Raw genomic sequence first — 142549 nt, 5'->3', positions numbered from 1 at the left:
GTCTTTTCCGGCTTTTTTAGACAGCTGGTGGATGGAAAAGAAGCTCCACCCACGCCGGCCAGATTCCCGGAAAAGCTTGCCCCAGCGGCAACCTGCCGTGTGGGTGGAGCTTCTGTTCCATCCACCAGCTGTCTAAAAACCCGGAAAAGACGTCAGCTTCCTTTGGCCGCGCCTGTCGGCTCAAGTGTGCCCATGCTGTATGTGGGTGCATTCAGTGTGTGCAAGACCCACATGTCATTGGCTGATGTGGCAGTCCAATTGGGCGGGGTATTTAAGCTCCCCTAGACTGCATGCTTCTTCCTGCCTTCCTTCTGCATATGGTTCCCCGTTGTTGTTATGTGATGTTTGCTCCCACCACCACCCCAGCACCACCGGTGGGCTCTGTTATTTATGTTCCCAGTGAGGGGTTGTTATTGTATATCTCTATGGAAGTCCGTGGTCAGACAATGGTCTGCCCCAACCCCATGTGAAATGCACTCCCCAGTCTTACTGTTTTCCCCCCTAATAAAGTTGTTTTATTTGTTTTCTCATGCCCCCCATGTAAAGCACATTTGAGTATTCATATAGACACTGAAGACACTTCATATAGACACTTGCTGCACTTGTTTATCTGTTGGATTTGGATATTAAGTAGCCTTTGATTTAAAAAAAAAAAAAAAGAACATGAAGTGACATTATTCCGGTAGAGTGTGTCTCAGCCCCTGTAGTTGGCCTACTAGGGCCTGTGTGTATTCCTGTAGACATATGCATTTGGCTTCCCACAGGTTCTGAGTTGCCGATCAGGTGCATTGGGAGCACCTGGCCAGTGTTCCCAAAGTGCACTATAAATGGCTGGGCGTTCCATGAGAGCAGCAGCATCTGTTTGCACCATTCAACACCCCACACTACACTCACCACTCACCCACTCACTTACACTACTGATCTACTGATTAACACACCCCACCTTAGTATGTTCGTATTGTTTGATGCATATTAAGTTGTTTATATTGTAAATAAATATTGGTTTGTGCACTTTTAAACAGCCGTGTCGTGTGTCTTCCTCCTTTGTTATGGCCCAAGAGCCAGGTCATAACAAGTGTCTCAGACCCTGCGGTCGCTACTCGCCTTTAAGGCGTCTTACTGGTTGTATATCTATCTCCCTGCTCTTAATGTTTAACGATGGTGTTTAATTGTGCCGAGCAGGGAGAAAAATGTAGCAGAGCCGAACTCCAAGATAAAATATTATATGCACACTTGTATTCTCATTCTATAACAAATATTGGTTAAATCTATTTGTGAGTTATCTGACTGAACTATATTCAAATGTAAAAGGGAATTAACATTAACCAATGAAAAGGATCTCAAATACATCCACACCTACAGTAGGGGATAGAGCAGGGGTGGGCAACTTTGACGATGGCGAGGGCCAATATATTTCCACACTCACTCCAGAGGGGCCACAGTGCATATTACTGTCTGTCGTAGCAAAAATAGCTGATCTAAAGCTCAAAACGCGTCGCAATGCGACGCGTTTTGAACTTGTAGATCAGCTATTTTTGCTATATTTGAATTGAAAACCTGAATAATTTTTGCTATTTTTGAATTGGAATCCTGAAAAGTAACCTTTTTATTGAATTTCGAATGCATTTAGTTATAGTTATGTTAACTTTATGAACTGTTAACATAACTACATTGGACACAAAAAGACAATAACATTAAGTACTAGTCATTTAATACTAGTCATGACGTAATTAAAGCGGGTTTGGAATTGTAACAGCTGAAATCAATACTATATCAGTATTCTGATATTAACATGCGGGCCGCATTAAGTGAAGGTGGGGGCCGCATGTGGCCCCCGGGCCACCAGTTGCCCACCCCTGGGATAGAGGAAGGGGGCAAGAGAACAGAACAGGGGTAGCTTCCCTAATAAGAATTAAGTCTCAAGGACACTTCAGAAAGGATGGAAATATTGATTGCCTCTGGGAACAAACTTGTAGCCACTCAAGTGTTGGCACTATGATAAGTAGAATGTTATTTTGAATAATCTAGAACGTTTTATCTGTCTATTAGTTTTGACCGTTTATAGGTGAACAGTACATGTGTCCAGTTTCATGCAGTATCTTAACCCTTTCTTACATTAAGACCTTCTTTAAAGACATTTCTAGTTTATAGTCAATACATCTTTGAGTGAAATCTTAAGCATAAAAACTAAGGTTTTGTGCAGCCATGCAGCATCGATAATATGTACAGCATTATTATTGTCTCCACCAGGCCGAAGGCATGGGGAGAGAGTATGTTTTGCACTCTGTCCGTGTGTGTGTGTGTCCTTCCGTCCGTCCTTCCGTCCGTCCGTTATCAGCTAATCTCCGGCACTGTTGGCCCGATCAATGCCAAACTTTGCACACACACTCCCTGGATGCCAACGATGAACCTCTGCCCCACATTTTCCAGAACGGCCTGTTATAGCGCCACCATGAGGCAGCTTTTCACATTGTTTACCTAAAACTGCACCAATCTGCGTGATACGTTGCATGCACACTCCCTAGAGGCCAAGGACAAACCTTTGACCTGCATTTTCCGCATCTGCCTTTTATAGCGCCACCAGGAGGCCGACTTTTGTAAAACACATTTTTTTATATTACTCCTCCAGATTCTGTCCAAAAATCTCACAAATCGTTACACAGTATCTCTATGGTCATGTGCTCAAGTCGGATCTGTCCGATATTTCATATTCCATCCTAATTGGCTATAATTGGCTTTCACAGTTTGCAAGATTGCCCCGTTTTGAACAAAAGCCTCAAATCATGAACGCAGCATGCAATTTACGTGAAATCTTTCACACATTTTCTTACTAGGCTGAGGAATATATCCCACCCTTTTCACATTGGCCTGTTATAGCGCCACCAACAGGTTGATTTTTGCAAAACACATTTTTGGAACAAAATGCTTCAAAAACATGTTTATATTAATCCTAAACATTTTGCCAAACATCTCACACAGTCCTATCCTCCTGGTGGAGACCTGTGCCCAGAAGGGCACTTTTTCTAGTTTCAAATGTATTTATTTTATTTTTTAAATAATCGATATTTTAATAATCGATATCGATTTTTTATTTCAGCACACCCCTATTTTTACTGTGTATACCCCAAGGGGCTTTCTCCAAGGCGTGTGCTTATCCCAAAGAGCTGCCCTCCTTGTGTTGTTTGTTTCACTTCCCTGGGGCATGACAGGTGTATGAATAATGACTCTAATTATTTTCACACAGGAACATCACACACACGTTGATATGTCAAAGAGTGTGTTCAAATATGAAAGTAAGTAGAGTACAGAATAATATTGTACTCTTTTACTCAAGCACACATTTTACAGAGCAAGCTTCACTTGCGTCGGCGGCGGCGGCTCAGGGGTAGAGTGGCTTGATGGTAACTGCAAGGTTGCCAGTTCGAACCCGGGCTCCCCAAGAGTTAGTGTCGAAGTGTCCTTGAGCAAGACACTGAACCCCTAATTGCTCCTGATGTGCTGGTTGGTGCCTTGCATGGTTTCTGCCGCCATCAGTGTATGAATGTGTGTGTGAATGGGTGAATGTAATGCACAATCTATGTGCCTTGGATAAAGGCGCTATATAAATGCACCATTTACTTGTAGTTGAGTAATATTTGACCAGGAGTATCTGTACTTTGACTCAATCCCAGTCCTTACTGTATGTCCAAGCTTCATATAAAGTCTACTGTATATGAAGCTCCTGTTTCCATATACCACACTGAAGAATAACATGAATGAGAACAAAAAAGGAAAACAAAATCAAGAAAACTACATTTGAAACTGTAATTTATCATTACGTATAGAACGCTCAAATTCTTGTGTACTGTATAGGCTACATGGTTTTGCCTTATTGCACAATAAAGGATGACCTCATAATTTAATACTTGGAATCTGCCTTCCACTGGAATATGACTAAAAAGCAGGGTTCCCACACATTTTTACCAATGAATTTCCACATTTCCAGGCCTATATATTATATAACAATCATTCCGCGCAATAATGAGGCTCTTACTCCCATGTGCAATGCCCAATGACAGGCAGCAAAACATAAAGCATAGAATAATAGTATAATTTCATTCAAAAAATTTTTTGCTACACCACCTATCCCAAGGCATAGGATCACACTGCAGCACCTTGTATGCTTGTAGATCTGTTCTTTTTGTCTGGTACACATTAGGCTGCAATCACGCAGCCCGTTCGGTGAATGTTACATATTTTGTGTAATGTTATCCATGTTTGTTTGTTTTTTGTTTTTTTAATTAATAGCCAAAAACAAAGCATATCCAAATATCTTTTTCCAGGACCTTTGAAGAATTCCAGGACCCTTGATCCAAACCTTTTCCAGGGCTGGGAAATGTTTTTCAAAATATTCCCAGGAATTTCATGACCCTGAAAAAGCATTTGCTTATATATATATTATATAAGCAAATATACACTACTCAAATATTGAGTTTGGTGGTGACACGTCATGTACTGTACTGGTTTATGGTATATGTAAATATATGTAATATGTAAAATGTATGCATAGTGTAGTAGGACAACTGTATAAAAGACAATGGTTTGAAGCAGGACAGACATCAGTTGATCGGCTGTGATCTGACAACATGGCCAACCTCCGAAACCTCTGCGTCCTCATCGGTGAGTACTACTCTTCAAAGAAAGGCTGCAACTATCCATTATTTTCTTAGAGATTATTCTATGAAGTACTTTTTTTGATTTATCAAACAGCTTTTTATTTTAATAACAATTCAATTAACCACTTAAGAGATTTTACTTTTATGAATTTCTTTCTTTTTTCATGACATGACAAAATTGGGGTTGATTACTAATTGATTAAATTATGGATTATCAATTAAAGCCCACAGTATATTAAACCAGGGTCCTCCTGGGCTCTACCGATATGCTAATTATATTTCCCTATATATCTACACCAAATCTCTTTGCCACGAATAGAGCCTCTATACTCACTCATTTTTTGGGGGGCTAGATTTGGCTTATAGATCAATTATTTTTGGAAAATGTTCACCCCAGAATAGGGATGATATGTGATGATGGTTGCTATATAGCGCCGAAGTCCTGACGTCAAGATCACTCATCCCCTGGTTCATGGAAGTTTTTCTCTATGGAGAATAACATGGGGTCATCTTAAAATCGTCTCATATAATAATTTTGGTCCAAAAATAAACAAACTGTCTCTGCGAAATTGTCGGGGAGGTGTCTCTGTATCCTTTACGACAGTCAGTCACTCATATTTCATGTAGTCTGTTGCTAGCGAAAACGACTAATTCAGCAGCAGTAGCAATAGCGTTTTCTCTCAGTCAGTTGATTCTTCATAATCCATATGAGTGATAGGCCGGTATGATTTGTTTATTTTCAAACACAGTTCTTATATGAGGCGATCTAAAATCCCCCTATGGGGATTTCAATGCAAATAAAAAAGAACATGAACCAGTGGACTTAGCGCCCTCCACCGATATTGACGCCAGACTTTGGTGCTCTATTGGTAGCGGTAAACAGACCCTGTTGTCCTGACCAAGATGGCCGCTCCATATAGACTTAGGTGTTTGATCAAAATGGCAAAGTTAGCATTCAATTTGAAGTATTGCCTTGTGACTACCGTATGTGATCGTATCGTAACCTTTTATTCATACATTTTATTTTTTAAAGATGGAGTGCCACGATTTTTTCCACCCTAAAACATGATCATCAGGTATTATTATAATATAAGGAGGAAGAACTTTTTCCAAAAAGTGTACAGTATTTGTTAAAATCATGCTTTTATGTGGACACGCCCACCAGTTCATTAAGTATGCCTGGTTTGCCTGCAGGTGGGTGGTGATGGGTGTTGATCCACCTGAACTGAAGCCGCACCCACAGCTGTAGTTGTATGATAAAGGGGGAGGGGTTAGGGGAGGGGCTGATAGTGTGATGTCACTATATTACTGTTTATTTCATTGGCCCTTTTGACTGTCAAGGGTTCAGCCTCCAGGAATAAACCCTAAATACAAAGTTAATACACCATTGCACATAACAACGACTCCAGGGTGTCTAATAAAGTGCTGTCACCTCATAGACACATGAAAAAATGGAAAAATGACATGTCATTGTGTTGCATGTGTGTGTTCCAGTGTTGGCAGCTGTGAGCTGGCAGGCTAACAGCACCAAATCATGTAAGTATAGGCTTACACCTCCTTCTACAACAAGCTAAATACTGCAGTGGTCAGACCTCTCCCCGTTCACATATTATGTTCACAATATTTAGGACATAGCAGATATTTGAGCTCACGTGTGTGTGTGTGTGTGTGTGTGTGTGTGTGTGTGTGTGTGTGTGTGTGTGTGTGTGTGTGTGTGTGTGTGTGTGTGTGTGTGTGTGTGTGTGTGTGTGTGCGTGCACCTAAATCCAACAGGGGAAGTAACATCGTGTTTTGGTGGAGACCTTAAACCTTGGTGTGGTAAGATGGAATCAGCTTGAAGCTATAAGTGACTGACTAAACACGTATATACTGTACAACCTTAGTTTAAAAAACCATCTCCATACACAAGTGAAAACAAAATAGAAATTCATGCAGAAGCACCTTCTTGATCAGCAGCAGAACAGGAGCACAATTCCAAAATTGGACACAGGCTGCCAAAAAATCAGATTAAAATGGTTGTTAATTCACAGCCATTGGCCGGGTAACGACTCGAGTGGGCGTGTGGTTCTTAGGGGCGGTCTTCCACAACATGTCCCTTTCGCCGTAATATGCCTTAGCCCTGAAACATGACGCAACTGCAGCCTGTTTTACGCAATCGCTACATTTACAGTCCAAACGTGTATATAAACATTCCGTTTTCAAATATAAAGTACTCACAATTTGTCCCACGGGTGTTAGAAATTTGCTGGTAGGCCTACAGCGATTAGCATTGCTGCATCCCGCGTTGTTTAATAAAAAGCATTTTTATCCGAGCTCCCCGGCTACTTTTCTGAAACGGGGTTCGTTTGGGAAATACAAAGTTGCACACCGGGAGCGCACTCGCCTATTAGTCTGTATTGTCAGTGCTGTCAGCGTGCCTATATTGAACACACCCAGTGTTTCAGACTGCCACACTCCTCCCGACCGATAGGGGCGCGTAGTTGAAAGCCAATGGCAAAAAAACAGCTCGGATAAAAATGCTTTTTATTAAACAACGCGGGATGCAGCAATGCTAATCGCTGTACCAACAAATCTCTAACACCCGTGGGACAAATTGTGAGTACTTTATATTTGAAAACGGAATGTTTATATACACGTTTGGACTGTAAATGTAGCGATCGCGTAAAACAGGCTGCAGTTGCGTCATGACTGTCATGATGATTATCATGGCAGTCATGTTTCAGGGCTAAGATAAGCCTGTGCATAGATGTGCCACACAACTTTCCTTACAAGGGCTTGCAAGTGCAGTATGTATGTAGAAACAGTTTCACCCGGCTGCCCAATTCCAGTCCAAGTCCCGGAGCCGGCCGGAACTAAAAAACCCTCAGGCGTCTTACTGGTATATTGTCAGGGCCGGATTAACACCTCTTAGGGCCCCTGGGCACTGAAGCTCGAAGGGCCCCCCCCTTCACGCCGTTTTGGGGCAGTTTTATGCCGTTATATTGGCCTATTTCCGGTCGCCTACCCCCCCCAGAGTGACAGCCAATCTAGCGCATTGTTGCTGCTTTACACACATTTGCACTTTTTAGCTGCCCTTCTCACCAACAATAAAACACTAATCTTTTTTTTGAGGGGCCCCTTGTGCCCAAGGGCCCCTGGGCACGTGCCCAAAGTGCCCATATGGTAGATCCGGCCCTGTATATTGTATGTGCATTTGAGGTGGCGGTACGCCTTCTATAGGTACCGGAGCGCAGGAGGGAGGTTCTAGAGCCGAGCTAATACGGTCTGCTACCCTGCAGACCGTATCATTAGTCCTAACAGTGCTGGCCATGACCCGGTAGATATCAGCCATTATTAGGGTTGTTTCTCGGCGCATGCTCATGACAAAAAGCAACAATGGGCATTGCGTGAAATTAGTTTTAAAGTTGTTCACTTTAAAATGCTTACAGTATATCTATTTCAGTGACTTGCAAAATATCCACACTAGTATGTGTGACTTTTTTATGGAATAACCTACTAAGTGACTATAAGAAGTATGAGCATTTCATTTTCAATTATCTTCATATAACTGGTCGTTGCTAATGCTCATTATAAAACTGCACACATGTATCAATATCAGTGGGCTTTGAATAGTACAGAAACCTGCCTACAATCAAATCAACTTGTCCTTAATTGCCCACAGCCGGGCTAATGAGGCTGATGCCCTCGATGGTCTTGCCACGGACGGAGCAGCCGCAGCTCCTTCTGCACGGCGTTCTCCACAATGTGCTTGAGCGACGGCATGAACATCACTGCAGGACATCACTGCTTTACAAACAACAAACACTGCTGAACAAAGTTGGACATCTCGGTCAAAAAACTACACGTGTGATGCATCTGAGGGGAAGTGATGGACGTATCCACTAGGATTCAATTTTTTTTTCCTTTTAAGAAATAAACCGTTCTCCGCCGAAAGGTTAGCATGCTGAAATTAGGGCTGGGCGATATGACAAAATCTCATATCACGATATAGAATTGTTTTAATCACGATAACGATATACTCACGATATAGCATATTATTTACGATACCAATTTATTTTATCTAAAAAAAATGATTTTTGTTCAGGCCGAGTACTTTACTGTACTTGGGCTGTACTTGTGCTGTGCTGTGCTGTACTGTACTGTGCTGTGCTGTGCTGTACTGTACAAGCTCTCCTCCCTGGCCTCTGTCTGTGTGTTAGGCTGCACAACAGTGACACTTGGTGGTGACAATAATTATGCTATTTCTGTGCTCGGATACAGGGACACAGGGACACACAAGTCACACATAGCTGTCTATAGTGGTTGCACCACTCAAAAAAACAGGAAAAGAACACTTATGCCAATATCAAACTTATGCCAATTACAATTATGTAAAATCACAATATCCAGTCTAATTATATGAATATAATACTGATGCCCTGCCCATGCACAGACAGGCCTAAAGCAAGTACAAAAAGAATACAAAATAAAATATATATAATAATAATAATTATTATTATTATTATTATTATGACAATTAAAAAGCAAAAATAAAGAAATAAGACTTTCCCATTCAGACACAGAAGTACAGGCCTGTGTCTACATTAAATTGTCTTAAGGAAAAAATAAATACCTCATGTCAGTCACTCACTGCCACAGTTGTTTACTTTTCAGTTCATTTTAAGCTAGTTCTGTTGTAGTTGTAGTGTAGTTTGTTAAAGACGTTTGGAAGCTTAACGATGTTTAATTGACTACAGCCTGTAGCCTGACTGTCAGGCGATAGACGCGACTGCGTCGTCAACTCCCCATGCCCAGCTGTGCGTATGGGACAGTGGATGTTTTTCTTTTCCTTTTCTTTTGATGATCACAACTTAAAGGAGCATTCAGTGATTAGGGTGATTTGGAAAACCACCCAGTCCGCCCAGGTAACAAAATGTGCACATGCACACGCTCTACAGTGGGGGGAAGTGCAACAGGCCAACAGCATGTGCACCAAGGCCCACCCCCACTCGATCATGATTGGAGGAAGGCCCCTCTCATCCTGATTGGATGAAGGCTTTGCCACCCAAAGCCCAAACCGAAACTAGGGTTTTTTGACCCCAGGGGCTTACTGGGGACAGGGAGGAACTCCTTATATGGTCAGCACACTTTATAGTAGGGAGGATTATCCAAAAAATAAGAAAAAATAACTGAAGTGAAGTGAAAGTGAAATCACTGAATATACCTTTAAGTTAGCGTCTTGTGTTGTTGTTGTTGTTGTTGTTGGTGGAAGCTGTTGCTGAATTAAGGACTTTTCAAATGGAATAATTTATTTGGAACAATAAAACAAGACAGGTAAGAGGAAAGACGTAGAAGAAGTTTGCACCCGACGGACGAGCTCAATTGTTCAACTGTGTAAAACATGCGTGGCTCACGCAGTTTATATGAAACCTGCATTTATCGTCTATACGATATATATCGTCATATCGCCCAGCCCTAGCTGAAATTAGCCATGCATTGTTTGAAATGACCAAACATGCCTGCTTACTGATGAAGTTATTGTGGCAGGCAGGTTTCTGAGCTGTCCACAGCCCTACAACTCACTTTGTCTGTGGACAGAAATGGTGCCATCTTATTATGAGCATTAGTGAGGACCAATTATATAAAGATAGGTTGAAAATGGGTGAAGTGCTCTTTTAATGTGTGGGTTGTTTTCCTGGCTGGTTGTTCTCTGCAGGAAAGTACGGAGTCCTCATGATAGACAATATGTACTATGGAAGGATTGGAAAAGGTTGGCTTAAGAGGTCCTGTACCGACAGAATGCTGAGTACAGCTATTGCCAAGTAAGGACACACACACACACACACACAGTATTACTACACTAATTAGGACAAACATTTACATTTTCTAAAACAACCATTTGTCCTCTGAGGACCAGGAATATTTTCCCTCACAATGTTCTCAAATCTGTCCTTCCTGTCAGGTGTAACTGGCACTCCAGTTGTAAGTTGAATCCCAGATGGGTGGCTTCCCAAGGCGGTTGTAGTACACAGGGTCGCTACTGCGTGAAGCTCAAGTACAAATGCACGCACCTGAGTATGTGCAACACACACACACACACACACACACACACACACACACACACACACACACACACACACACACACACACACACACACACACACACACACAGAGAGAGAAGTTTGCGTCTGTGCGTATACTGTGTGAGCGAGTGAGACATTAATTCATGCTGTGAAATTAGAGACATTAATTCATGCTGTGAAATTAACGCTCAGCCTCTTTTCAATTTCAGCTAAAAAACACAGTGGATGGGATCAGTGCAGTAAGTCAACTCTCTATCTTGTATTAAAATGCCAGACATGGAACTGCAATGGCCTGTCTGTCTGCCTGCCAGACAGACAGACAGACAGACAGACAGACATCGAGAAAATACAATACAAACCCAAACTAATAAGTGTGTGTGTGTGTGTGTGTGTGTGTGTGTGTGTGTGTGTGTGTGTGTGTGTGTGTGTGTGTGTGTGTGTGTGTGTGTGTGTGTGTGTGTGTGTGTGTGTGCGCGACGCGTGTGCGTGTGTGCGTGTGTGTCTATAGAAAGTATATATCTAACTGAGTGAAGAACACTAGTGCATGATGTTTTGGAGTTTAAAAGTCTGATTTCCTACAGGTGGTAACGGTTGGAGGCTTCATGTGACTCCATTTACTTCCTATGATGGGCGGTGGACGCATGTGAATCACATGCCAGCAAGTTATAGAAACACATGGTACATCTGGAGAAAGTAAGTTATTTTTCAATGAAAAACACGACGCAATACATTGCATGCATAGAAATAGTAATCTAGGAGGATCATAGGTGAACCCAAGAACCTATAATCTGTATATAAAAAAATCACACCCATGTGAAGTGAGGGGCGCTCTTGTCATCGTACATCAATTGTCAATGGTATTTCATGTTTGTGTTGCCACAATTTTACATCATATTTGGCAGACATTTGACCAAATTTCTCCTTTCATTGTCAATGGCAAATATTGAGACGTGTGGGGACAAAAGCTGTATATAGGAGGGGCTACACCCGTGTGAAGTGAGGGGCACTCTTATCATCGTACAGTACATATCATCATGACGTAACATGTCGATTTGCTCAGACACATGACGTAAATTCTACATTCGTTGTCAATGGCATTTAATGTTTGTGTTAGGACAAAATAGACGATTTGGTCTTCTACATAATGACAAACTTACCTTTCATTGTCAATGGCATTTAATGTTTGTATTTCCACAAAAGGCCGATTTGTTCAGATACATATGACGAAAATTCTCCTTTCATTGTCAATGGTAAATGTGACAAGAGTTCAGGACAAAAATGCTAGGTCACACAAACAGGGGTCTCTCAGCCAGCTCTTTAATAAACAGAAAATACATACAGTACCCCATTTATCAGCTTTAATTTCAGAGTGTTCATCTATTTTCTGGTTACTAAAGAACTGGAGAGAGACATACCTCTGTTACTGAACAAATTACTATGTGACATTTGTGAATATATAGAGCTATCATCTATAGTGCACCTTTAACCTCATACACATTTTGGCTGGTATCTTTGTTTTGCACTAAATTTTTATCCCACAATTTTGCAACCCAGTTTTTTCACCCAGTGCCAATTATCTAATGTAATCCTGGGCGCTACACTTCCTCTGCCAACCTGGGGGGGGCAGCGGACTGACCTCATGCCTCCTTCTATGCATGAGGAGTCACATTTTGGCTGGTATCTATCTGACTGTATGAATTCAAGTTCACATCAGTGGGTCACTTCTCACTCCATTTCTTTCTCTTTTCACAGGAAGTGCAACGGCAAGAAAAAATGCAACTTCCAACCATCCATTGAGCCATCTGCCAGGATCACATGCCTTCCTAATGACTTAAGGTATAAACAACAACAATAATAATATAATTGCGACTGTAAACTCGCATTTACTATGAAATCGTGCATTTCTCCTCCGCCAGCAACTCTACATCTGAACTCAAATCTTAAACCCCTTAGATCTCCATATATGGAGCTGAACGGTTCTGACATTCCATATGTTGATCCTGCCCCATCCTTCCTCTTCAATGTCTCCCTTTTCACTGATACCTGTCCATTTAAACTCTAGACGGGCCTGCCCCAAAGGGGCAGACTCGCCTGGGAAAAAAACTAGAGTTCTCAACAGGCCTGAAAATTAAGGCCCTGCCCTACCTGGGCCCTCATCAAACCCTGTACAATCAAGACACTGCCCTCGCTGCCACCCTTATGGATCTCCATATATGGAGCTGACCTGTTCTGACATTCCATATGTTGATCTCGCCCTTTATTAGCCAATTGATCACACCTGATCACCCCCCACCCAACGGGCACTGTTCTAGTTTTTATTATTAATAACTAGAAATTAGGGATGTCCCGATACACTTTTTCGTTTCCGATCCGATCCCGATACCACAATTTCTGTGTTAGCCGATACCGATACCGAATACCGATACCAGAGAATAATATTTAGAATAATAAAAATAAAAAAAATATCTTATTTTGAAGTCCACCGACCGGGAATAGTGTTTATAGCTATCTAGATATATATATCTCGTGGTGTATTTATAGGGGGCGGCTGTGGCTCAGGAGGTAGAGCAGGTCGTCCAATGATCCCTGGGTCGGCGGTTCGAATCCCGGCTCCTCCTGTCCACATGTCGAAGTGTCCTTGGGCAAGACACCCTACATTGCCTCCAATGAGTCGGTCGGTGTGAGCTTGCCACCATTGGTGTGGGAAGTGAGGACGCTGGCGTCGACTGTTCTCCGCTTCACCTCCCAATGTATGAATGAATGAACCATTGTAAAGCGCTTTGAGCACTTGGAAAAGCGCTATAAAAAGCAATTATTATTCATTATAGCAGACTCCTCACTCAAACTTGCAGTTTGGGCAACTCCAAAGCAAACTCCACATGCCCCAACATTTTATTTTCCTGCCATAGTGTCAACCCCTTACCCCACGTCGGATCGGTGGTTAGACTGGCATATTCGCCGATACCGATATGACCAAATAAGGGCCGATCCGATACTTTTCCGATACTGATACAGTATCGGGACATCTCTACTATAGAAATGCACTCTCATGAGTTACCAACTTGCGCCTTGCGCACAAGTAGGCCATGTATGGCCTACTTGTGCACAAGCAGAGAGCGCCATGAGGTGCACTCACCACTGCTGGTACGACTACTACTTCTCTGCTGCTGTCTACTCTGGGTACGACTGCGGCTCTGAGTCCTAGAGCTTTCTGCTATTCTAAATGCTTTAGACCCATTATTGACCTTATACCAACCTTGAAACGTACCTTAGTTACGTCACCAAGAATGGTGGTCCCTTATTGGCTGTTGGAGGACACCGACACACTGTACATACCGACACCGACATACATACTGTACATACCCAGCCGATTGCAGTACTTGCGTGCTCTGCTTGCACGTTTTATTTATTTTGGATGGGCGCTAGCAACTCCAACGCATGGCTTTCAGACATAACGTCATGTGGCAGCCAAGTCTATCGTTCACACGGACAGACGCAAAGATGCAGTACCATTCATTAGTTGTCAATGGAAGCCAGCGACATGACAATGCAAAGACACAATGATGCATGTAGCTGCTCCAAACGATACTCCCAATTGTACGTGACAGCCACTGTTGTTGTTGTTGTTGTCGTCTATAATTTAATTACTGATGTACTTGCAGGAGGGTGTGATGTGGCATTATATCATGGCTCGTGATCCTACTCTTGATGGAAAGTGAGCATTTATTTTACATTATATTTCATTTTTTTAATCATCACTTCTAATGCATTTGATGCTTTTTTTAGACAGTCCTGTATAGATAGATCTGTGAAAAAATAGAGAATGGAATTAATAATGTCAAAGAATCATTTCTGATTCCAATGGCAAAAGAATATTGCAGTATATATGCTATTTTGAATAACAACAATACAATTGACAAAAACCTGAGTAAATTACTTGCCATTTGAAGTGGTGGACATGGAAATGGTATAGGCCTACTTGAGTCATAGTATAATAATAATAATAATAATAATAATAATAATAATAATAATAATAGTACAGTACAGACACTCACAAAATGTACAGTACTCAAGTAAATAGTATATGTACTTCTTTACTGTCCACCACTGAGGTTTGCCATTTTGTTTGTGTAATAATGTGTTCATGTGCTTCTTCCACGGCTCCTCAAGGAAGACATGGAGTCGGAGGAACAGCCAGAATATCATCATTGTCTTTAATTAAACAGACAAAATGTCATCATTTGGTTGACTGCAGGCCTATATAATGTGAACCTCAAATAAAATTAATGGCATGCAACATGTAGCTTGTCTTGTTTTTCATGCTGGAAGTGACTGAGTGAAGTGATGGTCCGCTCACATCCCAGTCCCATGTGTCCTTTACTTTCCACTTTCAAGTAGCTCCACTATTATAGTTTAGTTATTGTTTATTTTAATTAGTCATAGTTTTAGTCATCATAGCATTTATTTAGTTTTCGTCAGTGATAGTCAACCAAGGCTTATGCACACCTGATATGCTCTGAGACGGGTGCGTAGGCAGGTCTCAATGTACAGTATGTGTTCAGTTTTCGTCAGTGAAAAAGGTATTCTAGGAAAAAATTTCATCATAGTTTTAGTCGACAAACTCAACACTGACTGCTCTGCTCGCGCTGGCACACACACACCAGAAGCACCATACGCTGCCCGATGACCTCACAGAACTCACAAGTCACAGCCGCCGCGTGGCTGATTGTTTCTTTGATGTCTCATTAAGGCCACGGCGGCGAGGGAAAACAAGTCAAAGAGCAATAATAAGGAAGTGAAGGGGAGAAAAATAACATTTTAGCCTTTATATATCAAGAGCAGGGGGTGGGGGAAGAAAGAAAGAAAGAAAGAAATCCAACACTGAGCAGACCCTGCAGGGAGCTCTACGGTGCCTGACTTTTCCGCGGGACCACCTAAAAAGCAGCTCCATAAACGCAGCGAGCTCTGAGAAAACTCTTGCGCTTTTCTTCTCAGACGAGGGCCAACGCCCTTGCCATGCGCTCACCAGGGCTCCTCTACTGAGATGGAGGCGGGGGAGGATACGGTACGACGATAGGGGTCATCAATATGTCCGTACACGGACAAAATGTGTCCGTGGCAAGACTTAATTGGCATTTTTCTTTTTCACAACATTTTGTTCTTATTTTGATTACTGAATGTCAAGTCTCAAGGTTTTTTTCAGAAACTGTATGACACGTACAGTATATGATTACGAGTACGACAGTATGGCACATTAGGAGTCCAACTAGTGGTTCTCAAATGTTCATGTCATGTCATGTTCATGTCATGTGAAAGCAGGTAATCATATCTTCAAATTGACATATTGGTTGTTCAGTTTGACCCACAAGTTCTGGAGATCAGTAATGTCTTGAAGAAAACAGCGAGTTGACAAAACAGGCTTGAAAGGTTCACTTCTGTGGTCTCTAACATTAGACCTATAGCTATAGCTACATGTTTAAAGGAGCATTCAGTGATTTGGGTGATTTGGAAAAAAACCTGGTCCACCCGGTAACAAGATGTGCATATGCACACGCTCTACAGTGGGGGAAGTACAACAGACCAACAGCACGCGCACCAATGCCAGCCACACTCGATCATGATTGGAGGAAGGCACCTCTCATCCTGATTGGATGAAAGCTTTGCCACCCAAAGCCCAAACCGAAACTAGGGTTTTTTGACCCCTGGGGCTCACTGGGGACAGGGAGGAACTCCTTATATGGTCAGCACACTTTATAGTAGGGAGGATTATCCAAAAAATAAGTGATAGTTGAATTAAGTGAAATCACTGAATGTACCTTTAAGCATTTATTTCATGTATGTCCATGGCAAAAAAAATATTTTGAAAAAAATGTCCACCACAAACCAGATGATCATATTGTAATAACAGCATCCTGCAGAGGAACCTGCAACGTTTGTCCTATTCTAGTAGTTCTCAAACTCTTCATTTTAAGGACACCCTTAACTCTGAGAGCGTACAAATAGAACGACCTGTAAAGCCCAAACCACACCAATGGGTCGCCATGCAACTCCTTGCAAGCGTGGTGTGGTTTGGGCCATTGAAATGAACCAGTTGAATCACTTGGGTCGACGTGGGTCGACGTGCAACAGAACATACCACAGTAACCACACCGCTGGGACGAACGCTAAAACCCTCTCGTCCCGTCTCCACCCTTTTGTGTGGTTTGGGCTTAAGGGTCCATTTTGACCCCTCCACCCCCACCCCTGTGGGGTTTAGTACTCCTCTGCTCTTATCTCATTTAGTTTAGTTTTTGTTTAGTTTAGTTTAGTTTTATTTATAGTACAAAATCACCCCAAGGGGTCTCTGTGCACTTTACAGCAGCAATACATCAAAAACATATCAAAGACACAAAACATAGCAATAAGAAAACATGGTAAAACATGGTAAAATGTGCATAGCTATCAACAACTAGGCCGGAACCGTAGTGCATAGAGTGTTTTTAGCCTCGATTTAAAAATATCCAGGGAGTTTGCATCTTTGACATCTTGAGGGAGAGCATTCCAGAGACAGGGGGCACGATGTGTGAATGCTCTGCCCCCAACCGTGCTTTTATTGTCTCCACCAGGCCGAAGGCATGGAGAGAGAGTATGTTTTGCACTCCGTCCGTCCGTCCGTCCGTGTGTCCGTCCGTCTGTCCGTGTGTCCGTCTGTGATCAGCTAATCTCCGGCACCGTTAACCCGGTCGATGCCACATTTTGCACACACACTCCCTGGATGCCAACGATGAACCTCTGCCCCACAATTTCCAGAACGGCCTGTTATAGCGCCACCAGGAGGCCGCTTTGTGCAAAACAAGTTTTTGGACAGTACACCTACAGATTTTGTCCAAACATCACGCAAATTGGTACACAGTCTCTCTAGAGCCATTCAACGAAACGCGTCTTTCAGATTTCTCAGACTCCATCCTGATTGGCTAAGATTGGCTTCCAAAGCAAGCAGGAGTGCTCAGTTTCAAACAAAATGCTGCAAATCATGAACACATCGTGTGATTTCCGTGAAATTGTGCACACACATTCCCACTAGGCCGAGGAAGAAATGCCACATGAACATTTTCAACTCAGCCTCATGGTGGCGCTATAACTGGCAGAAAAGTGTTTTTACCTCTAACTGCACGGATCTGTGGATAACTTTGTATGCCAACTCCCTAGAGGCCAAAGAAAAACCTTTGCCTGGAATTTTTCACATCTGCTCTTTATAGCGCCACCAGGAGGCCGACATATGTAAAACACATTTTCTAATATTACTCCTTCAGATTTTATCCAAAATTGTCTCGCAAATCGGTACACATGCTCTCCATAGTCATGTGATCAAGACGGGTTTGTTTGATTTCTCATAATCCACCCTCATTGGCTACGATTGGCTTCTAAACTTTTCAGGAGTAGCCCGCTTTGTACCCATTTTGTACAAATCGCCGATTGTCCGATTGTGGTGAAACTGAATGCATATTCCCACTAGGCTTTGGAAGAAATGCCACTTGACAGTTTTCAAATCAGCCTCATGGTGGCGCTACAACAGGCCAAGCCACGTCACACACACGCACGCATGTACGCACGCGCACACACACGTTTATATTGCTCCTAAACATTTTGCCAAACATCACACTCACACTCCTATCCTCCTGGTGGAGACCTGTGCCCAGAAGGGCACTTTTTCTAGTTATTATTATTATTATTATTATTATTATTATTATTATTATTATTATTATTATTATTATTATTATTATTATTATTATTATTATTAATTGTTGTTTATGTTGTGGTATACTTGTATAGGTATACCATGCTTAATTAAGATTTCACTTTTGTTGTGGTAGTGGCAATAGTAGTAATAGGTCAGGTGTTAGAAGCAGTAGTAGTTCTATAGATAGCGAGGCCTTTTGGTGTATGCGCATGCCATTCTTCCATTAAAGGAGCATTCAGTGATGTGCACATGCACGCACTACAGTGGGGAGACACGCGACAGGCCAACAGCACGCACACCAAGGCCCGCCCCCACTCGATCATGATTGGAGGAATGCCCCTCTCATCCTGATTGGATGAAGGCTTTCTCTCCCGCCACCAAAACCGAAACTAGGGTTTTTTGACCCCAGGGGCTCACTGGGGACAGGGAGGAACTCCTTATATGGTCATCACACAAAAAAAGTGATATTTGAATTAAGTCAAATCACTGAATATACCTTTAACACCAAGTCACTATCTAATTCTTCGAACCGGCACATGTGGTGCAGTGGTTTGTATGGTTACCTCGGCTCACAGCAAGAAAGTCTTGGGTTCTTCTTACCCTGGCAGGGGGAGGGTCCTTTCTTTCTGTGTGGAGTTTGCGTGTTCTCCCTGTGTTTGCGTTGGGATTCCTCCAGGTACTCCGGTTTCCAACCACACCTAAAAGACATGTCCCGAGCGCTGCACGGTGGCTGCTGCTCACTGCTCACTACTATGGGTTAAATGCAGAGGACAAATTACCCCAAGGGGACAAAAAAGTATCAAATCAAAAGCTATCACAAACAATTTATAGACATCTTAGACAACATGGCAAACAACACTCAACATAATACCGTAACAAACAAAAAGCACGTGCAAAAACTAAATGAACTAAATTAAATTAATTCAATAGCTGCCTAGAAAGAAAGAAAGAAAGAAAGAAAGAAAGAAAGAAAGAAAGAAAGAAAGAAAGAAAGAAAGAAAGAGAAAGAAAGATCATTAAAAAGGAGAGCTATGGCATTCTATAGATTATTGAAGATGCCCCCGGTGTAAGGTGTAGGTGTGTGATATCTTTTTATTGATCTTACCAACAGCAGGATGCATCCACCACATTGTTCCATCCACAGGCTGTTGAGAGCCACTGTTTCATGTACAGTAGGCCTATTAATTTGCGACAGTTTCCTTACATATATTAACTTTAGGCTGTTGTCATATGAAAGTTTTTCATGTGGAAAAGGTACATCTCCTTGTGCTGCAGGGAGCACTGAACCTGCGTGAATGGTCTGTCTCTGTCTGTTCTTCTCCCATGTTTTTTTCCTCCTCTTCAAATAACGCAGCATTTTTCTGACATGGGGGTACAGACTGCTGCGCCTGTTTTGCAGGTTTCTCTCTGTTTGTGGCTGAAGTGTTGCCGGTGCTGCTGTTGTCTCATGCTGCTCGTAGGTGTGCACAATTATGCACATTTTCAGTGCAAAAACTCCTCTAGTCCAGAAACCGTCCCAGCTGAGATTAATTTAAGTCCCAAATAGATATTTTATAGTCCCTGGGCCACATAGTGAAAATTAGTCTCTAGTGAAGGAGCAAAATATGGAGGGCAGCCATTGCAAAGGCTTGATATGGTCCACTTTCTTGGTATTAGCATTTAGTAAGGACTTGAGCCGTAGTATTCTGAATCAACTGCAGTCTGCAGTTTTATTGCAGCTATTTTTAGGGAGACCTATACAGTATCAAGACAGGGTGATCCTCATCCTATCTGATATTATCTGACACAAAATCTGGAAGATCTGTCTGATCTGACCTGGTGTATAAAAAAGAGGATTACACAATCCGGTTAATTCTGATCCATCCAGAAAAAAATGGGACTGACATTTGAAGTCCAAGAGGCAGACATTTTTGGTCCATTCAAAGACTTATTATTATTATTATTATTATTATTTTAATGGTCTAAATTTCTTACAGAACGTAATTTTCCCTTTATCTTTAAAAAAAAAAGTTGGTACTCCTTAGAGGCCCAATCCTGGCATTGACAGGCATGGAGTTGAGGTTATATTGAGGTCGAGTTTATTATTGTTATAAAAACACATACAAGTATGTGTTCGTTTGTCCACTAGATGTCACCCACGCACCATATAATGTGAGAGATGATTACTACACCCATTAGATCCTTCAACTTTAATGTAATAATTCAGTAGCAACCAGGAAAGAAAACACGAGGCGGCAAAAATAACACTAGAATTCAAACAAAGAAAGATGAACTTTTGGAACTGAAAGACTTCTATCTAAATACTTGTGAGAAGATTAGCAAACCCCCTACAAAGTGCAAATAAAAAATATAATTTGATGTTTTACTCTATAACACTGCATTATTTACACTATTTCCCCCTCACAATTCCAATATAAAGTCTACTAAATACTTTGCCATTTATACTATATGTTTAGAGAATGTAGATAATTTGAATAGGGAAATGAAACATTGATATGGCTTGATATGATACACAATGAAGCTGAATGTTTAAATGTGTACGTGTTTAAAGTTAAACTATAAATAAACCACAGACAATCCCAGAGAGAGGGATCAATCATCGTTGGGAGCCAGGCCAGCAGGATGTGAGTGTGGCATGTGTGTATGACGTCATCTGCCCATGTACTGTGCAGCCATTTTGGAAGGAGGAGAGAGGGAGAGGAGGAAAAAAAGAAAAAGAAAATCACGGTGGTGGATAATTTCCGTGGGTCTCGTTCTTGACAGATCTGACTTGCAGCGCCAGGCAGGCCAGGCAGGCAGGCAGCGGGGAGTCCTCCTGTCCTCTCACAACACTGGATGTGTGTTGGATGTGCGTCTCTGCTCCTCCACCACCACCAACAACACGCACCGTACCGCACGCGGCGTTACAAGCACGACCTGCTAAATGAGGCAATGGCGGGTAAGCTTGCTACTTTTGAAGCCCACACAGGAAAAGGATCCACCTCACTTGGCGGCGTGTGTGTTGTTTATGTGTGTGGGGGTGCCCGTGCGTGCGTGTGTCTGTGTGTGAGAGAGAGGGAGAGAGATATGGCCTGAATGTTGGGCACGTTAGCCTTTAGCCAACGTTTATAGCTCATACACCGCCGATCTACAAGCCCACAGTGCGTCGCTGATGCGACGCTCGGTGGGCTTGTAGATCGGTGGTGTTCGGCACCGCGGTACTGCAAATCAAGGCGTTTAGTTAGCGCTGCTGGACGGGGCTAAAACTAAATGTGTAGCCTATATATACACACTTTGGGGCTCGCGCGAACTTGTAAACTCACACACACAACAGTGTTGACGTGTCCCTCTTGGATACACGTCATTTATTTGTTTTCGTGTGTCAGAGAGGGCTCGCGCGAGGAAGTGTCTAGCTTGAATCCTGCTAGCCGAGTTGCTAGCAGCAGTAGTAGCAGTGTCAATTTAGTTGACTATTAGACTAAAATTCTGATTTATTTTTGTTAGTCTACCAAGACTAAACCATTTCAGACGATAAAATAGAACTAAAAAGTACATGCTGTGTTATTCAAAAGACTAAAGACTGAATCAGAATTTGTTGTCAAATTGCAGTCCACTCTGGAGGCTAGTTGTCAAGAAGCTGTCACTATAGGTCATGTTGTGTTGTTTATGTCGCTGTGAAACGGAGTGGGTTGTTTAGTAGTGTGGTTGATGTGCACAGCTGACTGACACACTGCACGTGTTGTTCTCCCTGCAGGAGTTGCAGGTGGAAATGATTTTCAGTGGTGTTTCTCGCAAGTGAAAGGAGCCATAGATGAAGATGTTGCTGAAGGTAAGTGGGCTAACGTCTAGCTAGCGGTGCTAGCTTGTTGGAAGGCTAGGCTAGGAATGCTAGGTGTTGGGGCAGCTAGCTTGGAAGACCTGGTGGTGGTGAGGATGCTGTATGATGGGCGGGGGGGCAGGGGGTATCCTATCGTGACAAGTACGATGACTAATCGGCCTCACGTTTATTAATGCTGGGTAAAAGGAAATTACATTACTACAGGGTGACAGTGGACGAATGAATGAAAATTTGATGAATTGATGGCTAGCTAGAAGCTATCAAAAGGGGAGCGTCCAGGGTGCGTGACGTCAATGTGCTGCGTCCTTAAATTGTCAAGTGAAGTGACATCATGTTGTGTTTTCGTGTAGTTCTTCTCAAATCGTCTTAACATGTCACGTTCTATGAGGTTACATGTAGATTCTCTTGCTTCAGCAATCGTGTATAATATGTATGCAGAGTCATCTCTCCCCCCAAGCCACACAAACTTCACCATGCTAGTTAACGAACGCCAACCACAATGTCATTGGCTGGGGCCAGTGGAAGCTCTTACAGGAGGCTAACGGTTTTGTTAAATCTGGGTTTTATTCTGCTTTCAGCTGACATAATCTCAACGGTTGAATTCAACTATTCTGGAGAATTGCTTGCCACGGGAGATAAAGGAGGCAGAGTAGTGATTTTTCAACATGAACAGGAGGTATGTTTTTTTTTTTAAATAGTTGAAGGGTGACAGTCTTCATCGTTAGTAAGGTGTCATTTATATTCTGATAATCAAGTGACCCTACAATGTAATTTAGTTTTTTTTCTAATTGTGCCTCACATTTGCAATTTTGCATGTCTTTCTTTCAGTCCAAAAATCGTCCACATCTGCATAGAGTACGTCCATAGCACTTTTCGGAGTCATGAGCCAGAATTTCACTATTTGAAAAGATAGAAATTGAGGAAAATATCAATTGGGTGTCATTTATATTCAGATAATCAAGTGACCCTACAATGTAATTTTTTTTGTTTTATTGTGCCTCACATTTGCATGTCTTTCTTTCAGTCCAAAAATCGTCCACATCTGCGTGGAGAGTACAACGTCTATAGCACTTTTCAGAGTCATGAGCCAGAATTTGACTATTTGAAAAGTTTAGAAATTGAGGAAAAGATCAATAAAATAAGATGGCTACCCCAACAAAACGCTGCTCACTTTCTACTTTCAACAAATGGTAGGAACTCCAGCGTTTGGATATGGCAATATTAACGCATTCTTTGAAGTATCATGTCATTGTTCCATACCCTAATAAAAACATCCATTATCTTTGACCTATTCAGATAAAACTATCAAATTGTGGAAAATCAGTGAAAGGGATAAACGAGCGGAGGGTTACAACCTGAAAGATGAAGACGGGCGACTCAGAGACCCTTTCAGAATCACTTCTTTACGGGTTTGTTTGACGGGACATTTCAGATTCTACGATATTACCTTCCAAGTTATGGGAATATTTCCTTTTTAAAACCATGATATGTATTCACAGGTACCGGTGCTGATGCCAATGGATCTTATGGTAGAAGCAAGCCCACGGAGGATCTTTGCAAACGCACACACCTATCACATTAATTCCATTTCTGTAAATAGTGATCATGAAACGTACCTCTCCGCAGATGACCTAAGAATAAATCTATGGCACTTGGAAATCACAGACCGAAGTTTTAGTATCCTTTTTATTCTGCAATAGATAATAAGTCTTCAGGTTCATTAAATAGTGGCTGCTTATGTTTTTAGTTCACACTGCATTGGGAACTTGTAGATTGGATCGTGATTCGTTACACCAGCACATAACAAAGTATAAATCGGGTCTGAGTTCAAGTAGGTTTATAGCCTGTGCCAGTTTCAAAACCACTCCTTAACAGTGTTTTCCCAGACATTGTAGACATCAAGCCCGCCAACATGGAGGAACTGACGGAAGTAATCACAGCTGCTGAGTGCCATCCACACCAATGCAATGTATTTGTGTACAGCAGTAGCAAAGGCACCATTCGCCTGTGTGATATGCGAGCAGCAGCCCTCTGCGATAGGCAGTCCAAGTGTAAGTGCATGTATAATTTTGTTGTTTGTTTTGTTGTGGATTTCCTTTCTTGCATTCAATTTCAATTTATTCCCTGTGTAGACTGACTGAAAACATTATTTTTGCATTCAGAATTAGCCTGACGGTCACATCACGTGTGTGTGTGTGTGTGTGTGCAGATTAATATAATCTAATATTTGTATTCCATGGCGATTTATGTTTCTGATTTCAGTCTTTGAGGAACCTGAAGATCCAAGCAGCAGGTCCTTCTTTTCTGAGATTATCTCTTCCATCTCAGACGTGAAGTTCAGTCACAGCGGACGCTATATGATGACACGTGACTACCTCTCCGTCAAAGTGTGGGACCTCAACATGGAGAATAGGCCAGTGGAGACGTATCAGGTGCCTATATGCTTATTTAATTGAGTGAATTGATCCCCCAATAGGGCAAATCGGGTCATTTTAGCAGTCAGGAATAGAAGGCAATTAACTATAAATACAGCATGTTATAGTACTAAAACATTGTGGTATATTACAAAGACTGACATCGTACATTTGTAAGTGTCAGTAACACTTCGACTAATGGCTTATTACTACTCAAGTACTTCCGCTTTCCCCTCTCGGAGGAGGCTCACACATAGATATTAAGAAATAGATGCCTCATTTGCCGCTGCAGTTCATTGGAGCGACGTGTATCGCAATGAAGGCCGAAGTGCAGTGCTGAAGGCTTTTTTTTTTTTTTTTTAACAAATCTTTATAACAGTCATGACAATATACATTACAATACAAAACAAGACACACAAACAACAAAGTTATTAACAATACAACATCAGAGCCAGGGGGGATTAGATTACTAACAGAAAACATTAAAGAGTGAACACAAAGCAACAGTTCTCCGCAGCTTTCTTATTTAGAAGTGCTGAAGGCATTTGCTGAAGGCGACTGCGTCGCTGCCCAAGTGACGTCACTCATGCGACTCCTCCATGTCTCTCGCTGTCACTCAAGTGACTACTGGCCAATCACAGCGCGTCTTTTCCGGGACTTATGTTACGCACGCGGAAGCTTGACAAGCTTCCGCTTTGCTTCCGCTATTCTTCGCAAGGAATGTCGGGAAAATAGTGCCTTCAATGGTGACGCACGCCTCAGAGCCGGAAGGGGCGTCTATGTATATATGTCTATGGGCTCACAGACCTACATTGTAAGAAAAGGCTAATGTTAGCATTAGCTCACGCTAGCTATCTTTCTCGAGAAAAGTTTATATTTGAATCGCAATGCGATGAAAAATCAGATCCGAACCTCGGATGTCAGATCAGCACAATGGACAGAGACATAGTTTTCGAGTAAAGAGCCATAGAAGATCCTAATTATAACAGTAGTCTGCGCATGCGTGAGCACATTCCGTGCGTCACAAAACGATATAAAACTTTGATACTGTATACACGTCAATCGCAGATGGCTATTAAAACACGTGTGTGTGTGTATATATATATACGTCAATAGAAGACAATGTGTTATGGGGTACAGTAATAAAACTTAATTCAGAGCATGGGATAATATTAGGTTTCTGGTGTGTAAATTACCCAGGTTGGCATAGACTGAAAAGGTGTCAAATGGTCCTCTTTGTACATGGCTCTGCCATACACTAACGCAAACCATGAACCAAAATAAAACCTTTAACATTTCTTTTCAGGTCCATGAATACCTTCGCAGTAAGCTCTGCTCCTTGTATGAAAATGACTGCATCTTCGACAAATTTGAGTGCTGCTGGAATGGCAGCGACAGGTGAGTTCCAAAACCTTCCTGTTTCTATGGAGAATAGCAGTTAATTTAATGGTGGCCTGGCCTGTACTGAGTTTTTGTTCTGTTTTCAACACGTGATGCAGCTTGATTTGTGCATGTGCTATATAAAATATAATGTGGGCTGTTTTTTTTGCCTGCAACACCTAGTTTTCAATATAGATATTTTTGTTTTCCTGTCTTCTTCAGTGCCATCATGACTGGCTCCTACAACAACTTCTTCCGAATGTTTGACCGCAACACGAGGCGGGATATCACACTGGAGGCCTCCAGGGAGAGCAGCAAGCCACGGGCCACGCTCAAACCACGCAAGGTGTCCACTGGTGGCAAGAGGAAGAAGGATGAGATCAGCGTGGACAGCTTGGACTTCAACAAGAAGATCCTCCACACTGCCTGGCACCCCAAAGATAACGTGATTGCAGTGGCGGCCACCAACAACCTGTACATTTTCCAGGACAAAATCAACTAGAAGGTCCGGGGGCTCCAGAGGATAGGGCTTTTACCATACCTGTGTAGTTAAGCCTACTACGTGTCTATCTGTATAAGAAGAAACAACCTCGTCCTCCTGGTGAAGAGTTCGAAAGCACGCGTCTACTTTTTTTGCCACAGGAGGTTGATCCATAGGCCTGTTTTATTTTGAATCTGAGCTTAGGTTGTTTTTTGCCTTTGGCACCAGGGCAATCGACATGCCCCCCCCGACCCAGAAAGGCCAATGTGGGTCTAATTGATGGAATGGCACTCCCTAGAGGTCAAACTCTCGAGCGTTGGTGTTTGTGTTGACATTTTAAGCCTTCATTTCATGATTTAACGACTGAACTCTTGGAAGCTCTAAAACACGACGTCTTGTCAAAGTTGTAACACCATTGCAAAGATCTGGGCCCAACTGAAACATGGATTGATGGTCAATAAGCCTAACTGTAACATTCCCCCATTGGCCATCTATTCAGGCCAAAGTACTGGTGGCAGAGATCATGAATTGGGAAAGTGGACTTATTTCTTTTCTTCTCCTCCCTCTTATTACTTTACCCCAGTCAATACGGTGACATTATTTCACTGACTGTATCTACTCAAGTACACCTTGTCATCCACATAATAAAATAAACTAAAAACTACAGATGTGTTTTTAAATTTAGAACTATGTATTAAAACATGTTGTTCTTTATTGCTTTGCATGTTTTTATGTTGTAGAGAGGTGGAAAAATGTCCAGTCACACCACTGTTCTTTTGAGAAGATCTCAAGCAATCTTAAGGAAATACTATTTTGGGGCTATAAGTAACAGAACCACTGTTGGAGAATGACCGAACGTGTGTTTGTGTCAAGACATTTATTTCTAGTTGACCATGTTGTAGGATGCAGGCTGGAAAAACGACATGGCACGACACGGGGCCACTGGACAAAGGGAATCTGCAGCCTTAATACCTACTTCTAACAGTGACAGCTACAAGTTATGTCCCCCCCAGGCGTTTTACAAACCTCATGTGCATTATTTTTAAATCCTATTTTATAGAGTTATGTCCTCATATACTGCTGCTATGTTGTGGCTGTCTATGAAAACACATTATATATATTATAAAGGAGGAAAATTGCACACCATACAGTTGATGTAATAGTGCCTCCAACTCATGTAATAAGTAGGAATTTCAGACAGGCCTCCATACATGTGCTCTCATTCATTTGTTAGGGATGTCACTCAAATTTGAGCTGCGTATTGCAAATGTGGATCTTATCTTTCTAGTTGTGAATGCAAACATGAAGGTTGACTACATAAAACGTGTACTGATGACATTAAAACACAATGCATTGTCTTTGTCCATTGATTCCTAACATGGTGGCAATGTATTCACTTGTTTATTATTTTGACCAAAGTTCAATAAAATCTAATTGTGTTCATCTGCATGTGGTCCTGCTCATTTTAGATAAGCATGTACAAATCCAGTAGAGCTTTAAAATTGGGCTAATTACAGAACAGACATACCTGTATCTTTTCATTCTTTATTTTGACTTTGAGAAGAAAACAGCTTAATAAAAATGGACCATGATTGAGTTGAATACCTGTCCATATTCCTCTTGGAATTTGAAATTGAGCAATAATAAATCAAGGCATTGCTTTACCACAAATATCACATTTGTTGCATATAGAAAAATCTACAAGCCAAGAAAAATAACCATCAATAATAACATGATATGCTAGAGAATCAACGAGCAGCAATGTCAATTTAAAGCAACTGATTTTTCACAATGGGGAACAAGGCATTTTTTTGTCATGCAGTTTTAAGGAGCAGGAAGCAGTGAAACAGTCATCACCAGGCCAGTGTGGGTACTACAGTGAGGAATGGGGGACTGGTCATCGTGTACTGACAGAGAGAGCAATGGTCGCCTGTGACTCTTGGTTGCAGAGCGTGGGTGGGGACACAGGGCAATCGGCCAAAATAAAGCATGTCACACAGCCACATTTCCCTTATTTCTCGAAGGTCCCATTTTAAGGCTTGCCAAGCTGGATGAGTCACGTCAATGTTGCACATCACCTGCTCAGCAGGTATTGTGTGAGGTCAGACGTCTCCCAATGTATATTCTACAAACACAAATCCAGAAGAAGAAAAAAAGCAATCAAGACTACAAGCTACAAATTGTTACAATTCTCCCTAAAAACATGCATGCTTACAAATTGTGTTTGCCATAGCTTTCAGCTATGACTCGCTCACTCATGCTTTAAGTGCTTGAATATCATGCATAGCTCTGTTAGTGAGAACAAGTTGAAACACCTTTCCTCTTACCCAAGGCCAATGGCAAGTATGTGAGAAATGATTAGGGAAGGGAGGAAAAGCTTGAGGAAGTCAGCCGAGAGGACACCCCCCTTCTTCATCACACTGGTTTTCCGAATGCTGAGAGAGGCAGAGGAGCGCCTGGGGTGCTTCAACAGGAACTCCCTACGGTGGAGCACATCAATGTTTCATAGACATGAATTCATTAAAACAAATGAGCAATCAGCATAATGCCATAGTATGAACTTAAGCGATTTGGCTCCTGCACATGACTCTTAAGGAAAATACTCAATACTGAAACCAGGGTCAAATTTAGCTGAGAGATTTTTTTAATTCTTTGGGTGCGCTGGACTGGTGGCTCAGCTTTTTAATCACGGTGTGCTGGGTTTGAACCTGACCTGTATTACAAGTAATCCCCTCTTTGCTCTCCCTCCTTCTAGTCTCTCTTGACTGTGCTACAATGTCTAATGAAAGCAGATATGATTAAATTGCCTTAACAATAATAATAAATAATAATGTAACAGAAAATAATGTGCATATCAGTATACAGTAATCTAACCTGTCTACCATGGTAATGATTACTGAAGCAACTAAAGTTGCCTTCACATGATGTGTACACAGATTAATAATTAATAAGTTAGTACAGCGGTGCCTAATGAGTTACAGGTTAAATGCATGAGTGTGCTAAAAGGTTTGTGTCTATGACCTAGCTCTGGTCCATAGCCTTCTACTGCTTCAGTATAAGGCTATGGGTCTTTCAGTTTTAAAGCTCACATCGAAATCAGACCAGCCTCTCCTCTTTTGTGGAAATCTCACGAACATTTGACCTACTCACCAAAACAAAGACGGGTTGTGTCAATAGAAAGCCTACTTTCCTTAGTGGACGCACTACCACGCGTATAAACGGTACTTTTTGGCCAAAAAGGGATTTTGTTTCCACCGGAAAAAAACACTTTTAGTTACTCCAATGCGCCCTCTACCAATATTGCCCAGAGAACTGCCTCATAGAGAATATCTTTCCTCCGGTGAAAAAAAATCCCTTTCTGGCCAAAAAGTACCGTTTATACGTGTGGTGGGGTGCTCAGAGTGCGTCCACTAAGGAAAGTAGGCTTTCTATTGACACAACCCGTCTTTGTATTGGTGAGTAGGTCAAACGTTCGTGAGATTTCCACAAAAGAGGAGAGGCTGGTGTGATTTCGATGTGAGCTTTAAAACTGAAAGACCCATATCCTTATACTGAAGCAGTAGAAGGCTATGGACCAGAGCTATCTATGACCATACAATACCATCATATTGATATACAGTATAGTACAATTCACAAAATCAGCAGAGGCTACAAACTTTGGTGGATTGTTCTCAGGTCTACTGGTCCAGTCCCAGATCCAGTCAGCATTCTTCTTCATAAGGTTCTCTACTTCTCGTCTTCTCTCCTGGAAGTCTTCCTCTGACTAAAACACATCAAATGAACGGCACAATTGGAAACGGCTTTTGGAGCCAAGACTGTAATGCTACCGCAGTGCTATCACATCTTGAAGTGGTACAATATGGTAGCCTGGCTAAAGTCAGACTCATATCAAACTGTAACTGTAATTTCTCTATGGAGAATAACATTGGGTCATCTTAAATTCGTATAAAGTAATTCTTTACCAAAATAATGGTGCCCTACCTCCTTCCATCACTTAAATTTGTCTCATATAAGAATTGTGGTCCAGAAATAAACAAACTGTCGCAGCAATATTGTCGGGGAGGTGTCTCTGTATCGTTTATGACAGTCAGTCACTCATATTTGATACAGTCTAGCGGGAAAAAAACTAATTCGGCAGCAGTAACATTAGCGTTTTCTCGCAGTAGGTTGATTCTTTGTATCCATATGAGTGAAACCGCCAGGATGATTTGTAATTTGTTTATTTTTCAAACACAGTTCTTATATGAGGCAAATCCAAACAAACCCGTGGCGCTCTCTTGCGATATTGACGTCAGACTTTGGTGCTCTATCTATAGAAGTTGTCCGCACACTCCGCACAACCGCAGATTTTTTTTTAAACGTTTTTTTTTTGTGGCTTTCGCCTTTATTTTATATTTTTTGTGGAGGGACAGACAGTAGGCTGACAGGAAATGGGGAGAGAGATGGGGGGGTGACATGCAGTAAAGGCTGTCGAACCCGCGGCACACTGCCAGACTGGATTACCAGCCAAGGTGCCTGGACCGGGCCCACAACCGCAGATTTTTGAGTGGTGCAACCACTCCAAGGAACAGCAATGTCCCTATGGGACTGTGACTATGTCCCAATGTATAGAGTACCAGTAGAGGCAAAAGTGGCGCTGTTGTGCCAGAAACAGAGAGAGAGAGATATAGTGTTGCACTGTTGCCTGCTAATGAGAGAGAGAGAGAAAGAGAGAGAGGGGAGTTGCACCACTCAGTTCACACGGGTGTGATTTTACTTCTGCAAGATGCTGATTTTGCACATGAATTTGGCCTTGGGTTGGATGTGCACAGTGCACACTGTTCTACTCTTTCTACTCTCATCTGCAGTGAAGCCCACAGTGATTTATGACCTTATGAATCGGCTATATTCGGTGCACGACATGATGTGCAACCAAGTATAACTCAAGGCTTGAACGTACCTGTGAGCTGTTTCCCTCTGACGAGCCTCTCCATACAAGCAGAGGGGTCTGTGCTCTGAGTGGGCTGTTGGAAGACAACGAAGAAAAGAAAATCATCATTGAGGCTAGAGTCTAGACACATGTGTGAGATAACAGATAATGTAAGAGGTTTCTATCAATTCACAATCTTCAAAACACCACATAGCCTACTGTACAGTACGTATCACTGTACGCAATTTAGGCTTACACGTTTTGGGAAGGACAATTTGGCTTCACCTGTCTGTTAAATGTTGCTGAATTTATAAAGTTTCCTGAACAGATACAACACATTTTCAGTGTTGTTCTTTTTTTCTTGTCTTTTTTAACAAGTAAATAATTATTTAACGTATTTACAAAATATGTTAACATGAACTAGTAAAATAAATATTGTCAGCTAAGCAGCTGCATAAGCCTCCGTCCATGGTCCATCTCATTAATAGCCTAGTAGCCAAAAAGTGAACCCGGACATGTTGTGTACACCAACGTTTTATGTTAGAAATGTTTAGTATGGGTCCCCAGCATGTAGAAACTGCCGGATGCTAACTTGCATATGTTGAGCAATTTTCATAATTGGCATAATATTGGCATAGTATGTACCAATTACAACCTATAGAAGGCAAAATATTCAAAATTTCATCATGCTTTATCTAGCATGTGATGTGTCAAACTAGGGGGTTTTCATGATGCTGAATCCATTCCAAGCATTAGTTTTGCAAAAAAAAACACTCATTGGGCTTAAAACGACCATGCCCCCCAAATGTGCTGACACCATCAATTTTTAGCCCAGAGTGTTTTTTTTCCCACTCCCTCTGTCCACAAACCTGTTGCACTTTGAACTACCCCTGGAGCTGCTCCTTCCGGACTCATGCTGTGCATCCAGCAGCATCTTCTCCAGGTCTCCTTCCAGACTGGCCACGGCGATATGTTCCTGGCTACCACGATGACTCGTAGTCTGAGAATGAGACCCAGAGCCGTTGAAGTGGAGCTCTACCCAGGAACCTGAGGCCGGGGGGCAAACGCATCGAATCAAAGAGGTGTTCTGGAATTAAACCCACAACTCGCATCCACGTCACGTAAGTTCAATGTCAATTAATGCGCAGCCGTAGATATCAAAACAACAAAAGCATTACTCAGAGTCATCACAGGCTTTGTTTCGCAACGTCAACCAACCAAAACATGTTGATGACTAGCACCAATGTTCCCTCAGTCCTTGGCTCTGGTCCATAGCTCTATGCGTGAAACGCATTAGAGCTATGGACCAGAGCTAGGACTGAGGGAACATGTTGGGGCTAGTTGATGACTTGATTTCTCATACAATTGATATTAACATTCTATTGATATGTTACCCTACCACAACCGAGATATTATGCTATTTCCTCGTAGGCCTACACGTCTTCTTAGATCGACTAATTGCTCTTAAGCTATCAAAGGGTCATCTGATGTCATCTATTCTATTATGTAGATAGGATCTGTCTGTAGCGTCAAAACAGCTTTACCTTGCAAACTCTCTTCCGACGCGGGGACGTCCTTTTGAAGCGACATGGTGTCGATTATAGGAGCTTCAGATGGTACCTCGTAACGTTGTTAACAAATGTTTAATTTGAAATGAAATGTGGGTCAGATGTGAACAGCAACGCGTCCAAGCAGCACAATAACAATGACGCAACGCAACCTTCTGTTTATCTAAAACCTGATTGGTTCCTACGAGAGGGCACGTAGAGAGCACGTGTGACGCATGGGCGCGCGCGCACACACACACACACACACACACACGCACACGCACCACGCTGCTTTGCTTTGCTTTCCAGAGCCAGATGTGACATAACATTAGGATAGAAAAGTGTTCATTACTTTTGGACAAAATAAACGCTGGTTTGCCTTTTACAAATACACCATGAGCCTACCTTTTTATATGCATTCGACGTTTTATCATGAGAGTAAGAACAGTTTTATAGGTTACCTTGTTTTTCTGATGTACGTCCACTGACTTGACTGCAGATGGCAGTGATAGCTCACCTCTCTCTCTCTCTCTCTCTCTCTCTCTCTCTCTCTCTCATCATAACATGTTGTCCATGCTATGGCATCTCTGTGGAATGTGACTGTAAGCTAATGCTGAAATCGTTGTGCAATTGTGACGCAGTACTCCTATTCTTGAATGCATCTCTTCTACTGCCTTTAGCAATAGCCCATATATTTATTACCTTATGTTGAGAAACAAGTCTTCACTGGTCTGTTCTTATCAGTCAGAAGAGGAGCTGAGATTGTCCATTCAGTGCATTTTATTCACATTTTTGAGTGGTGCAACCACTCCAATAGACAGCTATGTGTGTCTGTCTGTCCGTCCGTCCTTCCCTGGCTGCATGGGTCTGTCTGTCCGAGCACAAAATAGCGTTTGGTTGGTTTTCACCACCAAGTGTTACTGTTGCGCAGCCTAACACACACACACACACGTGGGTTACAGTACAGTGACAGTACAGTAGAGGGACCCCCACATGGTAACTCTCTCATTTCTCTACCGTTTCGGACATGGGGCGGATCACCGGAACCGGGGCGGCACACTTGGAACGTTCCTGTGGGTCTGGAACTTCCGGGGACCCCCGGGGACCCCCACACGGAGTTGCACCACTCACTTCACACAGGTGTGTTTTTTTCTGATATTGTAGGCTTTTTTTAAGCAGATGGACTTGACTTCAACAAGACATGATCATTTATTTATTTATTTATTCTTTACCTCTTAACATTTTACTTCCTGCATCGCCCATCTCTCTGCCAAGGATGGGAGATGTAATCATGTACCAAAACAAAAGCTGAAGATAACCTTTGAGAGGTGCCTCTGTCCGGGACAGCTAACTTTAGGTGGGGACAGACTGTCCCCGCCTGAAGAGAGCTCTAAACATGAGACTACTACTACAATGTACAATTTAGGCATTTAGCAGACGCTCTTCTTATATCCAGAGCGATTTACAGTAAGCAAGAACAAAAAACATGGTAATAAATCAAGACATAAAAAATTGTCATCATGAATCATACGTAAGCTTAAAAATCACACCCGTGTGAACTGAGTGGTGTAAGGTCTTATATAGACTGATCAGCTGTGGTCTGATGTAATGTCTGACGTAATGAAATCACACCCGTGTGAACTGGGTGACCATAGCAACCATGCTCATTTTTTTTGGTACGGACAGACAGACAGACAGACAGACAGACAGACAGACAGACAGACAGACAGACAGACACGTAAACTAACAAAGCCAGTTGTAGGAGTGGTTTACACCACTCAAAAACCTAACAGTGGAATATCTATCTAAGGAAAATATGTGTATACACATAGAGTGCTATGTCTATGTAAAGTGCTATTTAAGTTACGCCTGTAGGAGGTCGAGGCTAGGGTAAGTACTACGGCAAGTGCTATGGGCTAAGATGGAGTCTGAAGAGGTGCGTTTTCAGACTGCGGCGGAAGATTGGGAGTGAATCTGCAGTTCTGATTGCAATGGGAAGTACATTCCATAGTTTTGGAGCCAGAAGGGAGAAGAGTTTGGGATGTGTGGAGCGTTGTCCCGGCGTTTTTAGTGAAGGTACTTCCAGCTTCCCTGCTCAGCTTCCCTACTCACAGCCAAGAGGAAGAGGAGCCACCTTCCTCACCCCTCAAACTCCATGTAGACCACCCTCCTCTTCAGTCATCCTCGCCCCCTCCTCCTCGCCACTCTTGCAGTTCACTGGGCAGATGAAAGAGCTGGTCACTGCTGGGAGTAAATTTACCCCCTTCCAGCTCTACTCGCATTGTTCTCCTCAAAACCGCCATCTGCACTTCTCCCCAGACCTTCTGATGTGCTCACACTTCTCCCCAGACCTTCTGATGTGCTCATACTCTTTCCTCTGTCTCCAGTCATGTCTGTTCTCAGTTTTGTTCACTTCCCACTGTGGTCGACGCTCTGTTGTTTTTGTCTCGCTACTTATTTCCTTGTTTTATGGTGAATACTTGTAGTATTCTATTTCCTTGTTTTATTGTGAATACTTGTAAATGTATGTGAAGTTGTTTGTGTGTATGAGTGTATAATATATATATATATATTTTGTGAAGGTATGAAACAGCTGAGGTTGTGTAAAAAAAGGGAAAAAAAGCAGTTGTAAGAAAAATGTATGCTTTTAATTCTGTGAAGTTGCCTAAACTGAAATAAAAACAAAGTTCAAAAAAAAAAAAACCCGCCATCTGCATGATCCACCACTATTGGCACAGCAAATGTCACAGATATGTCGTCCCCCCTCCTCCCCCTACACCTGCTTTTATTGTTGAAAAGCAGGTGGTGATAAATAAATCTCTATGTCCCAACTTCACATTCATACTTTGGAACTGAGAAAACTCTAGGGCTATATCTTGCACCACCCCTTACTCCTTATCCCTAAAAATATTTGGCATTTTTTACTATTTTGAAAAACATTTTAAAATATAAATAAAATTTAATGTTTTTCAAAATGGTAAAAAATGCCAAATAAGTTTAGGGACAAGGGCTAAGGGCAAGATATAGCCTAGTTATATTAAAATGTCCTTTCATGATGTGCTCCTTTCGCACTCTCTAAATGTGCTGTGTCTTAAAGATGCTTAATGCAAGAACTTTGAATGGTTTAGTTGCTATACAAATATACTTCCTTGTCTTGCCTATATGAGATGTAGAATCTTGAATCTAAATGTAATATTGAAGACATAGCCTGCTTCTAACTATTACTTGGTAGATAGTGGATGGAGCCCGCACACCACGGGTACAAGAAAGACGTTCTTTATTGAAAATTATCTGACAACGTTTCGATCTATTTGATCTTCATCAGGTCATGTGAACATACACAAAAGTTTGTACTTTTATAATAAGGGAGTGCCCTCATTGTCCAATCAAAACACCACATTTTGGTGCCCCTCCCGTCACTGCAGGTGTGACGCGTCAACCCTGACATATTGCTATACATATAATCTGTTCAGAAGTTTTAGTGCACCAATTAAAAGCATTTTAAAAACATATTAAAACATACATGTATACCTATACTAATTTCACCGATACATCAAAACAAGATCTCACAAGTCTACTAGGTCTGTGGGCTTTTACATTTCCAATGTTTTTCTTTTTGTTGTATTGTTTTCCTTTTGTAGGGTAAACTCTGGCAACTAAAGTGAAAAACTGAAAGATACTGATGTAAGATAGTATACTATGGAGACAAGAATTGATAAAGAACAATCAAGAAAACAAACAAGGAAACTACGGAAAGAAACCAAAAAATATATATAAACACATGATACACAACATTTCTTACTTGGATCATTTGGATCCAATTTTAAAATGTAGCTCTCATTGTGGACTAGAGTAACAAGGTGATTTAAAAAATCTTGCCTTAAGTCTGTTATTAAACCAATCCTTTGAAGACAGTTGCATTTTGTGACAAAGCTTTGTGTTGTAGTATAAACTATAAAGCCTTTTATAGATGTGAAATCTTCCCAGGGGTACTGTATTTTGGCAGGGAAAAACATATTCAATTATTGTTTGAGTTCTGTATTTTGAAGAAGTGATACGAATTTAGAAGCTATCAAAACCAGTAAGACGCCACTTCTGTGAAGCTTATGTTATTATCATTATTATGCTTCTTGTTATTGTGAACAGAAATCAGAAATCTCCAGCTATGATGGAATGAGGAAGCTAATCATTTCCCCAGGCTACCACCTCCTTTTACTAGCTTGTGATTTACAGTGGGATGTGATGCTCCCAGCATTTCACACACGGAAATAATTACTTTTGTTCACGGGATTAGCAAAACATTTTGCTGCAGTTTTCAAAACTCTCAGCCTGAATGACCTGGAATCCCTTGAGATTTATATTTGTCATTGTCAATTAAATCTAAGTTTTCTCATTTGGAATAATGCACTTCAATGAAGGTCCATGTGTGTGCACACGCAAGGGATCCCTGATAAAGCCCGAAATGGAGAAGTTAAGAGAACCATATCTATTCTTTTCTCTTCAGCATTGAAGAAGGCTGCTTTTGTCGCACTGCACCACAATATAACGCTTTCATCAGTGAGCCAAATGAGATAACAGACAGATTGCATTGAGGGTTCATAATCACTATGCATTAATGATGATGAGGATGCTGTGGCACCTTTAATGTTTATAATATCCATTAGATGGAATCATCTTCGACTGAGAGCAAGTACTGCAGTACTGGCAGCGGTGGCCGAACGGATTGCGGAGCGGTCTTGATACCGGAAGGTCGCCAGTTCGAATCAGCGGTCCGACACGTTAAAATTACCACCGCTGAAGTGCCCTTGAACAAGGCATTGAACCACTACGATGAAATGTTCTATGAGCAGGGCCTGGCTGGAAACAAGTTCTTGAGCTTAGCCCAGATACCCTGGGTAAATATAGTAATCATTTAATTTCATTTCATACGGATTCATGTGCTACTGATGGTGTACGTGGTTTTTGTTTGTTTGTTAAAGTAAGTGTAAAATAGCTCTATATTCCCATAGTAATCATTGCTATTGACTAGCTTGTTTGTTCATTTCTCCACCTCTTTAGTAAACAGGAAATACATTTCAGGTTGCGATACCAATCTTATCCAATCACTTCATTCATCAATAAAATTAACTTATTTTTCCAGGGTAGACCACTGAGAGCAGCCTCTCTTTTACATGGATACGCTGATTACAGTATGTACAACAAATACAACTGCAGTTACAAATGGTAGGCCTACTTGTAAAAAAACCCAAACAAAAACCAAACTGTAAAAACAACAACAAAAATCACTTAAAGGAGAATTCCATGCTAGAAGGCTTTCTTACCTTTATTTGTAGTTGTTACGTCCCCACCAAAGAGGTCCAGGTGTTATTTTGTGCAAAAGTGCATTATTGGCTATTTCCCCTACCATAAGCCCTCAATGGGGGTTGGGCTTTTGTGCTAATTCGCTTATTTCCATCGAAATAAGTAGTAAAGTGTGTCGCTTGGGATACTATTTACATTATGAAGAGAGGATATATTAAAAAAAAAAGATTTTTGAGCGATGGAAATAAGCGAATTAGCCCCATTCAATTCAATGCAATTCAATGCAATTCATTGAGTATCTAGTATGGAATTCTCCTTTAACATCACATGTGCAGACAGAATAAGAGGGCTACTTGAAGCAGGTGCAGTTCCTATGCAATGCATCAAGTAGCACGTTGATCTCTATGGAGTCCAGATGATCCAGTTTCAGAGGGTACTGAAGCTATAGGAGCATAAAAGGTGAAAGTGCTCTTTCACAACTCACTAATAAAAAGTGTTCAATGTGTGTTAGAAGATGTGTGTACTCTGTGTTGCGTGTCTGATACGTATCCTATATAGCACTAAAACTTAAAGGACCACTTCACCACTTTTCAACCTATCTTCATATAATAGGTCCTCATGAAAAAATGGCACGATTTATTTCTACTCAGTCTGTGTCTCATAGGAGGGTTGTGGGCAGTTTAGAAACCGTCTTCCAGTGACATCATCATTAGGCAGATTTTTTTTAAACAAGATTTTTTTACAAAAATATTTAGATTTTCATTATCGTGAGAACAATGGCTTCCATTTTCGCATTGCAACTTTTCAGGACTAGAAAGCCTGCAGTTTCTATTAGCTTGTATTCCCCATCGATGATGTCACTGCGGAAGACGGTTTCCGAACTGCCCACAGCCCTGCTATGAGACACAGACCGAGTAGAAAGAAATTGCACCATTTTTTTCATGATTATTAGTGAGGACCTATTATATGAAGATAGGTTGAAAAGTGGTGAAGTGGTCCTTTAAAAGTGAATGCAAATACATTGGGAGCTTGCCACACAAAGGCCTTATGAATAAATAAAATACTCTGTGATGAGTGTGATCTCTTCGAATGGAGAGGCAAGCCAACCCAGTTTTCCATATGAAATACAATGACGAGACCCATCACCAGTAATACACCACAGTTAGCAGATCTACAAGCTCGTAGCGCGCCACCGAGTGGCGCGCTACGAGCTTGTAGATCTGCTAACTGTGATGAACTGCACCAAGAGACGTCAGTGTGGAAGGTGAAGCGTGAATGTTGTACATAATGGACAATGCACCTGCATAATGAAAGACAGACATTATTTGAGACTACAATGATCTTTCTGGCTTTCTGTCAATCATTACCCTCAGCCTTTTGCTCACTGTTGACAGTGCTTATAAAGGGAGAGAGAAGGGCACCTACGGACGGCTGCAATTCTTTTTCCCCTCACTGTATATGTTTCTTTTCCCTTTTTACCTCCTTTATGATGAATTCCTGTTCTGTTCTTTGATAGAAGTGTCTATTTGTACGTCTCTAAATGTTTCGATGAATTGAACATGGTGGACCCTCTTGTAAACAAGTGTAATGCTTAATTGGGTCGTCCACTCACAGTTAACAGTCTTTGTATTGAGTTTGTGCTTGAAATGTACTGTAATTCTGCAAACTGTTAAGAAATATTTCAATCAATCAATCAAAAGAACTCATACAGAATAAAGGATAAACAGTGAAACTGAAAAAAGAGAAGAAAATATCAGACAAAATTCAAATCGGAACACTATACAATACAATATTTGTGGAGTCCTCTCTCCTGATTAGATAACATTTGTATACCAGCCTAATGTATTTTCTGTTTACTCTCCTGATTGGCTGACATTTTGTCACATACCTGAAAATGTATGTTCTGTTATTAACTAAGAGCTGGACCAACACTATAGCAATGATTATTATCAGAATATACAGTAGAGCTTTACCTTTTTAACAAAAACATATCAGTTAACTTTAATACATTAGCTCTGCTGTTTATATCATCAATTCATAATTACCATGGCCCGGGTCATTAGAGGAAGCATATGTGAGAGAATAAACATATTACTTTATCAACCCAAGAGGGAGATCATGAAAGCTGAGTAAACATTCCCCCATTAACAGTTACATTACAGCAGATTAAAATATGTACTGGTGTTAAATCCTCGTGTGAAATTCTAATGAGTGTATTTCTTGCTAGTCGCTACCACAAATGTCAGGACTTTGATGATGTCACTGTGAAAGAATATATTTTAAGATAAAAAATGTCCCATCTATGGACCTGAATGACAGCTGAATTGGACTAGTGTAGTGTTTTCAGTGCCAATGTCTGCCCATTGGCAGTGTTATTGTGAAGCAAAGAATGTTGAGCATCACTCATTAGCATACTTACTAGATGGCGATGGCTCCATGGGCGCTAATCGGAATGCTCGCCTCAAAACGCCGTTGCCCTAATGTTTTTCCCGCCGACTGCTCGGTGGGGCGGTTCTTGTATAGAGGGTATGACATCATCATCATACCAGGAAGTTATGCGGGAATGCGTACTGTGTGGCAAAAACTACTTTCTGGCCTTGACAGCCCATACATCCAAACATAAAAGTCCTATTTCATTGCATGAAATGACTTTAAACAACATTAAATTCACTTTGTCACTCACTTTGCCACTCGATTTGCCACTCGATCTGCCATTCATTCTCTATTGTTGTCTCCACCAGGCCGAAGGCATGGGGAGAGAGTATGTTTTGCACTCCGTCCGTCCGTCCGTGTGTCCGTGTGTCCGTCCGTCTGTGAACAGCTAATCTCCGGCACCGTTAACCTGGTCGATGCCAAATTTTGCACACACACTCCCTGGATGCCAACGATGAACCTCTGCCCCAAAATTTCCAGAATGGCCTGTTATAGCGCCACCAGGAGGCCGCTTTGTGCAAAACAAGTTTTTGGACAGTACACCTACATATTTTGTCCAAACATCACGCAAATCGGTACACAGTCTCTCTAGAGCCATTCAACTAAACGGGTCTTTCAGATTTCTCAGACTCCATCCTGATTGGCTAAGATTGGCTTCCAAAGTTTGCATGAGTGCTCGGTTTCAAACAAAATGCTGCAAATCATGAACACATCGTGTGATTTCCGTGAAATTGTGCACGCACATTCCCACTAGGCAGAGGAAGAAATGTCCCATGAACATTTTCAACTCAGCCTCATGGTGGCGCTATAACTGGCCGAAAAGTGTTTTTACCTCTAACTGCACGGATCTGTGAATAACTTTGTATGCCAACTCCCTAGAGGCCAAGGAAAAACCTTTGCCTGGAATTTTTCACATCTGCTCTTTATAGCGCCACCAGGAGGCCGACATATGTAAAACACATTTTCTAATATTACTCCTTCAGATTTGATCCAAATTTCACGCAAATCGGTACACATGCTCTCCATAGTCATGTGATCAAGACGGGTTTGTTTGATTTCTCATAATCCACCCTCATTGGCTACGATTGGCTTCTAAACTTTTCAGGAGTAGCCCGCTTTGTACCCGTTTTGTACAAATCGCCACAACTACTCAACGCAGCGTCCGATTGTGGTGAAACTGTGAATGCATATTCCCACTAGGCTTTGGAAGAAATGCCACTTGACCGTTTTCAAATCATGGTGGCGCTACAACAGGTGACCTCATGGTGGCGCTACAACAGGCCAAGCCGCGACACACACACACACACACACACACACACACACACACACACACACACACGTTTATATTGCTCCTAAACATTTTGCCAAACATCACACACACACTCCTATCCTCCTGGTGGAGACCTGTGCCCAGAAGGGCACTTTTTCTAGTTGTATTTGTTTTACTGAGGATAAGATTAGAAATACGTTTAGGGTTAGGCATAGTTTTACTGAGGTTAGGTAAAAGGTTAGCTTAGGCAAGGCATAGTTTACTGAGGTTACGTTTAGGAATTTGGTAGAGGCTGTTAGGAGTTCGCCGGAATTGCGCCCATGGGGTGACTGTGTTTTGAGGCGAGCGTTCTAGTAGTCCTCTAGTCTAGAGACAGTGCTGTTTGCATGGCCTTCAGTCACTACTTACTACTACATTTAACCGTTTGCCATTTCACATGACACAATTAAAGACCGGTGTCCTCCAGGGGTCTATACTTAGTCCCCTCCTTGTTCCTGTTGCTGTAAATATTCCCAGTGCTGGGAGGCAAACCTGACAATAGGCCTAAATTATTGTCTGTGAAAACATTTGAGCAGCTTGTAAGGGCCTCTTAGAGCCCACTTGTACTGAGGGCACGGGACACCCGCCCTTAATTGTTGTCCCTCGCATGAGGGAAAGAAATAATCATTTATTCTGTAACTCTTATCTGTGTTGCTGCTATTAAACTAGCCTGGCTAATAAGCCAGACTGAATCAGCCGTTGGCACAAAAAAAAATTGCCTGCCGGCGGATTACGGTCTGGAGAGGCTCAATTGTACGCCCATTTCCTACACCAGAGAACTGGTGTGGCCAATCGGGACACGGTATGCAATATGGGCGGGCTTTGGTACAGTGACATTCAATGCTTGAGACCTTTGACTGACAGTAGCTCTGACCAATTGCGTCAAAGAGAAAATGTTTGAACCCGCCCCCCGGGAAACAAGATCCATACACAGCATCTCCAGACTCAAATACCACACGACAGTGTGATTTGAGTCTGGCTTATTAGCCAGGCTACTATTAAACCACTGGCATGTCTTGGTACAGTAATCACATCTATCAGCACTGGAGTGGAGAATGGACATACTCTTCCCTGGTAGAAACTTTGCTCCTTAGACTTTGTACTCTCTCCAGCAAATCCTCATTGTTAGCAATCCGAGCTCCTCTGACAAATCTCCCATTACAGAGACACCACAATTCTTCCTTAGCTTGCTCGCCCAGTCCAGGCTATCGATCGTATCCAATTTCAGTCTGGCCTCCTCATCTACTCTCCTCCACAAGCCCCCCGACCCCCTAACCCCAACCCCCCACATCTTGCTTCTGGACCATCCATAGCCATAGTTCCTGAGGAGACTGGCTTACATTCTATACCTTCACAACTGCTCAATTACACACACACACACACACACACACACACACACACACACACACACTCACTCACTCACTCACTCACTCACTCACTCACTCACTCACTCACTCACTCACTCACTCTCGTGCGCGCACAGACATGCACATACTCACCTCTACGATCAAGCTCCCAATTATTGATGTACTTTATCACTTCATCAGGTTGACAGACCTCCTTTTATCTGTCAGTGTGTCAGTTACCGCTCAGACACACGCACACATGCACGCACACACGCACACGTGTGTGTGCGCGCGCGCACGCACACACACACACACACACACACACACACACACACACACACACACACACACACACACACACACACAGAAGGCTGTATATCACACCACTGATCGTAAATCACGTCTCAATGCATTCTCTGCTGTTTGTGTTCAGTCTAGCTGTCAGCATCCTTTTTCATCTCCTGACACGTTCTTCCTGAATGAGCAGAATGTTGAAATTGATTTATCAAGTTTCTCCATGTTTCAGGTGAACTCTAGGAGCTTAACGTTATAGATAACGTTATATTTGACAGAATAGTTTTTAGGTGATTATTTACAAATAATAAACCATGCAATAAAAAGAGAGAATAATGTAATTATGTCAATGCATGCATTTTGGAACGCCATGTTCTTTAAATATGTTGTGAATAGAGGAGCATAGGTACACCGTACACAACTCCTCAGACCTATGACTATTAGCTGGGGTCGCACTTTAACTAGTTTGACTAGTTTTTGAATTTTGGCGTGGTGTTAGGTATGGGTATAATTTTCAAAAAGCTGTGCAAACGTATTGGGAGCGCCCCCTAGTGGTCTGTTTACACAGACTCAAATATTAGACACTTAATTATAGGTATGGTTGAAAACCAAAATAATTGATGAAAGAGATTTTTCAATGGATTCTGTTACTATTGGGTGTGCTAAATAACATACTAAAATCGTAGGAAAAACGAACAACCAGAAAGGCATCGTTTTCAAGATGGCGTCCACGGTGGCTAAAATGAGCTAAAATGCCTATAAACTGGGATTTAATATGTAAAAAAAACATAACAATTATGCACTTGGTAACTACTTTTAGAATTTTGGCATGGTGATAGGTATGGGCATAAGGTTTTCAAAAACCATCGCAAACTAATTTGGCTCGCCCCTTAGTGGTCGGTTTGCAATGAAACCACTATTAGATATGTCAGTATATGGTTGAAACCCCAAATAATTGCTAGAAGAGATTTTTCAATGGATTATGTTACTAGTGGGTGTGATAAATAACATACTAAATTCTTACGAAAAACAAACATCTAGAAAGGCATCGTTTTCAAGATGGTGTCCACGATGGAGCTGCCAGGAGCTTAAAATGCCTATGGTTTCATTGCAAACCGACCACTAGGGGGCGAGCAAAATTAGTTTGCAATGGTTTTTGACATTTGATTAATTAAATGCAAAAAGCCCCTATAGGCCTATGGTCCTCATTCAATCATACACTGTCTGACTAAAAAGAGCTACACAGCTTGGCTGTGGTGTCACGAGGAGAATGTACAGTACAGTCTACTAGGTCAGCATACTGTACATCAGGTGCTACACAGATTACTTGAGTACGTGGTTTATAACATAGGAAGTTTTACATTATCTTGGTTTTGACAAGGCTACACAGTATATTGTGGTGCTTTGAGTTTCCGAGCAAAGAATTGGCACACTCAACTCTTATTCATAACGGGTGCAGAGGCGTAAACATGAAGAATGCACTCATTAAATACGTTAAATGCTTATATTAATGCATAGCGCAACAGTCAAACAATGAACATATTTTGGCCCTGATGGAGGCCAGAGGGTCGAAACATGTTTCCTTTGTTTGACTGCTGCTAGTCAGATGTTCCCTTTTTTGCACTATGAATGCTCTCGTATGCTTTTTGTCCCTTGTGCTTGTCACTTGTTCAAAGCGGCTCAATAGTTAGCCTACATCTTTGTTTCTGTCATACGTTCCACAACAAACAGTTGCTAGGTATGTTTCTTTATGTATATATATATATATATATATATATATAGCAGTGGCCCAATTGTAAATACATAACACGCTACAGCAACACTTCCTGGGTGGGGAATGGATGGGTTCAGCTTCTCAGTATCACTGGCCAACTATTTTGATTATCTCTAAATCTGAGGCCATGGTTCTCAGCAGGAAACCGATGGATTGTGCAGTCTCACAACCGATGGATTGTGAGACATCACCCCAGGTGAAGGAGTTCAAGTATCTCGGGGTCTTGTTCACGAGTGAGGGGAGAACGGAGAAGGAGATCAGCCGGAGAATCGGAGCGACAGGGGCGGTATTGCAGTCGCTGTACCGCACTGTTGTGACGAAAAGAGAGCTGAGCCAGAAGGCAAAGCTCTCTGTCTACCGAGCAATCTTCGTTCCTACTCTTACCTATGGTCATTAAGTGTCCCTGCCCGTCTGAAGTTTTGCCATTGATGATGAACGGAGAAATGACGTCAGAATTCCTTTTTATGATGTAAATTAAACATCAAAACATTAAACGCCATTGACATTGAAGGGGAAATTTACGTCATATGTAAACGAGCAAATCAGCGAACCAATCACAGACAACAGGCATTCTGATTGGCCAGTATGAGATGATCCATGATGATTTACGATGATAAGAGGGCCCTTCATTTCACACGGGTGTGATTTTTTTTTATACAGTTTGTGTGTACTTTATGTTTTTCCCCCAATTCATTTCTTATATGGATGGTATGATGGAGCTACATGGGGAGGGAGGTGATCTGATCACTGTTAAGAACACAATTATCTGTGGTTGCTGTCTGTAGATTTTTTCCTGGTACTCGGATGACTTGAAAAAGCCTTTGGTCAATATTTCATATTCATTGCCTTGTAAAGTTGTATGTGGTCAGTGAAGACTGAGAAGCTGAACCCATCCATTCTCCACCCAGGAAGTGTTGCTGTAGTGTGTTACTGTATGTATTCACCATTGGGCCACTGCTATATACAGTAAGCATATGTGGTGTGGAGTTGCAAGTCAATGTAAAAGCACATCGAAAACATCTGTGACGTAAATACCCTGGATGCATTTTTACAAAGCACTATGCCACATACCTAGCAATTGTTTGTTCCATCCATCCATCCATCTTCAACTGCTTATCCGTAGTCGGGTTCGTGGGGGCAACAGCTCCACCAGAGAGCTCCAGACTTCACTTCCTCCTGGGGGATCCCTATCCTATACGCTCCAAGGCCAGTGAGTCGATGTGTTTCCTCCAACTGCGCCTTGGTCTGCCCCGGGGTCTCCTCCCAGTGGGACGTGCGTCGAGGACCTCCCTATAGGGAGACGCCCGAGAGGCATCCTAACCAGATGCCCGAACCACCTAAGCTGGCTCCTTTCCAGGCGAAGAAGCAGCGACTCTACTCTGAGTCTCTCTCGCGTGACTGAACTTCTCACCCTATCTCTAAGGGAGATGCCAGCCGCCCGTCGAAGAAAACTCATTTTCTTCAACAAACTGTTTGTTGTGAAACGTATTGTTCTCCTATACGTCAGTGAATGCTGGACCCTGAAGCCAACCCTGAAGTCTAGAGCCAGAAGTCTCTGGATGGGTGCTACACCAGAATGCTGCGTGCAGTACTTAACGAGCTAGCCAGATGTTTGGAGAACCGGGACGACTGGAAGCGACGATGCAGGGTTCGTCTGAGGACGACCTAGAGACAGCTAGCTCTTCATTTCCCCTCGATCAACTTTGCATAATAATAATTATTTCTTGAGTGGTGCAAACCACTCCAATAACCAGCATTGTCTGTATCTATGTGTCTATGTATGTGTGTACCTGTACGTGGGGCCACGTATGGTGAGCATGGTTGCTATGGTTAGTGTGTGATGTCAGTGCACCACTCAGTTCACACGGGTGTGATTTATTTTAATTATTATTTTAAATTTCATGCATTATTTTTTATTTCAGATAGATACAGTGAACAGAGAGACAGGAAAGGTGGGTTGGGGATGACATGCAGTGAAGCGCCTCTACGATATGCACTCTTACTCTGTGAACTAGTGGGGCGGCACCCCAATTATGCTTTTGGTCTCCGCAAGGCCGAAGTCTTTCGCCGGCTGCCGGGCGCGGCTGCACTAATAACTTTGGGGCAGGCCCGTCTAGAGTTTAAATGGACAGGTATCAGTCAAAGGGGAGACATCGAAGAGGAAGGATGGATGGGGAAGGATCAACATTTGGAACTTCAGAACAGGCCAGCTCCATGGAGATCTAAGGATTTGAGGTTTGAGGTCAGATGTACAGTTGGTGGCAGATGACATCTGTGGCTCAGGAGGTAGAGCAGGTCGTCCAATGATCCCTGGGTCGGTGGTTCGAATCCCGGCTCCTCCTGTCCACATGTCAAAGTGTCCTTCCTTGGGCAAGACACTGAACCCTACATTGCCTCCAATGAGTCGGTCGGTGTGAGCTCGCCACCATTGGTGTGTGAATGTGGGAAGTGAGGACGCTGGCGTCGACTGTTCGCCGCTTCACCTCCCAATGTATGAATGAATGAACCATTGTAAAGCGCTTTGAGCACTTGGAAAAGCGCTATAAAATGCAATTCATTATTATCAGGGATCTCCTTCCTTGATGATGTCACGTGATGTCACAAGGAATGACCATTATGGTCATGCCTCGGGTAAAGCCTCACGTAGCCATAATAATATCAATATCGCAGAGAGCATTTGTGGTTAGGTTTGTTATGGTTGGTTAATTCAACATCCTCTGCTGTGTGGCTCTTTCAACTCCCCATGGGCTTATGATTCCCACCAGGGTCATGAGTCCCTCTCTGACACGCATTTTATTACTTTTTGACTTGTTTTGTAAACCAATACACAATGGCACTTTGTTGTCACATGGAAGGAGATTCCGTACTGCACGCTGGATGGTAAAAATAGCCAATCTACAAGAGATTGTAGATCATGGACTATTTTGATGGACTAGTTTTGAAAGGGGGTTACTGTAGTGTATATGAGTTTGCTTACTGCCCTTCAAGGCATTGTGCAAATAATGACCATAGTTTAGGTGTTCTCAAAGACATTTGAACAGTTGCAGGTGTCTACCTTGATGTCAACTACCGTAGTAAGCAATGAGTATTTTGTATTTTTTACAATTTGTATTCTATTCAGTGAGTGTAGAGTAGACTATAGAGAGACAGGAATCCAAGGGCACAGAGAGAGGAGAAACATACAAGAGAAGATGGTGGTCAGATTCGAACCCGGGTCCTCGTGCTAACAAAGAGCATAATGGTGCATTAATTGGCTGAGCCACCAGGGGCACCCTACTACATAAATGCTAAATGGTGCATTTATATAGTGCCTTTATCCAAGGCGCTTTACATAGATTGTGCATTACATTCACCCATTCACACACACACACATTCATACACCGATTGTGGCGGAAGCCATACAAGGTACCAAGCGGCACATCGGGAGCAATTTGGGGTTCAGTGTCTTGCCCAAGGACACTTCGACATGTAGACAGGAGGAGCCGGGATTCGAACCGCCGACCCATGGATCATTGGACAACCTGCTCTACCTACCTCCTGAGCCACAGTCGCCCCACATAAATATTTATACACATTTTTCACAACATAAATAATGGGATATTTTTGTTATCTAAGATTTCCACAGATGGCGACGGAGAGTGAGGACAGACAGACAGACAGACAGACAGACAGACATTTCCACAGATGGCGACGGAGAGTGAGGACAGACAGACAGACAGACAGACAGACAGACAGACAGACAGACAGACAGACAGACAGACGGAGAACTAGGAGAGAGAGAGAGATCTAAACTGAGTGATGCTTATCAGTTCAAGACAGAGCAAATAGAGAAGACACAGCCCACACTGTACTGCCTCAAAAACAATGATCCACCACCTTTCATCAGTCAGTGACTATGATATATACACGGATGATGTTGTGACTCATCAAAAGAGAGTTCCACCGCGGCCTCAAGCCTGTGGTAGGCTAATCTGGTGCATCTCAGAGGCAGAATCCTTTTGTCATGATGTTCTTTTCCCTTTCATTCACTGGTATTGCAAAGCCTCAGAGCTTACCATTTCTTTTTAAATCGGCACTATGGGAACACTTACTGTGCTGTGGGTGGGTACATTACACAGTAAAGTGTTCATTTAACTGAGAGTGTGCAAATGTTTTTGTACACTCTGTTACAAATGGACCTACGGTATAAGGGTCCATTTGGTTCCATTTGTACACTCTCTGAGTTAACCCATTTTGGACTGAGGTCGATTAAAAAAAAGGCTTCTAAATCCTAATCGTTTTCTGAAAGACCCATCTTTCTATGTCAGTTGTGCTCAACCTTTTTCATGTCAAGGACCCCCAGAATTATCTCTATTGGGCCACGGACCCCCATCTGAAAATATGTTGTTACAGGGACCCCCAGAAGCCAATATTTTAGTTAAAATGTTCGCTCTGAAATATATATTTGCGCCACATTTTCACGACTTTTCAAAAATAGCAGATCTACAAGCTCATAGCGCGCCACCGAGTGGCGCGCTATGAGCTTGTAGATCTGCTATTTTTCAATAGCTAAAGTATAACATAATGCTTAGAAGTTAGAACACCAAAAGGGGTTCCCACCCAAAATGGCTTAATGGATACATTAACAGGAAATGTAAATTGTATGGAAAATAATAAACAGGAATGTGAAAGCTATGGGACATACTGTACGAGGCAGCTCATGAAGCATAGTTTTATAAGCCATCGTGTGTGTCACAGACATTAATTGTGACTCTTTGAAATGACCTTTGCAGTGTGAAATAAATCATTGATGGTGGTCCTTCTTCTTATAGCAGACAGCAAACAAGAATGTGTGTGCGCTCTCTGGAAATAGAAACAGTCTAAGGCTAAGCAACTGTGCACTGGGTGGGGATGTGAAATATAATCTAATCAGAGGGAACTTAATGAAGGTTGAATTTAATTATACTTATAAATGCTGCAGACAAATTATAAATGGAACGCACAATGCAAAACATCCATTTTACAAGTGGCTGCTAGTTCCCCGTGACAAAGGTTGTGTGGGATGGAAGTCTATTGCGTTTAACAAACTAATAGCGAAATATTTCAGAATCCGACGTTGATAATTTATCATTATTTATATGATTTTCTCCAGTCTCCTTGAGCCAATAATAATACAGCTGGGGTCTTGAGTGTGTTTTAGGCCAAGGACCACTTAGGTGAGAGAGAGAGAGAGAGAGAGAGAGAGAGAGAGAGAGAGAATATGCAGGAGAGAGAGATATGCAGGACCTCCACTACATATAAAATATGTTGCAGATTTAAACTGAACTGAATTGCGTTTAACAAACTAATAGCGAAATATTTCAGAATCCGACATTGATCATTTATCATTATTTATATGATTTTCTCCAGTCTCCTTGAGCCAAGACAGGGGTCTTCAATGTGTTTTAGGCCAAGGACAATTTAGCTGAGAGAGAGAGAGAGAGAGAGAGAGAGAGAGAGAGAGAGAGAGAGAGAGAGAGGAGAGAGAGAGAGAGAGAGAGAGAGAGAGAGAGAGAGAGAGAGAGGAGAGAGAGAGAGAGAGAGAGAGAATATGCAGGACCTCCACTACATATACAATATGTTGCAGATTAAACTGAACTGAGAGATTTCATAGATAACTTCATAGACTCCTGGATACAATACATATTTGAATTTATTCATGTAGTCAAGCATATGGCATGCTGATCAAAGTTGCTAATTAAATCCATTTAGAGGGAAATCACGATGAATTCTAATCGCTCAATATCCACAGATGTGGGTTAGAAGACATTTTAAGACTTTTAACTACAAAAATCACATTGAGTTTTTGGGGAAAAAGCACTGGATATTGTTCACTGCTCATGGGTGATGGATAATTAATTACGTTCATTAACATCAATAACTTAACATCAATAACAAAATAATGTGTTCAGTTATAACGACTTAAGCCCTATTCAAAAGAAATAGCCAAACTAGCCGATTTACAAGCTCACAATGCGTTGCAGTGTGACACGTTGTGAGCTTGTACATCAGCTATATTTTGGGAAAATAAATAAAATCATTTTGGAAACCGCAAATTGGCGTGCCAGGTTGAAAGCGGTTAAAGGTAGTGTAAGTGATATATTTGGTTAAAACAAAACGTTTTTTGTTAAAAGGTTAAACCACTATATTCTGATAGTTATCATTGCCATAGAGTGTTTGTTCTGTAACAGGGGTATCCTTGTCTCTCCAACTCTCTAATGAACAGAAAATACATTTTCAGGTAGGTGACAACATTTCAGCCAATCAGGAGAGAGTAGCTTAATTTTTAAAAGCTGGAGATACATGGAATCTCATGTTACTGGACAAACACTCTATAGCACACTAACACACTAACTGGTCATAGTTAGCTTCCGACCCTGGATAGCCCATCTCCCATGCTCTGGACTATTCTCTCAGGGTACCTCTTGTCCTATGTATATAGCTCCCAGCCTTATATATAAGGATTATTTGTTATATGTTTCATGGTTGTTTTGTTTGTACAGTATGTTTGTGTATAGTTTCATGTTACAAGGTGGACCACAATGGAAACAAGCTAAGGCTTTTTTGTGTCTAAGTCCATTTGGCGTTTTTTAAAATGATGTCATTTTCTGTAATTTTCTTAAACTGCCAATAAAGTATTCTTTCTATTAAGAAATAAGTTCTAAAACGTATTTTAACCAAAGAAAATCACTTACACTACCTTTAATATTGCATGAATATTTTTTTTAACTAAACTCATTATATGCACTGTAGTAGGATCCACATACTGGATTTACAGATGTTTAATGACATGAGCAGGCTAGGCTAGCGTTAAAACGTATTCATTCATTCAATCATCATCCTTGATCCCACATCCCATGTATCACCAAAACGTTATCATAAATAATACACATCAGCTATCTTCAATCTTACATTGGTAGAGCAATGAGGAAATTAGTTGGTATTGCATGTCTAATCCAGAGTAGTATAAAAGAGAGTAATGACACTCCCGTTGACTCTCATTGTAACAATGGAATGCGGAAGCGCTCATTCTATCTCAATGGAATAGTTCCAGCCATAGGAGCAATGTTTGGAACTATCGCCCATAGGCACCCGCTTTGCGGCGAGATCAAAGCGTGTCACCACTCTCTTACTACATTACTCTGGTCTAATCGTGAGACAGAAGATTCAACACATGCTTTCCACTGGTCAGCAAACATTTTAGTGAGATCAAAGCGTGTCACCACTCTCTTACTACATTACTCTGGTCTAATCGTGAGACAGAAGATTCAACACATGCTTTCCACTGGTCAGCAAACATTTTAGTGAGGCTACAAGATACATAATTCACATGTCAGATTTGTTGTGGGAACCCGATCAGTAATGGCTCTGTATTTACCATTTGTGGTGAGTAATAGATGTTGTATTTTAAGACCGGAGAGTGGAGACACTGCTGAACCCAAATAGCACAGGAAATTAAAATCTCCAGAATGCACTGCAGGGAAGAAAGTCACTGTGCTTATTACATTCAATAATGAATATAAGAAAGGTATGTTTGAACTCTTACAATGAACTTAAAGGAACCACAAACATTGCATTCTAAGGTCTGAGACAAATATTGATCTAAGAGCCTGAAATAAAGAGAAAGTATATAAGTACCGGTACTTATATACTAATAGAGAGCCTGGTGATAACTCATCCATTGTTTGCCACTCAACATGCTGGTAATCTTGTGTGAAAATTACATTTCAATTGTTTGACTTCAGGGAAGGATTTAATGATATCTCCAACCGGACTGTTATAATTCCTGCTGAACTTCAGTCAGTAGCATATTGTTGTGCCAACCTTACCTCCTAGGCATAATTTTCTTTTTGCGTTTAATTGTTTTGTTCTCACTGAAGCTTATCTTCATCAGAGCTGGTGAATGATACAGTTTGGAAACGACTTTGACTTGGTCAGGCACTTCTTTTCCTTATAGCAAATAGCTATTGCATATGAATCTGTCAATGCAAATTTTCTTTTTATTATAAAAAAAACAACAACATTCCAAAACACCAGGGAGCATTTCATGGATGGTGTTTGTGGCACAAAAGTGCAGTCTTCCACTACTGAGATGATAATACAAAATACATCGTGGCAACTCCTTCACTCTACTGTAAAATCAATAAATAAAATAAAACACAACCATAGAACCCTTGTGTCCATATTATAATGTTATAGTACTGTATGTAATGTAATAGTTTCTACCAAAGAGATTTTAGTGTACAGGGATAAAAGGAGATGACGTATATACAGTAGGGTTTAAGTGGTGCATGTCAAAGTTTCCTCATGATTTAAACATAGTATCAGATTGCATGTGCTGAGATTCATGTGCTGTCATTTTATAATATACACCACTAACATGACGCTTTGACAATAAAAAACGGTACAAATTCCATGACAGCCATATAAAAACCTCATATAGATGTAGCACTCTAACAAGTGTTACACATAACATATTATTTGCATGACATCCACAATTATGAAATAGTTGTAAACTGATATGGATATTCTATAGTTCACATTCATTTTACACTTGAATCGAATGCTTTAATTCTAAAATGTACTAGAAATTCATATTTACAAGTGAGCACATATATTAAGACCTATATCACCTATATTTACCGTCCTAAATAATCTAATATAGTGTCATACTTTAAGTTTAGATGTTCATCTGTAATGTAAAAACAAATGTCATGATAAACCCCGCCTGTCCCTTTTACAGAGTATCTTTTTGAAAGACCGTCTGAAGTCGGTGTTAAATATGGTGTATATGACAGGATTTAATGAGCTATTGCAGTATCCAAACCAGAAGAACATTTTGAACAGTGTCTCTGGCACACAGCAGAGGTGACACAGAGCAGTGAGTGTATAGGTGAAGAAAAAGGGGAACCAGCACAGAACAAACACTCCCATGACCACTGCCAGAACAAAGGTGAAGCGCTTCTCCCTGTTCGACCGGCTACTCCACCTGCTCACTTTCGCCGCACCGTCTGTCTTTGGGGAGTGCTCTCCCGGCTTCACCTGTTCCCCTTTGGGCTTCTTCTTGACCTTCATCCTCTTGGGGGAGCACAGGGTGTTTTCGTTCCCGTCAGACGACGAGCCCTCGTCTTCCACGTCTACTCCGTCCACCTCTCCGAACTCATCTTCTTCCTCCTCCACCTCCTCTCCCACCTTCTCTCCTCCTCCTCCTCCTCTCCCCTGGGGGTCCTGCTGCAGCGAGCCACACTGCCTGTCATCCGTGTGTCCATTTTCTCTTCTCCTCTCCCTCTCACCCGGCTGAGCTCTCGTTCTTTTCTTGGCAATTTGGTAGATTCTTATGTACACCAGGATCATGATGACACACGGGGCAAAGAAGGAGGCGGTGCTGGAGAATATGATGTACCATTTCTCCTCGTTGATCATGCAGATGGGTCCGTCGTCCCTGGCCACTTCCTTTTCCATTGAGATGAGCGGTGGGAACGAAATGATGGCAGCGAGCATCCAAAGTACAAGAACCACACATTTTATCCTACGCGGTGTCCTTTTCAGGTTGTACTTAATGGGCCGTGTGATCGACCAATATCTGTCCAGGCTTATGGCGCACAGGTGTACAATGGACGAGGTACAGAACAGCACGTCCAAGGCCAGGTAGATTTCACACCAAATCTGACCAAAGTACCAGTTGCCCATCAGCTCGTTGGCCAGGGAGAATGGCATGACCAAAGTGGCCACTAGAATATCCGCGCACGCCAGTGAAACCAAGAACAAGTTCTGAGGAGCTCTCAGGGCCCGGCTGGTGCACACGGCAATCACAACCAGCACGTTACCGAACACCGTCATCAGAATGAGGATGCCCACCAGTATTGTTAGAGGAACAGACGTCTTCGCCGTGTAATGGTGTCTGCTGGGCAAGGTCCCATTTCCACTGGTCAAGTTATTGCAATCCATAAGGATGAGCTGTGATGTTTTGAGTCTGTGTGGAACAGTCCCGGATTTTCCCGGATTTTCATTCATTTATATCCATTGCTGAAATATAAAAGTACTTTTTATAATCATTATTTTGTTTGCAGGTTTCCTTTCAGGAATGTGTGCTTATAATGACAAACAAGAAGAAAAGATATAAACTGCAGTACTTCCTTATAATCTTAGAAAATATATATTTATCCACAGACCTTTGAGACTGAACACTTCTTGAATGGTCCCAATGGAAGACTTTTCAATGTTTATGAAGAAAAGACATCCCCTGTCTTCCTCAAAGCGTTGCAGCTCTTTTCATCCAGTATGGCCAAGGTGGAAAATCCGTCTTTTATATCGGCTCTATCGGAGAGGATCTGTGATGCTGGCTCCAGTGTATCAGCAAGAACAGCAAGGGGTGGGGTTGAGCTGCTGAGATTCAGAAGTCATTTCTCTCACTCCCAGTGACTCCCGTTAAAGCTGTTAATAATGATTTGAACAATGTTTCATATTTAGTAATACTTGCAGTCCGTTGACTTGAAATTGATTTAGACTGTGCTTTATACAGTTTTACTTCATTCGTAGTTTTGCGGTGCTGATTCATATGAAGAGAAATGGCATAAAATAATGTCTGACTGTGTGTAGGGAATCTGTGGGTGAGTGTTAAAGTATTTCCATTTATACAAATGTTTGCTTCTTTTGATAAGAGGTTATCTAAATGAGTTTCAAGAGGTGCTTTTTGGTAGCAAAGGTAAACATTTTAAATGTAAGTCCTTTGAAATTGTCATACAAATCTGCTAGCATACGATATGCCATATTGGGCAAACACAAGAATGTTAAAGTAGTTGCCATTTAGAAGCAGGCAGACAGATTTGTTGTTCGGGTGCACATAGCAAACACAATATGACAAACTACGTCTATACACCACACTGAGAGTATTGAATGAGTGTCATAAAGGTACTAAAGGGTGATTTATACTTTGTACTTATACTATGTCAGTGTCACGCACCAAAAATAGCTGATTCACAAGCTCACAGTCACAACGCTTGTGGATCAGCTCACATGTGTTCTGAGCTCGTATCTGCTATTTTTGGTGCTTATACAGTAACTGTATAAATCAGGGGTTAATGTAAATATCCTACATTACAAATCAAATCAAATCAAATCAAACTTTATTTATATAGCACATTTAAAACAACAGAAGCTGACCAAAGTGCTGTACAGGTTAAAACAAAAAATCACACCCGTGTGAAGTAAGTGGTGCAACTCTGTGTGGGGGTCCCGGGGGGGGAGAAATGACAGTTACCGTGTGGGGGTCCCTCTACTGTACCCTCTACTGTATTGTACTGTACTGTCACTGTTCTGTACTGGTACACCTGAAATCACCATATATACAGTTAATATGTGCGTGTGTTTGTGTGTGTGTTAGGTTGCGCACAGGTGGTGAACAACAACCATGCTGTTTTCGTGCTCAGACGCACCCAGCCACCCACCCAGCCAGCCAGCCACCCACCCAGACACCCACCCAGACACCCACCCACACACATAGTCACTTAAGGAAGTGGTTGCACCACTTAAAAACAGAACATCAACAGTGCGCATCAGCGCACAAACAAGTAAAGGACAACATAAAACTCATGTTTTAACTTTTAAGACAATCAAGTGCAATTAAAAGCCAAGGAAAAAAGGTGAGTTTTCAATAGTGGATCTGAACACTTCAATGGACTGGGCAGATCGTATAGGGAAAGGTAGATTGTTCCAGAGTGCGGGGGCGGCTGATGCAAAGGCACGGTCGCCCCTGGTTCGTTTTGTTGTTTCAAGTACTAACAGTTAGTAATGACTGATCAGCAGACCTCAGAGCCCTGGCTGGAATGTAAGGCTGCAGCAGAAGCTCGGTGAGGTATATCGGGGCTAGCCCATTTAGGGATTTATAGGCGAATAAAAGGACCTTACAAATTACTCTGAACTTGACAGGGAGCCAATGAAGTGAGGCCAAGAGAGGGCTGATATGTCCACGTCTCTTTGTGCCAGTGAGAAGGTGCGCTTGCTGAATTCTGGACCAGTTGCAGGCGCCTGAGGGATGACTGATCTAGGCCGATGTACAGGGAATTGCAGTAGTCTAATCTTGAGGAAATGAAGGCATTACAGGTTCATGGACCTTTTGTTTTCTATGACAGGACATAAGGAAGACAATTGTATATATTGAGTTTCTTTTTCTTCAACATTCTTTGTAGTGTTGGATATAACAGGCCTCCCATGTCCCAACAAACACATAATACATCAGCAAGCGTATAACTTGGCTCAGGATGTAGAGCAGGTCGTCCAATGATCCATGGGTCAGTGGTTTGAATCCCGGCTCCTCCTGTCTACATGTCGAAGTGTCCTTGGGCAAGACACTGAACCCCAAATTGCTCCCGATGTGCTGGTTGGTATACCTTGCATGGCTTCCGCCGCCATCGGTGTATGAATGTGTGTGTGAATGGGTGAATGTAATGCACAATCTATGTAAAGCGCCTTGGATAAAGGCGCTATATAAATGCACCATTTACCATTTTAACTTGCATTTTGTAGGATTATTCAAGAATATTGTCCCTCTATGGTAGCTATGCATTTTATACACTGCATCTGGTAATGATATGGTAATTATAGGAGTATGGGTGAGTTGTAACTAATTATAATGTTGATTCCAGTTTAAAACAAAAACAAAAAAACACTGCTATACATTTAAAAATGGTAAATAAATGGTAAATGGTGCATTTATATATCACCTTTATCCAAGTCGCTTTACATTCACCCATTCACACACTGATGGCGGCGGAAACCATGCAAGGCACCAACCATTAGCGGCAGCTAGAGGCGGGATCAAGGCATACACAGTGCTGCCTTGATCCCGCCTCTAGCTGCCACTGATTGGCCAGGCCGTTTTGTGACCGGGCATCAAGTCTGCCTGAGAGTTCCCAGATGGGAGCAGGAGGGGGGAACCCAGTGTACTCTCTGCTGCCCCATCTGGCGGAGTCAGGTTAACCAACCAGCACATCAGGAGCAATTATGGGTTCAGTGTCTTGCTCAAGGACACTTCGACACTAACTCTGGGGGAGCCCGGGTTTGAACTGGGAACCTTGCGGTTACCATCCAGCCACTCCAGCCACTCAACCCCTGAGCCACCACCGGGGCAACTGAGATATCAAGAGGGTAAGCAATTCCAAATATGTGTTCAAATAAAATAAAATGCATACTTCTCCTCATTACAGTTATTTGAGTTAATCATAATATGTGGTGAATGCTTTTCCATGTGAGAAAGAACTAAATAAAAAAGTATCATTGTGTTTTAACCATGGTGCACTGTTCACTCCTTGGTAATAATATCTGCGTCTAGCCCAGGGGTCTGCAACCTTTTTTTTTTTTGTTTATTGGGTTTTTCACAGAAGCATTATTGAAATACTGGAGTTGAAAAATAATAAATGGTGGCATTAACAGCTTCTCTTAATAAACCCCACAAGTATAACGTACAAGAATAAAGACATTGAATTTTCACCCCAAAGAAAAAGGACAACAGAAAACAAGACAAACAAACCTTAAATACAGGATCAATAAAAGTTGAAAAATAAAAGGCAGACAAAAACAGACAAAACAGTACACAACATCCTATAAACAATCATAAGTACACGATACATCCATAATCCGCATTACATCACAGCAGTCCAATCACAGTATAGACTACTTTTAAATAAAAAGTCCAGCAGACCTCACACATCCTCAAGCAGAGACGGATTCAAATTCTGAATGAATTGAAAGAATGGACCCCATATCCTCCCAAACTTATCGGAAGAACCATTTAAGGAGTGTCTAATCTTCTCCAGTTTTACACAGTACAAGGTGTCCCTAATCCAGTGAGTGTGAGAAGGGGAAGTGGGCGATTTTCAGTTGATCAAGATTAGTCTCCTAGCTAACAGAGTGACAAAAGCCTTCATAATGAGTACCGTTCTTTTACTTTGGCTACTTTGAGAATATTTTGACGCCAATTTTGTATTTTGACTCAGAACCTTTACCCTGTGGTTACCCTGTTTTACCTGAGTCCAAAAGTCTTCAGTCATCAGTGCTTTCAGCTGCAGCCTGTATTGGGTGGTTAGCATGTACTGTAGGTCCATCTGCTGGCAGCTTGCAGATGAAATCCCCAAATGTTGACATCTGCCTGCCAGGCGCCAGCATTCATACTGTAGATCTGCTAATAATTATATATCATCCGTGTCGGGTGGAAACCATGTATGTCCAAAACCATTCCTTTTTTGTTATTAGGCTATTATTATTATTTTAGTGAAATCATGAAAATATGAAAGTATAGTGCATCATCAATTTAGAAAAGCTTTGAGGTTTATGACTGACAGCAACGATGTCTGCTGATTACTGGGATACCAAATACCAAATGTTATAGCTAGGCCTACTGTACCACTGTTATGTTTTATAACGACATTATAGTTGCACATTGCTGACCTGGTAAGACAGGGTTGTATATGTTCCCCTTTTTTCCTAACCTGACTCCGCCAGATGGGGCAGCAGAGAGTACACTGGGTTCCCCCCCTCCTAAACCCCTAGTTCCTTCAATTTTTAAGCAAGAGTGGTGCTGTACTGTACTCGTGCTGTAGTACTGTACTGTACTGTACTGTACTGTACTGTACTGTACTGTACTGTACTGTACTGTACAAGCCCTCCTCCCTGGTGTGTGTGTGTGTGTGTGTGTGTGTGTGTGTGTGTGTGTGTGTGTGTGTGTGTGTGTGTGTGTGTGTGTGTGTGTGTGTGTGTGTGTGTGTGTGTGTGTGTGTGTGTGTGTGTGTGTGTGTGTGTGTGTGTGTGTGTGTGTGTGTGTGTGTGTGTGTGTGTTAGGCTGCGCAACAGTGACACTTGGTGGTCAACAAACACTATTTCCGTACTCGTGACAGACAGACAGACCCACCCAGCCAGCCAGGGACACACATTGCTGTCTATAGGAGTGGCTATAGCACCACTCAAAAATACAAAGATCTACAAGGGTGATAATCATCTTTGCACTGACTGGACATACTGTAATCATCTCTTGTTAATCTACCTCAGGTTTGAGACTAGCCCCTTTCGGGACCCTAGTTTACCTTTTCTGAAGTTTGGACGTCGGTACCCCAGGGTCCCTAATCGGTTATTCCACTCTCGTTGGGATGCAGATGTACATACCCTTTGTTCATGCCGAGCGGCGCACCGCTTGAGTGTTGGTGAGATGTTTCAAAGATGCATAAAGCGGCTATAGGAGACAACGGAAGGGTGGGAGAAATTGCATTAATCGCAGATGCCGTTTTTTAAAAAGTTTTGGCTTCTCCGAAATTCTCTCTTCCTCACTTCCCATGTCCCGCCAACAAGGAAGTCAAGGAAGTGAGGAAGAGAGAATTTCAGAGAAGCCAAAACTTTAAAAAAAAAAGATTGATTGATTGATTTATTAACAGTTTGCAGAATTACAGTACATTTCAAGTACAACTCAATACAAAAAACTGTTAACTGTGAGTGGACGTAACCATAAAGCATTACACTTGTTTACAATAGGGTCCACCATTTTCAATTCATCAAAACATTAAGAGACGTCACGTACGAATATACACAACTATAGTCAAAACAGGAAATCATCATCATTAGGCAGATTATTTTTAAACACACAAAAATGTTTAGATTTCATTATCGTGAGAACGATGGCTTCCATTTTCGCATTGCAACTTTTCAGGACTAGAAAGCCTGCATTTTCTATTAGCTTGTATTCCCCATCGATGATGTCACTGGTGGACGGGTTTCTGAACTGCCCATAGCCCTCCTATGAGACACAGACCGAGTAGAAAAAAATTGCACCATTTTTTCATGATTATTAGTGAGGACCTATTATATGAAGATAGGTTGAAAAGTGGTGAAGTGGTCCTTTAACGGCATCGGTGGTTAATGCGATTTCTCCCACGTTTCCGTTTTCTCCTATCCGCCTAATGCATCTTTGAAACATCTCACCAACACTCAAGCGGCGCGCCGCTCGGCGTGAACGGAGGGTATGTACATCTGCATCCCAACGAGAGTGGAATAACCGATTAGGGACCCTGGGGTACCGACGTCCAAACTTCAGAAAAGGTAAACTAGGGTCCCAAAAGCGTCCCGAAAGGGGCTAGTTTGAGACTTAACATCCAAAAAATGTGTGTTCATTACGAAACATTCACTGTTAATAAAAAATAGCAAAATATAGGAATCAATTTTGACAATGCCTGAATTTCCCCGCTATATAACAGAACATTTGTCAAGGTTCACCCATTAAGACCTGAGACCGATGATACAAATGCCTAAATTAGAGGTGGACTGGAACAAATGTCTGGTGATGTGGTTACTAAATCAGTGGTTCTCAAACTTTTTCATGCCAAGGACCACCACATTCATATGTATTTGGCCACGGACCCCAACCAAAAAATGTTTTGTGCGGCCACAGACCCCCAGAAGAGAAGATTTGTGTTATATACAAATGGACTTTTTGGACTACCTACAGACGTGGTACTACACACTCCGGTTCATTAGGGGCGCTATGTTCATATACGTTTCTTTTCGAGCCTCCTGGCCTCCAACAACAACAAAAAGAAGAGTACACTTCCGGCTCATTGTCGGTGTTGTGTAAGAAAAGCAGACGGTCGTGCTGTTCGTCTTTACTGCAAAGTAATTCGTTTAAATAATTGAATTAGGATCTGGATGTTTTCGATATTTATAGATAAAATATAAATCTACATATAAAAAGGTAAGGTTATAATATACGTACACACAATCGTTGCTCTTTGTGATACATTAGGTGCTTGCTAATGTTAGCTGTGAATGTGATTAGCTAGGTAGTTGTAGTCAGAAGGCCTCGCCTGTGTTACGGGATATAAGTTACAACAATATACAATGTAAATGATATGGTTTTTTTTTGTCGTATTTTTGTAATGTTTACATTGATTGCCTCTAGTGACATTAGCTGCACTACTAGTTGTATCAACACCGGAAATATACGTGATTGTTGTTGCTGTGCGGTCTCCGAGGCTACTGTGCAAACATTAGCAACCTAGCTAGCGTAGCTGTCTGGTGCTGCCTTAAAATTACATGGGACCAACGGACAAAACGGTTTACTGATGCAGCCCTCAAAGTTCCGTAAAAAGTAGTGTACTATTAATAATAATTCAATTGCGGACTTTGAGACTATATATGTTTTGATTCTTTGTTTTACATGTTTATTTCATAGTATGCAAATGGTACATCTCAAACGAAAGCCATGTCAATACAGAAGTCATTACAGTATGTGTAACAAAGTTACACATACTGTTCTTTTCTTTTCAAAAATCTTTTTATTCAGGTTTTTGTAACAGTAGCCCATAGTTACACATACTGTTAATATGTATGTGTGTTAGGCTGCACAACAGTGACACTTACTTGGTTTTGAAAACCAACCAAATGCTCTTTTCATGCTCAGACACAGCCAGCCAGCCAGGCACACAGAAAGCTACTTAATTAAGTGGTTGCACCACTTAAAAAGGGGGAAAAACATGTAGAGTATCGGCAGAAGGGGGGGGGGAACTCAACTTAATTTACAGGGGCCAGTTTCGAATGGCAGCTGTCCGTAGGTGCTCTTTTGGTGCGGTTTTGAAAGAGTCAAGGGATTCACACGTCTTAATGGCTGTTGGTAGGGCTTTCCACATTTTAGTGGCATAGGTGCGGAATGAATTTAATCACTTGTTTGAGCCGAATCTGGCTTGCATGCACGTGGTTTGTTGAACTCACTCTGGTGTTGTGAGTGTGGACTTTGTTGACATTAAGGAAGTATTTGAAGGTACATGGGTATCTTGGTGGTGTAACGAATCTTGTAGACTAGACCCATTGTAAGATGCTGTACTCTGGTCGTCAACCCTAAGCCCATCCATCTTCAACCGCTTATCCATAGTCGGGTCGCGGGGGCAACAGCTCCTCGGGAGCGGATGATATCGCTACGTCATGTTGTAGTATTGTTTTGTAGTCAGCAATCTTCCGGAACTTCCTTTTCCCTCAAACCGATTTTTCTCAATAAAAGCTACAGGCTACGACAGCTTTTATTGTTATTATTCCGGTTTGAGGGAAAAGGAAGTTCGGTTTGATTGTTCCTGCCTGATGACTACAAAACAATACTACAACATGACATAACGATATCATCCGCTCCCGACCGGATCATACGGCACTTTTGGAACAGAGACCAGGCTTTCCTCCTTTGAGGTGCTGTGGTACCAAGAGCGAGCCTGACACTCAGTCTGAATTTTCATTTTGTTTCACTTCATTTATATTCAGACTGAAAGCCCTCCCCACGGCAGCAGTTTATGGGATGTGCGTTGTCAAAGCGGCAGTCTTCGGTGAACCAATCAGAATAGTAGGAAAGCAGATGACGTTGTTGTCAATCATAACCCGTTTGTTAACCAAACAAACCACATCTAACGAGCATTTGAACAAAAGCGGTAAACTATGTTTCTGTAAAGAAACTATGTATCATATGAAGATTTTAATAGCCAGATTGATACGGTCGTGAGTCACCGCAGTGGGGGCAGCCATGTTTGTTGTCTGACGCTTTCGAGTGACGGGGCTGATGGCCAATCAGCTGCCGTGATCGGATTTCCGAACGACACTAACGCTGCCGTAGGCAGAGACTCCAGACCTGAATCGCCAGAACATTTTCTTAATGGGCGTGGCTAGCGATTCAGGGCTGGAGCTAGGCTAACCAAGAGCAATGATGTAAATACTAAATAGGTTTCCAATGTAATGAGTCCCGGGATGCAGGGATGGTCTTTTAGATGAGTCTCAGGGACATTTTATGAGTCCCACTTCAACGACGTTAGAAATCATATTTTGCCATTTTTACAAATTGCAGCATTTAACTACCATTTCATTTTATATGGTTATAATGTGTTTATATTCATGTAGAAAACAGAAAAATAAGTGATTATTATAACTAAAGCTAGCAAAATAAACTAGAATAAAAAAACGCAGAGGTCGTTTTTATTGCGTCCCTTAACTATAAACTGTGTTTTGGGATGCAAAATGCACCCTATTTTAATCTCTGCAATAGGTGCATGCATAGTTAAAGAAACCTTGTATATACAGCTCCATCTCAATGAATTAGAATATTGTGTGAAGGTTCATTTTCTTCCGTAATATAATTCAAAAAGTGAAACTTTCATATATTCTCAATTCATTGTGCATAAAGTGAAGTATTTAAATCCTTTTTTTGTTTTAGTCTTGATTATGGCTACAGCCATGAAAATGCTCATGAAAATGTCTCAACAAATTAGAATATTTTACGAGACCACTAAAAAAAAGATTTGTCGAGAAATGTCGACCATTTGAAAAGTATATTAATGTATGCAGTCAATACTTGGTCTGGGCTACTTTTGAACAAATGATTTCATCAATGGGGCGTAGCATGGAGGTGATCAGCCTGTGGCACTGTTGAGGTGTTATGGAACCCCAGGTTTGCTTGATAACAGTCGTAAACTAATTTGCATTGATGAGTCATGTCTCACATCTTCCTCTTGACAATACAACATAGATTCTCTGTGGGGGGTTGGGAGCTCAGGCCAGTTGGCTTATTTTAATTTTAAGAGCACAATATGAAAGTGGATTGTGTATTTATTTCTTGGTCCGGCTCCTCGTTGCAGATGTCAGACGACCTGGTGAAGCAGTTGAGCAGCTATAAAGCACAACTACAGCAAGTAGAAGCTGCCTTATCAACCGACCAAGACAATGAGGACCTCCTCAAACTACAGAAAGACTTACAGGTGTGTGTTTGTTTGTAATACTAATATACTACTGAGGACCACATGTCCCTACAACTATAGTAGAATATGAGAAATGTGTTTTATGGTTAAAAAAATACTCTGCGTTTACAATTAGAGATTTTGGTTAGGATTACATATTTAGACGTTAGGTTTAGGGATTAGAGAGTAGTTATGCTAGATGTAGTTGCGCACTACTGTTGAAAAATATCAGACACATTGTGGCATATAGATATGCTATTTTTAGGCTTCAGGCCATTGGTTCCCAACCTTTTTATACTGAAGTACCACCTCCAAGTACCACCATAATAACTGATGTTAAAATACAGGACCTGCCCTTTTTGTTCCATTCCTAAGCCAATAATGCTGCTGCTCTGACAAAACTCTGTCAAATCACTAATCAGCACAACTGATGATATTTCTAATTAATTAATTCTCAAATCTTCGATTAACGGCTAGGCGTGTTGTCATGCTCATTTCAGCACGGCTGGATAGCCTATTTGAACCAATTGATTGGTCGGAAGAACTACCTGTAGTAATATACATATTTCATTCCACTTTTGTCTTTTTTTCTCCTTTTTTGGGCGACTCCTCTGTGTACCACCAGAGGGGGGCTCAAGTACCACCAGTGGTACTGGTACCAGTGGTTGGGAACCTCTGCTTTAGACTATCGCTGTTTTAACCCATTTTGGGCGGGAACCCCTTTTGGTGTTAGCATTATGTTATGCATTAGCTATTGAAAATATTTTTGAAAAATCGAAGAACGACTGACATAGAAACATAGCTTTTTCAGAAAACTGTCAGGATGTAGAAGACATTTTTAGAATCTGACCTCAGGTCAAAATGGGTTAAAATGTTGATGTCCTCACAAGTAGCAGTCTGGGCACTATCGGCAGTTTTTTTTTTTTATTATTTGCCTCTGGGGCAGCCGCGCCAGTTTTCATTCCACTAATGTAATGTAACGTTCTGAATGCACCTGCCGACAGATTCAGGAAACTGTTCTTGAGACACGCATAGTAATGCAAACCTGAGTGAGTGGGAGAGATTCAGAGACATGGCGTACAGACCTTGGTAAAAATTACTTGATGGAAGCATATTGTACACAGTATGACTAAAACATGCTGATGAATAGTCAACAACCTTTTTTGGGCTGGATTTCTTCCTCAGGAAGTCATTGAGTTGACAAAGGACCTCCTGACCTCGCAGCCCTCTGATGGCGCTTCCAGTGCCAACAGCTCGGATGCAGCTCCCCTCAAACACAACTGGAAAGTGGGGAACACGTGCATGGCTGTGTGGACTCAGGATGGACAGTGAGTGTCACTAACCTCTTCTCTCTGGGGGAAAAAAACACTGCATGCATTGCAGCCAACTTAGCCTTGGACACTGTTATTTGCCATAGAAAGCCTAGAAGACAAAAATAAATAATTATTGTATTCATAGCTTCCAATGTTCAATGCCAAAAACAATATTAAATCGCTAATCGCAATTATTTGTGTGACAATCGTCAAGTAACATGTCATAATCGTGCCAGCCATACATAGCTCTCAACACATACATGCATACCCATGTTTATGTTTATGTTTATTACTTTATTTATTTGATATCGACATAACAATTGCATTGCTCATTGCACAGTTGTACAAATTGTAGATGCATCATTTACAGTGTGTTAGCACATGTGCTAATTTTCACCACTTGTCCACAGGAGACTTTTCTAAAAAATACAATGACACTATAGTTTAAAAAACACCCAATCAAATACAAAAAATTATACATTCTAATAATATTTACAGCAAAATTATAGTACCCATTACATGTAATTTTATATATTGATATTGATATATATAGGGCTGGATTCTGTGTACTGTGTACTCACCTGCTTACAGACGTGATTCTTTAACAGGATGTATGAGGCTGAGATTGAGGAGATAGATGGAGAGAACGGCACGGCGGCCGTCACCTTCAGTGGCTACGGCAACGCCGAGGTGATCCCACTGCAGAACCTCAAGCCGCTGGAAGAGGGGAAGCGAGGGCACGACGACGATGGAAGTGGAAAACCCAAATCCAGGTAAGAAGAACCACCAAACGGCCTGGGCCATGGCTCAGCGGTCCAGGCACCTTGGCTGGTAATCCAGTCTGGCAGTGTGCCGCGGGTTCGACTCCCGATCCCGACGGCCTTTACTGCATGTCTTCCCCCATCTCCCCCACAAGCTCATAGCGCGCCACCGAGTGGCACGCTACGAGCTTGTAGGTCTGCTATTTTTGAGTGGTGTAAACCACTCCTACGACTGGCTTTGTTAGTTTACGTGTCTGTCTGTCTGTCTGTTCGTACCAAAAAATGAGCACGGTTGCTATGGTCACCCAGTTCACACGGGTGTGATTTCATTACGTCAGACCACAGCTGATCAGTCTATATAAGACCTTACACCACTCAGTTCACACGGGTGTGATTTTTTTTAAATCGAAGAACGACTGACATAGAAACATAGCTTTTTTTTAGAAGACTGTCAGGATGTAGAAGACATTTTTAGAATCTGATCTCAGGTCAAAATGGGTTAAACATGGCGTCATACACATGACTTCATGTTTATGTCCGTTTTGTTGTGTAAAACTATAGTCTTTATACTGTATGTTGTTGTGATCACTAATCTCATCTCACGTTTGTCAATCATAACGTGGTTCTGGATGTTACTTATCATAGATAATTGTCAAGGTTGAAGTGCCCCAACCATTTCCTTTCTTTCTTTGTGCTTTTGCAGGAAAGAGCAAATAGCAGACCAGAGAGAATACAAGAAGAAGAAAGCACAGAAAAAAGTGGCAAGAATGAAGGAGTTGGAGGCGGAGAGAGAGGATCAAAAGTCCAAGTGGCAAAATTTCAACAATAAGGCTTACTCGAAGAACAAGAAAGGACAGGTAACTGTCTCCGTTCTATTTATGGCTCAGCATATTAGAGTATAAGTGTTGGAAACCATTAGTAAGGACTGAAGATACGGCTGAAAATGGACGAAGTGCTCCTTTATTAAATCTGAAAATATCCTATTTTCCAGAAGTAATCGATTTCTTGTAGCAAATGGCGTTCGATTGTTCTGCTTCAGAGCTGGAGGTAGCAGATACTAAAATGTGGGGTTCTCTCTGGGAGTAACAAAGATTGATAGGATCAGGAACGAGTACATCAGAGGGACAGCAGATGTTTTGGAGATATACCGGTAGCCATAGAGGCCAGACTGAGATGGTTTGGACAGAGGAGGTATAGAGGGTATGTGCGTGACATCATCATCAAACCAGGAAGTTATGCAGCAACGCCTACTGAGTGGCAAAAAACGACTTTCTGGCCTTGACAGCCCATACATCCAAACAGAAAAGTCCTATCTGATTGCATTAAACAATGTTAAACTCATTTTGCATGTTCCTTTGCCACTCGATTTGCCACTCGATGTGCCATTCACTTTAAAGGAGCATTCAGTGATTTGAGTGATTTGGAGAACCACCCAGTCCGCCCCGGTAACAAAATGTGCACATGCACGCTCTACAGTGGGGGGAAGTGCAACAGGCCAACAGCATGTGCACCCCACTCGATCATGATTGGAGGACGGCCCCTCTCATCCTGATTGGATGAAGGCTTTGCCACCCGCCACCAAAACTGAAACTAGGGTTTTTTGACCCCAGGGGCTCACTGGGGACAGGGAGGAACTCCTTATATGGTCAGCACACTCTATAGTAGGGAGGATTATCCAGAAAAAAAGAAAAAATAAGTGATATTTAGATTAAGTCAAATCACTGAATGCTCCTTTAAGCATGCGCATACCCTCTATAGTGAGTATATGGGTAGAAGGATGTTTAGGTTGGAACTGCCAGGCACAGGCAGGAGGACTAGAAAAAGACCAAAGAGAAGATTTATGGATGTACTGTAGTGAAAGAGGACATGAAGTTAGTTGGTGTGAGAGAAGAGGAGGCAGAGGACAGGGTGAGATGGAGGCACATGATTCGCTGTGGCGACCCCTGAAGGGAAAAGCCAAAAGGAAAAGGTGGTGTAACTAAGCAATACATCATAACCGGAGTGGGCTCAAAGCTGTAGCTTGTGTAGTGTTTCTAATTTATTCACTTCACGTACTTCATAAAGCTCCATTATAATGACATTTCTCTTGTATCCCGCAGGTAAAAAGGAGCATATTTGCATCTCCGGAGAGTGTCAACGGTAAAGTGGGAGTAGGAACGTGTGGCATTGCAGACAAGCCTATGACCCAGTATCACGACACGTCAAAATACAATGTCAGGCATCTGATGCCACAGTGACCGGAATATGTTCTGTAAATATGAATTATCCCTTCTGTATACCAGCTTGCCATTGTGTTTATATATGAGATTTACCGTCAAAGTTGCTCAAGTAAAGAAAGGCTTTAAAATGGATCGCTTGCAACTCCATTGGTTGACTTACTAGAGCAGATTTCTTATATAGATAGAACTGAATTGGCCCCCCACAATAGAATGTTGTATAAAAACAGCACATGTTTAGTCATAGTATTCAGTCTTGTTCATCTTTTGGTTATCACAGAAAGCAAATACCTGCTATGATTTGTATTTAACATAAACAAAATACTTGTTTGTGTTAGGATTTGAATTTGATGGCAGGTTGAACTGGTTTTTAAATCTTGTCCAGTTCCGTTACGTTTTGTTATATGAAAATTTTAAAGCAAATCTCACAGTGCTATATTTACGTTTCCTTTTTGTATATTTACCAGTGAAATAAACATTGTTTTGGGTTTGTTTTTTGAAATATCTTTTTGTTCTGCCTCCATTTTTTTGCCCTTATGTGTAGCCTGATATTATCAGACTGAAGCAAGAACTTAAGAAGCCTCACTCAGTGGAGTGGGTTGGGGTCTATGGGCTGGAACCTGGCACTAGCCATCAGTTCCTGTAGGTGGCAGCAAAGCTTCATAACTCAAACTACTGCCAACAGTTGCGCATCAATGCACACTGCACAGTACTATTTCTAATCAATATCGGGGATGAAGTCTACTTTTCTGACATAAATACAATTATATAATGTCTGATTTTAGATGTAATGTTTTAATTCGGAATGCATACAAGTAAATGCTGTACAGTGTCGATATAAAATGAAAGTTGCATGGAACATTTACATTTTCTGAATAAAATGTCATTCATTGTTTGTGATGACGCAGGAAAACCCCGCCCGTATGTGTTTGGTATCTGCTCTCAATAAGGAATCTCCTGTATTGACTATGATGAAGTGAACAGCTGCACATTGATCCATTTAACGGCTTAAAAAGAATGGGGTGAAAATACACGCTAGTCTTTTCTATAAGCCAATAATATGCCACCCACATTTTAATATGGAGTATATATTGATGGTCTTCATTGTTTGTACTGGACTGATTTGTGTCAAATTGGACATATCCATAAAGTAATTTGTGGACAGGATATGTACAGAATGTGTGTGTGTGTGGAGATATACAGGTTTTGTAGCCCTATTAGACCTTAATTGCCAAATGTTCAATCATGTTTTAATTGTGTAGGCTATCTAATAACTTAAATACTGTTTTATTTTTGACGGGTGCTAGCTTTGTGTTTGTCTGTGTGCACCACAGAAATGATTTGATTGGCTAAGCACTGAATGTGATGTATGATGTTACGAGCGGAGAATTGTGGATTTAATTAACCATATAGAACACTAAACACTGGACAATTATATTTTTGTAACTTTCATAATGTTGCTGATGTCTGAGGTGGATGGGTCTTTCAGTACCTTCATGATGCTTAGTGACATCATAGAAGGTAGGTTTGTTTCCCTGCCCACATCCCTGGTTTTTTCTACAGGCAGGTGTTTCACCTGAGTTTAGTTATAGAGTGATAGAGAAAAATCCCATACATCTACAATGGGCTTTTTTTTTAATGTATTTATGTCCCAGGAATGGGTGGACCAAAGAAGAAGTTCCCAGCTCCATTTCTTTCAGGAATATGTTTTTAAATAATAGCCAGATTTCACAGATTTCCCCCCCCCCCCATATGATAGGGCCCCCATGATATCTTTTGTGAAATTTGCCATGTATTGCTGTACTTCAATATATTTTGATAAATACTTTTTATGGAATATATTACCTTGTGGAAGAATTTACCTGTGTTTAGTGATGGTGTGACAAAAGTTATGTTTAAGCAATATTACATAAGACTGCTCTGTTTATATTTTTTCTCAAAACATTTTCCTTTGGTTAATTAAGACACAAATGTAATATCCATTGACTTCCATTGTAAAATACTAGAGGTGGCTTGTGCTTTGTGTGTTTGTCTGTGTGTAATTCTATGCGTTAAAATAGTAAATGGTGCATTTAGCACCTTTATCCAAGGCGCTTTACATAGATTGTGCATTACATTCACCCATTCACACACACATTCATACACCGATGGCGGCGGAAGCCATGCAAGGTACCAACCAGCACATCGGGAGCAATTTGGGGTTCAGTGTCTTGCCCAAGGACACTTCGACATGTAGACAGGAGGAGCCGGGATTCGAACCGCCGACCCATGGATCATTGGACGACCTGCTCTACCTCCTGAGCCACAGTCGCCCCCGTTGCGTTGGCCTGGACGAGCTCTCTCCATCCTCCGAAGGCCTGCTCCAGGTACACTGCTACCGCCAGGCCGAGTCGGTCCTGGTTCTTCCCGGCTACCACCTGTATACCCAGGGGTAGACCCTCCACACTCAGCCCTAATGGAACCTGAGTCACCGGAAGACCTAGGATGTTGAAAATACTCGTGTATGAGAAGTTGAACGGCGTGAACAATGGTGTGTGATGTCTGGGCGCCAGGTGTGGGTATGGAGGGTAGAATAAAACGCCATCATCACCCAACAGATCGTCCAGGCAACGTTGCAGGGCCTCTTTCTGCTGTAGCAGGAAAGGAGTGGGCTCTGATCGCTGGAACACCTCAAATGTGGCCAAGGCTATGGCTGCCATGGTGTGAGGCGAAAGGCCCAGGGTCCACTTGACCATCTCCCACAACGGCCAAACCTTGCCCTGCTGGTCTGACATAAGCTCAGCAAAGGATGTGGGCCTCTTACCATCCTTGCCTGGTGCTGACATCATTGCTGCCCAGATCTGGAAAGAAAACTTTAGCTGAGGGATCATCATCTTCTCAACTGTGACCCCTAGCTTAGATTCTAGGCACTCCACCACTCTGCTCTGAGCCTGTATCAGCTGTTTGTCCACAGCAGACACCAGAGGGGAACCGCCGTTATGAGGAACAGAGAAAAAACGAAGTTTCTTCATGTCCACCTCCGAAGTCAGACACAACGCGTCTGCATTGGGTCCAGCCATTACTTCTAACATGGGCAGTAGGTCCTGGGCATAGCGACACATGGGGCCTGTACACAGGAAGTCTGACTGGAGGCCTGATGGTGGAGGGTGCTGCCCATCGTTGCACACTATCCCTGAGGTGGGTTTGTGGCCGAAAACGCCATTGAAGAAGGCCGGCAAACGGATACTGCCCCCCACATCTGCACCCAGGCCAATCAATGAGCCTGCACCGCCCAAAAGACTGCCCTCCCCTCCTGAGCTTCCTCCCGGTATTCTGTCCAGGCAGTAGGGGTTCCTGGTGATCCCATACAGATGGTTGTGGGATTCCAGCCACATGCACAGTTCACTGCAGTTGGTAACCCCCAGGGGTATGGCCCCGGCTCTCTTCATCAGGGTCACGGCAGGAGCGTCAGACTCCGATACTACCTGGCTCCTCGACACCAGCCCTGTGGAGTTGGGCATGCCCTGCAGACAAAAGGCCTCTTTGACCGTGAAAGGGACGCCCAGAAATGGCAACCTGTCCTTCAGCGCATCCTCGCCTCCTTCCGTTTCCTCCTCTATCAACCTGTCTGCCTGCGCAGCTTCCTGCAACGCCTGGCAGAACCTGTCTTTGACCATGGCGTTGATAAGTGGGTTAATCTCTTGAATGCGGTCGATATAAGCACGCACCACCTCCACACTGCTCACCTCTCTCCGGCGGATCATCCTAGCCAGGCAGACACCCGGGGTCTTTAGCAGAGGGTTGGTGATGGGGGGGAGCGTGGCTGCCGGAGCTGCTCGACATGGTGTGAAGAATCCGAAGATGGCCAACAGGGCAGCTGAAAAGTGATGTAAAAACCAGGCCTGAAGTCTCTCCAAGGTGCCTGATGCCATGATTATTGTAGCTGTTAGTTAGTTCAGTCCATTATCAGAGTATTTGGAGGCCTGTCTGATGTCAGAGCTATGACATCAGACATCTCCATATTTGGACATATTGACAGACATTCGGTTGACTTTATAAACCTGTGATGTAACCAATTTATACTGTTTGAAAAGTGAAAATGTTCCCACTGGAGGTTTCAAACCACCAACCTATGTTGTTTACAACGCATTGGCACTACAAAGGAACAGAGCTGAACGTGAATCCCCCCCCCCCCCTTTTTTTCCCTCACTGTATATGTTTCTTTTCCCTTTTTACCTCCATTATGATGAATTCCTGTTCTGTTCTTTGTCTATATAGAAGGGTCTATTTGTACGTCTCTAAATGTTTTGATGAATTGAACATGGTGGACCCTGTTGTAAACAAGTGTAATGCTTAATTGGGTCGTCCACTCACAGTTAACAGCCTTTGTATTGAGTTTGTGCTCGAAATGTACTGTAATTCTGCAAACTGTTAATAAATATTTCAATCAATCAAAAAAACCCTGGACTGCAGTGGCATGGCAGATACAGTTGACAACTACATACTGCTCCATATAGCTTCGAGGATGTGTATCCCATAGCGGCATAGCCTGCAGGCATGGTAGGCCTGAGGTTATTAATTCACACAAAAAAACATTGTTGTCCACTGATAGGTTTGAATGCTGGCAGCGTACAAGAAATATATGACCGTGATCGTTCTTGGCATTTGCAAGATAGCTGTGGACAGACATATACACATGGCCCAGGGGCGAAAATACAATACGATTAATAACAACAGTCAGTATGGCAGAGCTTTATTTTAAGATCCCAGGGACACAATAATCAGGAATCAAAGTATTAGCAGGGAACCAGCAGCATGTTTTGCAAAAGTCAACCTTGTTTTACTAATAAAGCTTCATTGTACGATATTTTCAAGGCCCGAAAACAATGTGCTGTATGAAGGTTTTATTGAGTCAAAGCACTACCGACCAATATGTGCATACGCTGTCTAAAGCATGTTGTCAATTCCGTCCTGACTATGCTCTTCCTAAGAGTTTGGGCTCCCCTTCCGGAGATTTGTTGAAACACCTTGCACCTCCCTCGATCTTTAACCCATTAAGATCTGAGGCCGATTCTACAAATGTGTTCTAAATCCTAACAGTTTTCTGAAAAACCTACGTTGCAATGCTATATCGTTGCTGTCGGGGAGAAACCTCTTATCTCCATATTCTACATTTTCATAAATTAATGCCTTACTTGATCATACTACAGCGTCACACAAAAGTATCAAAAATAGTAATAATACTTTGGATGCTTTTGAATTTGAATCCTGACAAGTAACAGTTTTGAACATATGAGGTTTCCACCCCTTCCCATACCTATATGCTTCCCATAATTCTGTTGTGGCAGATTTATGACTTCTTATGCCATTCTTACACGATTTGTCTCGCTTTATAGCCTTTGTGGTCTGTTGGGTGCAAGTTGTTTGAGACATGGGATAATATATGAATAAACTTAGTTCACAGAGCACTTATCAACGGGGAAGGGGAGCCAGGGGGAGGTGCAACGGGGAGAGGGAGAGCTGCCTGGTTTTGACACATATTGGCTTGTTCATCGGTAGGGGCCGTGTCGCACAATGCAGCTTTAAGTACCAGAGATAATTCTGGGCTGTGCTTAGACATACTTCCTTGACAAGTCTTTGCCATAGTGCATTTTAGAGTTTCACAAAGAGATGTTGAAAAATGACTTGTGACTAGGAACTTTGTGCAATAGTCAATTTGGCCATGTTAAGACACATTTGGTGGTTGATGATGTATTTAGAACTGGTACCAGAAAACAATTTTGATAAATCAGGCTGTCGTATTTGGTTTTCTTTGTGTAGAGCGGCTTTTGCAGTGCAGTCAAATTTATTTGACTAGTTCATGGGTAGTTTCAAAAGGATTACAATTATTGTTATTCTTTACTGTAGAATGCCTTTCAACTATAGAAAAAGACTAAATGGTGGACTCTAAACCAAAATTACTATTCTTTAAACTGTGTCCATGTTGTTCATGCTACAGAATACAGACATATTTTAAAGACATATTGTCAATCCAAAGCACATTACAACATAATTAGGAAGGCTACATTCAATACACATGCACCATAGCTTTGTTTCTACCATTACAATCATGTTCTGTACTGCTGATTACTAATAATGGTTGATATATAGAAAACTAGCAATTTCACCTTGGTGTTGGACGGACACAATTTTGCAGCAAAACCAACCAACACTGAGGAGTTGACAAAACTGTTATTGCTTACGCCTTGTGCTTGGACAGCTTATTACTTTTAAAAGTATTTAAATTGTATTAAAGTTGTTTCATTGTATTTGCTTACAATTCAAATGGGGGTGTGAGTGATTATTTAAACAAAAAATATTAAGTAATATATCAAGCCTATCTTGTAGCACAGCATATGAGCATAAACCTCAAATGGGGGAATATATATTGTCCAGGAATGCTGGTAACAAACATATTGATAACAAAATAAGAAAATAAAATTCAAATAGCAGTTTTTAGTCTTTTTTCTCTCTCTCTCTCTCTCTCTCTCTCTCTCTCTCTCTCTCTCTCTCTCTCTCTCTCTCACGCATGACCACGACTTAACAACAGTACAATTAAATATAACAAAAAATAAATACTACACATATGCTAATCATATGCAAAATAAATTAGAATCAAGTTGGCAGACTGAACCGCCTGTTGGTTTGAGACTGTATTCCAGTCATGGAAGAGGGATGGATGGCTGTGGGGGTCCTAAAGCAGACGTCTAAATGTGCAATAAATCATCTTGGAATGCAGACAAAGTAGCCCTTGCCACAACACTAGCTTGTTGACTGACAAGAAGTGCCATTTCCGATTGAATATCTCTTGGGGTTTTTCAAAGAAAAGCGGTAGTTTTCACACAAGGCAAATGGAGCAACCTTTTCACTGGTGAACATTTAGCTGGTTTTGAGAAGGGTCCCCGGCCCCCACCGCTGGTTTCAGAAGATTAACTTGGGATGGAGGTACAGTTGCCTATTCTGGTGTGACCACAGGTCTCCTAGAGGTTTAGAATAGAGAACTGGCAGCAGGCACTGTTGAATCAAGCTGGTTCTGGGGGGGGGGGGGGGGGGGGGGAGGTGATAATTTAACTTGAAAATTTGCAAGAGCAGGTTAAACTTGGGCCTCTGTATTTAGTGGAAAATGTCCATTTAAATCACGACAGGTTCTTGGTAGAAGACCATTTAAAATGTTTGGACTGAGTTGAGACTTGAGATTAAGGCTGGTTCTTGGGTGAAGGGCAGAAGTTCCACACTTCCGACAGAGATGAGATTCAGGCTGGTTCTTCATTGAGGACATGTGAGCAGATTAGCTTAAACTGCGAGGACAAATGGAGCTGTAGGCTGGTTCTTTAAAGGTGTAAAGCCATGTACGACTGCAGCTGAAGTTGAGAGGATAGGCTGGTGCTTTAAGCAGAGAAGGCCAGTTTTAGACTGCAGGTGGAGTAGCCCTCGTCACTGGCCGAGCTCTGTCGACTGCTGTGGTCATCCAGGTCGCTACCACCACTGGTGCTGACATTGTCCAATTCTCCATGGGAGAACTCAGTGCTTTCCACGTCCACTTCGATCTCTTCTGTTCAACAAACAAAGTACAACACAAACTATATTAGTTAGAATCCTAAATAATCTCTATATACTGTTGTAACCAGTACCACATAGTGTTATCATAATGGCATACCGGTACTTTCATAGCTAAATTCTAAATTATACTTAAATGCTAGGCCACATCAAACAATGCATTTCAACAAGTTTCAGGTAGGCATTTTCCGATGCCGATTCCGAAGAGTGAGCTAGCTCTCAACATGCAGGACATATTGGATGGTTTCAAATCATATTTTCAGAACAGAATGCGAGGGATTTGCAGTGCACTAAATATTATAAATTTATAAATATAATAAATATAATATAATATAATATAATATAATATAATATAATATAATATAATATAATATAATATAATATAATATAATATAATATAATATAATATAATATAATATAATATAATATAATATAATATAATATAATATAATATTATAAATTTGTACACTGGAGGCATTAAGAAAGATGAGGACGCAAACACAATTCTTGCCACCAGCATTTGAAAATTGGTTTCTCTAAGCTTGCTCTTTGTTTTATGAGTTGAGTTTGCCATAACCTCACGTCACCAGACTTTCCACCTCGGAGGAAAGCCTAGTCTGTGTTTCTAAATCGTCTGTGTGATCCGGTCTAGACCGGATGGCAAAATAAAAAAAATAAAAACTGTTATGGCCCTATTTTCGCCAGTGCCTTACCCTTATCCCTAAACTTCTTTGCCTTTTTTTTTTTTTTACTATTTTGATTTTTTTTTAATAGTTAAAATAGCCATGTGATGTAGATCGGCTAGTTGAACAATAGATACTGTATATATTTTTTCCTCTAAAAAGACGTTGTGGTTTCCGGATTTTTCGCCGTTGCCTTGTTTAGGTCCCCCTTGTTTGTTTTTTAGTCTCGCCAGTCGCTACGAGTTGGAATAAAAGTAGTACTTGAAGAAACGTATCAGATTCATATCATAGAGTAATAAAAGGATAGAGACCGAACCGGAGCGTTAGCCCCCCCCCCCCCCCCCCCCCCCCCCGCTATTCATTTCAATAGAAGTTGCTCAGTGGCGTTTTGAAGCACACGGAAGACTGCTGGAAGTATAATTATAACTCAATGGCTCGAGCGAGCGGAGGTTTAGCCTAGCCTAGCCCCGGACCTCAAATTTGAGGTCCGGGCTTACGCACGTGACGTCATGAACGTCTGTCCACCTCCATGAAAGTGCTGCAATTCCACGCCAGTAGGTAGTGGCAGCTTCAACGTTGGATAGCCTTACTGGGGGCTTGGACTGGAAGGCCCTAAAATGAGGATGCTCTTGATCACGGGGAATTTTGGTTACTTCTGATTTCGGTTTGTGGTTTCCTGCCTGATGACTACAAACCAGTGACTACAACATGACGTAAGTTACCATCCGCTCCCGACCGGATCATAAACCCGAAAATGGTATGCGTCCCAGGCTAAGTTTAACCTACCTCTGTCAGACTCTGAGTGATCCGAGTCCACACGGGAGCCCTGCAGGCTGTCCGTGTGCATCCTCTCTCCAGGGGTCTGCAGGTTGCATAGCTGCCTCTGCAGGTGCCTCTGCTCCCTCTCCAGAATCTCCAGCTGGTGCTGACTCCTCCGGTCCATCTCTTCAAGTTTCTGACAAGAGAGACAAGATTTCTAAAGTTATTGTCTCATCTCATTGCATAGAAAAGGGAACTAGGAAAGCCATTGGGTGTCACGGTCCGCTCCTCGGACCGTGGACATTGACTGTCCTTATTTCGGTTTTTGGACTTATGTCTCTGTCATTTCAGTTTGTTCTGTATTGGTCATGTGTTCCTGTTTGGTTTTCTGTTACTCTGTTGTTGCCTTGGTTTTGTGTATCTTATTTTGTAGTCTGGTTCCTAGTGTTTCCTGTCTGCCTAGTTACTGTTACCTACCTTGTCTAACCTACCTTGTGATGTGCCTATCCTAGTGTTGATTGCATTTTGGTTTCACCTGTGCCCTGTTACCCTTTGTCTATTTAAGTCCTATGTTGCATTGTGTTCTTGTTGCTGTTGGTTCCCTGTCGAGTGAGTCTGTTCTGTATGTATTCTTAAAGTCCTGTTATTTACCTGCCTTTGTTTGCCTATTTATGGAAGATCTTCTGTTTTAACACCTTAACTGGTTCTGCATCCTGTCGCCTGCATTTGAGTCCTCTGTACTCATTCATAAGGGCCTCTTTACAAAAAAGTAGAATATCTCCTGCCTCATTAAGGTATGCTATTGTTTGTTGTGCTTCCCTTTTCTCAGAATGTATAGGCCTATAGTATTTTGTTATTTGTCGTCTTTTCTGTGCTGTGTAATAATACAATATAATTGCGAAGGGTTACAATTTTTATGTTCATGATACTCTACCAAGGTTTTGTATAAGTACAGTTAAAAGTATGTAGTAGAACACTTCCTAAATAAAGAATTTCACCCACACCTTGATGCTGAGTGCATCACCTCAGCATCAAGGTGATTGTATTGCTGTATTGTTGTATTGTGCTTTCTGCTTTGGCAATGTAAACGTATGTTTTCTCATGCCAATAAAGCCCTTTGAATTGAATTGAAATTGAATTGCTTCCACTTTTTTCCTATGCTCACGCAACACCTCCAATCTGAAGAGTGGTGTGAGAGTAGTGTTTTTTTTATTGTTGCCCAGACCTACAACCCGCCCTGCCCCCCCACCCAAGTACATTCTGTGCCTACACGATACTGCCCCCCCCTCCCTCTCTGTCAATACCCCCACCCCAACTCTCGGGGTGGGGGTATTGGTCTTCCTTAAGTCACTTAAAACTTCATCGGTGTCTGAAGGCTTGATAGCCGAAACCTTTGTCATGTAAATTTGAAGCACATGGAACTTTTATTTGAGTGTGACCCTCCATGTTTTGAAAGACTTATGTAGTCCATGGGGTATAGTAGCCTGACACTGAATTTTCATTTTGTTTCACTGAATCGCCAGAACATTTTTTTTTAATGGTCGTGGCGATCCAGGGCTTGGGCCAGGCTAGGGCTAGGGGTATGGCGCAGGTGCCTACCCCATACCCCCAAAATAAGTTATTTTAAATGGGTGCACTTTAAGCTTCAATAATTAAATGGGAATCCATCTGCATTTGACTGTGCTATAAATATAAACACATCCACACAGCTGTAGTAATTCCATGTATGCTGGCCAATTGTGGAGTAGGATTCACTGTTTGTGACAAAACAAGGGCAACTGTTTATGTCCACTCGGATTACAAGACTAATATCCTTTAGTCATTGAAGAACTGAAGTTACACTGTGGAAATGACTTTATTTTCATGTACCATGGACATGTCTATTGGCTGTTACTATGTGCTGTAATGACGGCTTCCCAAAATTCTGCACTATCCAATCACTTAAATATTTTTTAGGGTTAAGTAGTTTAATGGAAATTTAATATCCCTGGGTTTTGTGAAAGCATTTGCTTAGTTATTTACACTTTTACATTGATTATATTATAGGGCTTTTAGCGAGCAACTGCCAGCCTTTACTTGTTGACGCTTCTACAGTATGCTCCTTTCCTATAGGTTTGTGTGACCGGAAATCTCCCATGATGACACTGTCTGTTTATTTTGATAGACAAAACAAATTGGGAAAACTTTGACGCTGATTTGATTTGACTGTGACAACTCCAGGTCTGTTCTGAATGACATTATGGAACATTGGTCCTCTGATAGTCTCGCGTAGCCAGACAACTATTCCACAATCTCTGAATGCTATATATATAGAGTCTCGGACTATAGCCCCCATGAGCTGAGTAACGGAAGCTGCCATTTCCGTTCACGAAAATATATGTTTTAATTTCCTTTTCTGCTAAGCAACAAGCTTTAGCCTAAGCCTTAGGCTTAGATGTTTTCTATTTATATTAGGATAAATATGCGCGACTGTAAAGACAAAACGGAAGTGGCGAGGAGGCTCCACTTCCGCTGTATCCGGATACTCATGAGACCTTTTCCGTTGGCCCAGACTGTATGATGAAGCGTTTGGAAATCGCGGAGGCAACAGTCTGGTAACGCGAGACTAGTCCTCTGAGGGAGGAGAAATGGAATCCATAGCATGTCATGTTGCTTAAATAAATGGGCCTCACTTTTCCACCAAGGAATACAGGTATATGACATAACCCATTAAGACCTAAGGCCAATTCTACAAATATCTTCCAAGTTTCATGAAAAATGTCCGTTTTGTTTCTGTGTTATGTCATGGACCCCCAAAATATATTTGGCCGCCGACCCACATCTCAAAATATTTCGTTCCAGCCAAGTGACCCCCAGAAGCAAAGATTTTAGTTAAAAATGTTTGCTTTAAAATAATATAGATTTAAAATAATAGAGGGGGGGGGGGGGGGGGACCTGCATTTCCAAAGGGCAAATTAAAAGAAATCCCTCTGGTGATAATCCCTGTAACAAGTGAGTCTATCAAGATGGTACTTCAGTCCAGAGATATGGAGTATAGTGCAGCGTCACAGAATTTGAAAAGAGGGGGCCTGCAACTTCTCAATGTACACGAGACGGGGACAAGAACCAATTGCTAAGCATCATGAAGTGGCCCTGGCTATACATTTACTAAATCAAGAAATAGTTTTTAGTGGTATGTTGCTCTTTAGTAACAAGTGAGCAATCGGGAGAAGAAAGACTAAGTGATTTGCAGCAAGTCTTCTCGTTCCTTGATCGAGTTGTGTTAATGTGCTCGGAATCAAATTTATACAGGCTTCCATTTGCTCCTATGACACTCCTGCACCCCCTGACCCTGCGGCTGGTTTTGATGACCCCACCTTAATATGGCCTTTGGCCTTATTGAGCAGTCCCAGCGTAGTGTGTCGATTGCAGTCAGGTCCCAGAGGTATGAGGGACTTCAACCTCTCCAAACACAGGCGGAGATGTGCTCGTCTATGGGAGGAAAGAAACAATCACTTATTTACAATATGCTTCCCACTGTATGCAATGACTGATTGCACTTCTACATAATTAGTGTAGACTAAATGACTGGGCTATTTTGAAATGACACTTTTGTATTTTTATTTTTGACCATTATCCATTGTAGTCAATATTTTATTTATCCACTTTTAGTTTTAAGTATAATGATTAATGCATGTATATTTCTGTCCATTCTGACTGGTGTTAACTACATAAGCTGACCAATGCTCCTCCGGCAATTACTTATGGATCTGTCTGGCCACAGTTTTCAAAGCTGCTGAGATCAGCCAGACTGTCCTGATTTGATCCACCAAGGTCTCTGTCTGTGGTCTGAAAGACCGCTTGTAATGGCATTGAAAGGAAAACCTCTTTCCTTTCAAATAATGGAATAAAATGTAGGTCAAGTTGTGACGTCATCACCTCTCTAGTACACTGGCTGCCATTTTGTAATAGGAAAACATTTTTAAGCATGAAGCATTGTTTCATTTCCCTGGGCTCAGGACTTCAAGCTTTCATCTCTGATAGCCCATACACCTCAACTCTTGCACACAATGTCGGCTCTTTGGAGATTAAGTGATCGTTTATTTTTAGGAGAAATGTGCCCTGATGCTAGTTTCCTTTCATAGAAAAGGCCCAGCTTGGCCCTGCAGCAATATAAACAAGCTGCTTTTAGATGTGTAGTTGAGAAGCTCCCAGGAAGGAGCGCTGGTATCTGGAAACGGAAGGTTCCCGTTTGCTGACTGTAGAAATGTCATAATGTCCTCCAGGAACAGTGCCACTACAGAGGAACAGGAGTTACACCTCCCTCTCATTTGCTTTGCAAAACGGACACCTCGTTCCTATGCAGTAGGTGGATAATAAAGCCCTTGTTTGAAGTGCATGTGATAATATTTAAATTCCTCACGGCGCTGTGTGTTGTTCATTACACAAAACATTTCACATATAGCACCAGAGAGAAATGACTGCAAAGCAGAAAGCCTGCAACACTCCAGATAAAATAACGGTCTTAAAGGGGCATTCCACTAATTTTCAACATTTTACTATGTCATTAATGTACCTTAGAGCTGTAAAAAAAAGTCCCCCCATTCTGTGTTTCCTAGAACTAGAGGTCTGAAAAAACCATTAACATGGTGAAACACATCTTGATGACATCATCAAGATGTGTTTCATGTGTTAATTTCATAATTACAGTTCTAGGAAATACAAAATGGGGGGACCTTTTTATTATTTCCACACAACAGCTCTAAGGTACATTAATGACACAGTAAAATGTTGAAAATGGGTGGTTTTCCCCTTTAAGGTGCACGGCTCAACAATGTCATGAAAGTGAGGAAATATCCAGCACACAATGAATGTCCTTTTCACAGACGAGAGACAACGGACGCATTTCAACCTAATAGGTCTTCCTCTGCGTCACAACGCTGAGGTAAATAAATAACTAGCCTCTATCTGTGAAAAGGACACAATACTGTAGCACCAGGACATGCAAAAGGAACACATAACAGAGATTGTTTTTGGATTATAAGCTTGATGATTCTCCATTTTGAGACAGCTGGCAGCTAAAACCCTGGGAACTGCACTGCTACTGTAAACCAGTTTTAAGGACATCCCCCTTTCTGTGCAACTTCTGTTCACCCACATTATAAACCTGGTATATTATTCAGCAGCAGGTGATGACTGAGTTATTGAGCTGAAGGTGTTTGAGCAGTACAAGACAGAACGTCTCAGCATGTCCTCATTTTACCTTTCATTCTTTTTCCTCATTTAACCTTTTGTTTTTGAGTGGTGCAACCACTCCAAGGAACACCCTTGTTCACCCTGTGAACTGAGTGGTGCAACATTAACACGGACATTGCTGTCCGTGTTAATGTTGCACCACTCAGTTCACACGGGTGTGATTTTTAATATTGCTTGTTTTTCCATTCAAAATAATTATACAACTCTATCTTTCTTTTACTCACCTATTCTTTTCAAGTTCATTGTGTGCTGACCTGAAACAAATATAGAAATAAAATGCAATCGACTGTTATTCTGTTTTTACAGTAGCACAAAATAAAACATACCACACTTGTTCAATGATAGCATTAGCATAACCATGTAATAGCAATTGTTATGCAACAATAATAATCATCATCGATGATTGATCAATGATAATTATCTATCAATCTATCAATCCTATACTGATTTTGTAATGTGACACACAAAACAAACTGCAAACGATGCAAGGTTTCAGTATCCTTATATTAGTCATAGAATGTATATATGAAGGTAACAACACTATGACCTAGGCCTACCTATTGTGAAGATGATCCAATTTCTTGTTCTTGAATTTTCTTGAAAGTTTCTGATGTGTGATCTCACTTTCCGGGTAGGTTGAAGCATACCCATGTTCACATTCTGTTGACGAAAAAAGAAACAAAAAAGAAACAAAAAGGAAAGATTAATTACATAGCACAGTTTGAGAAGTTATATAATATAAATAACTATTAGGGTTAACCATGTATTCGATTCCCATGAGATATTTGGCATTCATTTTGAGCCAGGTGGCAGGTTCACTCTCACATGATAATTCAAAACTTCTCCACAAAAATGTACAGAATCAATGTCAGTTCATCGTCAGCTTGATAAACATGACAACAAATTAGTCCATTTGGAGGATAAAATGAACAATTAAATGTAATTTAATTAAATTTAACTCTGTTGGATTATACTACAAATCCCATACAGCCACTGAGCCAACCCCATGAGTCCGACCCAGTAACATGCGACGTGAGACATGAACCCAGCTGTGATTGGACGTTTGCAGTGACTCTACAGCTGGAGCAAGATTCTGGTCCAATCAAAACGCTCAAATTTGTTCCATGTGGAATGCCATGTACAGATACAAGGAAGCGCAGACTGCTGCCTCTGAAAATGATAGCTGGCCTGGGCTTTGAATTGACATATTTCAATTGGGGAAAGATTCTACATGATGTAACTTTACATTTATGTAGCAGCGTTCGCAATGCAATATTGCGAACGCTACGCCACACAACGCCACTTAGGAACTGCATACCCTTTACTAGGTAGAAGACTACACCATGAAATTACAGTTAAATTAAGAGAAACTTTGAGCCTCGAAATAGCCTACATTTAGACACGCATTGTCCCGTGTAATGTGGGAATTAGCAGGCCTAATAGAATAGGCTACTGCAAACTTATATCAGCCCTCTCATAGCAGGCTACGTGTTACATATGGTTCATTTAAAACAGTAGATCTTATTGTGTTGTTAGACACAATGGCCTAGTCCTTATAGACACATTTTGTCTCCATAAAATTGCAGCATATATGCAACATAAGTTGTAGACATCATATGCCTTTCGCTCAAATTATGTTTTTTTAGCCTTAAAACGAGGTTCGATGTTGTGTTTCCCCAACAGATGCAGTAGCAGGCCAATTCATCTCTCCTATGCGCGTCTTTTGTCGTCTTCACTTCTATTGTTGTCTGCCCTGGCGCATTACGTGTTCATTATTATTCCACACGGGCCCGTGTTTACTTACTTCCGTTGCTCTTTTCGACATTTTCAATGTAATTCGCTGCATCGAGCAACACTTGCACGTTTCTCATAAAAGTTCCGATTTGGTCCATTGCGGAACATTTGGAGTACAGTTCGTCGTTGAAAGAATATTCAGACATGTCATTAAAATCCTGTGGATCCATAGACGCGTCCGATTCCGAAAGGACCTCTTCGGATTTCAGCTCGCGGTGCTGTCGCATGTATTTCACCATTTTGACCAAAGATTGTAGACCTACTATGATTGACAAATATACGCGACACTGAAAGTGGTCTCTCCTTGTCGCGACCGTGCTGAGTGGATGAGGAGGATGACTGAAATGAACTAGGTTGGATGGAATTGCAGTCCTTGCTTCAGCCTCTTGCCCTACTTGGTGGATAATCCCTCCCACTAACGCATGCACATTGCATTCATTGTCATGCCATAATAAATCCTCATTATCAATAGCCTATTGCAGGCGAGTAATAAATAACAGAACTTTGTGCAATAGGGCAGGCTACACAACCTTTTTTTTCTTGAACATCCTTTGATTCTCCTCAATTTATATTCTTAACAAATGTTTCACAGACAGTAGTTTTAGTGGGACTCACATTTAAACATGCTATGTCTAAAACACAAGACATTCGTCAGGAATTATCAATAGTGTGCAACCTCCATGTCAAGGACAAATACCAGGGTACCTGCAGTGTGTGTGTGTGTGTGTGTGTGTGTGTGTGTGTGCGTGTGCGTGTGTCACTGTGTGCGTGTGTGTGTGTGTGCAGTTGTGCACTCTTGTCAGTCCCTGACAAAGTGCATTGTCAGAATTCAATCAAGTAATGTGTCTAAGGAGAATGCCATGTGGGACCGTGATTCATTACACCCCCAGAAGTCATGAATGTAAAAGATTTCCCCATAGGTATAATGTAATGAATCCAAATGACCGGAGACACAATTTGAGATTATTTGCCCACAATAAATCCATTGTTTTGTGTAGGCTATATATTTCCCATCATAGTGTCTTTCCCACCCTTGCCTTGGTGTACTGTAGCTGCCACTGCAAGAGAAGAACAATCCAAATCTACATAGAAACAGCACAATATCCAAGACAACAAATTGTGCTTAGAATAATGTTGAGCTGCCGTGTTTTTAGGCCCAATGCATCAGGTTTAAGGGAAGTGTGTGTGTGTGTGTGTGTGTGTGTGTGTGTGTGTGTGTGTGTGTGTGTGTGTGTGTGTGTGTGTGTGCGTGTGTGCGTGCGTGCGTGCGTGCGTGCGTGCGTGCGTGCGTGCGTGCGTGCGTGCGTGCGCGGCTGTGAAATGACCACACATCATTCCAACATCAAAAGTTAACCTCTAGGTCAGTGATTCTCAACCTGCGCACAGGGATACCCACTTGCAATATCCTCGAGGATATTGCAAGTGGGTCCCCAGATATCTGGCTAAAACCTTGAAAAAAACCCTTTGCGTTAATTATTGATCTTCGTCGGAACACAATTGACTGACTGATCATTAAAATAATAAACATATGCTCTGAAATGGGTGGGCTGCAAAACTATTTTGAGGTTTTCAAGACGGCCCTGATCCAGAAAAAGTTGAAAACTACTGCTCTAGGGGTGAATAGCACCATAGCAGAGCCAACCTTGAAATTGAATTCACTCCTAGTTGGCCTGACCCCGACCATTATGTCTTTTGACTGATTAAGAAGTCATACCCCCCACCCTTCCTCTCTCCACCCCGACAGAAAGGGGAGGAGAGGAGAGGTTTGGAGAGTCTGCCTCTAAAGGTGCAGCCATGCATGTGGGTCTGTGTGCGTTGTGTTGTGTGCCGCTGAGACAATGGGTGCAGATGGCCGGCCTGCTGCAGATGTGTGGCTAGCCCTGTAACGGACGCCTGTGAGAGAGAACACCCTCCCATGGAGTCTATTTCAGCTGCCTGGCAAGGCACACACACACACACAAACACACACACACACACACACACACACACACACACACACACACACACACACACACGCGCACACGCACACGCACACACACACACGCAGGTTCTAAATTGGTTGTCAATGTTGAATTTTAACATGTGTTCAGGTAAACAGGAACAGACAGACAGACAGACAGACAGACAGACAGGCATTAGGTTTTTATAAATGACAGCATTTGAGCAGAAACAGGCCTGTGGTGGTCTCTGTACTGTTGAAAGGCCCATGTGTAGACTGGGTATGCAGCATGCTGGCACTGACTGCACGGAAAGCTGACCCACTGTGGGACGGTGTAGAATGTGACCCCAACTGGAGTAATCTGAAAAGCCTGAGGATTACACCGGTGGCTCGGCTGTCACACAGACTCACAGAGGACGCAAAGTCACACGGTGTGGTGTGCATTTGCCAGTGCTTGTTGCGTGTCTGTGTGTGCGTGTCTCTGTATGTATGCGAGCAATGTGCCAAACAGCCCTCAACTCTCCCTCAGCAGTACAAGGCAATATGCATTATTGAACAGAAAGCAGAGTTTGTTTTTTGTTTGTTTTTAACCAAAATCTTACAGAAGTAACATCCGAAAATGTCATTTTCAGTTTGCAATGTATCTATCTGGCTGTCTTCAACGTGCTGGTGGTCTTTAGAGGTCTGATTGGATTAGGCATCGTGTGGTCGTTGTCCCATTGTTTTCACACAATGAGTGCATTTTGTCCCGAGGTCACAGCAGGACACTGCAGCAGGCCAGAGAGTGTCACCTGTTCCTTAAGCAAGGCCCTCCTCTCATTAACACTGACAGAGATGGAGGAGCTCACACTAAGCTTCGTCATCCCCACATCGTAAAGGATTGTTCAGGCAATAACGGAAGTACAGCATGTCATTGTGACATGCTCTTTCAGAACAGATTAGAACTGATGCTGTTTTTGTTCTACTAGGGCTACAGTGGTCATGCAGGGAATGTTCGCCCTCGTCAATTAAATTGTCATGCTTTTTCGTTCAAAATAACTTGGGTTTCGGAATAGTTAATAGATAATTCGATGATGAGTTTCCATCACCTGTGATATGCATTTTTGTCTCTGGCTTTTCATTCTCCATCTTATGTCACTTTGACAGGAAAAGACTCGCTGACCGTATAGAAAATAGAAGTAAAACTCCTTGAACTGAGACTTAGAAAAATCTTTTTTCTTTATTTTAACATGCTCATGAAGTGCTCATGCTCAAAGTGCAATTAAAAAGCAAACGTTTCGGTCCTAGGACCTTCGTCAGTGCTATATCATCTTATGTCACCTCATAGGAAGGGGGATGGGGCCTGCGGTCTGGGAAGGTATGGATCTCTCACTCCCTTAACATGACATGAACACCTGTTGGAGACACCAAATACCCTCTTTGTCTCCATAGGCCCCTCTGTGGATTACCATGACAACACCCATTCATGTGATGGCAGAAGACTGATTATACAGCGTCACAGACAATTATCATGCATTGTTTTACAAGGCCACTGCTATTTAGTCTCTCCAGGCTGTTATTAGCCATGTGGAAAGTTTTAATTCATACCATGGATGTTCTTTCTTCTCTAATGACAGGCCATTAGGGTCACTGATCAAATGTTAGCTGGATTTTATCCAACCAAATTGGCTAGTACTACTATAGTATAGCAGGTGGAATGTTCTCAATGTACACTGTTTTTGTGTGACATTTATATTGTCCTTCCACCTTTTAACCCACTGTAGCCTTCCTTGATTTCCCTGTTAAATGTCCACCCATATACATTTTACTTGTTTTTGAAACTTGCAGGAAATTACAAAAAAGAACAATATCCGGATAAAAAGCAATTCAAAACACATGTCAGTGTTTATTACCACAGATGGAATGTGATTTCATAGGAATGACATTTGGCAAGACGGATATAAGGCAAAGCACCATATGCTACACGAATGAATGCCTAGGCAAGGCAATACAAAAAGCAAGAGTCGATAAAAGCAGGTCAGGAACATGGAAAAAATGTTATTATTTTTCACATAAAAAACACATAATGACCTTCATTTTGGTATAGCGTTACAAACAACTTCACAAAAACATACTATATACAAAAGGCAAAGAATTCTCTCCCTTTGGGTCAAAGCAAATTATTCACATTGTTGACTGGGATGTTAACATAGAACAGACAGTACAGCTATGATCCTCTAAAAATACTTAATCTGAAACTGTGTCCCCAAACAATTGCTTTCCAAATAATATTGTAATCCCTTTGCTATTTTTAGATCAGTTAAAATCTCAATCTCAACATTCAACTTGCACAGTTCAGCGATGATACTTTTCATTGTCATATGCTTAACATATGGCTTTCAATATTATTTAACTCACAACTTTTTTTCTTTTTCCATCAACATATACAATGTTCCAGAGGCCACTACTTTGCTTGTTTCCTTCCTAGTTATGGCAAACGTATTCTTCATTGTACAACTGTTTGTTGTACAATTTTCAACTGTAAAATGTTGATATTTTCTTATGATGAAGTCTAACTCTAAATTAATATTTAGTCACAGTTATTTCTATATCACAACAGCAGGTAGTGGGAAATGGGCATTACTAGCATTATTGACATGCCTAATATCAAACTATTTCTGATATTACCTGTAGCACAATCAAAATCCTTGACTTAACTATGAAACACTACATTGTGTCATTTAAACTCACAGATACTCAAAAGATAGTTTCAATATTATTGTATTACTATGACTCGAAAAATCATAATTCCTAAGGCTTGACTTCAGATAACGTCAACATGTCTACCATAAAACAATTCTCACGTTCTTAAAATGACAGCTTTTTCTGGCTGTTCAATATACATTCAAAGAACTTGGATACTAGTCTAAACACATGTACAAAACACTCAATAAACTGAAACACTGATAAGGTTCAAACCTTTTGCAGTGTCCTATGGCAATGGCACCCATTTCATCAAAACTTTAAAGCTATTATTCTGGTGGGGAACATTCGCAGAAAAGATTTGGTGAAGAGGAATTAAAGACAAGACCAAGTACAGAGCCAACCTCAGTTCACCAAGTATTCGTTTACCAAGTATAGAGTAGACTATACTTAGTAGACGCGTAGCAAATACTATTGATATGCCTGTTTTACAGTATGTTCACCATTCATTTCATATCGTGTGCCCTCACATAAAAAAAAATCCTCTGAGGGCAGACATCTATTTTATGTCTGCTGATCTGCATATCTTATATGTTATAAGACATTTCCCCCGAAGCAAGTATTTTCTCCCAAAATGACAGAGTCCAATAATGGAGAAAAAACAAAGCTATTCTCTTTTCTCTAAAAGAAAACAAAAAACTATATTCAGTCATTTCAGTCAGTTATTTAACTTCCCCTCAAAAAGCTGGGAATCTATTGAGTATACCCAGGAGGGAGGGAGGCAATTTGTATGTTTCCAATCAAAGGTCACTGTTTTCAGTTTAGGCTTCCAATTTCTCTTTTTCCTTCTCTTTCTTCTTGTTCATTTTCAGGAATGATGGAGTACGGAACTTCTTCTTCTTCTTCTTGGGGGACTTGGTTTGGCTTTCTGGGGTCTGAGCATCCCCCGGCTTCTCTGTGGTTGTTATGGAGATTTCAACCGTTTCTGTAGTGCTCACGCTCAGCTTGGATAGATCAATGCTTAGATCCTCGTCGGTCTCTGCCAAGTGGTCTTTCCCATTGAGTATTAGGTCTGTCAACAGATGAAACACACTCAGTTAACATGGGGGTGGGGTACATTCAGTGTGTTAATTAACTGGGTCTAACATGTACTCGTACGGGTCCAATTTGAGTTAAATGAACACGCTGGATTTCACAATGTAGGAACTGCAATCACACAGAATATAATAAGAATATATTATAATATATGTTTATTAATTAATATATTATTTTCAAATCATTCTAAATACAAAATAGGTAATGGCAAACGAATTACCTTTAGCTGGACTCATTATTGGGGAGAGGGAGAGTGAAATAGTGGAGCCATCAAACGTGGTCATCTCATCTGCGTCAGTGGCATCATCTGCATCTGCAAGAGGATTTAATTTAGCATTCAGTCGTCCTCTGTCAAATTCATGTGTGGAATGAGGACATTATGCTGAGCATTGTGAATTTGAATTTTGCGCTACTTGAGTAGTGCCTTATAAGGAGGAAACGCAGGTATATACACTAAGTATCACTATCAAATAATTTAAGAGAATAAGTACCAATAACAATGAACTATGCATGTCTAATTAGCACCACTAGGTGTCATATTTGCACACACACACACACACACACACACACACACACACACACACACACACACACACACACACACACACACACACACACACACACACACACACACACACACACACACACACACACACACACACACACACACACACACACACACACACACACACACACACACACAGAGAGAGAGAGAGAGAGCTTGAGGAGATAACTAAGCTCTTTCTGCAGTACATAGCCTAATATGAAGATCATCTCTACAATACAGCAGTGACCTTGGCTTGCATGCAACCTCAGTAAAACTAGCATCTAGTCCAGGGGGTGTCAAACTAATTTGTGTATGCTCTCAACACATAAGAAATACAAATGATGTCACAGTATTTTGTCACATTACACAAAACATAAGCATGGTTTAGCATTATTAGGCTACTGAGTGATTTCAAGTACAGGACTAAAATGTATGTGAATGCGTATATACTATTCAATTTGGATTACTATACATACAATGTTAGGAGTGTACAGGTGTCCAACCTACAATGCACATGTGCGCTTTAGGTTGAGAGTGATAATGTGAATATAATCAGAAGCCTGATGGTCTACAAATGTACTCAAACATTATGTTGTTAGAAAGTTTAAATTACATTTGTTTTAGGTTAAAACAAAAAGTGTATTTATTTTTTAAATAGTAATCATTGCTGTAGTGTATAGTGTTTGTTCAGTAACAGGGGTCTCCCTGTCAATCCAGCGCTTTAGTAATCAGAGAACACATTTTCAAGTGCGCTGCCAATTTCATCCAAGTGACAGAGAACCTGTACGAGTTCTCTTTCCTGAGTGGATAAAATTGGTATCCCGCAACGGCGTCAACTTTGGGAGTGCTTGAGGGCACAAGCACCCACTGACAAAATAATAAGCCAAAAAGCACCCACTGACTGAAGGCTGAAGATCCCCTCCCCCTGGTCATTTTGTCACGTAGGCACACACCTTTACAGTGTTCACAGAACAGGTATTCAAATGCTAATACGGTGGCTTTGTTCCAGTGGTTCATTCACACTCCGTCTCCTGCAGCAACGCAACACTAACACGGTCAGTGGAGAGGCTGCTGTCTGTGTACCGTCGGCCCGTCTATATAGAGCAGGGGTAACCAACCAGGGGTTCGGGAGCTACCAGTAGCTCGCACGAGCCATTCAAGTAGATCCCGGAGTGAGCGGGTGTCAGACTGACAGGCAGCTAGCCATCACTACCAATACACAGAATGTGGATTTTGAATAGCTTGCAGTGATGGCCCCAGACATGTGTATCGAGTCATCAACTGCAGAGTTTGTTTGTTCTCTTGTTTGACCGCTATCCGCTGTGAACTTGTGATGCACAACTAAAAACCCACAGAGCTAAACAGCCTCTCACTCACTACTATACCTACACAGGCAAGCAGTCTGACTATGGAAAAATACATTTGTCTTAATATTTTGGCATTGATTATCAGTATTTATTCTTATTTAAACTATAGTGTTTGTGTGCACATGCATTGAGCCTGTCAAAAAGTGTTTTTTTAAACATCGCCTATTTTAGTGGTAGATCATGGCTTACAATTGGGAATAAAATGGGCTCTTGGGCTTGAAAAGGTTGGTTACCACTGATATAGAGCCATGAGCCGGGAGGGAGGGGAGGGGCAGCAACACCGCCGGCCGCCGGGTAATCTCCACACTGACTTGAGACTTGACAAACAGAGCCATCTCAGCCTAAATATCCCAAAACAATGTCCGGGGAACAGAACTGTTCCTTTTCCTCAGACTACTTTTACTTTAATTAAAAGGTAAGATGCAGTGGCTGTAATTGGGTCAAGGATCTTGCTTTCGTGAGCAATGGTGTACGAGATTGGTAATAAATTGGTCAAATCATGACATTGTTAGACCATCTGGGGGAAATAAATAAATAAATCTGTGTCGTCGTCGTCGTCCCACCTAGCTAAAGGTAAAATCCACCCGCCGCTTATGGCTGAAACAATTTAATTCTTTACTGTTGATCATTGATCATGCTGAAATGTTGAAACAAGATGCTGAAACAATTTAATGTGTTCGTTAATCGTTGTGAACTGAAAGCGCGCACCACTGTATTTATTAGCAAAGTGTAAATAAAGTGAGGGGGGGGGGTTGCTGGGGGGCGGGGCGGGGGGCACCCACTGCCGTTATAGGAACCTTCCGCCACTGGTATCCCGACCTACTTACTAAAGAGCTGAAGAGACATACACATTCACCAGTAAGTGGCATTGTAAACTACCCAGCTTGGCAAAAGTCAAGTGATATCTGTAACAACATTGTAGTGACCCTGCATGTTAACAAATGTAAGTGTTCTGTTATATCCACTAAAATGCAAGGTTACGTTAATGTCTCTCTCAGTGATATTTGACTTTAGTGTGCCGAGGCAGGCCATGTCCATTATCCGTTACTTCAAATTGCAGATCTTTGAGTCCTTAGGCTCTAATGAAATTTACAATTTCGATCACGTCATTGCTATCATCAACTGCAATAGAGAAGGCAATAAATCACATCACTTTGTCATTTAGTTAGCTGACTAATCTCTTGCAATGTCCCCGATTCTTTCTCTCTGCCCTCACGGTCATCAGTACAACGCTGGCGTTCTGGGGTGAGATGACCTAAGTGGGTCCCTTGTGGGAGGTGCTTACACACGTTGGGCGGTTAAATGTTCGGCAGCATTGCCGGCACTGTAGCGTCAAGGAGAGAGTGGCTGCCGCACACAGACAGATGATAACTGAATGGTACAAAATGGTAAATGGTGCATTTATATAGCGCCTTTATCCAAGGCGCTTTACATAGATTGTGCATCAATTCACCCATTCACACACCGATGGCGGCGGAAAACATGCAAGGCACCAACCAGCACATCAGGAGCAATTAGGTGTTCAGTGTCTTGCTCAAGGACACTTCGACACCAACTCTGGGGGAGCCCGGGTTCGAACTGGCAACCTTGCAGTTACCATCCAGCCACTCTACCCCTGAGCCACCGCCGCCCCCTTATAACTGAATACTGAATATTTCCCATCCAGTCATGGGCTGGTGTGTATTGTTTTTTTGAGGCAGGGACCCTTAGACCTTTTAATTTGAGCATTTGGCTCTGGAAGTGCCAGTTGGATTCAGTCTAGCATGTCACCAGAGGGCACTCACTGGCGAGTTTTCCGAATGGTGGAATGGCAGATGGAACATGAAGGAATAGTTTTATTCGAGTAAAGTGGCCGTGTCAGCAGGGATAATGGTTCGTTACTTTTAGCCAAATACCGTCTCAGGATGAGTTTAAGATTTAGTACTCATTTGCATATTTGTCAAATATGTTAATGTTAAACAGCTGGAAGACACTGGTAGTACGGGGCTTTATAAGGTACACAGGGAACTAGTGGAATTCTGCATCTAGGGCTCTAAATTCCCGTTAAGTGTTCTCTAGGCATGCACAACGTTCCTCTGCTGGCCTGGTGCTGTATGTCACAGATCTCCATGAGCCTTAGAAAACAGTTGCATCCATACATCTCAATTTCGTCTTTGACCTCTGCTGACCTCTAGGATTAGCTTGACAACTGTGCTACTCTCACAATCTACACAGGCCGATGCCACGTCTGAGCTCTTGAAAGCCCAAGTAGGATTACGATTAAGTAGGGTTTTCAGACTTTTCAAGATAAATGGTCCAAAGTGGGACTTTATGACAGCATCCCATGATATGGAAGTATAGTTGTAATGCGTCTAAAAGGAGAAAGAATTACCTTCAAGGCCTTGCTGTCTTCGTTCTATATTGTTCTTGTATTCCTCCAGCGCCTTCTCCGTAAGCCCACTGAACGGATTTGGGGGAAGAGATCGCGTATGCTCTTCATCCTCAATGATGAAAGCCTGATAAGAAGAAAAGACATTATAAACATATTTATATATTGGGCTGACCTGAAGAACTGTGGTCACACTCACACAGAACCAAGGACACTATTCCACTATGAGCCGAAGTAGGAAATGGCCCAATTTATATTCATATTATAGACATCAGTAATTATATGCTTGTGAGAGGGAGGATGACTGATTTAAGCAGTCACACCTGGCCTGAGTCAAACTAGACTTGATCAAGTCCATGCACAACAGGTGCGCAGCCACACCCAGCTCTGAGTCCAGTTCTAGTTTGACTCAGGCCAGGTGTGACTGCTTAAATCAGTCATCCTCCCTCTCACAATGCTATTTTGAGATGGTAGATGTACTCACTGGTCCTGGAATGGTGTCCACAACGATGCCTGCCAGTAACTGAGACTTAGGCCCGGAGGTCATCTGGTCACATCGGTTATAATCTCTTATCTACAGGAAAGCATTCAAGATGGTTTTTCTTTCATATAGGTGGTCTTGCATGTTTGGCCCGCTGACAACATTTCACAGTATAATTTACTGTATACTGCCAATCATTTTCCAAAGTATACAGGAGTTTGTTTGGATTTTCAGGGGGCGCCGCTGTTTCCATTAATTTCAGCACGGTATGGAAAATCAATTTACAGAGACGAGACGACGAGACGAGAGCAATAATCCAACACACTAAATATCGCTGAGCAATTATTGTTTGTCAAAGTTACATTATTGTTGTTTAATGCATTTCAAATCGCAGATTGATTTAAAATCGAGCTGAAAATTGTCTCCGGGAGAAATATTGATTTATTATACGTTATATTATACGTTCAAATCAAATCAAGGTTAGGGTTACTTATTTAGTAATGATTTTATAACTATGAAGAAATAAAGCCATTAACAGTAAAATGGTCTCTGTTCATGTGCAAAGTTGTGAATATATATATATATATATATATATATTATGAGGGGAACATTTGTTGAAAATAGTCGATCTACATGCTCACAACAACGCATTGTGAGCTTGTAGATAAGCTATTTCCGGCTAAGACCTTTGGTGTATAGTGAAAAAAGAGCATACCAAGTACATATTACTATAACACAATGAGACTAACACAAAGTACTACCTACTGTACCAACTTTCCTCTCTTAGAGAAGGACGCTGAAACTGGATGGCATTAGGTCAGTTCAGAGTTTCACGCTTGACTGAATCTGTTCTGAGCTGAAGCCTGTTGCCATGCTAGAGGGGTGCGCTTTAGATCGTGATCAATATATTTCGTTGGGAAAGAAGTCCAACAGCAATTCCTCCACATAATACCAGAACAAAATGTTCTGTCTGTGTTAGCCCAATATGTGTTGAGCTTGTCAACATGAGGCTTAACCCATTTTGGGCGGGAACCCCTTTTGGTGTTTGGTGTTTATAGCATTATGTTATGCTTTAGCTATTGAAAAATAGCAGATCTACAAGCTCATAGCGCGCCACCGAGTGGCGCACTACGAGCTTGTAGGTCTGCTATTTTTGAAAAATCGAACTGACATAGAAACATAGCTTTTTCAGAAAACTGTCAGGATGTAGAAGACATTTTTAGAATCTGATCTCAGGTCAAAATGGGTTAAACTTGGGGATATAAAAAGCATGTTTCACAGAGCTGAAACAAGTATTGCATAATACGCAAAAAGAAGAAGAACAAAAAAACTATTGGTGCATTTGTAACATGTGGCGGGCTTTGTGTATTTTTATGGTATGAAAACACATGATTCCAACTCACCCTGTTCCTCTTATCCATAACGTCTGTGGGATTTGTGTTAAGTGGGACAAATTGATTTGCGTCCTCGATTCTTATTGGGGTGCCGATACCGCTGCCTGGCTCTGAAGATTTCATCCACTAAAAAAAAAGAAGAAAATGAAAAATAATAATGAGGGGTTTGACCAATGCAGTGTCTACAAGATGCATTTATTATAGTTTCCACAAGAGGGCAGGCTGATACAGAGAAATTGCAGCTTTTGCTACTGACAAATACTTTTGTGAAGCCCAAGCTCAGGCTTCGTACACACATAAAGAACAACTGTGCTGTGCTCTGCCTGTGTTTCATGGCCGCCCCAATGCTTTTCCAATGGAAGTCACGTGGTTTGTCCAAACACTTGTGTTTGATTGCCCCCCCTCCCCCCATCACACACAACTGTTTGGTCAAACCACATGACTTCCATTGGAAAAGCATTGAGGCGGCCATGAAACACGGACAGCACAGAGCATGTTCGTCTGATATGTGTGTACGAAGCCTCAGAGTCGAAGTATTTGTCTGCAATTCCACCTATAGAATCCTCCAGCATTTCCTCACCATAGTCTTGGTCCTAGGGCTGCACTCTCCACTGTGTGAGCGTTCCGGCACATCCACCTTCAGGTAGCTGTTGGGCGAGTTAAGCCAACGGGTCCGGGTCTGTTGTTTCTGTTTAAATGGACTACGCAGGCCGAGCTCCTCGTCTTCTTCCACTGGTACTGCAGACACCGTGGCAGGGATCTCCACGTCGTTCTTAGACCGAGGTTTTTCCCGCACAATGGGGTTCCTGTGAGTGTAGCCTGTTCTGTAACCCTAAAAGTGACAGACGGGATACATTGTACCTGGTGTTAAAAGATTATCCTTTTGTAAGAGGCAGAAAACAGTTGCAGTTTTACATAATATGTTATAGGTCAGAGATTAAAATAGGGTACATTTTGCATCCCAAAACGCAGTTTATAGTTAAGGGATGCAATAAAACAACAACCTCTGCATCCACGGGATGCACTGCTGTACTACTGTACTGTTTATTATTCTAGTTTATTTTGCTAGCTTTAGTTATAATAATAATTTCTTCTTCTGTTTTCTACATGAATATAACCACATTATAACCATATAAAATGAGATGGGAGTTAAATGCTGCAATTTGTAAAAATATGCAAAATATGACTCCTAATGTCGTTGAAGTGGGACTCGTAAAATGTCCCTGGGACCATCCCTGGACTCATTACATTGAAAACCTATTTACATCACTGATAGGTCTTCAACACAGACCACCCAAGGTGCTCTGAGCCCATGTCTCTGAAAGTTCAAAACCTTTCGCAGGGTTCACAGGGACACTTATTAGAGACATGTCCACTTTGTCCAGTTGCAAAAGGAGAAGATAAGGACTTATCAGTCGGTATAATTTAACCATGAGGGACTGAGGGAGCCTGTTGTTGAGGAAACATCAAAGAAAGAAAGATTCAAGCAGACTCTCACTGAAGGCAATCCACGGTGCACAGTAAAAATCCTCAGTGTTCATTTATCCATTTCTTTGACCGAGAGTGTACAAATGTAACCGTCACTCTCAGAGTTGAATTAATACTGTGGATTTTACTGTCTGTCTGTTAAGTCCACTCCATGGTCTCCGTGTGGCTGTGTGGTCTGTGTCCTCTTAACTCCCCACAGCATGCCTTCCCATCTGGAAGCCATGACAGCGGGGGTGGGTTTCACTATGATCACAGAGAGCTGAACAAGCGAACACAGCTGCAGCCTCCTCGAACCCAGTTGTGAAGCCATAGTGATTCGAATCGTGACCCACTCAAAGACATGACAAAACATCAGAGATACACCCGGTCTGACATCTTCTTATGTACAGAGGGAATTTGTCAGACAGACGTTATTTAGCGGTATGATAACAGAGGTGGTCAAACTGACAATCACACCAAATAATATATCGCCGGATGACAGTGAATGCAAACACCACGCTATCATCCACAGGTTAACAATGAATAAATCACTACCTTTGTCAGGAGACCAAAAAGGCCCTTCAAGTCAATTTGACACAGTATTGAGCGAAATCACTTCACATAAGACAGAATCTGTTGTAAAACAAGAACCTCCAATTATATGAATAATTGCATGGTTGAAATACTGTACAATGTCTACTTTCATTGTGCGTTCCGTCCGTCAGAGTCTTGTAATCAGACACTTCCCCAGGAAGTGCACCGGGAGAGGAAACCCAAAGCATCATGGGTAATAAGGGGCAGGGGGTCACATGGTTCACTCACCAGGTTGTCGAGCATCCTCATGAGGGACTCGAACTTCGCCTCGCCCACTTTCCATCTGACCTCGCCGTCAATCACCACCCCCGCGGCGGCCACGCCCTGGGTCAGGGGCTTAAATTTGTTCCTGTCCAAGACCACAAGGTTGTCCACTCCGCCAGAACACCTCAGAGCGCTCACCTACACAGGACATTAATTAAATTAATACATTATTTCAAAGATATACTGTTTATTATTTTATGGTTTTTGGAGTTGCCAGCCAAAATAGTCAATGATGGCAAGCTTAGCATGAGTGATGTTAAATATCAATCAGGAGGTTTCAACAATGCAGGTTTGGCACACGTCTTCACTTTAAAATGCTCTCGCAAATTAGAAGTCGCAACTACTTCCTTCTATAGTGACTCCTTCCAGTATGGCCAGTGGAGTTTTTTAGGGCTTTAAGCAACTAGTCGACTATTCAACTAGTCGACTAGTAAATCCACTAGTCGACCTTGTTGGTACTAGTTGACTAGTTGATAAAAAATAAAGAAATTAATTAAACTTTTTTTTTTTTTTTTTTCCCCCATTTTTGTAGGACTCAAGATCAGCTATATTAGTTATAGTCACCAATGTACAGTTTTTAAATGTACAACTATTATTACAAAAAAAACACAATAGGTAGGCCTAGTTAACAACTAGTCGACTAGTAAACGAGGCAACTAGTCAACTAGTAAAAATCACTAGAAGTGAAAGCCCTCTACATTCAACAACACAACCATGATGATGCAAAATAACAGCTATGAGGTGACGGAAGCTTTTGGGGTGGGGTTTAGCGAAGAGTCAGTTGCCTGTACGTGTCACTGATTTGTCAACATTGGTCAAATTTTGGTGTAATGACAATATCTTAACCCATTTTGGGAGGGAACCCCTTTTGGTGTTTTAAACATTATGTTATAATTTAGCTATTGAAAAATAGCAGATCTTCAAGCTCATATCGCGCCACTCGGTGGCGCGCTATGAGCTTGTAGATCTGCTATTTTTGAAAAATCGTGAAAATATTTATTTCAGAAAACTGGAGGATTTAGAAGATTTTTTTTAAATTTCGAGGTCAGGCTTAAATGGGTTAAACATGCATGATAACAATGGAAAAAAAATCAAATCAAGTCAAGGAGATGAAGGCATCCAAAATCCTGTCTCACGCAAACAGTGTTTCAGTAACTGTCCAGTGTGTGTCTACAGACACCACAGGGTTTCACCTGGCACTGGTTGGGAACAATGGTCTCAATCACACGTCTGATTTCACTTTGTTGAAACAGATGTTAAACACATTGCCAGCATTTCTTCTCGTGTGGGCAATGCAAGAAAATCTTGCGTTGTTAAAATCTAATGTTAGAGGGAAATTTGAGTCAATTCCAAAAATCAGGGAACAATTATTGTCCCTTTGAACAAAAAAAGAAAAGATGAAAAAGACAAACATATACAGTAGTATTATCAGTATCAATATGATAGTGGTGTTGTTAAAATCAGAACACACAGATCAAATGTTCCAAAGTACTGTATAGTTCTGTACTATGTGTTGTTTTTGTTGTTGGTGTTGAACAGACCTGTGAAGATGAATATCCTTCGGGACAATAAAGATTATTATTATTATTAAAGTGGTCACACTGCTCTGAAAAACAGTTCAAAGCATTCGCTAATATGCCATTAGCAGTCAGTAACTGTGCAAGGAGACAAATATAGATTTATGTAATACCTGGATTTCACACGCCTGTTGTGAGTGGTACACATAATGGAAAGCCTCTTCAATGGTTTCCCCCAGAGCAAGCAATCCATGATTTTGCAAGACCAGAACCTACGAAACACATTAAGACATGCTTTTAAAAAAAACACATTAGGACCACTAGTAATAACAATACAGTTTAAAATGTATGTATCGTCTGAAAAATGCTGTATTTTTGAAGTTTGTCAAGCTGTTTTTCAGTTTTTCTTTGGATTTATTTTATTGGCTCTGTTTTTGTTATGTATTTTTGTTTTCTTGCATTCACATTTATGTTTTATTTCTGTTACATTTTTTTGAAAAAAAATGTATGTATCAATATACACATTAAGAGTTCCTAATTCCGTACAAGCGGTTAGATGCTGGAGTTTGCATAAACTGCATAAACTAACATTTGAATAAAGCATTTGTTAACAAACATAAGATGGAAAAACAACAATCTGATATCACACAAATAGGTATAGCAGCACGTCAGGTTATTTCAGACCAGTCACAAAGTCACAAACAACTAAGCAAACAATCACTTGTTGTTGTGGTCAACATGCCGGCGGTTTGATGTTTACCTTGGCAGTAGGGCCCAGGGCTTTCTGGAACTCCACCTTCTCCCCTTGATCATCCAGGCAGCCATGGTAACCAAAGTAGGCGACATCGCCTAGAAGCAAAGCCTCCTGGGAAATGGGCAGGACGCCACATTTCATGGAGGACACCTGTTGACACGGGATAAAAAGCAAACTGTGACTGTTTGTGTCGACAACTGAAGGCACATTTTTGGCCATGGGGGCATCAAATAAAACTTTACTGTGCAATGTAAATCATGTGCCATGCAATTTACTGGAGAACCTCAAAGGGATTGGTAATGCACATTAAAACGTGTCTGCATCCAAAATAAGTAGGCATGCAGAGGGATGGATTTATTCAACTCATTTCCCCCGAAGCCAAATATGCATTTAGCTGCAGCCTATTATGTCCCACGAAAGATGTGTCCTGAGTTAACACCTTGAGGGCTCGGGCCTATTTAATCCATTAATAAAATGTGCCCATCGTTTATAGCGCCCGGACCACTTTTACCGACGGACCGGATGTTGTTGTGAATGTGTGTGTAGCAGCTAACAATAGCCACACCACTCTAGAGTCGATCGACAACAACGGGAGGTAAGAATAAATCTATCGCGACTAGCGACTGGACAGCGGAGGGCCGTCAAACACAGGATCTTTTTTTCATAATTAGACGGGATGATTTAGATCGCGAGTTATGAACGTTTTAAGATTTTCGTTGTCGTCAGCTAAACAGGCAGGGAACATTTTCGATGACGTGTCACTGTTGTGCAACACCGACGATTGCGCAACAAGCGCTCCTAGGCTGTAGAGCGATGCGATCCGTTTTCATAGCACTAATTGGACGGAGATTAATCAATCTCCGTCTCGAGCAAATGACCGTGCACTTGAACTTGACGGTGATCTCCGTCCTGCGCCTCCAAGGTGTTAATGGTGTTTTAACAAAATAAACAATGTTGGAGCAAAGACTGTGTGCGGACTACTCCTTCTCTGTATGTATCTACCTTTTGTCCAGCACCAGCAAAGAACTGATGTGCGCAAGCCACCTGCTTTTTAACCCATTTTGTGGCGGGAACCCCTTTTGGTGTTAGCATAAGGTTATGCTTTAGCTATTGAAAAATAGCAGATCTACAAGCTCATAGCGCGCCACCGAGTGGCGCGCTACGAGCTTGTAGGTCTGCTATTTTTGAAAAATCGAAGAACCACTGACATAGAAACATAGCTTTTTCAGAAAACTGTCATTTCTAGATTTCTAGAATCTGATCTCAGGTCAAAATGGGTTAAACCACGAAAGATTAAGCTCATATAATGCTCATTTATTATACTGTACAATCTTGGAGTATATACTTACAGCAGCTGTAGCAGAGGTATGTATATGTATGATACACCTCACGTCAGGCCGCATGGAGTAAATGGCAGCATGTGGACTGAAGCCAAAACGGTCGATACTCAGATCTGTAGTGCCCGGGTCCACTACATCACCAATCATGTTCACTTTGATCTAGGAGGAACCACACAAAAAGCAATACAATATAAGGGTTGTGATGGGGGGGTCAAAACAATTACCAGTCAAATTGATTTCATCGTGTGACAAAACGTGGCACTTCTTTATTGTATCTATATCTAAATGGGGTTTATTGCAATGCCTTTGCTGTTCAGTGCTCACTGCTCACAGTTTAACCCATTCTGGGTGGAAACCCCTTTTGGTGTTTTAACTAAGCATTATGTTATACCTTAGCTATTGAAAAATAGCAGATCTACAAGCTCATAGCGCGCCACCGAGTGGCGCGCTATGAACTTGTAGGTCTGCTATTTTTGAAAGATCGTAAAAATGCGGCACAAATCTTTGAATATATATTCTTTCAGAGAGAACGTTTTTTTAATTTCGACGTCAGGCCTAAATGGGTTAAAATGAGTAAATACAAGGAGAAAGAAAGAAAGAATAGTAATTAATTTAGCACGCACAGAGGGACATCTGTATGACTATAGCTATTAATGTATTAACCGCCAGAGTTTCTCTACAACAGTCTACGTCTTCAGCCACTGCCAGCATTGTTTGAGCATTCGTACTAATCTTGAAAGACCCACGGAATATTTTGTTCTATGACTATGTAAATACCAAATATCTGAAAAAAGAAGAGAGTATCTACTTTCATCGGAAAAGAAAGGTGTGTTTAGGCAGTTGAATAAGCTATGTTTTCACCAAAAAACACTCTAGGAACAGAAAATGTGAAATCCTATAATACTATAACTTTTCTGGCTTGGTTTTATTTTTTATCAGGTTTTTTCCGGTTGTCCTCTAACCGAGAGTTCTAGATTTACACACACTGAAAACAAACCACTATGAATGCCCAGATCTCCCATTTCTTTTATCTGATGTCTTATCCCGTCTAATCCTTTTACTATTTTAAAATGTACTGACTTGCGCATCTCCTGTGAGCACCTGGTTGTCTTACTCTCTCTGCACTGAAAACACTGATTGACATCTATAGACAGATCAATGGTAGTTAAGCATTGGATTTTAAATTACGTCTATAGACGTCAATGTGTATGTGTATGTTAATTCTTCCTGCACAGAACATTTCTCAGAGTTAACCCATTTTGTGGCGGGAACCCCTTTTGGTGTTAGCATTATGTTATGCTTTAGCTATTGAAAAATAGCAGATCTACAAGCTCATAGCGCGCCACCGAGTGGCGCGCTACGAGCTTGTAGGTCTGCTATTTTTGAAAAATCGAAGAACGACCGACATAGAAACATAGCTTTTTCAGAAAACTGTCAGGATGTAGAAGACATTTTTAGAATCTGATCTCAGGTCAGAATGGGTTAAAGAATCCATTCGTAACTCTGGTTAAATTAACTCTCAACATTTAACAGTGTGCCTACAAAAAAACAGCTACCATATGCATAATTCAGAATTATTCATTATTATAAACAAATGCAGCACACATGTTGACAGTGTACTCGGTACTCACCAAATTTGCTGCTGTAACTTCAGCAAAAGACAGACCTTGTGGACTAATAAGAACATGATCCTGCTCTTTGCTCACCCGCATCTGACGGGAAAATAAAATAAAAAAGCAACATTTTACACTCAAATGTTTAATTAGCAACAGCATGTGATTAAAGCTTAGCCACCAGGTTTTGCAGAATGCCTGGTGACTCTCCATAATAATGCTTGGTGGAAGTATATAAAAGAAACACGCACACACACACACACACACACACACACACACACACACACACACACACACACACACACACACACAGGACGATCAATAGTTATGTAACTTTAACAACTCCTTTCAAAATCCAGAAACCAGAGAACCAAGACTTGGGGCTCCATTTTCGTCACCCCTAAACCCCTTGTCCCTAAACTTCGTTGCCTTTTTTTTTTTTTTACTATTTTGCAATTTTGAATAGTTAAAATGGCCAGTCTACAAGCTCACAACATGTCAATGTAGATTGACTAGTTGAACTATTCAAAAATGTTTTTCAAAATAGTAAAAAAAAAAAAAAGGCAAAGAAGTTTAGGGATAAGGGGTTTAGCGGTGACGAAAATGGAGCCCTTGGTGTCATGAAGATGTAGGATGTGTAACCGCTATGAAACCTTGTTGTAGATTGTAAAAATGAGAACATTTCAAGGAGAATCTTCTGTGGACAAATCTAAATGTCTTGTTCAGTGTTATTACATTGTAGAATAACTACATCATAAAATAGAACAAAGAAATATAGGCTCATTAAATAATTCTGGGCGGGAACCCCTTTTGGTGTTTTAACTAAGCATTATGTTATACTTTAGCTATTGAAAAATAGCAGATCTACAAGCTCATAGCGCGCCACCGAGTGGCGCGCTACGAGCTTGTAGGTCTGCTATTTTTGAAAAGTCGTGAAAATATTTATTTCAGAAAACTGGAGGATTTAGAAGAATTTTTCTAAATTTTGAGGTCAGGCCAAAATGGGTTAAATCATCTCATCAATAGTACTGCCTCCACTGCTTGCCCTTTCAGATTGATTTTCCTTTCTTCACCTCACCAATTCATTCAAGTCTTGGTCGGCTCTCTGGCTTTGGAAGAGAGTAGTTCACTTTGACCAATATCAGCACGAGACATTCTTACTTACAAATGCCTGAGCAGTGAGTACACATGCATAAAAGATAACACAGTTACAAATATTGAATATAAAATATTAGGAGATACATTGCATTGAAACTTGCACTTACTGTTATATATGAACTTGTGAACCGAGCCCAGGTAAAGAGATCAACGAGTCTGTAGAGGCTGGCCAGCTTGCAACGGTTGTGTTTCTCCCCTTTGGTGAAGGACGGAGACTCAAAGCCATACAGGTCGTTGACTGGGGTTACCATCCCTAAGCCTGCATCAAACCATACAAAGCAAAAAGAGAGTTGTGTCAACAAGGCATGTGCCATCATGTGATACATAATATTTATTTAGCTTTTGACCTGAGATCAGATTCTAAAAAATGTCTTCTACATCCTGACAGTTTTCTGAAAAAGCTATGTTTCTATCTGTCGTTCTCCGATTTTTCAAAAATAGCAGACCTACAAGCTCGTAGTGCGCCACTCGGTGGCGCGCTATGAGCTTGTAGATCTGCTATTTTTCAATAGCTAAAGCATAACATAATGCTAACACCAAAAGAGGTTCCCGCCCAAAATGGGTTAAAGCGGCTGTAACTTTTTTTTTAATGAATAAAATGTAATTCTGTCCGATACAATATAACTTGTTATATCTGACACGGATTTTGATGATGGTCAAGATTCAATCAATGTATCCCGAGCAAGCAGTCAGGCTCTATTAGCTCAATGGTAAAAATGTCAGCATTTGCGCTGGACCACTGGTGTCATGCTCGTAGAACGCAGTACTCCGGCGTGGTACCCAAATAAATGTGACGTGCACACGCAGGTACGGAACGGTGCACATGCGTGCGTGCACGCTAGAACGCGTCCCGAGATTGAAGAGAAGACGCGCACCTAGCCTCGGGTCACCTAGCCTGGAACTCACCTATGCTTTCTATGGCATAGGCAGCTCCCGGCAGGATCCGCCGGGAGAAACTATGCGCAGCTGCTGGACATGAGACTAATTAATTAGAGCGACAGAGAGAGAGAGGAGTGTGTGTGTGTGTACCTGTGTGCGTCAATTTGACAAAGGTGCAGACCATCAGAAATCAGCAGAGAGTGATCGACGTTTGCACTACTCTATGCCAAATTGAAGTGGACTCGGACCCAGACTTTGTTTTTCTCCCTGGAAATAAAAACGTCTGGGTTTCCGAGGCTACGGGTCACCAGACGTTCCAAGACACACCAAGTACCCAGTGGCTCTACGTCTACTGGAGGTGTGCCGTGGGCCCCTATTTTCACGCGGTGTCAAGTACCGTGCCCAAATCAAATGGCAAACTACTTTGCATAACAACAGGTTTAACAACAGGTTTAACGGTTCTCATACACGGTAAGCAACACAGCACAGTTTGGATGAATCTATTCTTAGATGGTGGAGGAGGTATTCTTGTTGCATGCAGAACACCGCAGAAGCAGTAGCCTACTGGAGCCATACTATTCCAAAGCAAACTTTTTAGTTTCGCTCTGCAGTGCAGTAAAGTCTACAGATAGACCCTGACGAAGACCTTTTGGTCGAAACGTGTAGGTCCTGTTATTTATTTGCCTTGCTCATCATAAAATAAATTATTTAATTTTTCACCAAAGACGGAGTGCCTTGGACTCGTTTTTTTTCAAGTCTGCAATTTACACCCTGACAAGCAGTACTACGTGGAGGAAGGATACATTTTGTCTATATTCTAAGTCTACTTTTGAGTTGTGTTGTATGTGTCTAAAACTGTCATACACTATAAACAATATAGGCTTAGGCTATCAGCTGTTCTGTGTGCATGCGCACAGGTAGGCGCGAGTGCACGTGCGCGAGTGTGCGTGCGTGTACCGAAAACAAATCCCCATTACACCACTGTGCAGGACACCGGGTTCAAATCTGGGGTAGTAGAGGAAAGCTTTAAGCTCACACCTGGTACATATGTTGTACGTTTACATATCCTTCTTTAAATCTCCTTTCTTCTTTCATCTATGTTATGCTTATATGTTTCTTTAATCAACATCTAGCTCAGAATGTTTGCGTAAAAAAAGCCTGCGTACAAAAATCACATCGTAAAAGCGTCCGCCCTCAAAACCTTTTACAAGACACTGGCGGATATTTTGAGAGCATACTGTATAAGGGCATTCAACCAAACAGAGTCCTGTGTTTTATGACCACTTTTAGAGTGATTTTTTAAAAACTTTTACAAAGGAGCAGGTCAGCCTTAACCCATTCAGGCCTGGCGTCGAAATAAAAAAAAAAGTTTTCTAAATCATGACAATTTTCTGAAAGATTTGAGGCACATTTTAACGATTTTTCAAAAATAGCAGACCTACAAGTTCATAGCGCGCCACTCGGTGGCGCGCTATGAGCTTGTAGATCTGCTATTTTTCAATAGCTAAATTATAACATAATGTATGTAATCACCAAAAGGGGTTCCCGCTCAAAATGGGTTAATTACTTCAAAGCCATATGGCGTGGCGGCCATGTTTACATTTCTCAAACATTAACAGTTTTGACATTCCAACTTTTTTGAAAACTGATATTTTGTAGCCCCCAGGCTGAAGTGCACAGTGACCTCTGTTCAAGCAATGGAGGACAACGTAATAATGGCCACTGCAGACATAGCAGCTGTAGTTCATTATTCAGGGCTGGGCATGTTGGGGTACTTAATAGAAACAGTCAGGATAAAGAATGCTGTCAACATGTTTTTTTTGTTTGCCTTCCCCATCATTTCAGTCACAAGAGTCTGACAATTCAGCTTTTGACAATGAAGATACTCAAGCTGCATAATGAACCCAGACAAAGAGAAGACATATACATGGAATGATAATCAGGCGCACGCACGCACGCACGCACGCACGCACGCACGCACGCACGCACGCACGCACGCACGCACGCACGCACGCACGCACGCACGCACGCACGCACGCACGCACGCACGCACGCACGCACGCACGCACGCACGCACGCACGCACGCACGCACGCACGCACGCACGCACGCACGCACGCACGCACGCACGCACGCACGCACGCACGCACGCACGCACGCACGCACGCACGCACGCACGCACGCACGCACGCACGCACACACACACACACACACACACACACACACACACACACACACACACACACACACACACACACACACACACACACACACACACACACACACACACACACACACAGAGTGCCACTCACTCATGGGGGACGTTACGGGGCCAGTTCCTCCCAAAGTGCTCGCCATGATTAGGTCAGCTATCTGCCGCAGAACCTGTAGGCCTGCGGGGCTGTTGCCCTTGGTCACCTGATCCTGGATCAGGCCTTCCAGCTCATCTTTAAACACCTGGAAAATAAATTAGAACAGGGATTGAATTGATTGAAGAGAACAGGAACAGAAGAAAAAGAAACATCCTCCATTCGAAACACACTGGACATCCGTATCGGTACTTTGCCTGTCAATCCCCTTCCACCACACAGTGACTTGATGGACGACAACATTTGCAGAGACTACTTAGCATATTTCTCAAGGTACTGCTATTCTTCTGTTCTGTCGGAATAGAAAACTAGGCAGTACTCTGAGAAAGGTAAAGCCTGAAATAGACCAGGCCGACTGCTGGCTGACAACAGCGGGCATCAGTGCAGTATGGGTCGGCAGTGATCCTTAAAAAAGTCAAAATCTCAGACTTAGCACCAACACTGCACCAATGGGTCACCTCCTCATTTACATTATATTATCACCAGAACAAATCGGGACATAAACTCAAACATGCAAGGTCTTATTCTATTTCTCCAACAACAACTGTTATCGCAATAGTCCCTTTCTGAAATAGTTCAATTATTACTGTATCTATTGATCCGAGAGAGACCAGTCGATCTTGGATCTTCATTCCAAAAATGCCACGATGATGTCTCTTCTACTGACTGCTGTCAAAGGGGAACGCAGAATACTGCTGGTTTTCTATTCCGCTGGGTGGTTGATGAACTCACTAGTCACCGGGTGTCTCTAGACTATTAACTCTTAGCCTGCCGCCATTAATTAATCCCTCGATTGCGTATTGCCATGGTTTAATCACGCGTGACACTTACTTTGAAGAGCCAAATATCCGTATCGCATTTTACTATGAAACCATTCCGTGTGTGTTGACGAAGCTGGTGCTCGTTCTCTCGGTCGGTGGTGGAAAAAGTGGACCGCGAGTATCACAGCGCCTGCTACAGGCCGTTGAAAACGCTTGTCTGGGACAAAGCGTCCTCTGCAATGTCGCTTCTGTGAGATAAAGCCGTCTGAAAACAGAGCCGGCAATGTTAGTGGATGCGCGCGCATTTTCAAAATGGCCGCGCCCATTGTGTCAGAAGCATAACAAAGCTAACGGACGGTAGATTTCGATACGATCGTATTAAAACATGCATTAATGAATACATCGCTGTTAAAACGGCTTTTCCGTTTGTGGCAGGCTACAAGATTCTACGTGTTAATATTCCTATGTTCCTGGCGGGTAAACGATTAAGGCCTTGATTACACTGCAAGAACACACTGCAACCACCCACAATCTGGTCCCATGGACCAGCATTTTGAATCGTTCAGTTTTTCTATTAATAACACTCAGGAGAAGCGATGATGAGAGGACAAGAGAAGAGAAGAGAAGAGAGGAGAGGGGAAGAGAAAGAGAACACCCATGTTGGCTCATCATGTGTATACAACCTAACCTTTCCTTGACCCAATTTCCTTTTAACTCTTCAGCATCTGACAGACAGCACAGTGTGCTTTTCCTTATTAAAAGTGTACACAAATCACAAGGGACCATTAAAAACCTCTTTGTGCGTGTGAAAAGATTTGGGGGGGGGGGCGGAGGGAGGGCTTTTTTTTATTAAGCTTGGCTATCAATTTATGCTGGCAGAGTGGCCAATGAATCTTATGGTATCGTTCCCAATGAAACAGCACTATTCTCCTGTGTGCCACAGTGGCTGAGCTCCAGCATTCCGCTTCATCTCAGCACGGTTCCCATGGTGATGATGAGCCGGGTTCCACTTGTTGAGGTCCGTTATGCAATCACAGACGAGCGTGGGCTCATCTTATTTCCATGCACTTCATGGGTATGTGTTTGTGTGTGTGTATTGCATCTCCTCGGAACACATTTTTAGCAAACTGCATTACTCTATTTTCGATCCCTTATATCCTCCTTATACTATACGCTTTAGCCAGCATCCGTGTGTACATATGCAAAGTGGAAGTGAACTAGTCTTGTGCAGAAATAAATATTAACACGGCAAAGGATGTGCTATAAACGCAACTTCATTGCTATTTACATTGCAGATTTACCCTTTACAAGAGAAGTCTAACAAGTCAGTGGTTAAACATGTGGAGGGAGATTTAGCTCCCCGCCCCCCAGACAGTAGCAGTCAGTTTGGCTGTGGTTGATGAAAATAGATAACACCTGGGCTGCTTTAATTAGTCTGGACAAGTTTGACCACTGCATCTAATGGTTTATGGCAGCTATAAATCTCTCTTTCTCTCTCTATCCACTATATTAAATATATATTTATAGGATATATCAGAGTAGTATAAAAGAGAGTAATGACATGCGGAAGTGCTCATTCTATCTCAATGGAATAGTTCCAGCCATAGGAGCAATGTTTGGAACTATCGCCCATAGGCACCCGCTTTGCGGCGAGATCAAAGCGTGTCACCACTCTCTTACTACATTACTCTGGGATATATAAACCGAGAGAGAGCTTTCGTTTGGGTGCTGCAACATAGACCCACTCCAGCTGTGAAAGTAATGTCCATTGCATCGAGACACTGAAAGCTAGCGTGTGGGAGCCGGGGACACTTACCGGACTCTGGAGTATCTGGGTCACTCGCTTCTTCTGTCCCATCATGTTGAAGTCCTGCCTCAGGTCGGGGGACATGTTCCTGGCGCGGAGGTACTCGGGGTCGCTCTCGTCCATGCGGTCAAAGTAGCGCTCCTTGGAGTCATTGCTGGACAGGGACAGGGTCATGGACCCCGCCGTCTGTCTCACCTCCACCAGACTCATCGTCGTCGACCACGTGACCTCTCACTGTTTTTATGGAATCTGTAAAGGAGACAGGTCTCTATTAAAGCTCAGTTTTGTCGTTTAATAGGTTGCCTAAGCAACATCTGTGTTGATGAACACCCTCAAGTGAGTCGCCAATGATGCACAATGATGAGTCATGTAATTACATGGATGTAACAATGAGATAGGGGGATAACATGATTTGCTGAAATTTGTGTAGTGGGGCTGTTTATGTGTGGGCATTTTGTCTACAGAGCGACAAAATAAATGTACTAATGTTGAATGACTTGAACCCACGCATATTACACAAATGCACAACATGTATTTCACACACACACACACACACACACACACACACACACACACACACACACACATACATACACACACATGTATTTCTTACACACACACACACACACACACACACAGTGCAGTCATCAAAACTCAAAAGATTAGGACTATAGGAGTAAAAACATGTATGCAATCTGGACTCACACTTGTAACCAGCTGGATGCCAGAGTGCAAAGTGGAGACTGAAACCAAAGCACCGAAACCAGCAGCAGTTAACCTCCATGTAACACATGTAAAACAGCACAGCGCCTTTGGCATTGAGACGTTACCTGGGGTGGGGGTGGGGGGGCAGTTGGGTGGACAGGGGATTGTTTCAGCCAACATTTAGGCCTTAATCAATCATTCGCCTACACACAACAATACTTTTCCCGTCTTCTTTTTGCTTACATGACGCACAACCTGTAGCCTATTAAATAGTCTTTCTAGGCAGAGATGCAGGTTACATACATTTCAAAAGCGAAAGTGGCTTTAGGTCAGAGATGCAGGTTACATACATTTAAAAAGCGAAAGTGGCTTTAGGTCTCTGTCTTGTGTACACACATACACTGTGCATATAGCCCTTTAGTACCAGTACAGTTTAAAAATCAAATACAGCTGTGAACTTTCAAATCCAAACGTTATCTACTGACTACTGAGGCGTGATATGATTCGCCAAACGCGTTATATAAATCCCACTCACTCAGTCTCAGTGTGCAACTTTTAAAACTGTTGAGAACTACTAATCAGCTGCAAAAACAAACGAACAAAAAAGTAAGCAACAACACACAAAACAAACAATAGGCTGATACGTAACGTAGGCTATGTGGGGAAATTATTTACCTCAACCAAACCGTCCACTTCCCGTCCCCGGCCCGAGTTTATCACGTCCAGATGGCTTTCTTTTGATAGTCTCCGGGGGTACAGTACTACAGTAAAACGTTAAACTCTGTTCGGGTACATTGCGAAGACGATGCAGCGCCCAAACTTGCGTGTATACCCCCAAAAAGTAGGCTACCTTTTCCAAATGGCTATCCCAGTAGTATCCAAACAGCGCACAGACGGAGCCTAGTACCTACTGCGTGTGAATAATGTGTGTGTGAGAGAGTGAAACAGACAAGAGTGAAAAGAGCGGCCGCCGCATGGAGGAGAGAGTGTGTGGGTGTGTTTGTGTTGGAAAAGGAAAAGTGACCATGTGACTTCACTTATCCACCCACCCACCAGTTCAGGCCAGGCCTCATGTCGAGTTTGGTTTCAGTGGTTTGGTGGTGGGAGTGGGACCCAGCGCTGGGGGGGGGGGGGGCCGAAGTCATAAAGAGTTATTGCAGCCTGCTATATACCAATGGTTTTCAAAGTGGTGTCCGATCGTTCAAGGACCCCTCATTGAGCCGAGGGGTTCCCGGGCCGGCCAGGGATGTTCAGAAAAATTAGGTTTAAACCAGGGGTCTTCTCTGGCTCTGCATGCAAAACGAGGTTTAAAATTCTATTTCTCTAGGGTCTGGGTTACTGAATTGAATGAGTCTGACTATTTAGAATTTAGATGTTTCAATATCAATGATCTCCCTACCTATATCTTATCTAGATACTAGTTCTAGATTTATGACTGCAGGCTACTACTATCTAATCTTACAACAAAAATATCTTATCTTATGGAGGTCCCTGACACAAAATGCTTTCAAATAGCTTCCATGATGCTTGGCCTAATAACCATATGAATGTGGGTGTCCTTTACATGCAAATGTTAGAAATGTGAGAAAATAAAGAATATAAGTGTTGTGAAAATGGTCTGAAGTCAACTAGACCTGGTGTATGCTAAATTCAGAGCCGGACTTACCGTTGGGCTAGGGTGGGCTGAAGCCCGGGGGCTTTTTTTTTTTTTTTTTAATTATAAAATTATAAAGTGAAATCCAATTCAAGTGAAATGTGTGTATTGTTATTGTATTTAGTTGTATTGTGGTTAAACCATTGAGAGCTTCTGCCTGCCTGCCTCTCTTTTTAGGGGCCTGGGTACCCCAAAATGAAAACAAAATAGCCCAATTTTTTTCCGGCTAAATTGATATTAGCATATTAGCAATGATAAATTATTATAACACTGATCTTCTTTATATTGGGTGGACAATGTCAAAGCTAGCTGACAACACATCAATGATAAAGCAGAGGAAAACAAAAACAATCCTTGGGACCTCTGGAAGCTAGTTAAACAACTATGCTGCGGTCAGAAACTAAAAACCAGGTTTACAAGCATAAACATCAAATCGAACGACACCCTCATCACTGACAAGCTTGATGTGGCCAACTACTTAAACATATTCTTTGCAACAAACGCTGGTTAACAAACTGCCCTCCCACTCTGGGCGTTTTGGTGTAGAGCACATGAAAACCTTAATTCTACAAAAATCTAGGTGAGATGATGAGATGAGATGAGATATACTTTATTAATCCCAGAGGGGAAATTGTAGCGTTACAACAGCACAATGTGGCACATAAAAAGCTAAAACTACTACATTCTCGGGGGGAGTGAGCCTATAGAGCAGTGGTAACCTTTTCAAGCCCAAGAGCCCATTTTATTCCCAATTGTAAGCCATGATCTACCACTAAAATAGGCTATGTTTAAAAAAACACTTTGACAGGCTCAATGCATGTGCACACAAACACATAAATATAGTTTAAATAAGAATAAATACTGATAATCAATGCCAAAATATTAAGATACACATGTCTGGGGCCATCACTGATACACATGTCTGGGGCCATCACTGCGAGCTATTCAAAATCCACATTCTGTGTATTGGTAATGATGGCTGGCTGCCTGTCAGTCTAACACCCGCTCACTCCGGGATCTACTTGAATGGCTCGTGCGAGCTACTGGTAGCTCCCGAACCCCTGGTTGGTTACCCCTGCTATAGAGGGTATGCGCATGCTTAAAGTGAATGGCACATCGAGTGGCAAATCTATAGGCAAAGTGAGTTAAATATTGTTTAATGTCGTTTAATGCAATCAGATAGGACTTTTCTGTTTGGATGCATGGGCTGTCAAGGCCAGAAAGTAGTTTTTTGCCACTCAGTGGGCATTCCTGCATAACTTCCGGGTTTGATGATGGTGTCACACGCATACTCTCATTCGGAGGCCAACAACAGAGCCGGCCTTCTTGATGATCTTATTGAGCTTGTTGAGCTCACCGGCCTTGATGCCCCCCCATACCACTGCATAAAGCAGAACGCTGGCCACAACAGACTGATAAAACATCACTAGTAGCCTGCTACACACACCAAAGGACTTGAGCCTCCTCAGGAGGTATACAGTCTGCTCTGTCCCTTTTTGTATACAGCGTCTGTATTGTCTCTCCAGTCCAGGTCTTTGTTCAGGTGGACACCAAGGAACTTATAGGAATCCACAATCTCCACCTCCTCCCCCTGGATGGTGATGGGTGCTGGGGTCCTCCTCTTGCTCCGCCTGGCGTCGAACACCAGCTCTTTGGTTTTCTTGATGTTCAACAGCAGGTGGTTCCGTTCAGCCCAGCCAATGAAGTTCTCCACCACGCTTCTGTACTCCTCATCATTGTCCTCAGTGATGCAGCCCACAGTGGAGGAGTCATCGGAGAACTTCTGGAGATGGCATGATGTTCCGGAGTTGAAGCTGAAGTCGGAAGTATAGATGGTGAACAGGAAAGGTGACAGAACGGTTCCCTGGGGAACTCCAGCGCTTCCCATCACCACTTCGGACTGGCAGCCTTGTAGCCGCACGTACTGTGGTCTCAGGGTGAGGTGGTTTGTAATCCATTCCACCAGGTTGTGGTCCACATGCATGGAAGCAAGCTTCTCCGCAAGCAGAGGGGGGGCCGGATGGTGTTGAACGCACTGGAGAAGTCAAAGAACATGATCCTCACCGTGCTCCCCTTCTTCTCCAGATGTGCGTAGGCCCTCTGTAGCATGTAGATGATGGCATCCTCCACACCAACTTTGGCCCGGTAGGCGAACTGTAGAGGGTCGCTCACCACAGGCTGTAGGTACTGCAGAACCAAGTTCTTCATGACGTGTGAGGTCAGTACCACTAGCCTGTAGTCGTTCAGAGTACTGGGATGCACTCCTTTCGGTACTGGAATGATGCAGGATGTCTTCTACCTCTTCGGCACCTTCCTTAGTCTCAACTAGAGGTTGAAGAGATGCGCGAACACCGCTGACAGCTGGTCTGCACACATCCTCAGCACCCTTGGACTGATGCCATCGGGCCCTGCTGACTTGCCTCGTCAGTTCATTCTTCACCTGGTCAGAGGTCACAGTCAGTCCCACCAGGTGGGATAGTGGTGGTGGAGGAGAAGAGGTGTTTGTAAAGATGATTTTAAACTGGCAATGGTAACAACTGAGGAGGTAGGCCCCTACTTAAAAAACTGAGTGCCCTTCAACCCCACAAGGCCACTGGCCTTGACAATATTCCCTCCAAATTTCTCAGAGACTCAGCCATCTCTATAGCTCCAATCATCACCCACATAATAAACCTCTCCATCAAACAGGGACAGGTCCCCCAAGATTTCAAACTGGCCAAAGTAACCCAAGAAACCCAAGAAAGGGAGCAAATTAGACCCCGTCAACTACCGCCCTATTTCTATTCTAAGCTCCATCTCGAAAGTGATGAAATATTCAGAACATCCCACTCAACTGACACATGCCTCCTCTATTTGAGCGACCACATCAAACAAGAGGTGGATGCTGGCAAATACTGCGGCATGGTCATGCTGGACCTCCAAAAGGTTTTTGACACCGTGAACCACTCCATACTGGTTAACAAGCTAAAAGCATTTTGTTTTGATAGCACATCAGTGAGCTGGATGCAATCCTACCTGGAGGGGAGAGAACAGATGGTGGAGGTGAACGGAATACTGTCCCCCCCTCCCAGTGAGCTGTGGCGTTCCACAAGGAAGCATACTAGGGCCTTCACTGTTCCTAATATATGTAAACGACATGACTTGTGACTGCAACTTGTTCCTGTTCGCAGCTGACTCAGCACTGATGGTCTTGGAAAGGAACAAACTACATGTTGAAAAGGCCCTCAGCTCTGAACTCGGTAGAATCTGCACCTGGCTCGCTGATGACAAACTATCTTTACACCTGGGAAAAACTGAATCCATTCTCTTTGGACCAAATAATAATCTCAGCAAGGCAGATGGCTTCTTTGTTAGAGTGGGTGACAATATTATCACACGAAAAGATGAAATTACCTATACCAGGTTCCATCCTGGAGGCAAATCTTTCCGGTGATAAAATCGCCACCAACGTAATAATAAAAGTCAACCAAAGAACAAGATTCCTATACAGGATCTCCTCACTGGTCAACAAAAACACCCTGAAGACCCTAACAGGAGCCCTCGTACAAGGTTTATTCGACTATGCATGCACCTCTTAGTACCACAGCACCTCAAAGGACCTTAAAACAAGGCTCCAGACTTCCCAAAACTAACTGGTCAGGCTGCTACTTGGCCTCACTCCCCGAACCCACCTCACCCCTGCCCACTTTGATAGGCTGGAATGCCTTAGGGTTGACGACAGAGTACATGCAGCATCCCGGGTCTGGTCCACAAGATTTGATACACCACCAAGATATACCCATGTACCTGTCTAAATACTTCCTTAATGTCAACAAAGTCCACCCCCATAACACCAGAGGGAGTTCAACAAACCATGTGCAACCCAGATTCGGCACAAACAAGGGACTAAATTCTTTTCACTCCTATGCCACCAAAATGTGGAACGCCCTACCAACAGTCATTAAGACATGCACATCCCTTGACTTGAATCTGAATCCCCCACCCACCCCTTTTTTCCCTCGCTGTATATGTTTTTACCTCCTCTATGATGATTTCTGTTTTTGGCTATATAGTAGTGTATATTTGTACGTCTCTAAATGTTATGATGAATTGAACATGGTGGACCCTAATGTAAACAAGTGTAATGCTTTATGGTGTCGTCCACAGTTAACAGTTTTGTTTTGAGTTGTGCTTGAAATGTACTGTAATTCTCCAATCTCCAATACAAATCCAAATAAATTCCAAGATTTCTGCCTAAAGTTTAGGCAAACTGCAGGTCGAAAAAAGCCATCTTTCCTGTGATCAAATGGCAACTAATGTATTAACTCAACCAAAGAACAAGCTTTTTGTGCAGGATCTCCTCACTTGACTTATTCATGTAGACTTCTATAGGTGGAGCATAGGGCCATCGGACTCTGTTTTGGGTGTTTTCTTCAGCTGGGCCCAACAATAGTCTTTGCCTCACTATCAACTGATCTTCTCCAGGTCTACAGGATCTCACTGGTCAGTAAGAAAACTTTGAAGACTAGCAGGAGTTTCTTCGACTATATGCACCTCATGGTACCATAGCACCACAAAGGCCCTAAAAACAAGGCCCCCAAAATAATCTGGACAGGCTTGGCCTTACTCCTACAACTCACCTTAGCCCTGCTCATTTTGATAGTTGGGATGGTTTATAGCAGTGGTAACCAACCTTTTCAAGCCCAAGAGCCCATTTTATTCCCAATTGTAAGCCATGATCTACCACTAAAATAGGCTATGTTTAAAAAAACACTTTTGACAGGCTCAATGCATGTGCACACAAACACTATAGTTTAAATAAGAATAAATACTGATAATCAATGCCAAAATATTAAGACAAATGTATTTTTCCATAGTCAGACTGCTTGCCTGTGTAGGTATAGTAGTGAGTGAGAGGCTGTTTAGCTCTGTGGGTTTTTAGTTGTGCATCACAAGTTCACAGCGGATAGCGGTCAAACAAGAGAACAAACAAACTCTGCAGTTGATGACTCGATACACATGTCTGGGGCCATCACTGCAAGCTATTCAAAATCCACATTCTGTGTATTGGTAGTGATGGCTGGCTGCCTGTCAGTCTGACACCCGCTCACTCCGGGATCTACTTGAATGGCTTGTGCGAGCTACTGGTAGCTCCCGAACCCCTGGTTGGTTACCCCTGGTTTATAGGGTAGACAGAGTACACAGCAACTTGCAATGGGCCATAGTCTACAAACGCCACAAAGACACCCACCTGTCAAACTACTACTAACGTCAACGTTGTCCAACACCAGAGGGATCACAACACCAGAGGGAGTTCCACAAATCATGTTCAACCCAGATTCGGCTCAAACAAGGGGTTAAATATATTTTGCTCCTATGTCATGAAAATGTGGAATGCCCTACCAATAGCCATAAAGGAATGTGACATTTTGAATCCATACTCACCTGCACCTTCAAAACCGCTCTCAAAGAGCGAAGAGCAGTTACGGGTGACTGCAATTCGAAACTGGCCAATGTTTGTGTTGGCACAGTTTGTTTTACATCACCATAACATCACCTAATCAACATGAGTTAGACTTTAATATATTAGCGCCCCTCACTTCACACGGGTGTGATTCTTTTATTTTTGCATATACTGTATATTTGTGTCATAACATTTTCAGATTCATTGAAAATGGAGGACCCCATGGAAACAAGGCTTATAGTGATTTCTTGGGTTTTTTAATCCTCTTAGCAGACCTTGTATTGAACTGTGCTTTCCTATGCTTATTCTACAAACGTTTTATTCTATAAAGTTTTAAATCAATCAATCAATCAATCAATCAATCAATCAATCAATCAATCAGATGATGGTTTAGGGTAGGCCCTAAACCATCATCACAGCATACTCTTTGACAAATACACTGTTTACAAATTCAAGTCTGATGATGAGCCAATAAAAACACTTAGCCACTAATTTAATTATTAGAGCCCCGAACTTAATTATACAGTTTTGGCTCAGAAGAGCATTATTTCTGTCCATTCAGATAATGATGTTATTCAAGAGCAACAAACTAATGGAACACCATGCTGGGTTATTTCAGAAACTCTTGCAAATTGTTTTTGTTTCAAGTGATTTGAATCGCCTCAGTCTCTGTAAACAGGAGATGAGACCAAGACTTTAGAAAACACAAGCTGCACAAATTTAAACAAACTTTCAGCCTGCCCTCAGAGATTTACTTAAAAAGCCGGGATGCCCATGCAGCGAGTCCCCCACCTCCCACCCGCCCCCCCACTGTCTGTCTCTGGCAGCTTTTAGTGATATTTAAATCACTTCCACACACTATGGAATCTCTAGCATTCACACCAACCAAACTCTTTGCCCTTTCAACATGCATACATGTCACAGATACCCAAGTACACACACACACACACACGCGCACACACACGCACATACACGCACGCACACACACACACACACACACACACACACACACACACACACACACACACACACACACACACACACACACACACACACACACACACGCGCGCGCGCGCGCACACACGCACACACGCACATACACGCACGCACACACGCATGCACGCACGCACACACACACTGACCCACACACACAAATGTCTAAATTTTGGGGGAGTGAGAGAGAGAGAGGGATTGGATCACTGACTGACATAACAATTCCAGGAAACGCAGTGGAGTCTGGGAGGCGGTTCAGATACGAGGACATATGGGGTTGATGTAATGAAAAGCAGAACGTTCTCACTCCATAGCTGCATGACCCTTCAACTCTCCACAGTTACCCTGCAACCCTGCTTGCCTACTCTGGTATACTCTGGTAGACTTCCCATAGAAACCATCCCAATGCACGAAAGATATATCAATGCTGCATGCACGAACACACAACCCCCCCCCCCCCCCCCCCCCCCCCCACACACACACACACACACACACACACACACAGGCGGGCGTACACCTTCCTCCTCCCACTCAACTATTCTACTGTATCTGAACTTTTCAAGCCCTACAGTCTATCTGGGAAACATTGACCAAAATGTCAGGCATTATTAGTAGAAGCCCATTCATAAAGATCATTGTTGAGGTTATTGATATTCACAGACAAATTAACCTCTTTTGTCTTAGTTGTCACACCCCACCCACACCACTGCCTTCACTGGAAATGTCTACAAACCACCGCCTTATATGTAAACCAATTAAAAATGACATTCAAAGACAAATATGCAATAACAGAACATTTTCTCTACGTTGCTGTTACTGCTGATGTCAAATACGTCTAAGATACCTAAATATTTATGTAATGACTTAAACAAACTTTTTATAAACTAAGAGGATACTAACGGCACTTTGAATAACTGAATTCATCCTCATAAAATGTCCACTCAATTGGACCTAATTATACACAATTATTCTGCACACTCCAAAGACCACATTTGACTTTTCCAAGACAAAACCACTAAATATCATTGGAATGACTGCAGGACAAATGGTATAGTTAAAATCTAACAGAGCTCTTATTTTACCCCCCTTTTAAGTTGTTTATTAATTATTGCTTTTATACCTGTATATATGTTGTGTGTATCTTAGTTATGTACTCAACCTATTGGTTTTTATACCTGTATATAATTTATGTTGTTTGTATGTCTGGCCTCGTGGGGAAAGATGGTGGGTGGGTGGGGAGGATTGGGAAAAGAGAAAAACAAAGAGTTGTATTTTCTTTCTGTGAAACTTGCATATGATGTCATACTCTTTGAATAGAATTTATATATATATTTAAAAAAAAATCTAACAGAGCATCAACACATACTGAGATGTAATCACATTTACAAGTCATGTAAATTCTGTGTCAGCATCCTGTGATAATTACATACAGTAGTAGGTTCTATTACCATGGATGGAGTGTCATTATACTTATGCACCAAGTGTATTTTATGAATAGCCCTGGGCAAAACCCCAATCAATTCCTTTGATGGTTTTGACCTTTTATTTAAGTCATACGTACATCTAATCACTGATTCGTAGTAACCTTCATGGGCTATGAAGCACCACAAGCAGGTCCAATCAAATAATATGTCTTTACAACCCAGTCAGTCTTTGGTTGATTAGAAGTTGGGTTCATTACATGCCATTATATTTCATGGTTGTTATTTTAAGGTCTATTGCTCAGACAGATGGGACTCATAACATGTCCTACAGCTGCTAAAACAGTGAGATGAGGGGGGAACTTTCAACTTTTCTGTTCATATGACGCAACACTGCATTTTTAGCCAGAAATTACCGGAAGAGAGGGAGGACAGACACAGAGGGAGTCACAACACAGAAAGGATAGACTGCGTCAGTGTTGTTTTCGTCGACTAAAACTAAGATGAAAAATGTTCGTCGACTACCTTTTTTCGCTGACGAAAACTAAATGAAAACGAAATGAAAACTAAGCTATGATGACCGAAACTAAGACTAAATATATTGACAATTTCGTCGACAAATAAAAACTAGACTAAAACGTTAGGAAGGGACTAGTGGACAAGAGATCCAGTATAAGTCATTTTACACTTGGTTGCATGCTGAAAATAGCTGATCTACAAGCTCACAACGCGTCGCAACGCGACGCGTTGTGAGCTTGTACATCGGCTATTTTCAGCAAGTGTAAAAACACTCATTACGACGGCATCAAGGCCCGCCAAAATACATTTTAGTCGACTAAATCAACTGTAGATTTAGTCGACTAAAATCTTATGACATTTAGTCGACTAAAACTAGACTAACACTAAGACATTCCAGGTGACTAAAATGTGACTAAAACTAAATGAAAACTATTCAAGAGACTATGACTAAAACTAAAATCAAAATGTGCTGCCAAAAACAACACTGGACTGCGTGCAGTGACAATGTGTGGTACCACCCAGCCCAATATCCCATAACATGCTTTTCTGAGCACAGTATGATGAAAAACATGAGTCACGTTGCCTTTCTGACTGATTATGCCTCCTCCTCGTCTGAGCACAAGGTGAAAGTTCATAATGGTCCCTCACACTCACAGGACCAACCAGTTTTCCCCAAAGTCATTTGTGGATTTCCTTCTTAATGACCACTTAATGATTGAGCGTACAACTTTCTTCCTGCTCCGTAGCGAGGGTCTATGAAATATTGACATAACATTTTCGTTTCTGTTCCCTCCCAGATATCCATTTCTGGCAATTATTCTTTAGCACTAGAGATAGCAAGAACCATTTATATCATCCACTCAATGACCCTTGACCCCATACCCAGACTAAATGATACCAACTGTTGAGAGACACCATCTGTAGGCAAATGTTCTGCTATTTTCACAGAATATTTGCCTATTTTTGCAAGAATTTCTGCTATTCTCAACCGATGCTCCCCTATTATGATATGCCAAGAATATGGATGATAGGGTTCATGTGGTTAAAGGACCACTTCACCACTTTTCAACCTATCTTCATATAATAGGTCCTCACTAATAATCATGATAAAATGGCACGCTTTTTTCTACAATTTTTTTCTACTCGGTCTGTGTCTCATAGGAAGGCTGTGGGCAGTTTAGAAACCGTCTTCCAGTGACATCATCATTAGGCAGATTATTTTTTAAGATTTTTTACAAAAATGTTTAGATTTTCATTATCATGAGAACGATGGCTTCCATTTTCGCATTGCAACTTTTCAGGACTAGAAAGCCTGCAGTTTTTATTAGCTTGTATTCCCCATCGATGATGTCACTGGAAGACGGTTTCTGAACTTCCCACAACCCTCCTATGAGACACAGACCGAGTAGAAAAAAATTGCGCCATTTTTTTCAAGATTATTAGTGAGGACCTCTTATATGAAGATAGGTTGAAAAGTGGTGAAGTGGTCCTTTAAAACTAAAATTGTAGTACAATTTACTTTCATCATCTCACCATTATCTCTGTATCTGTAAAGTGAAAAAGTGTCTCAACAGCATCTTTGATATAACCAGAGGCTGCCACACAACAGTGTTGAACAATGCCAACCTCAAGCCTCTTCACCTCACTTCACATTGTCAGAATTGACATTTATTTTTGTATTCTGCTGCAACGGAAGCTTTCTTTACTCGAAGACATAAACTACCCCGATATATTGTATGCTTCTGCAGGCTTTGAATGTCACCTCTTCCAGTCATTTAGTATTAACATTAAGGTGGTGCCTGTAATCCTGACGGAATGAATGCCTTATTATACAGTGCTTTATATGTGAGGTTTACATCCTTTCTTATTTCTGGGAATCTTGACAATTTAGAAGATTAATCCGACTGTCAAAGATGTAAGAATGGCTAATCTTTGAAACAGTTAAAATATATGAAACATCAAAATGTATCAGGCAAAACTTGAAACAATCAACATTGTTGCACTTGGAATGCTGCCTTCTCCACTATAGGATGTAATGCTGCTGCAGAAGCACACACACACAGGCACGCACGCACACATGCACGGTCGCACGCACACATGCACGGTCGCACGCACACATGCACGGTCGCACGTACGCACGCACGCACGCACGCACACACACACACACACACGCTTATGTTTGGATGCAGTACAAGCACGTACATTGAATGAACACACCATTGGAGTTCACAGGAAAAGCCTCAATGTTAATTTATCTCTTATGGGTCCATTTGGGTCCGTTTTTACACTCTCAGAGTTAAATGAACATTGATTATTTTCCTGTGTAGTCTGGCAACAGAGGGACCAAGCGTTGTTTATCTAAATGGAGGAGCTGGCTGCAGACTCCACCATAGCTGTCTTTGGATGGCGGCCATGTTGGAATTCTGTCTTGGGTGCGGCCCACTTTAGCTCTGGGCTGAGGTATAGGGGTCTGGCTGCTCATATCCTATTCAATTCTAGAAGGGAATATGATATCAAGCTGAAAAGTGTGAGAAGAACACTTTTTCATTCAAAACTTTTTAGGCTGTAATGTGTAAAGGGAGCAAGGGACGCAAAGCAGGCTAATTGGACACAACGCCGTGTTTACACTGAATACACTCAAAGTTAAATGAACACTCAGGACCTTGCTTAACCTTTTAATCAATTTAAATCTAGCACTTATCTTTTATTCATTTGTTTCATCTTTATAAAGTTGGTAGTACTATATCAATCTGAGCTGATGAAACCAGTGTAGGGGTGGTGATGACATGATAAATCATGTAAAGTGGAACAGGAAAAGTCATTACATGGGTTCAGGTCATGTCCTATATAGTCCCCAAATGTCCCCAAATGTTTTAACCACTAAACTACAAAACATTTTAAAAATATTTAGAAAATTGTGGGTCAGTCAATCAAAAATATATGTTTTATTTTCGCCTATAATGGCATGCCCAAAATTGGGACGCCAGGGTTAAAGTGGTTAAGGGTGTCTATAACTTATGTCACAGGATATAAAGGCTCATGAAATCTTGTGCTGCTCAAACTGCACATCTAAAATCAACAAATGCTTGTTCTGTGCAACGTTAATGTTTCCAGAGGGTGACGGTAATTGAGAGCAGCTGCTTGAGTGCTCCTGCAGTTGGGCAATGCAGTCACAGACAGGCCAGTATTAAACTATACTGTAAATATCAGCAAAAACTTGACAACACAGTAAAAATGGAGACACTGAAAACATAAATCTGCATACACAGCATGTTACTTGAACCAACACAGCATACAATGCCATCGACTGCAGAGTTCTGTGTGTCAGCAACTGCAAGCATTTGTTACAGCACAATAATGCATATACAAATCTTTTAGTTAAAAAACAACAACAACACTCTGGTAGACCGTAAGGACAACTTGTTATCTGCCCTCACTGTATGCAAAACAAGTTAAGTTTAAGTTTAAGTTTGAAAGTTTGACAGTCAGTACTTGAAATTGCACAAACTACAGGAAAACTTTGATGCTGGTATGTATGTATTAGTGAAAGTGAAAGTGAAGTATATATCAGTGGACACAGTAGGCTATACAACCAAAAAAAGTATTAGTTGAAATTTACCTCCTTAATGTGAGGACAATCTTCACTTCACGGGTCACTCTCCCACGGTTCTGGCTTTGTCAGCTGATTTGTTTACATTATCCCATCAGATAGGGTCATCTGGCTCCACAGAAGAGAAGGCAACTAGCTGCTTTTTCTTCTCTTCTCCCACACTCCCTCAGAGCTCCTCTGCCTGTGTGACAGGGGCTGCCTATTCTCACAGCTTGCAGAAAACTTGTCAGCTATGGAGTAACAGTCTCTCCGGCATGGTACTGGACGGCTGGACTGCACACAAAAAAATGGGAGGGGCACACGCACGCACGCACACAATGTCCTGTATACTGTGATATGATCCTCCATATTCCCCCCTATTTCACACACCAGTGAAGTTGAGTGAACACTCTACTTAAGTGAGCAGATGTCTGTACTGATAAAAGTAAACGATGGTGTGTGGGTGAATGGTTGGCCATATAGTGTGTAGGCACACAACACCACACAATTGATGCAAAACATTAAACCTACAATACGGAACTTGCAATGCAAGATTTAAATCAATCTGTACGTTTAGAGTATGTTAATACAACATAACTAGCACATTATGCAGTGTTTGGGGGTGATCTCCCTACTCTAAACCTATACCATGATATCAGGTAAAGACACCTACCGGTTGACAACTAGTAGGCCTTATACTGAACCTCATAACGCAATATCTCCCCCTGTCCAAGTGGGGATGCCTTATTCGCAGAGTGGCCAGAAGTTTGTTCTCTCATGCGGGGAGACCTCAATTCAAACCCCGGATACAGGCCCGCGGGAAGTACTTTACACTAGCAGGGGCTGAACGTGTACCTGGGGGTGCGCGCGCACAGCGCGCGCATTTTCACGCGCAAACGTGGCATTTACTTTCCCTCTCCACACGCAAGTTATATATGAACGAACTGACTCAGACACAGGCAATTAACCAGGATAAGGTGCCAATACTGTGATACAGCATATTTAAATCTCTTTTTTTTTCTTTCTCTCCTGTTCGAGGGGGGGCTGTGCCTGGGGGGAGGGGGTGCTACAGCCCCCCCAGCACCCCTACTTCCCTCAGCCATGCCCGGATATGACATAGAAGTTATGGATTGCAGGTTTTACGAATACAAATTTCCGTTCCTTTTCCTTTTTTTGACTCTAGTGGGTGCAGTCCCATGCACGCTCTGAATTATACTGTGCAGGTCGACTGCAGGAGAGAATGTTTTTGATGCCGTGCAGGAGAGAATTCTATACTAGCAGCACACAGAGAATGTTTCTCCCCCCTTTCACCTCCTCCCACACGCTCTCGTATGAGTAGGAAAGAAAGCACTGCTCGTCCTCCTCACCGCGGTGCCTGCAATCATGCATCATCCAGGAATAAAGAGTCATGTTGTTGCAACTGGAAAGAACGATCAGGGTGGATGGAGATAACGGCATGTGGTTGTTGCACAAACTTGCACACAGACATGTAGCTCTGTTTACTGTGTGCAGAAGTGAAGGCAATTATGGCAAACTGGAAGGTGATGGGGTCGGGGAAGGGGTATAGGGCAGGCCATTGTTGCTGGAGGTTGTGTACTGGGACAATGCAAATACAAGCAGGTTTGCCACTCCTGGCAACGCTATATGAATGTCAATCATTGGTGGGCTTTTGGTCGAATCAGCCGTATCACAGAAGTTAAGAGTATCAGAGTAATAGATACAAATAGTACAGTAAATAGTACAGTATGTGAGTGTGAGACTTGGGACGGGAAACCGAGCAGGAAACTTTCCAGTGGTGTTTTTATTTGTGTTGGCAGCAGCCGATGAGTTAAATTTAGGGTCCCTTTCTTTCCCACCCACCATGCTGCTGTTGTTGTTGTTTTCTTTTTTTTTTAAAAGGCTGATAAAACATTCATTTCCTGAGCTTATTCCAATAACTGAACCCCGCCCTCAGGATACCCCCTCGCCTCCCCAAGTCAAAGAGCACACCCAGTGAGGTCAGATGTCTGACTTACTCCACTGAAGTCTAGCTATTAAAATAAACATCCGATGGGCGAAGCTAGTGAAACTTGACCATGCCTATAGTCTGTTGTTATCAACAATCATTTTGGTAATCATGGCATAATATTATTGTGGCAATATACATATACAATATACATTAACAGATGCCCAATGGAGATAACCAGCTTTATGAATATTTTGTGTGTGTTTGTGTGTGCGTGCGTGCCTGCGTGCGTGCGTGCGTGCCTGTGTGTGAGAGAGCACCTCTCTGTCACACTGAACACAAGCAAAGTGGCATTCCTAAGGGGCTTTTGATCTCATTTTTTTGGTTCTCAGGAATTTTTACATTTTCTTCCCTGTTAATGTGTATTAAGTGGGTACAGACAGACTAAAAGACAGCTTATCACATCTAATGTTCTGTGTGTGTGTGTGTGTGTGTGTGTGTGTGTGTGTGTGTGTGTGTGTGTGTGTGTGTGTGTGTGTGTGTGTGTGTGTGTGTGTGTGTGTGTGTGTGTGTGTGTGTGTGTGTGTGTGTGTGTGTGTGTGCATGCGTAACATGTACATGTAAGGACACTGGTATTATTACACTACACTGCCATCTAGTGAAGATTACTGACAGCAAAGGCATGTCCTCTCTCTCTCTCTCTCTCTCTCTCTCTCTCTCTCTCTCTCTCTCTCTCTCTCTCCCCCCCCCCTCCCAAATCTATCCCGGGGTGTGTATGTAAAGATGTACACTTGCACACAAGCGCACACACGATATAGGAGCAGGTGTGGGTTCCTTCAATTTAGAATCTGTGGGTGTTAGCTTTGGTTACACAATATGGTATTGTTTGATGCGATATTTACAGTATGATGCAAATGGATTTTTAACAAGGCACTATAGTTACATTAACCGCTTTCAACCTGGCATCCCTATTTTGGGCCTGTCATTATAGGCGGAAATTGTCATAAATTGTCCAAAAAACATTGTCCTTGCTTCTAAACATAAAAAAGAAAGGACAATTAGCACAAATAGATGATCTATACTCCTGCATTGTGTCAGTTTGTAGATCAGCTATTTTCTCTATTTGTCAATCAACAAATCAGGCTTAGTTGGTTAGAGGGTCAGTGGGAGGGTGAGCCAAGACATATCTCTCAACTGGAATACCTTAATGCAGTCACATATACTGTACAGAATAATACATTTTCTCTTTTCTGTGGTGAATCTTCTAATGAGCAACGATATCAAACCTGAGGAAAGGATGGGTAAACCTGAGGGTAAGGACATTCAAGGGTATCTATCTGTACATCTCTCTTATCTTATCTCATCTGCAGAGAAAGAGGAGCTAGGAACAGTGGTTACACAAGAAGCCAGGCTTGGCACACTAAAATCCTCAGTGTCCATTTAACTTCCGAAGAGTGCACAAATGGAGCCAGATGGACCTCTGCGGGTCCATTCGGTTCCATTTGTTCACTCTTCGTAGTGTTGACTAGGTTGTCTCTGTACATTGGAAGTAACTGGGAAGAGGGACAGAATGCTGTCAGACCTCATTGTGATGCGCTTGTGTGAAGAGAGTGCCCGAAGCACAAAGCTACTTACTGTTGGTTGTAATGTGACCAAATGGGATGTCTGAGTCCTTAATTATGTATTGGTTTTTTGTATTGTCCCTCTGTTGATTTTCTTATGATATCATAATGATAATCTGAGTGTCACACAGTTTTATTCTCTCCTCTCTTTGTAATTGCGTTTATTCTCTGCTCGACAAGAACCACGCATCAATACTGCTCTGATGCTAGACCTCTAGCATTAATATTCAATTGCTGCAGGAGTGAATGCTGAGATGACCGAGGAAAGACTAATGGCTGTTAATGGCTGTTATAGAGGTGCATTATCTTTCTGCAGTACCAGAACAAAGACAGAAATAGACAATAATCGTCTTTGAAGCAATTAGGCCCCTGTCATTTCCAGACAATACCAACGGGCTTGGACAGCCTCACTCAGAACGACGTGAGGAGGGAGGCACCTTCCCCACCTCCAGCACTCCGACATAGCTCGACTTTGAACTGCGTATAAAAGCTCTTCGTTTCATCATCACCCCGCTACACCTCAGGAGCTCCCCTCAAAATATACCCTCGATCAGCAGGAGTGCTTACCTCCCTAGTGCGACTGGCCAAGTGAACGTGCACTCTCACACGCACACATACTGTATATAGCCTATATATACTGTAGTGTGTTGGTGTGTGTGTGCGTGTGCGTGTGTGAATGTGCAAGTGCACAAGGATGTACACACAAGCATGCACGTATGCACGCAGGCACACTCTGGCGCTCACACACACACACACACACACACACACACACACACACACACACACACACACACACACACACACACACACACACACACACACACACACACACACACGCACACACACGCACACACAGAGCCACTTACATACAGTATATTACCCCCACATAATGCACTACAGATTGTCAGAGCAAGCTAGTTTGAAGAGCTGCAATATGACCCGAGGTGTCTCTCCTACCCTTAATTACTCCTCGAACAAAGGAATGGATAGCTGTTACGAGGCAGCATCTCACAAAATAATGTACCCTCGGAATCGCTCTCTAGGGCAAGTATTATTTCTGCTAAGAATCCCGTGGCGGGAGTGAAGAAGATGAGGCAAGCCTAATTCACATGAAATGCATGTTCCCTCCTCCTCTTTCCATCAATACATTCTTGTCCTGTGGCTCCTTAGACTCTGGCTAAAGCCCAGATTTATAGTTCAATTCCATTTGCGAGATGCTTGAAACTGAAAAACTAGTTCAAAGCTTTTTCCTTTTGAGAATAGGGATGTCTAATAAGCAGGTATATGTATGTCTCCCTGAGTCTTTCAGTAAGTATGAGGGCCAACATAAAAAGAAACAAAGAAAAAAATCACACTTGTGTGTAGTGAGGGGCGCTCTTATCATCATAAGATATATAAAATATATATATACAGTATATATATAATCACTAGGGGAAAATGGCAAAAGGATCATGGGTACATGGACCTTACTGAGGTTGAGTTGAGGTGCCGGGTGTGCGTTGACGTAAAACTCTCACTCTCTTAGGGGCACGGTGGCACAGTTGGTAGTGCTGTCGCCTCACAGCTAGAAGGTCCTGGGTTCGATTCCCGCTGGGGACGCTGTGGGTGCTGGGGGGCGTGTTCCCTCCTCCGCGTCATCAGTGCCCATACCCGAGGCGGGGTTGGCGAAAGGGCCTTTCTGTGTGGAGTTTGCATGTTCTCCCCGTGTCCCCTAGGGTAGGTACCCTCACAAAAAACATGCAGTAATCATGGTCTCTAAAACTACCTCCCCCTGGCCAGCTGGGGCGCCTGATGGAGGGGAAAGGAACTGGTCGGAATAACGTGTTCCTTCCACGCGCTACGTCCGGCCAGGGAAATCCCCCCCTGTCAGGTGAAAAGAAGCAGCTTGGACTCCTCATGCATAGGAGGCATGAGGTCAGTCTGCTGCCCCCCCAGGTTGGCAGAGGAAGTGTAGCGCCCAGGATTACATTAGATAATTGGCACTGGGTGAAAAAACTGGGTTGCAAAATCGTGGGATAAAAAATATATATATAAAAAAAAGAAAACTCTCACCCAGAGAGACCAGCAGAGGCGTATCTACAATAAGGCGAGGGCAGGCGTCCGCCTGTCCAAATACATTTCTGGCCTGGCCAAAATCCATACAATGAGAAAAAAAGAAGACAAAAACAAGACCTGAGAACTATTAATGGACAGCTGATTGGCCGTTGCGGTAGAGCGCGACCCTCAATTACCCATTGGAATGTAAATGCATGCCTTTCAGCCTTTGTATCCTACTCGTCTGGCAGGTATATCTCTTTGAAAACCTTTAGTGCTACGATTGTGCGCGGGGAGACGACAATTAACACATGATCTTGCCTGCCCAAAACGTAATTCCTGGACACGCCACTGGAGACCAGGGGTTCAATTCATGGAGCTCTCCAATGAACACAGTTGGCATTCATTGGGAACTCATCTCTGTACTCTGCAACGCCCGCTGGTTTGTCAGGGTTCATTATAGGGTTTTGTTCGGGAGGGATCAGGGAGAGATGCAACCACCTGGTGAAACTCCTCATGCAGTCAGGTGAAAAAGAATGTAGCCTCACCCTCCCTGGCCAACAGTGAGGCCAGTTGCTTGAGGGCTAATTAAGAGGAATGTGTCTTTTATTTTTCCTTAGAAACAGCATAATTTGCCTCCCTTTGACTTTAAATCTTAGGTCTTTAAATATTAGTTTGATGCTTCTGTGCCTTGTCAAGGGAACTGCAATAATTACAAACAGCTGTCCCGTTGTGTTCTTCAGATGTCTAATGATCTAGTTGCTGCTAGTCTACTGTTGCTGTTCCAATTGTGAATAATGTGCACTGGATAATAGGGAATAAAATAGAAAATTGTAATTACGCCATTGAACACTACCTTCCTACACAGCGTTCCTACATGTGATGTTCAGTAAGTCCCATTTTTGAGTGGTGCAACCACTCCCTTTCGGAGCTATGTGTGTGGGTGGCTGGGTGGGTGGGTGGCTGGGTGTGTCTGAGCACGAAAACAGCATGGTTGTTTTTCACCACCTGTGCGCAACCTAACACACACACAAACACACACACGCACATATTAACTGTGGTGATTTTGGGTGTGCCAGTACGGTACAGTGACAGTACAGTACAGTAGAGGGTACAGTAGAGGGACCCCCACACGGTAACTCTGTCATTTCTCAACTGTTTCGGACGCGGGACGGTTAATGACCTGATGTGAATCTAAGATCAGACCTTTAGGGAGGGCTCAGCCACAGTGAGAAGAATGTGACATGCATGCAGCGCCTTGCAAAAGTGTTCGGTCCCTCTGCTCATTTCACTGTGTCACAATGACTATATTCATATATTTCTATTAAATGTACAGAAATAAAAAACGTATTATTTTTTATATGAAATATAAAAAAGAATATATATATATATGCCAAAATATTCAGCCGCTTTAACTTTGGTAAACACCACTTAATTCAGGTACAAAAAAATGCAACCTAATTATCGACACCGGGCACTCTGGGGCAGATATTCAGAGAACAATTTGACTCAGCAGGGTCTTTTGCAATGTAGACACATTTCAATATTAAACACAGGAGTCAGAGGCCCTCATTTAATTAATTAAATCTGAGGCAAAGACTCGATCATAATGACAAGAACTTTTAAACTAGAAAAGTGTGCTCCTCTGAGGAGCACAGATCTCCCCCAGGCCGAGTTGGCTACCCAGGGCCTGCAATGTTTAGAAGTCAATCATAGCAGTCAGGGCTGGATAAATTATTGGGCTTTAGGGGTTTGAGCCCCAGGGCTACATTTAATTATAGACACTGTGCTTCCGGTTCCATATTGACTCCCATTGACAAATGCATTTCAATCCAACACACAGACCGCCATTGACAGGAGTTTCAGTGGCATTGACGCCATGTGGTGTTTTCAGTGGTTTATGATAGAGGGCGCTCTTCCGCAACCTGGGAGTCATCCTAGGACTTCTGAAGAAGAATGCAGAAATCTCACTTGAAGGTAGAGCTACAGAGTGCTTAGAACAGGGGTGGGCAACTTTGACGATGGAGAGGGCCACTATATTTCCACACTCACTCCAGAGGGCCGCATTGCATATTACTGTCGTAGCAAAAACATAGCCGATCTACAGCTATTTTTGTTATATTTGAATTGAAATACTGAATTATCTTTTGCTTTTTTTTATTAGAAACCTGAAAAGTAACCTTTTTATTGATTTTCAAATGGATTTAGTTTTAGTTATGATAACTTTATGAACTAAATACAAATTAATTACATTACACAAAAAGACAATACTACTAATATTAGTCGTTAAGTACTAGTCATTTAATACTAGTCATTAAGTATAATTAAAGCAGGTCATGTTTGCATGTTTGGAATTGCAACAGCTGAAATCAATACTATATCAGTATTCTGATATTAACCTGCGGGCCGCATTAAGTGAAGGTGGGGGTCGCATGTGGCCCACGGGCCGCCAGTTGCCCACCCCTGGCTTAGAGTATAATGTGTAGTCAGTGCATCTTAGAATCAATTAGTCAACCTAGTTGATCCTGCCAGTAGCTGCTTGTCTTAAAGATTAAGCCATGTACTGTATGTCGACTACAAACCGCTTGTACAGTGAAACTGCAAAAGGCTAATTTTTAATATATACTGTGTATAAAATAGCTCAAGGCTCTATTGCTGATTACTTAGGTTAGGACCCCCGCAGTGGTGTCCGGTTAGAACTTAAACCTGCAGGATGCTTCGACTTCTGCTTTCTCCCTGAAGCCGACCCTCTATATATTCTCCGACCAGGCTTGTCACGATGACTAGGCCAGTTAGATCTATCCATATGGTTCTACCATATCTATCTGATATCAGCACTAGGTCAGCTCGGGCCCAAATATAGGGATTGTCATACTAAACATGTCATATGTCATATAGCCCAACGTCCTAGTCAGAGTCTTCGTTACAGTGTATATCATGACTCCATGAGTAAAGGGGGCTAAATTACATTGTACGTGCATTTATTTGAACCTTTTCCTATTTTTGCTCTTGCAGTTGACAATTCTAACCCTGAAACATTTAGAAAGGACATTTTTCAAATAGAGCGTGGACACAAACAAGCTGCTTAAAAAGAATGAAAATACAATAACATGTGGCAACTTTCCTCTGATATACAGTAAGATATACTACACCATCTTCAGCACCATGGACAGTTAAGGAGGTCAGAGTTGAGAGAGAAGATTTGGCTTTGTAGAGAAAAAGTCCTTTTGCACATCTATACCATCCAGGAAAGATGCGTAGGAGCAGGCAACCAGTGCAACATGAGAAATAATGGTCCCACACACTGTCTTCTCTTACAGTAGTAGTTTATTAGGCTACAATGTTTCGGCCTATTATTATTATTGTTTTTCACTTGAAAGTGGGTGAAATACAGCAGCAGTCACCTATGCAGATAAACTCGACCAAGCTTTTAAAAACAACGATCACAATATATGGGCGTATCAGAGGCACTCAGGTGACATATGCGCAAATCGGGGTTGTTCATCATCGTAATGTTTTGGGATTGAATACAAAAAATGACACATCTAATAATACATGTTTTGTGTTGGGTATGAACGAACATCAGTGCATGTTGGAAATCTCCATTTCACATGATCCTCATGTGATTTGTTTGAGTCTGTGTCATGATGATAAGGTTCGGTAAATTGGGTTTGTTTGGATCTGATGTCATATGATGTATTATGGTTATGTGACTTATCTCGACATGGGAGCCATGAGAGCAGCAACCTATTAGGCAATTTTAATGTAGGAGGTTATGTGCCGATAACAGCATTAACAGGAGGATACTACAGGCAGCCAAATAAATCAGTTGGACATTCCGTGGAATGGATGCATTAAGCCAGGGTTCCCCAATTAATTTTCCTCAAGGGCCATATTTTAACTAGGGAACCAGGCTGGGGGCCGAGTACGCACGCGATTGGGTTTTTAATTTTTTCATTAATTAATTAAAAATTGTTCTCAACCAGTGGTCCGGGGACCACCAGTGGTCCGGGGACCACCAGTGGTCCTTGAGGGTGTGCCCAGTTTGACATGCATAGGCTACTGACCCCCATTTAGTGCCATTTATATCTGGGACACCCCCCCAAAACAAAACAAAAAACTTTTTTTTCTTTTTTTTGGAAATTCTTCCAGGGGCCACAAGGGGGCGCTCCGCGGGCCGCAAATGGCCCGCGGGCCGCCTATTGGGGAACCCTGCATTAAGCTATTGCATGTTGCAAATGTGAGTCCATGTTTTAACGCAATCAACAGTGTTTGCATTATATAGTACCACGAGGACGGGAGAATTGTTGCATTTTCATTTTTAAACCTGCAAACCACAGACAAACTGTCACATTCTGTTCCCTGCATTTTCAGTCACTGTCTGTCACATTAACTCATTTACTGCCAGAGTCTTCAGCCACTACCAGCGTTTTTGAGCGTTTTTATTAATCTTTCAAGATCCACAGAATATCGTCTATGACGATGTAAACGCCAAATATCTCAAAAGAAAGACGAGAGTCTCTACTTTCATCTGGGGGAAAAAGTGTCTGCAATGTTCTGTTCTTTAGTTATTGGCAGTTGAATATAGCTTGCTTTCACCAAAAACGCTGTCTGGGAACAAGACAAATGTATTTTTTTTAATAAATCCTATAAAATTAGACTAAATTGAATTTCTTTAGATCACGTTATTTCTGCACATTTTACACACTACATGTTTTTACTCTTAATGGTATTATCATCACCCTTCTTTTTTGTATTGTGCTGTTTACAATATAATTGTAAAAACAAAATAAAAACAATTCCTCAAGGGTTTAACTTAAAAAGTTAGAATATATGTCCCCTTCTTGAGGCAAGCTTCTACATACTGCATGTTACTACATACTACATGTTAATTAATAGCAGATTATCTTCTTCTATCTTAGTGCTCTTTCCAGTCACACAGCTGCGGCATCAGCACATGTCCAAATTACAATATTGATCAGAGCATCACCCTGTCATATAGCTGTCGTTCGATAGTTTATGAGGGCATCCGCTGTAAACCACAAGGACGCGTGAAGCCACTGTGGCAAAGTCATTCGCATCTATTACATTCAGTGAAGGGGGTCATGAATATAACAGGTTTGTCTGACCTCAATTTGATCTTGTCTGTACCGTGTCACTCTTGATCAGACTACCACTTACTCAGGGACTCACAATTAAGGCACAATGTTACAGTACAACATCCACTCCACTGGTTGTCAAGGACAGCCAGCCGTTGGGGGGGGAAAATAAAACATTTACCAGGCATGACAGTTTAAGGGGCACCGTGGCACAGTCGGTAGTGCTGCTGTCACCTCACAGCTAGAAGGTCCTGGGTTCGATTCCTGCTGGGGACGCTGGGGGCGTGGTTGGCGAAAGGGCCTTTCTGTGTGGAGTTTGCATGTTCTCCCCGTGTCCCCTAGGTATTGACCGATTCCGTAACGGGTCTAAGCATTAAAGTATGAGGTATAAAGTACAGCAGCCTTGTGTTCCTAAAACAGAAAGATTGGGTATTGGGTACGACTGACGTTATGTATCTTTCAGGACCTTTCACTGCTTTGTCTGAACCATTACTATATGGCTCTGGTCTCAGCCACCGCGGTAGATATTTTGACATTCCGTTTTTTTTTAATGTTGCCACTACTGTTGGAGCAGCCATAAACTACACAGGTTAATCCCGATGTTCTGGGCATCTTTGTAATGGTAGTGTTAGTAAAAAGCAGGTAAAAGAGTAACGTTTGAGGCAGACTAACATCAGTCACTTTTCCATTCACTGTAGTAGAAGCTTGGTGCGGGGAAACCGCAGATGTGTCGTCTTCGTCCTACAGGAAATACGTAGGCTGCGACCATGAGACCCGTTACGGAATCGGTCAATATGTACCCTCACAAAAAACATGCAGTAATCCTGGTCTCTAAAACTACCTCCCCCTGGCCAGCTGGGCGCCTGATGGAGGGGAAAAGAACTGGTCGGAATAACGTGTTCCTTCCACGTCCGGCCGGTAAAACCATAGATATTTAAAAAATAGATTAATTCATTGGCACCTGCAGTTCGTTGGAGCGATATGTGTTGAAGGAGGGGCGGAAGAATTTACACTGGGGAAGGAAGTAGGCCGGAAGTGTGGAAGGCACGTTACGTCACGCTGCCACTCAAGTGATTACTGGCCAATCACAGTGGATCTTTTCCGGGACTTACAGACCCGAACGTGCTCTCTGTGATACGCTCATGCTTCCGCAGTGCTTCGCAAGGCATCTCTGGAAAGTTTTACCCTCCCTTTGAGCACATACGCTCCAAAGGGCGTCTACGTTTATACAGTATGTCTATGGGTAAAACACTCCCCTGTCAGGTGAAAAGAAGCAGCTTGGACTACTCATGCATAGAAGGAAGCATGAGGTCAGTCCCCCCAGGTTGGCAGAGGAAGTGTAGCGCCCAGTATTACATTTGATAATTGACACTGGGTGTTACATTCCCTTATGTCTAGGGGTTATTAAAGGATGCAACAAGGCTGGCAAGTGAACTGATGTTTATTCACAGCACTTCAATAAGGTTATACAAGACAGAAGATATGCAATAGATTACAACGAGTATACATATATAATATGGGAGTATATATATATATATATATATATATATATATATATATATATATATATATATATATAATCTTCTTATCTAGACAACCTGAAAGTACTAATAACGATAATTTTATGGGTTTCCAACCAAATCAAATATAGGGGCTGAGCCCTCTGCTCAGTCGAGTTACAAATTCAAGTTAATGTTATTTAAATTATATAATAACCAAAAATGGCTGTATGGGGCAACCCAGAGAAACAAACCAACAAAGAACTATACCTAATCTAATTGCAAGGCATGACAGTTTAAAAATACAATACAAATCCTACAAAGTCCCATTGAATTATTGACTCTGTGGACCAGCCCTAAAACCAGAATGAGCTTCTCCTGAATATATCAACCCAGAAACCGTTCTGTCACACTGGGACATTGTAGGTGTGGGTGTCTATGTCTCCTTCTACCCTTACATTCGAGGTGTCCATTATAATTTTCAACCTGACTGCAACTGTGTCAGCCCTTAAGAATGTCTACTGGCACATAGGTACATAACAGTAGGGCTTGGACTCCAGGCTAGTAGCAGGCGTCTCTTGGTTTGTCTCTCTCCTTTAAGTATAGCTCTATTTTGTGTCCAGGGTTTGCATCATTCGTCTGGTGAGTTTAGTTTTGATCCTGTTTGAAGGGTAACAGGTACGGTCGCCCACTTTCCATCTCGCCCCACTACTCTACCTAGCTGTAAATAACAAACATAATTCATGTTGGTGATTATATAAAAGGTATTATCATATTAATTTATCATTGTTAAGTTCACTCTGTATATCCACGGGCATAATAGCATGATGACGCCATTACAAAACATGGGCGAAGAAATGTGTTTAATAAAATGAAATTAACTGCTAGAAGGTCCTAAATTAACTTAATTAAGCAGTCACCGTCTCTGTCTCATGTTATTATTTCTTAATTTTTTAGAGTATAGAGATCGACTACTATACAATCAAATAAATCTGTATACAAGTATACTAAATTAACTGTTAACTACATTAAAACACTTCGCGGGGGGGCGAGTTGGTAAAGGGGCGAGTCGTTTGGTATTCGTTTGAAGGCCCGTTATGGGTTTGGCCCAGCTGGGCACCTACTACCACCACATGCTTTTGTTTTCGTTGGCCGTGTATATAGTATGCTTGACTTGACATGAATGGGTTGAGGTTTATGTGGCATACCTCATGGGTTTGTTTGAGAGCCATAGCTAATTGAAGTCAAAACAAAGTCCCTCTTGAGGTGACATTTCATCCAGGAATTCATGTACAGGCTCAGAAAAGGCATGCTCGGCCTGGGCCATGGCTCAGTGGTCCAGGCACCTTGGCTGGCAATCCAGTCTGGCAGTGTGCCGCGGGTTCGACTCCCGATCCCGACGGCCTTTACTGCATGTCTTCCCCCCATCTCAGTGGCCTTGTGGTTAGAGTGTCCGCCCTGAGACTGGGAGGTCGGGGTTCAATCCCCGGCCGGGTCATACCAAAGACTCTAAAAATGGGACCCAGTGCCTCCCTGCTTGACACTCAGCATCAAGGGTTAGATTGGGGGTAAGTCCCTGCGACATACTAGCGTCATGTCCAGGGGGTGTACTTGTACATCAAGCTGCCTCACGCTACAGAAACAGGAGATAGGCTCCTGCCCTATGGGGTAAGTAGCCTCGGCAAGGCTACTTACTACTACTACTTACTACTTCCCCCCATCTCTCTCCCCATTTCCTGTCAGCCTACTGTCTGTCCCTCCATAAAAAGAATATATATATAAAAAAAGAAAAGAAGAAGAAAAAAAAAAAAAGAAAAGGCATGCTCAACCCATGGGTCATGATTATGAAGAGGAAAGACGGTGCCGAATGGCTTCTTTGCTTCCTTTCTTTTCTTTGTATATTTCCTACACTGACCATGACCATGCAACTTTGATCAAAGTAGAGATAATATCAGAGAAAGGGTGTACAGAATAAAAGAACACATATCATCCCTTCCGGCACAGTTTCGAGACAAGTAATGCCCGTGGGGTAAACTAGAAAGTAGCTTTAATGATTTTTGGACATTGAAGGAATTGTCCAGTCAAGACTCAGTGAAGCCGGCCTGGGCCATGGCTCAGCGGTCCAGGCACCTTGGCTGGTAATCCAGTCTGGCAGTGTGCCGCGGGTTCGACTCCCGATCCCGACGGCCTTTACTGCATGTCTTCCCCCCATCTCTCTCCCCATTTCCTGTCAGCCTACTGTCTGTCCCTCCATAAAATAAAAAAGGCGAAAGCCACAAAAAAACATTAAAAAAAAAAGACTCACAAAGTGAATGTTTTAGTGGTATCCATTATGGACAATATTCCATTATTGTCGCAGTTAAATTGTCCACGGTGTGGGGACGTGTCCCGGTTGCACAAGGGTTCGATTCCCTCTACAGTGCCTCTGGCTTGGGCGGGTGTTCCAATGAACACAATTGACCATGGGTCTGTGTGTGAGAGGTCAGCAGTTAAGGCAGGGCATTATCTGTCATGCATGCTGTCCTTGCATTCAGTGGCGTTTCCAGGAATTACATTTTGGGCAGGCAAGAATTATATTTTGGACAGGCAAGATGTGTTAATTGTCGTCTCCCCGCGCACAATCGTAGCACTAAAGGTTTTCAAAGAGATATACCTGCCAGACGAGTAGGATACAAAGGCTGAAAGGCTTGCATTTACATTCCAATGGGTAATTGAGGGTCGCGCTCTACCGCGACGGCCAATCAGCTGTCCATTCATAGTTCTCAGGTCTTGTTTTTGTCTTCTTTTTTTCTCATTGTATGGATTTTGGCCAGGCCAGAAATGGATTTGGACAGGCGGACGCCTGCCCTCGCCTTATTGTAGATACGCCTCTGGGAGGCACATGATCAGCAGGGAGAGGATATACGCAGTATGCCCTCCCCCCGGTGTAACTGTCAGGGGAAAAGAAGCTGCCGCACGCCTCCATGTGTATCAGAAGGAGACATGTGGTTGTCTACACATTCCCCCAGACCAAAACAGTAGGGACTAGCAGTGACAGACACTATGTGGTGCATCATTGGCATAACGACTATAAAGTTTCAAGTCCATGCAACTTTTCTCAAATATCTCATGCTAGTTTAAGTCACTCAAACCAAAATGAATGGAACGCAGTGGCTAAACATGCCAGACGACCATCACCACTATGGTCACGTAAACACATGGGGGATCCTGAACATTCGTAGACACTGATCATCAGTATAGCTGTCTGTGTTTCATATAACGGTAAAGGTAGAGAGCATTTCAGAGTTTGCATGTTCTCCCCGTGTCCCCTAGGGTAGGTACCCTCACAAAAAACATACAGTAATCGCAGCTGGTCTCTAAACTGCCTCCCCCTGGCCAGCCAGGGCGCCAGATGGAGGGGAAAGGAACTGGTTGGAATAACGTGTTCCTTCCACGCACTATGTCCAACCAGGGAAACTCCCCTCTGTCAGGTGTAAAGGAGCAACTTGGACACTCAGGCATGAAGGAAGCATGAGTTCAAGTCCGTTGCTCTCCCCATGTCCCCCCATATATGGGGACTAGGTTGGCGGAGGGTGTGTAGAGCCCAGGATCACATTAGATAATTGACACAGGGGTGAAAAATGGGTTACAAAGTCGTGGGATAAAAAACGAATTAGTAAAAAAAAAAAAAAAAAGCATTTCAGCACCCGTGTGCCGGATTTGCTTTGAGGTAAATCCAGTGCTTGGAAGTTGTTACACTGCAGTCAATATTGACTTCTTTCATACAATCCACTCACCCTTTTTTCCCATGCATACAATATCCCACACATTACAAAAAGTGAAAGGAAGTCAAATGCGAGTGAGACTATACTGATAACCTGAGGGAATTCTTCCCATTATTCGATACCGTGAATTTGAGAGATAAAACTGAAAAACCCATTTTTGCTTCTGAAATACTGGGCTTGGCATGGTACTCTATGAGGTGCTTGTCATTATCCTTATCATAGAGGTACATGGCTAAATGAAAAAGAGTTGGGGTCATATAATTTGAGTGTCTTTGACTTTCATTCATGTTAGCCTCGCTGTCCTGAGATTTGAACTGCAGCTCCCC

At 42.1% G+C, this 142549-nt stretch overlaps 7 protein-coding genes across 8 annotated transcripts; 2 read left to right on the top strand and 5 right to left on the bottom strand.

Moving 5' to 3' along the window:
• The first annotated feature begins 21030 nt into the window (after window positions 1-21030).
• LOC306931550 (serine/threonine-protein phosphatase 2A 55 kDa regulatory subunit B delta isoform) lies at window positions 21031-27972 on the top strand. 2 transcript variants are annotated; one of them, XM_079512959.1, is made up of 11 exons: window positions 21031-21061; window positions 21201-21375; window positions 22171-22245; window positions 22833-22930; window positions 23279-23444; window positions 23551-23663; window positions 23754-23931; window positions 24141-24305; window positions 24517-24686; window positions 25975-26066; window positions 26271-27972. In XM_079512959.1, exons 2-11 carry the CDS (start codon window positions 21273-21275, stop codon window positions 26548-26550), a joined length of 1440 nt encoding a protein of 479 aa, XP_079369085.1. In that variant the 5' UTR covers window positions 21031-21061; window positions 21201-21272; the 3' UTR covers window positions 26551-27972. The 2 variants fall into 2 exon arrangements, with proteins under 2 accessions (XP_079369085.1, XP_079369084.1); XM_079512958.1 differs by having other exon boundaries at window positions 21039-21375.
• On the bottom strand, window positions 27917-33126 carry bnip4 (BCL2 interacting protein 4). Its single transcript, XM_079512974.1, has 6 exons — window positions 32983-33126; window positions 32308-32485; window positions 31469-31532; window positions 30186-30292; window positions 28857-29009; window positions 27917-28654 (listed from the first exon to the last, which is right to left on the bottom strand). Exons 1-6 carry the CDS (start codon window positions 33026-33028, stop codon window positions 28612-28614), a joined length of 591 nt encoding a protein of 196 aa, XP_079369100.1. The 5' UTR covers window positions 33029-33126; the 3' UTR covers window positions 27917-28611.
• A 21046-nt stretch (window positions 33127-54172) lies between these two features.
• On the bottom strand, window positions 54173-55408 carry LOC306930864 (alpha-2A adrenergic receptor-like; the record flags this gene model as incomplete). The annotated part of the gene is made up of 1 exon (XM_079511960.1): window positions 54173-55408. The coding sequence occupies one exon, from the start codon at window positions 55406-55408 to the stop codon at window positions 54173-54175; it is 1236 nt and encodes a 411-aa protein (XP_079368086.1).
• Window positions 55409-62035: 6627 nt separating this feature from the next.
• smndc1 (survival motor neuron domain containing 1) lies at window positions 62036-69999 on the top strand. The gene is made up of 6 exons (XM_079512222.1): window positions 62036-62192; window positions 65107-65226; window positions 66391-66533; window positions 67127-67291; window positions 67983-68136; window positions 69379-69999. The coding sequence occupies exons 2-6, from the start codon at window positions 65107-65109 to the stop codon at window positions 69514-69516; spliced, it is 720 nt and encodes a 239-aa protein (XP_079368348.1). The 5' UTR covers window positions 62036-62192; the 3' UTR covers window positions 69517-69999.
• Window positions 70000-71768: 1769 nt separating this feature from the next.
• On the bottom strand, window positions 71769-73406 carry LOC306930862 (fatty-acid amide hydrolase 2-A-like; the record flags this gene model as incomplete). Its single annotated transcript, XM_079511958.1, has 1 exon — window positions 71769-73406. The coding sequence occupies one exon, from the start codon at window positions 73404-73406 to the stop codon at window positions 71769-71771; it is 1638 nt and encodes a 545-aa protein (XP_079368084.1).
• Window positions 73407-74211: 805 nt separating this feature from the next.
• On the bottom strand, window positions 74212-85836 carry LOC306930958 (max-interacting protein 1-like). The gene is made up of 6 exons (XM_079512091.1): window positions 85552-85836; window positions 84305-84407; window positions 83972-84001; window positions 81869-81983; window positions 78540-78708; window positions 74212-77065 (listed from the first exon to the last, which is right to left on the bottom strand). Exons 1-6 carry the CDS (start codon window positions 85778-85780, stop codon window positions 76902-76904), a joined length of 810 nt encoding a protein of 269 aa, XP_079368217.1. The 5' UTR covers window positions 85781-85836; the 3' UTR covers window positions 74212-76901.
• A 3509-nt stretch (window positions 85837-89345) lies between these two features.
• On the bottom strand, window positions 89346-113496 carry add3b (adducin 3 (gamma) b). The gene is made up of 15 exons (XM_079512956.1): window positions 113317-113496; window positions 111946-112185; window positions 109312-109456; window positions 106229-106380; window positions 104982-105062; window positions 103360-103509; window positions 102017-102160; window positions 101430-101528; window positions 99704-99877; window positions 97995-98246; window positions 97424-97540; window positions 96024-96113; window positions 95543-95666; window positions 91478-91570; window positions 89346-91234 (listed from the first exon to the last, which is right to left on the bottom strand). Exons 2-15 carry the CDS (start codon window positions 112144-112146, stop codon window positions 90984-90986), a joined length of 2073 nt encoding a protein of 690 aa, XP_079369082.1. The 5' UTR covers window positions 112147-112185; window positions 113317-113496; the 3' UTR covers window positions 89346-90983.
• Between the last annotated feature and the right edge of the window lie 29053 nt (window positions 113497-142549).

This window comes from Electrona antarctica, assembly GCF_951216825.1.
Source record: "Electrona antarctica genome assembly, chromosome: 10".
Classification (NCBI taxonomy): domain Eukaryota; kingdom Metazoa; phylum Chordata; class Actinopteri; order Myctophiformes; family Myctophidae; genus Electrona; species Electrona antarctica.
The sequence above is the reverse complement of the archived record's forward strand: the minus strand, read 5'-3'. Positions and strand labels throughout refer to the sequence as shown.

Excerpts from the sequence above, each read along its gene's own strand:
- bnip4 (XM_079512974.1), bottom strand. The coding sequence starts at position 33,028 with ATGTCGCTTCAAAAGGACGTCCCCGCGTCGGAAGAGAGTTTGCAAG. Across the intron at positions 31,533-32,307 it reads GGTAGTTCAAAGTGCAACAG|CCCACTCAGAGCACAGACCC; the intron begins GTTTGTGGACAG and ends GTCTTCCAACAG. Across the intron at positions 30,293-31,468 it reads CAGAGGGAAACAGCTCACAG|TCAGAGGAAGACTTCCAGGA; the intron begins GTACGTTCAAGC and ends GATGTGTTTTAG.
- smndc1 (XM_079512222.1), top strand. The coding sequence starts at position 65,107 with ATGTCAGACGACCTGGTGAAGCAGTTGAGCAGCTATAAAGCACAACTA. Across the intron at positions 66,534-67,126 it reads GTGTGGACTCAGGATGGACA|GATGTATGAGGCTGAGATTG; the intron begins GTGAGTGTCACT and ends ATTCTTTAACAG. Across the intron at positions 68,137-69,378 it reads CGAAGAACAAGAAAGGACAG|GTAAAAAGGAGCATATTTGC; the intron begins GTAACTGTCTCC and ends TGTATCCCGCAG.
- LOC306931550 (XM_079512959.1), top strand. The coding sequence starts at position 21,273 with ATGTGTGTTGGATGTGCGTCTCTGCTCCTCCACCACCACCAACAACAC. Across the intron at positions 23,445-23,550 it reads CTTTCTACTTTCAACAAATG|ATAAAACTATCAAATTGTGG; the intron begins GTAGGAACTCCA and ends TGACCTATTCAG. Across the intron at positions 24,687-25,974 it reads GGCCAGTGGAGACGTATCAG|GTCCATGAATACCTTCGCAG; the intron begins GTGCCTATATGC and ends ATTTCTTTTCAG.
- LOC306930958 (XM_079512091.1), bottom strand. The coding sequence starts at position 85,780 with ATGGTGAAATACATGCGACAGCACCGCGAGCTGAAATCCGAAGAGGTC. Across the intron at positions 84,002-84,304 it reads TTGGATCATCTTCACAATAG|GTCAGCACACAATGAACTTG; the intron begins GTAGGCCTAGGT and ends TATTTGTTTCAG. Across the intron at positions 81,984-83,971 it reads AATGAACTTGAAAAGAATAG|ACGAGCACATCTCCGCCTGT; the intron begins GTGAGTAAAAGA and ends TTCCTCCCATAG.
- add3b (XM_079512956.1), bottom strand. The coding sequence starts at position 112,146 with ATGAGTCTGGTGGAGGTGAGACAGACGGCGGGGTCCATGACCCTGTCC. Across the intron at positions 102,161-103,359 it reads ATACCTCTGCTACAGCTGCT|GTGTCCTCCATGAAATGTGG; the intron begins GTAAGTATATAC and ends CCGTGTCAACAG. Across the intron at positions 99,878-101,429 it reads AACAGGCGTGTGAAATCCAG|GTGAGCGCTCTGAGGTGTTC; the intron begins GTATTACATAAA and ends TGTCCTGTGTAG.